At 44.9% G+C, this 144,179-nt stretch overlaps 1 protein-coding gene across 1 annotated transcript; it reads right to left on the minus strand.

Moving 5' to 3' along the window:
• Positions 1-7,944: 7,944 nt before the first annotated feature.
• On the minus strand, positions 7,945-87,783 carry Rnf152 (ring finger protein 152). Its single transcript, XM_057770211.1, has 3 exons — positions 87,475-87,783; positions 86,241-86,363; positions 7,945-15,696 (listed from the first exon to the last, which is right to left on the minus strand). Exon 3 carries the CDS (start codon positions 15,560-15,562, stop codon positions 14,951-14,953), a length of 612 nt encoding a protein of 203 aa, XP_057626194.1. The 5' UTR covers positions 15,563-15,696; positions 86,241-86,363; positions 87,475-87,783; the 3' UTR covers positions 7,945-14,950.
• Between the last annotated feature and the right edge of the window lie 56,396 nt (positions 87,784-144,179).

Raw genomic sequence — 144,179 nt, forward strand, 5'->3', positions numbered from 1 at the left:
AAAAGTGCAGAGGACCAGTCATAGCTGTAATGACCATGTCAAAGGTTATCTCTATTTCCAAGGGCACCAGAGGGTTACCAGACAGTCACTTCCTTGGACTCAGGAAAATGTTTACACTGACTGAAGGTGAAACTTACCAAATTACTTCCAGTGGATGGGATCCCAAGCGATCTGGAAGGTGAGTCTGTTGTGGGTGGACTGGGTGCAAGGGCATTTTGAGAGTTGGGAGCCAAGGAATACCACAAAGTCACGCCATCTGATGAACTGCATAAAAGGTTTATTAGGGAGAAATGCAGAATGGTGGGTGTCTCTGTCCAGGAACAGAGATATCAGAGGGTTGGACATAGAGGATGGCTTTTTTAGGTTTTTATTTGGAGCATGCTCGGTGAGCTGATGGGAAAGTACAGCACTGCGAAAAGTCTTGTTTGGCCATTAACACTGAGTTATGGGGTCATGGATCATGTCAGGGGCAAGGTATTTTTAATTTAGCCCCTTTTCCCTACACATCCTATCTCAACATGGGTCCAGAATCAACATCTCTAAGGACTATGAACTAAAATCTCCCAAACTGTGAGGCAAAATAAGTCAGGCATGTTATCACAACCACCAGAAAAGCACCTAATGTGAAAGCCATTTCTGTTCAATCAAAACAATCAGCTATCTTCTCAAAAGGGCCACGGAAATTGGGCTGGATACCTAGGAAATTGATGTATTTTACCCTGGGATGGGTTTTTTTGCCCAATGAAAATGGATAAGGAAGAACATTTCAAAGTAAAATCAGAGTCATTTGTTGATTGTTTGCCGTGAATGTAGGAGGGAGTTATGAATAGTCCTCAATGGTATGGGACATACACAAGAAGGAGCTTAACCACATAGTGGGACAGAATCATGTGCTCAGAGTATATCAAAACATGGCGTAGACCCCAAGAATGTTTTAATTAGTTTGTTCATTGTTAGACAGGGTCTCATTGTGTAGCCCTTGCTGTCCTGAAACACATTTGTATACCAGGATGGGCTTAAACTCTTGATCCTTCTGCTTCTGCCTTCCAAGTGCAGGGTTAGAGGTATGAGCACCATGCTTACCTTCCAGAGCACATTTGAAAGTAAATATCATAAAAGTAAATATCCTAAGTACCAATTTCACTCATGACAATATTAAAAATGACATTCTAATGTTAAAAAAATGGAAAATTGCTTGTGTGGTTTGTCCATGTTCACAAGTCCTATCTAGTCCTCTGAGCTATGGTTCTTCAGGGATGAACCCCTGCTGAAAAGTGTTCCTAAGGGTTGCCCACCAAACCCAAAACTTGTTTTGGGCCTGGAAGCAATCCACTTATGAATAATTGCTCCCATGCTTTGCTAAACCAGTATTTTTAAACTGAAGTCACTGGGTTTTATAGCCTATGGAAGTGAGAGGTTATTGCAATTCAAGACTTTACTAGTTTAGTATCTTATCAACATTGCAATGTCTCTAGTGCACAATCCCATTTGCTGACAGGTGAAGTCCCCACAATTTGAGCAAAGACACCCATTACCAGCGCTGCCCAATTGATCCTGTTGTTTAGTTGCTGCTCTTAGGAGATCATTGTAGGCTCTTCATTGAAAACTCAATCTGTTATGTTCTCTAAGTCACACAATATGTAGTAACGATTATTTATGAATTTTTAGGCTAGAATTTTTCAAACCAGACTCTGATATGTATGCATTACAATGAAGTCATCACATCCCTATTGCTGAAGCAGATTTGTACATATTTTCCCTATAATTTTCTCACGGGAGAGCAATCCATTGGCAGTGTGTGCAATACATGGTTTTAATTGGATAATTATTTAATTACCATCAAGACAAATCTAATACAATTATTGTATTATTTTATGTCTACATGATATTGTCTTAAAATTTTAAAAAGAGGACTCAGTGGTTACTAGCACTAGCTGCTCCTCCAGGGGAGACAGGTCTGCTTCCCAGCAATACCATCATGGCTCACAGTCCATCTGTATCTCTAGTTTCAGGAAATCCATGCCTTCTTCTAACTTCCAAGGGCACCAGAAAGTCATGTGGTATACATACATTCGGACAAAATACTCACATACATTCTATGTGTGTGTGTGTGTGTGTGTGTGTGTGTGTGTAGCAAGCAAGCTGATATTTTCATTTTATTGTATATAAGTGAACATTTAAGACACACTTTTTGTTTTGTTTGTGACAAGGCTTTGATGGTCACTTTAATGCAGAAATGCATGGGGTAAGTCAAAATTAAAGTCAATGCGGGACTCAGAAATGGTTCAAATTAGACTTTTACCTCACAAGTGTGAGGCTCTGCATTTGGATCCCCCCAGAACCCGCTCAAAAAGCTTAGCATGGTGGTACAAACCTGTAATCCAAGATGGAGGATCTCTGGAGGCGGGGAGAGCAAAACATCCGTCATACATGACAAAGTGCCAGATGAATGATGTAAAATAGAAGACACCTAATGACAGACACCCAAGGTTGTCCTCTGACTGCCCCCATGTGCCAGGCTCACGTGCTCTAGGACCTTGCTTTGCATCCATCTCTGTATGAACACATGCACACATACATAAGAATAAATGATTTCCGTGTCCATGACTATGACCCTTCAGTCATCAGCACATGCTCTGCAATGACAGAGCCTTTAGTTAAGATAAAACCCTGCATCCTTTTTTTAAAGAATCCCTGGGTGCCTCGGCATAGTGGGAGGTTGACCTGATCAATATCATCATTAGAATCATCTCATGATGCTGGCGATCAAAGCCAAGGTTAACGTTCTATCACTGAGCTACATCCCCAGCATCTTATGATGTTCCTTTCTTATGTCAACTTGTCTAGGTCATGATATCCGAAGTCTTGGTCAAACATCAGTGCGGAACGCCACTCTGAAGGTTATTTGCTGTGATTGATTGACATTTATACCTGAGTGAAGGAGATACTCACTGCGCTGTGGACAGGCCTCATCTAATTCACTTCGAACAAACAAAATCCCGACCTACCTGGAGGAAGAGGTGTTCTGCCAGCAGATGGTGTTTGAATGCAGCTTCAGCACTGTGTCCTGGTGGGGCTGGAGTCTGCTGTCTTCCCCAAAGCATTTGAACTTGCCAGCCTCCACATCTCATAGAGAGAATCCATCAAATCTCTCTCCAGCTCTTCACCCTCCCTTTCTCTGTCTCTGTCCCCCTTTCTGCACACACGTGCATTCTATCGTTCCCCAAAAGAACCTCAACTAATGCACAAACCAAAGACTCTGAAAAGGTCTATAATTAAAAATTAGAAAATTAAAAAACCTGTTTAACCCAGTGTTTTCCCAGTTTGCTCAGCTACAAATCTTTTTTCTGTAAAACATATTATCCTGAATCACAGCTTGGGAAGAGCTCACCTGCTGACTGGATCATCCGTGTTCTCTGTAGTGTGTGCCAGTGCTGATGGACCATCCGTGTTCTCTGTAGTGTGTCACTGCTGATGGACCATCCATGTTCTCTGTAGTGTGTCACTGCTGATGGACCATCCATGTTCTCTGTAGTGTGTCACTGCTGATGGACCATCCGTGTTCTCTGCAGTGTGTGCCAGTGCTGATGGACCATCCGTGTCCTCTGCAGTGTGTGTCACTGTGTGGAACTCTACTTTATTTCAGAAAGAATTGCACAAACATTGGAACAAAAGACTGCACACATTATTTTTTTCTGCACAAGGCTTAGAAAAATATAACTGCTTGTGTGAGCACAATGAGGTAAAAAGTCCACTACAAGCCCATTACACCACTCAGGAAAAAACAGCAACCACCCGTGTTTCTGTAAAATGTTCTTTATGGATGGCTTAGTCTGTTTGGTTTGCTATAGTAAACTACCATACACCTCGTGGCTTATAAACACAATTTATTTCTCTCAGCAATGGAAATTGGGAAGTTCAGAATGGAGGTGCTGGCAGATTCGGTGTCTGTCAGTAAGGATGCATTTCTGCATTCTTCGATGGTGGCATCCAACTTCTTCCACATAGCAGAAGAAAGCAAGGCGGTGCTGTCCCGCTCCTGCTTCGTTCTCTTACCACCCTCTCCTCTGGCCTCTTCCTTGGCTGTTGGTTTCACAGCCCGCCCCCATGGAAGAAGGGTATTGTTGGGCAGAAAAGCATCTATCATGGCAGGAGAAAGCAAAGAAAATGCCCAAAATCCTGGCTTTCTCTCCCTCCTCTTTTACCCCATCCTGACTCACACCATGGACTGGTTTGCCCTCATTCAGGGGTGCTTTCTCCCTTGGATAGTCCTCTCAGGAAAACAAAGTGGTTCTCTTTTTATAAGGGAATTAATCCTGTGCTCTATGGCTCTCCTCTTATGAACTAGTCATCTCTTCCAAAGATTTGAAAAAAACAAATTCAGGGCAGACACAACATTGAGACCACAGACATATATATCAAGAAATAGAGCAGATTATGGAATGCCATCGCTCACAGCATAGTGAGCACAAAACAATGCAGGAGTGGCCAGAGCCTAACAAGGAATACCCGTGTCTCCTTTGTTTTCTATTTCTCCTTCTCCAGAAGCCATGACTCTGGAAGATCACTTGTGACTGTATCTCCTACCAAAACAGGTGAGCCTACTGTCCTTCTTGGAAAAAAAATAATGAGCCAGATGCTGTGGGCTATAGTATCATTTATTGGAATCAATGCTTGTATTTCCTAAAACACTATAAGTTCTATGGACATGCTCAGCTTTAAAAGAAAATGTGTCAGAATATAGCCCTGACTTTCTGAGTGTTTCAAGGTAGAGAAAGCCAAGGAACCTGAGAAAGCAGGGTGTCAGGCTCTCCAACACTCTCCCATCCACACAGAGCAGGAACCCTGACCTTCTCATTCCTGAAGGCGATAAAACCTGCGAACATAAATCTGACTTCTCTTCATTGAGGCCCAAAGACCTCCATGTGACAGGTGTCCTTCCTGTGCCTGAAAGAAAAAACATCCATGTGCAGGGAATCCAAGAGGGATCTGGGCAAAGGGCAGTCCCTCCAGTTCATTGCCTTCAGCTCCTCGAATTCATCTGTCTCATTTTTCATGCAATACAATTTCCGTGTGTGTGTGTGCGTGCGTGCGTGTGTGTGTTTGTGCATGCAGGTGTGTGTGCGGGTGTGCATGTGTGCATGTGTGCGTGTTTGTGCATGTGTGCATGTGTATGTGTGTGTGCACGTGCGTGCGTGTGTGCATGCAGGTGTGTGTGCGTGCGGGTGTGCGTGTGTGTGCCTGCATGCATGTGTGTGTGTGCATGCGGGTGTGTATGCATGCGTGCATGTGTGTGTGCCTGCATGCATGTGTGTGTGCATGCGGGTGTGCATGCGTGCGTGCGTGTGTGTGCCCTCATGCGTGTGTATGTGTGCATGTGGGTGTGCGTGCATGCGTGTGTGTGTGCGTCGTGTGTGTGTGTGCATGTGGGTGTGCGTGCGTGTGTGTGTGCGTCGTGTGTGTGTGTGTGTGTGCGCTGAGGCACAGGTTCAGAGACTACACATGTTGACTGCATACTCTATGAATGAGCCACATGTTCAACCCACAGCGACCATTAACGAAGCTTCCTGTGCCGGGTAAGAGTTGTATTAGGACACATCTGTTGTGTTCTTCCCATCCATTTCTCTTTTACAGGAGCCTCAGCCATGACCCTTGCTGTGAGTGAGGAGTTCACACTTTTTCTCTCTCAGTGTAGAGGGATCATTTCCATCCTGAATAAAGTGGGCCCCACGCACCCCTGGACTCTGGTGTTCAGAGGAAACACTGGAGGAAAAAGATTGGTCCAATTGTGCTGATGATCTGGATGAGCAATCTTCAGAGACAAATAAAAGTGTTTGCCTCTACTCTGATAGCTTTAGAGCTGTATTCTATTAACCTTAAAAAATGAGTGCTAAGGGCCTGTGAAATGCTCCTGAATGTGGATATACATGTATACGTACACATACATGCAAACACACATACATGCACATTTATCACACAAACCCATACTGCATATATAATAAACCACAAACACGCACTGAAATGCACAAGTCACACAACCAGGTCATCACTTATTCTTTCAACTAAAAATGACAGAAACAAAAAAAATCACAAAATAGTGTGAAGCGGGGAGTCAGGTAGGGAAGAGAAGCTGCATCCGATTATAGCTGTACTGTTTTCTGGGTCATGTAGAATTGCACAAAAGTCTTCAAACCTATAAAAAGAAAAGCAGAGGCTCATCCTTACCCCAGAGCTGCTGGTTGTTTCCCTCTCCTGACCATGCACGCTTAGCACTGCACTGTACACACGGAAGAGGGCATTTTCCTCCCCAGACCAACACCAAACACAAAACACAAAAGGAGCATGCAAAACTGATGCAACTGCCCTAGGATCTGATGTGTGCTCTCCTCTCCTCTCTCTCTCTCTCTCTCTCTCTCTCTCTCTCTCTCTCTCTCTCTCTCTCTCTGTGTGTGTGTGTGTGTGTGTGTGTGTGTGAGAGAGAGAGAGAGAGAGAGAGTAAGTCGAGTGTATGTGTGTGAGTCTCTGTGTGTGTTTGTGTGTGTGAGAGAGGGCAGGGAGAGAGGTGATGTATAAATCTGAGGGTGTGTGTGAGGGTAACATGTGTGACTGTGGGCCTTCTGATATTCACTCCTCCAGGCCTTGAGTGCTCACACTTTCTTCCTTTACAGGGACAGACTAGGATGGCAGGAACCCTGGGGCTGACAGACTCCTCCTCCTTCCCGCCATATGTCATTTGCACTTTTGAAGTCACAGTGGTTGTGATTGTTGGCATAAAACTCTCACAAGACTGAGCCCATTAACATGGCGGGGAAGGTTCGTGAGGCTTCTCCCTTCTCTGAGGATAAAATAGTAGAGGGAGCCTCCGTTTCTGTGGTGTAGCTTCCCATACTTCCACAAATAAACCCACTCACTAAGCCAGGCTTGTGTCGAATTGTTTCTTTGGTCTGTTGCTGCCCTCTCTACCTGGCATTAATAGAAACAGACTCTCTGCCAGTCAATACAGAAAATCCAAACCAGCCAACAAAGTCATCGGGAAAGAGGTACCTAGAGGGCTTCCAACGAACCCCTCTGCTCCACCCTGTCTCCATCACTCCACAAAGATAGGATCTTTACCCATCACACACATGGGGAGCCAAGTCAAGAAATTCATTTGCGTGACCTTCTGCCCTCTTGTTGCTGAGTTCTCTGGCTGACGGGCAAAGTTCAAGTCTAAATAGGTGGTACTAGAAAGAGGATGTCTGTCCAACTCCCACCCTGGAGACCAGGAGGTCACACTAGGGGGTTATAAAAGAAGAAAAGTAAATTTTACACTGTCAAAAACCCAGACTTCCTAAAGCAGAGCTTTGTGCTGGGAACAAAACAGCGGCATCAAGTTATCATCACATCTCACTTATTAAACGATGAGGAGGAATTTAAAAACTGACAGACACAAAGCATGCTCATACTGGCATCCGTGCAGATCAGATAACTCCCTAATTAGGAAGAGGCCATGTGCTAAAATAAGCTGACTTTCCCTAATGCGAACAGAGACGGGAAGCCAGGATACGTTCCACCCAGGAATGCTGTGCGAACTCTGCCAGCATTAAGAGCGCTCCTCCGAAGTCACCGTTCCACACCAGAGCCAGCAGGCGAAGCAGGGCCCCGAGCCTCAGCATGTGCTGTCCTTCCTCAGTAGTGAGGACAGGGTGAAGTCACTAGGAGCCCTGAGGACTCAAGCCATAGAAGCTGTCTCCAGCTCCTGGTTACAAACCTGTTCTTCAGCTTCTCCGAAGTCACGTGAAAGTCACCTCCCCGTACAACCCTCCACTTTGGGGCTGTCTTGCTTCAATACCCACCTATTAAAATTTTCCAGGATGATAAAAGTCACAGTCACTTTTTTTCCTTTTGTGGGATAGGGAGGGGGAAAAAAGTCCAATGCACGAGTCTACTTGAAATCATGTTAAATTTTAATCATAGCAAATGTGTTTTAACAGTAGTCGTAAAATGAACATTACCACATATACAAAGGACAAGACACCAGTTTGGCATACAAAAATACCATATATTAAAATCAGTTCATTGGAAAAACTCGAGACTGGCTGAGACACCATCTATAACAGAGAGAGCAAGCAGGAATGCTTTTTAAGACATTCAGATTAATAAACAGCAGCTTGATATCCCCTTATGAAGTCAGTATTTGGCAACATTTGGACAAGAATTTCTACACTGCCCTGCAGCTCATTTATCTGTAGGGCAATTTGGCCCTTTAAAAGAAAAGCTCCCCGGATAAATAGTCTCCATGATTATAGAGGAAACATGTCAGGAGCCGAAACTCACAGCCGCAGACCAACTCCGACCTCATCATTTGACCGCAGTTATCCCAGACTAGGAAGCCCACGTGTGGAGCTTAAAGAATGGAGACAAGATAGTGGCTATACATTTACCTTCTGTTGGGAGTTGGAGGCCAACCTGCCAAGCTGAAAGCAATTTCCACAGCTCTAACCATCAAGCGAGGACACACAAACAATGGTGAAACTCATGGCTATAATGAACGACGGCAGCCAGAATAGAAGCACCACATTCTTCAACTTCTGTGCCCACAGTAGTACTCAAGTCACAGCAGCCTCGGCGAACCAGGAGTTTCCACAATAAAGAGGGTACGAGGCTCCCCGGAATGACCGGGGCTCACAGCAGGCTCTGGAATTTTCTACAGCCCTGATAACTCAGAAGCATCGGAGAGGATGACAGAAAGGAAGCACACTCTTTGGGAACCCCTTAGTCAGGCCCTTTCCCTTTGTCCTGAGCTGAATTTGGTGCTCCACGAGGTAACGGTCGGGCTTGATGACGTCAACCCAGGTAACCGTCTTCAGCTTGCTTCTACCATGGCTGACATACAGTGCCAAGTCTTCTTCTGAAGCCATAATCTCATTATAAATTTCTCTCTTTTTAAAAAACAGTATCTCCTTTTCCAGGCACATCTGCCTGTCCTCGGGAGGGGCTCCTTGGCAGTGGGCTGTGCTTGAGCCCACCTAGACACTCATATGACAATAGCCTCCGCCTTCTCTCGCAGTTCATAGACACCAATTTGTCCCCTGAACTTATTTGTCGCATCTGTTTTTTTTCTCTTTCTACTCCACATTTCTTACCACCGACATATCTAACCATTTTCTACTGGATTATCAAAAAGCAAATGTCTAAATTAAAGACTGACCAGTCCCATTAGAAAGCTCCTGTTAGAATAACACAGTGAATAGCTGGCCAGGAAGATTATAGGAGACTGTCCTGTGGGCTGCAGCCCTCCCCAGTGATCTAGGAAAGACGCAGGCTGTGACTGTAAAGAACAAAGGGATAGCCCTGCTGGTGGGGCTCTCAGGAGGCCTCAGTGATGTCCTAATAACTGATTGTCCCTGAAAACATAACATGAATATTAAAAAACCCAACACTTTCTTACATTAAAATCCAGATAATGAAATCAGCATTTTTCAAGCACCACTACAGGGTGAGAGCCACACATGGGGACACACCAGGCAGTGAGTACGGAAAAAAAACCAAAAGACCATGCAGAGCAAGCAAGGAAGCATGCAGAGAAACTGAGTCACACTGGAAGAGTTCGGGGATAGTGGTTTACAATCTTGACACATAACAGGGACTAAAAAAGAAAAAAGACAAGCTTTTTACAAGTCAGAATTAAAAGATTAAATGCCTCATCTGCTCAGCGCCTCAGTCATAATTGGCTTTCCAATGATACTGTGGGATTACCCCTCTCTGTACATATGGAGCAGTCTTAAGACACTCCCCAAGACAGTTGGTTTGACACAGTATATGGAGATCATAGCAGCTGTTTAAAAATTAACATATAAATTCAGTATTTTGTGATCCATGAATGAAAAAATAGTATTGATAATCTTCTCTACTTTATTTTTACTTCCAATTATAGCTAAAGTGTGTGTGTGTGTGTGTGTGTGTGTATGTGTGTATGGGTATATGGTAGGGTATAGTAAGTCAGTTGTGTCAGAAAAAAATGGCTTGAATTTCCACTTATTTTTCAAGAGTTTTAGGTTGAAAAAGATCCAGCAACTATCTGCTTCAAATAAACACCTTGAGTAAAGTACCCCGTGTGTCTCATTGTAGCCTGTAGCTTCTGTCTGGGTGAGGATCGCCATGCATGTTTCACTGAGTGTGGTGGAGATGTCAAGAAGCAACATCTTCATGAAGGTTCAGAGTGTGAGCTGGAAACCTGGTGTAGTTATAAAATGCTGCCTGGTCCACAGCATCATTCTTTTCGGACAGAGCACTGTAGTTGTGTGGGTATAACCCATAGTGTACGGATACCCCCTGCCCTCCTAATTTCCAACAGACTTAAGAAAATACCATTTGGCCAACATTAGATACAAAAAGATGAGCTCCAAGGGGTCGTCTTCCCTACTAAATGCTGCAGCACTAGAAACCCAGCCCAAGCCTGCTCCACTGAAGCAAACACACTTGGTTTCATACATTGGGAGAACAATTTCGACACAACATAGATTTTCAGATGAAGGCATGGGAACACTTTAAGTCAAATCTAAGCATGAATAAAGGCTAGCCTACCAGCCACAGTCTGATCTTTATACAGAAGCATGTAATGTATCTCAAGCTCAATTTTCTGCTCCCCTTACTCACTTAAAAGCAATTCCACAGAGTAGCTGTAGCAACCTTCTAGTTTCTAAATTCCACTGGGCCATGTTTGTTTTCCTTTTTAACTATGAAAAACGTAAAAGTGCCTTTGTGCAAAGTTTCAAACCTTCTAATGACAACTAAATATAAAAAGAGAGACACTGAAACAATGTCACATCTCAGTCTAAAAATAGTGCCTCCATTTTAGCCTGGCATCCAGAAAATTACACCCACATATGGCCACACCAAATACAATGACAAACTGGCTGACTTCAAGGACAATCACAAACACCCTGAACGCTATAAAGCATGCTTGCTCTTGGATTTCCCACCTCACTGATATGGTGATGAAGTCGGGAAAGAGATCAGAAGGGAACAGGGATTTCATCAGACTCTTATTTATTTGATTTTCTGTAACATTGACTCTTTTTGGCCACAAGATCCTAAACACAGTTTCAGAGCACAGGTCATGCACAACTTGCAAGTCAAAAATGTTACAGCTATGATCTATTAGGAACTTTGGGCAGCAGAGTCACATGCAACTAATGGTCCCAGAAAAGGGGCTTCAAAAAGCCCGATTTAAGCTTCACTGCTCATTCCTTGGTCCTAAGTATCTAAATAATAATCCCAAAGGACAATGGGTGAGATTTTATTATCTCGCTCAGCCCCCAGAGCTCATAAATTTCTCTAAACTTGCAAAGGAATTTCCTTCAGAAACTGTACTCTCTCTTGGTTTTGCTGCTACTTTGAAAGCCTTTGGATGTCATCATGGTCAATGTGGTAGCCACAACCATACAGGAATGCTTAATTTTAAGTTACTTAAAATTAAATACCATTTAAATGCCACTTCTTCAGTCATTGCCACTCGGTTTCCCAACAGCCATGGGACTAGTACACAGATTACAGAGCAATTTCCTCTGTCCAACAGCACGGACCTAGAAAAGTCCAGGAGCTGTAGCAACACCCAGCTGCCACTCCAAGAGGCCCACTCTGTGAGTCATGCAAGGGGTGAACTCTAATTATATATCTAAAGAAGATACCTTAAATTGAAACTCAGAGACAATTTGCCCTTGTCATTACAATTTATATCCCATGTCATTATACAAAGATTTTCTAAAGACAACATATGAGGTGGCATACTTGGCTCTACTTAAGGTAGTAAGCATTCTCTTGCAAATGTCAAGATCATTACTAAAGAGGAAATTCATGCTTCTTATAAGTTACTATTTACACAACATTCATTGTCCTTGACATATGAGGATAGGGTCCTGGCCAATGTTTTACATTTCTAAATATTCAAATCACACAGTTCAGAAGTTTTCTTTCAATATTCAGATTCATCCCTAAATCAACCCTCCTTTTCTTCCCAGAGAGGAAACTACCTAAAGAGAAATTAATCTCTAAACAACCCTTAAAGCACTAACTGACAAAACAAAGGGTATTCACAGACCCTGTGAAGAATCATAGCCTGACGGAGAAGCTGACGTGCCTAGGGACAGATAGCAGGGCACAGCAGCGCACAGGTCTCATCCTCTAGCTGCAGAATTACAACCTGCACACTCATGTCCACTCCCACCCCTCTCTGCCATGAGCTCATCTACAAGATGAAGTCACTGGAAGCTCCTTTCAGCTGTAACTTCTGTTCTTGCCACTGACATGTGACTCTAAGTCCTGGTTGCTTGTGTCACATGGGGTAGATAGGTTTTTAATGATGTGGTTAAATTCCAGAAGAAGCTGAGACCTCAAGTATACAGAAACTGTCAGGCTTCTCTCTCTCTCTCTCTCTCTCTCTCTCTCTCTCTCTCTCTCTCTCTCTCTCTCTCTCTCTCCTCTGACACACACACACACACACACACACACACACACACACACACACCTCCTAATAAGCACATATGCAAACTCTAGGCAGAATCCATTTCAACAGTTTTCAATAATGTTTCTTAGAAGCACACATCCACAAGCCCTCACTTGCCTCACTTGGCTGTTACTGCTAGGCTGGAGGTCAAAAATCTACCAAGGAGCAACTGATTTTGTTTCATTGAAGCTCTAGTATCTAGTGTGGGCTGTTTTTAAGTAAAATTGACTTTTTACTATACCGCTTTGCTGTGAAAACACAGAACACCATATGCACACACATTATTCTATAAATAGCCTCCTAAACAGCTAGAACCCTATCACACACTGCACTAGGGATCAGTCATTTTCTACTGTAGAAAGGTATGCAGATATCTCTCACAAATTAATTTAAATATGGTTTGTCTTAAAATTGCAAGGGTTAAAATTCTTTGGAAACGTAACATCCTTAATGCAACATTTCTGTCTATGTGTGTTTTCCCTGTCCAAGAGAAATCAAAATTAGGTCAGGCATGCATTACAGCAACCTGGGAGTTTGAGCAACTGACACTACCCCAACAGTATATTATGTTACATAATAGAGGACAGTATTCAGATAATATGATACCTAAATTATTAATACCAAATAAATCCTAGATTATTTGTTGTATAATGCCCAATAGCTTACACAATAAAATGGGATTTTAACCTAATTTCTAGTTTGAGCCCTCAAATACATTTTTTAAAGGTCTTACAAATATGAAGGATTTAAAAAAAACAGAACTCGTAATTTGATGTTGAACGTTCACGCCAATTGCTAGCTTTGCATTCTAGCTATTACTCTTTTGGGTTTCCCCATAGCAACACCATCACTTTAGTACACATCTTTGTACTGTTTGGAGACGAAGGCTAGCATGCAAATACGCTGCCTCCATCTTACAGATGGTTCCTGATTTTGCTTTTTAGAGGCCTCCGGTCAATGCTTACCTTTCCATTGCTTTTCCCATCCTTCCCACCATTTCAGGGATTTCAAAGAGCAGCAAAGCTTCTTTGACAATACCGATAGCTTCCTAGTTCCAGAAAAGGCATTCCAAGAGGACTGTAGAGCCCACAGCTCTTTCTGTATACACACACAGCCAGGGACAGAGACTGACCCTTTCAGTCAAACTAGTCTTTCCTCACGATTTCACATTTCAAGACGGTTGCACACTCACGAGAAACCTGTCCGCTTACATAGGGAACGCGAGCTTTTCTTCGTCATGCCGCTTCTGTCAGTAGAGACGCTTTGAAACACAGAACAATTTCTTGCTGATTCCAACAAGATGAAATTGCAATTCTAAACAGGTTAACTCTTACAGGAACATCTTAAAAAATGACCACCAAGGACGGTCTATGAAAATGCCCATCTAGGTGTGTCATTAATTAGCAACACTTGGGGATTTCACACAAAAATCTCCAAACTGGGGGAAATGACGAGTTCTCCTGACAATCCCCACCCATGTCGTCCTGGCAGGATCTCACACAGCACAGCAGCCAGTGGATGCTGCAGGGGATGTGTGGCAGACTCTCGAAGGAGAAGATTCAGGCACTGGCGAGGAGGCCAGTGTTTCAGAAACGTGGCTTATACTGCCCACAGTCTTCCCCCAAGGATTCTTCAGGAAAAACTCAAACATCTGAGGTAAATCAATTTGTACACACAAAATACACACACAGATTCACAATATTTACATTTTAAATTCTTATTTTGTGAGATGGCTTGAGAAAAATTGGCAGAAAGGTTTCCTGGGGAATTAGGCATTTTCCCTTCTTTCCCAGTCCGCCACTCACCCATTAGGCTTCCAGCTCCGCAAACACAGAGCAAGCTCAGTCACAAAGGAAGAGAAATGAAGGAACATGACAATATCCAACACGCTGGAGACACGTGTTCAAACACTTTCTTCAAACAACCAAAACGTCTGTTTTGGATATTTTGATTTGGGTTCCATTCAAAATTTATCAAAATGTTGCGAAGACCAGGCTGCAGACACACACACACTTGCACACCAGCTCTGTGTCTTCACTAGACTGTTTTTCTTTTAATATGAATTTGAGGTTTAATTCTATTTGCACACACAGCATCTGATTTAGCCTACCATCTACCGTATTGAGAGAGCTCATCACACCCACAGGTACAGTTCCATGTCTAAGTAGAATAGCCTAACTTGGGGAAATAATTTTGGAAAATCATAAGTTACAGCCCATCGAATACACGAATGAGGAAGCATGCACGCATCATCACAGCTATCACCATCTCCAAACAGTTCTCCTGGGATCTCGCTGAGACCTCATCCTCTGCTCTTGTCTGCATGTGGATCAAGTGGCCAATCAAAGGCCACCGCTTGCACCAAATGGTCAGTGTAACCCCCATCTCATCACAGGGATCCCATCACCAACACCTGCTCATCCCTTAAGTTGGTACCCACAAGAGGCATCCCTGTGACAGGCTTCAACCACAGGATATCACAGTGAAGCGCTTGGAGATGCAAGACATGTTGTGTAGCACAATGCCCAGGAGGAAGACCAAGACACAGGCCACCAAGATGACAGTGCACACGCCAGACCACGTGGAACTCTTCACCACACCCCGCCTGTCAGGCTCCTCCTCCACGGCCTCTTGGGGAGCTCCACTCTGAAGAGGCTGCTGTTCTGCAGGGATGGTCACCACAGTGAGGGACTTCTGCTGGCTCCCTGGCAGCAGACGGCAGCCCATGTCTCCTGGCAGGAGCGTACGCTCCTTAGAGATGGGCAGGGGCAGCATGTAGCACCCATTGCTTGGAAGTTTGATGAAGACTGGGGTGTGCTCAGAAGTGTGCGGTATAGCGATGACGGCCAGGACCTCGGGGTCATCGGGCAGCTGTGATACAGAGAAGCCTGGGGGTAACTTGGTGATGCCACGGCACCAAGGGCACCTTACATCTTTCTGGCTGGTCCTCATCTGCTGGAGACACACCGAGCAGCAGGTGTGCTTGCAATCCAACAACTTGGGCCTTCGTCGCGGGCTGTAATAATTAAAACAGATCTGACATTCCAGCAGGGAATCCTGGGAGAGCGTCTCCATCGTGGACCAAGAGCCGAAGGGTAGGGCCGGCAAGAGATCAAAAAGCTGTTTCTCAAAGGTCACCACTCTGTACCAGTCTTCTCAAGGAGAGCAGCAAGCTCGCAGGCATCTAGCATTCATGCATGTGCTAATATCTGAGGGAGAAAAATAATGCAAATGAAACTAATTAATCTATTAGAAGAAGTTGAAATGTGGATTAGTTAAAACATACTATTATTCAAAAGCCTTGATTCTGGGTCAAACTTTAAATAATCATCACTGGGAGTGTAGGCTTCCTGCACCACCTGGTGAGAAATCAGTCGCCTGCTTTTACCTGTCTCCCTTTAAGAATTCACAGTCCGAGAGAGGCAACTCTATAGACCAGGTGCTCTGTGAAAACACAGCCCATTTGTTTTATGACCATTCCTTTCTTAATTATATCTTTACATTTTGTTATTTACGTTGTCACATAATACTCCCACAAACGTGTGGGACACAAGGTGATGTTCCAAAACATGCTCACATTGTGTAATGGCCAAATCAGGGGAATTAACATATCCTATTACTTCAATATTTACTGCTGATTTCAATGTTTTTGTTATTATCTGTGATATACACACACAAACACACACACACACACACACACACACACACACATGAAAACGCAAGGCACATGTCAGGAATTTCCCTTAGCTTCTCTCCAAACTATTGGTTGAGGCAGGCTCTCTCCACTGAATACACAGCTTGCCCATCAGCCAGCCTAGCCAGCTTGTTTACCCAAGGGCTCCCTGTCTCTTTCCCCTGGGGAAGCAACCACACCTAGCAGGCATTCGCCTGGGTGCTAGGGAGCCCAAACTCTGGTCCTCAGGCTTCCATGGCTAGTAAATTATCTCCCAGCATCATTTCCCTTTTGCTGGCTTCATTGTGACAGCTTCAGGCACCCAGACAAATGTGCTCCTTTCTCAGAGGTGATTGAAACAGCCCCACAGGCAGGAGCACACAAACCCATCTCTTTATCTCCTCCTGCAAACACCTTTAGTGAGATCATTCTTATCAATTAGCTTTAAAAGCGACCAAAGAACAAGAGGATAAGCCAGCTGCAACAAAAGCAGAGCAGCAATGGACCGAAAGGACTGCAGGCAAGGGCCAACTCCACAGAGAAATCACCAGTCGGTTCTTTCAATTCCATGGTTATTCAGGCTCGCCTGATTGAAAGCTTATACTTTGTGAGATTTTCGGCAGTGCAGGGAATGAACCCAGGACTTCACATGTGCTAGGAATATACTCTACCGTGGAGTTATGTTGCCCAGCTCCTAAAAGCAAATTCAACTCATTTATCACAAACATTAGTGAAGAACTAACAGAACTATATATCTGAGGGGAAGGGTGTATAGACTGCCCTGGTATCAAGGGGAGACATAGATACTTATTGAAATTGAAATAGGTTTGAGGGTCGCCTCAGTGCCTCGGGTTTGCAACAAAGGCTCCCCAGGTCTGTTTCCGGTCTAAAGCGCCCGCCCAGATGCTTTCAGCTTCTTTTTTATGAGTCATGATTCTGAAAAAAACTGTTTGTCATGAACTTTTATATTTCTAATTTAATTTCCTTTGTGAAATGAAATTAATCACCCTCTTTGATATATACACGGTTAAAATAAAAAGTTTAAATGCTCGAAGAACCAACACAGTTTGAACACCAACAGTATATTTTGTACCAAAGAGCTGACTCAGAGGGTAAAAGTGTTTGCCCGCCTGGCAGCCTCACTTCAGATTCCCACACCCATGAGAAATCTCAGAAGCTGGAACTGGCAGTCACATCTGTAATACCAGCTTTCCAATCTGTAGGAAGATGAGAAGCGGGGATGCAAGAGCCCAGCTGATTGGGCAGCTAGCACAGAGAACACAGCACAGTAGCAAACACAAGAGACCTTGCCTCAAACAAGATGGGAAGAAGGCTGAGCCGGGCGGTGGTGGCGTACGCCTTTAATCCCAGCACTTGGGAGGCAGAGGTGGGCGGATCTCTGTGAGTTCGAGACCAGCCTGGTCTACAAGAGCTAGTTCCAGGACAGGCTCCAAAGCCACAGAGAAACCCTGTCTCGAAAAACCAAAAAAAAAAAAAAAAAGAAGGGAAGAAGGCACCACAGATGTGTAATACAAATTAAATTAATCACTGGTAAGGTTAAATGCTTAAAAGAGAAACATTTTTGTCTGTTAAAAGCACCTATTTTAATATTTTATTGAAACTGAAATTAATAATACATCATTCAGAAATGCCATTTCAGAGTCAACTATAGCTCCAATCACTAGTCTGAGTGGTCTGTCATATACAAGGTAGATAAGTGTCTATTATGTGGCATATAAGCATATATGTGTATGCACATGTATTCATATGTGCTCACATACAGTTAGAAGTCACAGGACAACATCAAGTGTCAATAGCCACTGTTCGCTTTTGTTTTGAGACAGCATCTCTTATTGGCCCAGAACTTCACCAGCAGTCTAGACATAGCTGGCCAGCAGGCCCTCCTGTCAGCAAGCTACAGGGGGCCTGCCCTTCACCTCACGTGGGTTCCATTGCCGGGACTACAAATGCATTCCACTACGCCCAACTTTTTAGATTAGTCTTTGTAGCTAAGAATTAGGGTCTGCCTACAGAGAGCCCCAAATTAGAGCTCAGAGTTCTGACTATTTATGCTTTGTTTCACCGTGTCAGTAAGACTGGAGGAGTTGGGGATGTTAGTGGACAATCTGAACTATAGAGAAGACTATGCACGTAGAGCAGAAGGCTGGGCAGGCTGTTTCCTGTTAAGAAAACATTAGAGCCAAGGAAACACTTCAGCCATGGTCTAGTTACTCTTCCACCTTCCACATCAGTTAGAAGGTTGGGTCTAATACTACAGAGACTCACAGGTGTCTTCTCAGAGAATTCTACAGTGTTTGCTCTTCCTTTATGTCTGTTCTTTGACAAAGACACCTTCAAAAGAAAGAAAACAGTAGCTCAGCACTAGGATGCTTCCCAACATGCCTTGGGCCCTCGATTGGATGCCTCGCATGATCAACAGATAAATGAAGGAAATAAATGAGGAAATAGTACAGTAACACAGTGAAGCTCCATGTTACTCCCAGTGTGGCAAAGATGAAATAAGTAAGTCCTTCTCAGAAAGCCTGTGCTCTGGGTCCTCTTCCATAGGACAGGACAGCAGATCCCACAGGGAAGGAAGACAGCACTAGCTATAGTCTGAGGGCTGTGGACAAGTACCAGGCATTTGGTTTTATAGTAGGCAATGGAAAAACACCAAAATGTTTGAGAGTAAGATTGATCCATCTGGGTCAAGTTGGAAGGACCCATGAGCAGACTGCCATGTAAGACAGATAGGAGCCGTGGCATACATAACTGTCACATTAGACAGAGGAGTTGTGGCCTGGACAACTGCCATGTTAGACAGAAAGGAACCGTGGCCTGGACAACTGCCATGTTAGACAGAAAGGAACCGTGGCGTAGACAACTGTCACATTAGACAGAGAGGAGCCATGGCCTGGACAACTGTCACATTAGATGGACTATCATTAGATAGTTATAGGATGTTAGTTTGACAGAGGGGGGAAAGGAATTAACTTTAGGGCTAAAGCTAACCTAAGATAAGGCAATTAGCTTCTGGAGGACTGGCAGTGTCCCTCCCTGTCCATACCACTACAGTCCTAATTGGTCAATCAGTTTTTACAGACAGGGCTTCTTTGTAGGAGATCTCACTCACATAGAGTAGAGCTAGGCAATTATTGCAATGAAGAGGTTGCAAGAGTGAAGATGTCGAAAACAAAGCCTTGTTAAGAGCACGGTGTCACCAAGAGAAGTAGAGATGACATTTGTTTAGGATATACTCCACTGTAGGTTTTAGCAAGGTATTTAAACCGTACAGGGAAAGTCAATGCCGGACTGAAGGACAGAATGATAATCACAGGAATGTGAACCATGGGCTCAGCAAAGTTATTATGTAGAAATTAGAAAGAGAAAAGCAGGTGCATTGCTGCCATGGAAGATCCCGAATGCAGAAATGAAGAGCCTGAAGAGGTGGCATAGTCTCCCCTTTGCCCTATGCGTGGTTACTTACCCTTCCTATGGCTCACCTCCTAAAGAGAAGCCACACCTAAATGATTATGATGCTCACTGTTGAATAACCTTTCTATAAATCTGTAAAACCCATAGCACGGTGAGCTTCTAGTCACATCAGATCAGAACACTGTCCTCACTGTCTAATCTCCTCGTTGACTTTTAATTTTAATTGCGTCAGTTACTGTGAAGTGGACTTTGCAAAAGTGATGTTTGCTTAAGGAAGTACAGGAAGAAGCCTTAGGAGGTCAGGTTGATGGAAGCTCAAACGAAAGAGAAAGACACGTGCCCTTAACAAGGGAGACCTTGGGGTCTTCAGCCTTCTTACGACTTGTCTTCCTTTTTTTTCCCTCTCTGTAAAAAACCCTTCCAGCACCTTTGATGATACAGCATCTTCTCAAGATGCCTGACCCTGAATAAAACTGACTGCTTTCCTTCCCAGATCTTTGTTTACTGAGCTTGTGAGCAGCTAGATGTGGGTTCAGCGACACTTCTGCTAATGCTGTACCCAGGATAATTTATGTATTTTTCTTAAAGCAAAACCAAAACTCCCCAAGGTGTGCTGACGAATCAGTCCTAACTACTCTTAGTGTTAACTTCACTGACAGAGATCAAACCGAAGCCTGACCCACTGATGTGAATGTGCACACAGGGAAGGCTTGGATACTTTGAGCTACGGTAGCAGGAAAAAAAAAATCACAGAAAAATATTAAAATGATAGAATCCTGAAGCTTTATGAGAAATCTTCCCTTACCCTTGCTGCAAATGTAGCTGGAGACGAATGTTTTGTGGCACCAATATCAAAGTCGTCAGTTTCCTGCTCTCCATATTCTTTAGATCATGTGCTAAGTAATAGCAGGGGAATAGTCTGATGAGGGTTTAAAACATGGTAGACTTGGTCTCTCTCACTCTCTCAGATAAAATCCCCTCTCTCTCTTATCACTTCTGACTGTGACACCAGGGAAGTCACTTAACTTTTCTTATCCTGTGACTTCATCAGTCAAGCAGAGATGGTGGCATTCTGGCTGAAGGTCAAGTGAGTTCACCTCTCTGCTCAGAGCAAAAGAGCAGGGAACTTGCCCAGGGAAAATGCCCAGAGGCACTTCCTGGTTATCAGAGAACTGCCATTTTGAACAGTGTGCTATAGAAAATGCAAGCATTCTTCCTGGTTCTGCTCCAAGGCCTGCAGCACCATCATTTTTCAATAAAGTCAACATGCAATTTGATTTATGAATTTATGCTCAGAGAAATGCTCACTTAATTTGTGTTAAGTTTCCTTAAAATTAGATTATACTACTCAATTTCCAACTCCGTCCAAATAAGTTCCACAGAGGCAGAGTGGGAACACAATTCTTATTTTTAATGCTACAACCCTGAAAGCCTCTTTGACATTGGCATGTCTAATTTATACCCTGCTCGGTTCTGCACTCAGCCAACCTGTATGGCATCACAGCCTCTTTTCTGAACTATAATTAGTGATGGTGGTGATGAGTTAGGTGGAAGAGGAGAATCCATGAGGCGGTGGCCTGAAGCTGAGGGTGACACACTCTTCCTCCTTTGTCGTGAACAGAGAAGCAAACCGGCATCCAAGACAGGGAGCAGGAGCTCTGCCCGCTCGGGCTGGAGGAGACGTTCAAAGGTCTTGTCAAGTGTGCTATACAAATATGCACCCTGGCAATTGCCTTGGGAATCTGTGTTTGGCACTGCCTTCCTTGAGAGCAAGATTGGATACTCAAATAAAATACTCATTAAATTTTAAAAGGAACGAGAGTACTTTGGTAGAATGCACAAGAACAAGTATAGGCTAAAATATATTGGACCAATTTTTAAAAATGTCACTGCAATTTATTTCTTCAAAAAACATAAAGTAGAGATCAAAGAGAAAAACAGACCACACAATGAGGAGCAGTGGCCAGGCAAGACGTTTGCAGAACATTACAGCTTACAAGACAGACTTCCTTTCAAGCCTGACCTCATAAAACAGTGCCTGGTTACGCACACAGTATCTTGTCTACACTGTGCAGATTGACTAATATCTTCATTGCATATTAATTACTATAGCTTTAGGAAACTTTGGTATCAGGGATCCAGAACCATTTTATATTATTGGCAGTTTTATAAAATAAGATTTCTTTTGGGGACTATGTGATCTGTACATGTTTATAAAATACAGGTGTGGTAACATCTTTGAATAAATTTAGTAAGAGGTGAAATACCAAAGGTCTGTAACAGGGAACTTTGACAATTCTGATAGCTTTATTTAAGTCCAGGCACATGAACCTGTGCATAAGTAGGATGTGACGAACTAAACAACCCAGGTCGGCTTACTCCATTCAGTTAGACGTTCCCATCCATTCCTCAGCCACAGGGAAAATCAGGAGGCCTCTGTGGAACCACAGCGTGATACCAGTTTCATCCACCCAATCTAGACTTAGCACAATTGGCATTCTATAAGGACCTAAATTTAATGGTAGCATTGAAAGAAATCTCAAAGATTAAACTCCACACTATGTTGCTTTTCTTTTTTTCCTACTGAAAAAGCTTATCTCTCTGAGGTAACCTAGCTACATGATGCCTGAGGGAGATATTTGAAATGAGATTGGGTAAAATAATTATCATTGCATCTTATCTGGCCAGGCTGCTAACTTATACTGTATCATAGCCAATGCCCCAATCAGTGTACAGAATGGAAATGGCCGGGTAATGTCCTTGACTTCTAGTTTTCTTGCAGCAGGGAGAAATCCTTCCAGGACAAGGGACCCTTCATGTATCAACAGTCTACTTGGTCCAACCACAGCCAATGCTTTAACGGAGTGAGGCAGTAGGTCCTGGATATTGACAAAGTTCAATCGAGGATTCCACTGGCATAAGCTCCAATCTTTGTACCATTTCCCCTTGGAGCATTCTGAATTTCTAAACATGATGAAGTCCAGAGTCTAGAGAGTACAATGATGGAAAATGGGGAGGAATGCTGGTGATTAGCTGGTAACAGGGGCAGGGAGGGTGTGGTAGAATTCCAGTGGTTGAACAGGAAGAGAAAATGACAGAGCAGCTGTGAGGCTTAATGTCCCCAGTGACCTTCCTCCAGCCAAGCTCCACACTCACCTTGCTTACTGGCCTGGCCACAGCCTAGTTACCTGTCTCCCTGTATATGGCTTGGAACCAAGAACGTGCTGTGCCTAGGGGCCCTGAAATAGCACATGATGAGCCCCTCACTGAGAAACCTAATCTATCAAGCAGCCATGGCTGCCAGAGGTGATTTGACTCAACCTGATTTGCATTCTGTAAAAGTCAAGTTAGCAAAAGAAAAACACATTGGATCTAGCCACAGTTTATTACAGCTTACTACAAAGTATATTGTAAACTAGATACCTAGCCACTAGAGAAAAATTCAGCATCACACAAGTTACAGTGGTCAATGATTTTGACTATCTACCCAACAATTAATATCATTTGGAACAGAAGATATGATTTATTTTAGATATAATTCTACTCTTAAAAATTCCATGCTACCTTAGGAAAACTGCCTCTGGACTAGATGGTACCCTACCTTGAAGTAAAAGCACCGTATGGCATACAGCTGGGATTCCAACAGCATAGCAGTCTTCCACACTGCTTGTTCATTCTGTGTCTTTTATACCCAGCACTAATTCAAGAAGATTATGCTGGTGACCTTCAAAGAATGCATTTGTGTAAGATAGAAAGTGGCATCTAAGCTATTTATGAGGCCTACATTAGAAGTTGTTATGAGATGCCCCAGGAGCTCACAATGACAGTGTTGTTTCCTAGCTGGTAGTACTAGTTTGCTGGACTGTGGAGCCTTTAGGAGGCAGGCTTGGTTCTCAGAAGGTCACTGGGGGCATGCTTTTCCAAGCTTCTGTCTGCTTTCTGGTGTGCTTTCAGAAGCTGTTACAGAAGGGACACCACTATGGACTCCACCACGCCCATCCTGTAAGCATGGCCTGAGATCTCGCGAATCTGGAGCCAAAACAAACCTTCCTCCCTTAAGTTGCTTCTGTCAGGTACTGTGGCCATGGCCAAGAACGCATCCAGCTGGGGTCCAGAAACTATGACAAACGTTTAATATTTGACCAGTGCCTGGATCAAGGAAGACATTTCTGTGACCCCAACTTGTGACCCAGGTAATTCAAACCATCCTTGAAAAGAAGAGGCTGCATAACTATGGGGTCCTGCAGGAGGCCAAGGTTAGATGTGGCATTCACCCACCATCCTGCTCGGTATTTGTTATACAGCCCATTAACAGACAAGGAGACGTTGTCAATGATGGAGAATAGCTATAAAAGACTGCCGGGGGAGCCCAGGAGTCCCAGCGGGAAGGGTGATAGAAGATTCTGGCCCCAGAACAAATAAAAAACAATCAACTCCATCAAGTAACCGATGAGTCTGGCAAACAGGTAAAGTGAGATGAGAACAAAGAAGGTCAGCCTTACCAAGGATTCGCACACCCCTGTAACAAGGCAGTCTGCACAAGGAAACAGATGTCCACTGAGGACCATACCAAGCATCCTTCAAGGCACTGGGGACACTATGGCAGGCAAATGTCCTGTCTGCTTCAGCCTGTATGTGAATCCTAAAGGGAAGAGCCATGCTCCCAGAAGCACAGGACAGAGGACCGGCAGGCACAGAACTGAAAAGAGGCCTTTTTCAACTTTCATGTACATGTGAGTGACCATACAAGGGGCCAGGACTGCAGGAACAGGAACAGGAAGCAGACTGGACCTCAAGGGGCCACTGTGAAGAGCCAGGAAAGTTGGAGGGGAGGACACTGGGGTTCTCTGTATCTTGTTAAGCATTATCCTGGGAAGCAAGGCAGGCTCTGGGCCCACAAACCACGCAGATGCAAGACTTTAAGGCAGTAAGTTGGTGATTGAAGACGACCCAAGGCCAAGGCTGACTCACTGCTGAAGACTGGGGTGCAAAGACTTGACAGATAGGAATCATGCATGGGTTGGTGAGGCTCAGCCCCAAAGGCAAGCTCAAGCTCCCAGAGACCAAAGACCTCTCTAGTTATGGACTTTGATAGTCCCTATAATGTGCAGGCCACCCAGGAGTTTTAAAAACCCCAAAATTCTCCGTAGGTTCCAGCATCTGGAATGCAGTGGCAACATCTGGAATGCAGTGCCGGTACAGTGTACATCTAGCAATGCCAGGATGTGAAGGCAGTCACAGACAAGGAGTAGAGAGTGAGTTCTGCAGTGACCAGAAGAGAACCTACAGTCACATACAAGGTTCTTTCAAGCCAAGTGTGCCTGGGGGTCAGCATCAAAAGAAGCCTTCTTGGAGCATCCCTCATCTGACTAAAAGTGACACAAAACTGAGAGATCCTGCCATGAATTCCCATTTTAGGGCGGTTCCTGCCCCAGGACAGACGCAAAGGGTAAATAACTTATCAATCCCTTCGGCTGCGTCTCAGGACCCAGCCACCACTGTCAGACTCATTTCCCATCCACGCTTTTAGAAACCCCATTGTCCTTCCTCACCAAGATCCTTCATTTTCTTTCCCATTGTTCCCTGGTGCCGTTTTCCCTATTAAACCAGGTACATAATTTCTCACTCCAGCCAACCCTTCCAGTTACTCACTCATCGCTTAGCACAAGTTGGATGTCTAAACAAATACTTTTCTCTTGTAATCTTCTTTTTTGCCAGTTTAGTTCACAGGCCCCTAACATTGCTCGTAAGACAGGATAGGAAAAATTTTCCCCTTACCAATAGCTCTAATAAAACAAGAAGGAACTGAATCCCTGCCAGCCTAGCCCCCATTCTATCTGGAGACACCTGTCCCCAGCCAGCTTATCAGGTGGTCTCCATGGCAGTTACAGGATGCAAAGTATTTCCATAGCAGCTTTGCATTCCATTTTGAAAGTAAGAAGGCTCAGGGATACACCATTACTGCCTTACAGGTACATCACGTCAAAATGTTTCCACAGGCAGGAAATCTTCAGATTAGAGCAAAGAACATTCACAATGGCTGTCACTGGTCTGACAGTTACACCAATGTCCAGCCTTCAGGAAGCTAAGGCAGGCTGATGATTGTGAATTCAAGCCCAGCTGAAGCTGCAAAGTGAGATCCTGTCTCCTCACAGCCACCCCCAAAGCAGTATGAGTGTCAGAGGATGAGAAGAGTGAGACGGGCTGATTAGGTGGGAAGACTGTTCCCTAGTACAGCCGGGAATCCAGTCATCCGATAGCCAGGGAGAACAGACACAGAAGGTGCGTGGTTCTTGTTCACTTCCTTGCTCCCTTAGAACTAAAGCACGCTTGTCCACTGGCACGGAAATGCCATGGAGAGGCCCAGGCGAGCTTTCTAGCGTTCTGACCCTGGGCCTGACTCCAGCAGCCCCCAGTCCTTTCCACCACTGTCCTCAGCTTTCTGACCTTAGGATTTGGGCTCCGTGGCAATTATGCATCCCCAGGACTTTCAGTCTGGAGGTGGCCTGTCAGCGAACTTCTCAGAGATCCAGGTCACTCTTCTCTACATATTGGTATCCATCCCTAAGCAATGGTTACCCAGCATTCCACTTTACCACAGGTCTAGGTGTTTCTAGATCCAGGCATGTTGACACCTACAGTTTCCCTCATATCAGATAGCCCCAAACTAAGAAATACATTAAGTGAGAACAGTCTAGACTATTGAACAACGTGGGCAGAGATATGGATTCATGATAATTGCATATCAAGGGAAATTGTTTATTTAGTGGTGCTTCACAGAGACATAATGATAAATCGCTCATGATAGGAACACAAAGCCTGCATTGCCTTCCATGGCTGTAGCAGCCATAGGCAGCTGAGAGGATGGAGACACAGCCTCGTTAATCTCAACTCTGCACAGTCATATCATCCCGTTCCCTCTCACCTTTCGGTGGTCATCTTGCATTGGTCTCATCTTTCTGGAAATCCCTGACTAATGCATGAGGATATTGTGTAAATGGTCAAAGACACCAAAAATTTTTGGATGTATGATTCATGACAAAAAGAGGCTTACTGGGAATACAGTGAGAAGTGAGGAGGGGAAGCTCTGAGTTACAAAACAAACCAGCCCCAGGTGCTTGTAAAGGCCCTTTTAAGACACACACACACACACACATACGTTTTTAAACTCCTTTAAACTAACTCAAAAAACATTCAGTGTCAACACTGAAAACAAGGGGAAAGTATAAAGGTGGCGGTTTTTGGGCCTCTCCAAGCGAGCTGCAAACCATCCTGAGCACCCTTTCCTTTGAAGGGAGAACAGAGAGCATTGCTTCAGTCTCCCTGCCTCCCCTCAGCACTCATGATCCATAGCTCGAGTTAAGACTCCAACTGGAGTTGCAGAGGCCCCAGAGGCATTGGCATTGAAATCAAGTACTCGAGGAGTCGGCTGCCAGTTTGCTCATGACTGGCTTTCGCTTCCTTCCAGCTGTAGTAACTCAGTGAGGGTTGATTTTCCATTTAGGCAAAGTTAGAAGGGAAGAAAACATGTACAACCCCCCACAAAGGTAGATAGTGAACTCTGGTGCAAAGCAACGCCATCATCATTAACCAGTCCTTTCCAACCTAACCAGAAGTTCAAAGAACTTGTTTTCTTAGATAAATATTAAAATTCAAGCTTGAGACAAAGTTAATTAACAATAAGACAGACATATCTAAAGTGTGTGGTTGACGGGTTCTGACAAAAGCCTCAACCCCGTGACCACTGCACCTCCTGAGATATTTCAAACATCCTGCAAGTTTCCCTGTGCCTCATCAGCTTCACCCGTTCTCCTGCCCTCATCCCCATCTCTTGTAGCCACTTCCCTGCCTCCTACCTTTGCATCCATGCATAAGTACCAGCTTAGGGGAACGGCAATATCCTGACTGCAAATATCTGTGTCTATGACACGCCCCCACGTAGCCCTGCCTGCATGCCCACCCTGAGTGCACGTTTATTTTATATGGTTTCTGTGTGAGTGTGTCTTTGTACATGGGTATGTGGGTGGCACAGCATGAATGTGGCAGTCAGAGGATACTTGGGGGAGTTGGTTTTCTCCTACTATGTGGCTCCCGAGGCTCAATCTCAAGTCAGCAGGCTCAGCAGCAAGTGCGGTTACCCACGTGAGGCCTCTTGCCAGGTCCGTTGTGTCTGTTGTGGATGGCCTGGCACCATGGTTTTGGATACAAAGTTGTTGTTCACTTCACATTCATATCTCACTCAGTATAAATGTTACCCTCTCACACTAAGCCATAAAAGTAGAAGATGCTCTTCTAAGACCTGGAGAGGCAATGACACCAGGCAGCGGGTGTGGGCAATGGTGCCAGGCAGAGGCTGCTTTCACCCCTACCCAGGTGGGGGCGGACAACAAACACCACGAGGCAGGGGCTCTGCTCACCCTACCCAGGTGGGGGCAGACAACAAACACCACGAGGCAGGGGCTCTGCTCACCCTACCCAGGTGGGGGTGGACAACACCACCAGGCAGGGGCTGCAGCAGAGCAGCTACAAGGCTTCATGGGGAAGTGCTCTGTAGAAATGTAATAGGGGTGATCTGAGTCTCTCTGAGGAAACAACGTGTTTTTAAGGAAAGGAACCATTCCATATCAAGGATGAGAAGTCAGCTGTGTGCACAGTGCCCACAGGGAGGCAGTCAATGTGGTGGAAAACAGAGGGACCAGAGCTTTGCAAGGGAAGTGCAAAGACAGACACGGTGCCCTGAGTCTTCAAGCTGTCTGCTAACTGAAACCTTAATTTCTATGTGAGATTTAGGCAACTACTGGAAAATGGGCTCTGTACTATCGCTCTCCTTAGGTAATATTAAGAGTTCATCAAGGAGATTATTAGGCAGGCAGGAAACATAAGTTCATAATAAGCCCTTTAGAAAAAAACAAACAGTAATAAAGGAAGAGACTTCTCATGGATATTTTAAGTCTACAGTGATTATGCCTTGAGCATGCTGTTTCTGCCCATCTCTCAGAACCTGACGGAAGATACCTGCAAGGCTTTCCTGGGGATTACCAGACAGCTGTGCCAATCAGAGACAATTGCAGGCTGGAGAACTCCTTTGTCTGCACGTATGGGGCTGTGATTGCAGCAGGAAGAAGCTAGATGCCAGTATCTTGGCTCCTCTGTGTGTTTAGTTTGAGCACTGTAAACAGACTCATGTTCACACATGAATGAAGCCTGCCCATCTGGGCCGTGATGCAGACTTGGCATGCATATGTCAGATAACAGCAGTGTGCACATGCATGCCTGACGTTCACTCATTCTCAGATCTTAGCAGCATGATAGTCAACATTCTGGAAGACAAAAACTTAAATGTGAGCCAACGATCATTCTACATTTGTATATGTGATTGTTTGTATGTATATTTATGTATGTATACATATTTGTGAGTATATATATGTATATATATGAGTATATGTTTCTGTACGTGTGTGTGATAAATTTGCAAGTGTAGGGCCGAGCAGTGTTAACACACCCCTTTACCCCTTTAATCACAGAACTCAGGAGGTAGAAGCAGGTAGATCTCTGTGAGTTTGAGGCCAGCCTGATATACAGAGCTAGTTCTAGGACAGTCAGGACTGTTACACAGAGAAACCCTGTCTTTTTAAAAAAAAGTTTGCATGTGTATTTGTGAGTGTTTGTGTATGTGTATATGCATGTATTATCTTTCTGTGTGTTTGCATGTGTATTTGTGTGTGTATATATATGCATTTATGAGTAGTGTGTGTTTGCATGTGTATTTGTGTGTATATATATGCACATATGAGTAGTGTGTGTTTGCATGTGTATTTGTGTGTATATATATGCATGTATGAGTAGTGTGTGTGTGCGTGTATGTTCTCCATTTCACCATGTGGGTCCCAGTAATCAAACTCAGATTGTCAGGCTTGGGGGCAATCACTTTTCTCACTGAGTCATCTCCCTGGCCTCAATATTCTAAATTTAGTCTGTGTGGTATATATGTGTCTCATTATCTAGTGCTATCTTTAGCTCTACATAAAGGCCACATAAAATCCAATTCGTTTTCTTGAAATTAAGACACAATATTAAGCCTCAAGCTCACTTCCAGAGTATTTCAGGTTAGTTCAGAGCATTGGTGGGATTTTAGAAGACCTTCTATATATTTAGAGTCCATTTTATGCCTGGCCATACACAAAAATATGTTTTCAATCACCAAATAACAATTGGGTAACAATACACCTGGCTTCTCAGTACACCACGATATGGCTCTCTTACCAACAAAGATGAGGGAGCTGTGTCAGTCAGCTCTCATGTCATGGACACTTAGAACATCATGGCACATCTGGAGCACCACCAAGACACTATCTATAGCAGAAACATGAGCGGGCCCTCTGCTAAGAAGGCCACTATCATCACTCTCTGCTTCCTGGGTTTGGACCCAATGTGAGCGGCCACTTCTCCATCCTGCTGCAGTGGACGTACACACTGCTAACCAGACGTCCTCTCTCTCCATCCTGCTGCAGTGGACATACACATTGCTAACCAGACGTCCCCTCTCTCCATCCTGCTGCAGTGGACGTACACACTGCGAACCAGACGTCCTCTCTCTCCATCCTCCATCCTGCTGCAGTGGACGTACACACTGCGAACCAGACGTCCTCTCTCTCCATCCTGCTGCAGTGGACGTACACACTGCGAACCAGACGTCCTCTCTCTCCATCCTCCATCCTGCTGCAGTAGACGTACACACTGCGAACCAGACGTCCTCTCTCTCCATCCTACTGCAGTGGACGTACACACTGCGAACCAGACGTCCTCTCTCTCTATCCTGCTGTAGTGGACGTACACACTGCGAAGCAGACGTCCTCTCTCTCCATCCTGCTGTAGTGGACGTACACACTGTGAACCAGACAACCTCTCTCTCCTTGTGTGGGATTTTGGTTACTTTGTCACAGCAGTGTGAAAATCAAGACCCTTGAATGCTGCTCCTCAGGACCTGCCCACCTTGTTGTTTCTATTTCTTGGGGGTAGATGACAAACATATGTGTGGGTCCATGTACATGTGAATGTGCACACAGTGGCAATGACAACATACTTCCTTTTGCTTTTGATTAAAGACAAATTACTAAAAGCCACCAACTTTTGCCAACACAATCAATCTCCTTACAGTAATGTGGTCTCTGACAGCTCCTCAGAGATGCAACTGTAACAGGAGTTAAACAAAAATGCAGATTTAAATAAAAACAGATTTCTCATAAACCATTACTGATGTAGGTCACAGGAATCAGATTAAATTGCTTTATTGAGACAGCTAGTGTATTTCAGAAAATAATTCCCTAATGCTTTCAAGCTATTGAGTAACTTAAAATAAAACAGGGTCAAATTGAACCTACACGTGAAGAAAGTGGGAGAGAGCAAAACCTCAGTGAACTGTGCATGTGATGTGCACTCAGTCTTGTTGCCAGGGCTCTAAAGGTATGCCATTTCCTCCAGCAGTTCCTGCCCTCAAATGACCACCCGAATGTTTGACCTGCACTTTCCACCTGCCAGAATGCCAGTGAGAGCACGGGAACTCACTCACATGCAGACATGATTTCCTTGGAAGCTGATGGTGCAGCTCACACAGCCCGCCTGGTCTTCTTTAGCTGGTGAGGAAATGGGCCCAACGAGGCCACACATTTGGAAAATATCACCTAACCCTGAGCATCAAGTGCAGCAAGCCCAGAAAGAGACACAGACAACTCGAGTCATGGTTTTTCTGCCCATAAATCTAAAATGGATCCAGGTAACCTCTGCTAATTTTGGCAGCTCTCGAAGTCTAATGGCCATCTGCATAGGGATGATCATAGAAGAGAATATCAAACATGCTAGGGATGCCAGCTCCCTGATTTCACTCATTGAGCCAGCCTCCATATTAACTACTGATTAAGTACCTGTCAAAGCAACTTAAGGAAGGAAGGGGCTTGCATTGGCTCACACTGTACTACAGTGGGGAGGTATGGCAGTGGCTGCCGAGGCCGCTGGCCACGTAGTGTGTAAATCAGGAATCAGAGAGTGATGGATGCCTGCACTCAGTTGGCTTCTTCCTTTTCCTTTAGCCAGAACTGCAGCCCATAGGATGGTACTGTCTACACTCAGGATGACTCTTTTAACTCTATAGACTCAGTCTAGAAACTCCTTCACAGACATGCGCCCTGTGTGGGTGTGGATGCTTGTGCAGGGGTACACTTGTGTTCTGGTGAGTGTGCACCTTGTGTAGGTGTGGATGTTTGTGCAGGGGTACACCTGTATTCTGGTGAGTGTGCACCTCGTAGAGGTGTGGATGTTTGTGCAGGGTTACACTTGTGTTCTGGTGAGTGTGCACCTCGTATAGGTGTGGATGTTTACGCAGGGTTACACTTGTGTTCTTGTGTGTGTGCCTTGTGTAGGTGTGGATGTTTATGCAGGGTTACACTTGTGTTCTGTTGTGTGCATCTTGTGTGGGTATGGATGTTTGTGCAGGGGTACACTTGATTTCTGGTGAGTGTGCACCTCGTAGAGGTGTGGATGTTTGTGCAGGGATACACTTGTGTTCTGGTGAGTGTACACCTCGTAGAGGTGTGGATGTTTGTGTAGGGGTACACTTGATTTCTGGTGAGTGTGCACCTCATAGAGGTGTGGATGTTTGTGCAGGGGTACACTTGTGTTCTGGTGAGTGTACACCTCGTAGAGGTGTGGATGTTTGTGCAGGGGTACACTTGTGTTCTGTTGTGTGCACCATGTGTAGGTGTAGATGTTTGTGCAGGGGTACACTTGTGTTCTGGTGTGTGCACCTTGTGTAGGTGTGGATGTTTGTGCAGGGGTACATTTGTGTTCTGGTGTGTGCACCTTGTGTAGGTGTGGATGTTTGTGCAAGGTTACACTTGTGTTCTGTTGTGTGCACCCTGTGTGGGTGTGGATGCTTGTGCAGGGATACACTTGTGTTCTGGTGTGTGCACCTTGTGTAGGTGTGGATGTTTGTGCAGGGGTACACGTGTGTTATGTTGTGTGCACCTTGTGCGGGTGTGGATGTTTGTGTAGGGGTACACTTGTTTATTGGTGCATGTGGAGACCTCAGATACTGTTTCTTAGGAACTGCCCACACTATGGTTTTCATTTCAGGGGGAAGTAGCATATAGGTGTGTGAGTGCATGTACACATGAGCAAGCACACATGTGTGGGTGCATGTACACATGAGTATACAAACATGTGTGGCTACATATACATGTGAGCAAGCACACACGTGTGGGTGCATGTACATGTGAGCAAGCACACATGTGTGGGTGCGTGTACACATGAGTATACACACGTGTACACATGAGCACACACGTGTGTGTGTGCACATGAGCATGCACATGTGTGTGCATGTGCACATGAGTATGCACGCGCGTGTGCATGTACACATGAGTATACACATGTGTGTGCATGTATACATGAGTATACACACGTGTGGGTGGGTGCATGTACACATGTGGGTGCCTGTGATTGATATTGAGAATCATCTCAATTGTTCTTCTACCTTATTCAAGGAGCCATTTTTTCTTAATCAGACCCAGAGCTCCCCATCCTGTCCTACTAGCCAGCTTGCTTGGGGATGCTGTGTCTTTACCTTCCAAGGCTAAGATTACAGGTGACTGCTCATGTCCATCAGCATCAGATAACTTCTGACAACCCACTCTAGTCCTCATGCCCGTGCTGCAAGCACTTTAACCACTAAGCCATCTCCCAAGCCCCCGCCTTCCATGTTGAGACATAGTCTGTCACTAGTATCTGGACTTGCTAAATGCACTAGGCTAGCTGTCCAGTAAGCTGCAGGAATCTGCCCATCTCTACCTCCCTCACACTGGGATTGCAAGCATACACCATCACAGCTGACTTCTTTAAGTGGGATCTGGAGATCTAAATCAGACCTTCATGCCTTTGTGGCAGGCACATTACTGGCTAAGCTAGCTCTCAGCGCAGTAAGACATTTCTGGACAGGACCTGTGGATTGGGGCTCTTACTGAGCTAGCAGTAGCTTTGGTGTGAGATGGTGCTATGGCTAGGTGGATCAGTCAGAGCACCCTGACATCCCAAGTGTGACAGAGATTAACACAGGTGGTTTTGGTTTCGTGCTTTTCTTTTCTACTTTTCTTCAGAATTGGATTTTTTTTCAAAATGAAAAGTTTATTAGCAAGCCTCTCCACTTCTAGAAAACTCCAGTGGCCCTTTCCATAGGTGTATGAGGACCCACAGACATAAAGGTGCCCGATTCACTTTTCATTCTTCAGACTCTAGCAGATCTCCTGGCTCTAGAACCACTGTATTGTATCCCGCAGGTTTAACAGGAGGCACACAAGTCCCTGGGGATCCAGTTTCAGCACCTCTGGGCCCCCCCATCTCCCATTGCTGTGTGTCTGAGAATCCAGACACCCTTACACTCCAGCTCCTTACCTCTGGGCCATTCTTCGAAGAAACACATAGTTCTTGACTTAAAGGCTGCCTCCCACTCTGTACAATTGGGGAGACTCCTTCCCTCCATCTTCAGCCCTCCTTCCGCCCCTTTAAATGATACCTTGTCCCATTAAGACTTGACATTCATATCTCTCCACCCCACACTGCTTCCTCCAGGACAGGACACGCATGCTCATCATTTCTGCAAACTACAGCATCTAAGCACAGGCTAGCCATTCAGACCCCAGGTGAGCCGAGTTCACGGAAAACACAAGTGAACACGTAATTCAGCTGCAGGCTCATCCTGTGGCTTTCTGATTGTTCTGTCATGCCCAAGGGACCATGGCGGCAGTCATAGAGGACTCTAATGATCAGCTGCAAAGCCAGACAGGGCAGTGGCACGTGAATCCACCTTCACACCTTACACTTTGAATCAGCCCAACTCGTAGGAGAAAAACAAGCAAACAAACCTCGAGAGCCCAACAATAAATGAAACACACCACAGTGTGGTGTAAACCACACTTGCAGAGCACACTTCAAGATGCTTTCAAGGGCCTTGATACCCTCCCGCCAACCCCAGAACATCTCTATACAGTCCCAGAGCGTCCTCAGACAACACTAACAGTTGCCGGTAGGACCAGACAGGAATACTCTTCACAGATATGGCACTGGGGCCCAGCAAAGGGAGCCTCACACGCATCAACGCTTGTCTGCTTGGGAGGCCCACTTGAGTCCAGGACCCACCTCTACATTCAGACCTGCCGAGGTCTAGCCCAGTCTCTCCTGACTTTCATTTGCTCTCTTTCTGCAGGTTGGCACTTCTTCACCCTGAGCTGACTGCCCCTATGTGTTCTCATGGCTGCTGGAACCTCCCTTCTCAGCTGAATACGCCAGGTGCCAATTCACTCTCACGCTCCTCCCACTTCAGTCTCTGACATCAGCTCCCACTTCCGTAAGCATAAGTTTCCACTGTACCTCACTTTGTTGCAAAAAATAAAGGCTCCCCTTTCCCCTTCCTGGGACCATCAGTGGTAAGCTAAAAACTGAAGTCCAAACAGTTGTGCATAGGCCAAGTCCTACGTAACTACAGTGCACCGTTAAGAATCAAGGAGGTGACCCAGAGAGATTACCACCACACTCTAACCTTGCCAAAAGACCGTATGAGAAAGGAAAGGCTGCTCACAGTCTACGATCACCCTTAGTGTGTCTTCAGTCTTCAGCCTGGAGCAGTCCTTTGGTCTTTCCTTGTAACGTGGCATGGGCATGCTATTTCAGGGTATCACTTCTTTTAATGGTGTCCAGGAGGGGCTCTGAGGGTGCTGTGCCCCTGTAGGTGTTAGAGAAGTGTCTCCATAGTTTCCCATCCCACCCTAGCTGGTGACTCTGTGAAATGAACGCTGTCATCCATGTCTCTCTGGTATTTCCTCATCATGTTGTACTGCATCTAGTAAGTGCTTTGTGGATAAGGCCCTGGGCTATGTAAATACCGTCATATGAATCTCAATCACAGATTCCCCCAGCTTTATAACTTGACTGAATTAATGATGACAATAGAGGTTGACAAATGATTTTTTTAATCCCACCATCTTTTACACTGACCATTTGCATTCTCATACAGGTAAAACATTCTCCCTTATTTTCTCCTTCTAGTCATGCATCAAGAGTTTCACATTATCCAGCGAAGTCCTTATCTCTGCCTGTTGAATGCTTTGATTCTGCAACAATGCCAAGCTTGGCCAAGGCAAACACCTTACGGCTGGCTCCTGTGCCATTGGGCATGTCCCGTCTATCCTTTGAGCACTTCCTTACTTGGTGACACCAAAGATATTTCAGGCTTATCCTGTACTTCTTCCCCTGGCCCAGATCCAGTTCTTTCTCCAAGAGGACAAATGTAATTTGGAAAGCAAAACTTGACTAATCGGCCATGTGGTCAGGTGTACTGCTCCCAGATCTGTCGGGACACAGGCCCCATGAGCCCTTTATAAGATTAGGCAGGCACTCAATTCTGAATGCTTGTAATCCTCCCAGCATCAGCTGAAGCCTCTCCCAGAGGATGTCCTCAGGAGATACAATACTGGGCTGAGGCCTGTCTTTATTTTAAAGGGGGAGGAAACAGGAAGGCAACTCAGTTGGTGGGCCGTGCGAACATGAGGACCAAAGTTCACTCTCCATAAAAAGCAGGGTGTGCCTCACACCCTGAAGAGACAGCACAATTTGGAGTCGATTTGTTTTAAACAGGACTTGAAGGAATGAGGGGGGATATGGGAGGAGCTAAGAGAAAGGACATTGTATGAAACTGTCAAATAGTTGATAAAATATTTTTAAAGCAGGGTATGGCCACATGCATTCCTGATACCAACTCCAAGTTAGCAGGGGCAGATGGGGCTCCCCAGCCAATGGAAGACGCTGTCTCAAAATACAAGGCTCTTGAGGAACAATGCCTGAGCTTAACTTCGGGCTTCCACATGAACTTGTATGTGGGTCTACACAAACATTTGCATCTGCTTGCAAAACCACACACGCATGCCCATGTACATGCTCACACACATGCACACACGTGAATAACACATCACACACACGCATGCATGCACACACACAGCCCAAAGTAGCTACCCTGCCCATATCCATCTAATGGCACAGGAATGTACTGTGTAGCAGGTCACAAGCCCTCACCAGATTCTGAATCTTCCCACACTCCTTTGACCTCTGAAACTAGGAAAAATAACTTTTGTTTGTAAGTTTCCCGGTGTGTGGTATGTTGTCATAGACCCACAAGGCAAATCTAAGGACCTGAAGTGGGCAAGGCTCAGCATAGCCTGCAATCATGGTGGCTTTTCTGCACAACCCCATGTGGCTGTGGCTGCTAAGCAGGGATGGGAAGATAGAATCGTCCTCTGCTGCACTCTCATGCTCTGCTCTGCAAGCTAGCTGTGTCATCGTGTCTACAGCCAGACCACCCTGAATATGCCCGATCTCATCCAACTGGTCATTTTTGTTGTGCTGCTGTGTGTTTAACTCTGCTTGTGGGCTCATAGGGAGCCTTCAGGAATTTCTGGGTTCTCTTAAAGAGTCCTAACTCAGTCCCCAGTACCCAGGACCCAGACAGAGCCAACCGGGTCCACAGGAGAATCTTCTCTTTAAATAGTAGTACCCAAAAGAGTTTCCACAGGTAATAATGACAATTGTATTTGATTGTCAGGTAGCCATGCATGCAACAAAGGGACAAGCTCCTCTGTGGGTTTCCAGAATATTCCATCCAAAGCTCCTCTCTCCTTTGCTAGCAGCACTATGTGGCTTCTGCCTTTATTGTGCTGCCCAGCTTCCATCTTCGGAAGAATCTATTACCCTGGGTAACACAGAAGCACTTATCTACTGCAAGAGCCGATGGGGGAGAAAAAGACCCCACCGGATAAGCAAAGCTATGCAAGGGACGGGCAGGAAGAAGTCAGACTTGACCCATCCAGATCTCCTGTCCTTTAGAAATGACAAGCAGGTTCCTGGCATGGCGGGTGCTTAACAATACTGTCAGGGGTTTCGATTGCATGTGTATAAAATGTTACCACAAAGGCCTAACATTCTGTATAAGTTACATATCTCAGAAGAGAGAAAGGAATGTAATAAACATCCCTTGCTTGCTATATGATATAACACTAGGGAGGCCCAAGGAACCCATCCATGAAGCAGTCTCCTGTCCATTAATAATAGTTGTAAAAAGACACAGTTCACAAATCTACGCTGCATTTAAAGATAATAAACATGCATACTGAGTCTGTAGAGTAGTGAAGGCCTCAGAAGACACCTTTTTAGATGCATAAGGGTCCTTCTAACTTAGGGATTCTCAAGTTTGGGGTGTAGTAAGCATGTCAAGAAAGTGCTGAGGGTGACGGACCCCTCTTCCAAGGAATGGAAGAGAAAGCAAACACACACACCCTTTGTGCACCCAGCTGCCTACACATCGTCTGGAGGCTGATTGCTGAACCCCTCTCCTGCCATGATTGAAGAATCCCCCTACTGTGTTCCCTGTGCTTTCAGGGGCCAATGACTGCTCTGGGCTGAGTTTGAACAGCAACATCAAGGAACACAGGTCAACTAGCTTCCCAAAGACAGACAGGAATGTTTCAGACTTTGTGGGTCTGTCTGTAGCAATTACTCAACTCTACCATGGTAGCTGAAAGTGGACATGACCATGTTCTAGTAAAGCTTTCTTTACAAAAACAGAAGTAGAAGCTGCGTGAGCCAACAGCCTGCCACGCAAGCGCAAGGACTTAAATCCCATCCCCAGAACACTGTGGTGCACGTGTATACCCACCACTGGAGAGGCAAAGCATTTGGATCCCTAGGGCTCTCTGGCTAGCTGGCTATACTCAATCTATGAGTCACGAGTGAGAGATCCTATCTTAAAGAAAACCCAAGGCACAGAGTCTAACAGTTGAGGTCCCCTGGCCTCCACATACAAACATCTGCCGAGAGAGAGAGAGAGAGAGAAAGAGAGAGAGAGAGAGAGAGAGAGAGAGAGAGAGAGAGAGAGAGAGAGAACAGGGGAAGGAACTAAAGGCCACTGATCTTGCCCAGCATATGTGAGGCTTTAGTTTAATTCCCAGCACTGGAAAGTAAAAGAAACTCAGTACAAAGAATACAATAGGAAAATCCCCAAACTAAGCCAAGCTCAGGGATCTTTAAACGGCTGTGCTTATTTCTGCCAGGTATTTATCACACTCACTTGTTATGCTCTGACCAGCAATACCATGTATGACAGTTCTTTCCTCCTAAACAATGTGCTGTGAACAAGCCATTGTTCCCTTTCCAGCTAACACAATAAAGGCAGAATAATTCCATGGTATCACCATTTCCTGAAAGACCCTTTGCGACCTCGTCCTCTAACTCACTGTGCTGTTGTATTAATTGACAGCTGACCACAAACCAGATGACAAAGAAGCACATTTGTTCATGTTCCCAGGGGTCTTTTCTGGAGGAGGCTGCTGTCACTGTTTGAACAAACCTGGCAGCTGTCACACTCTGCCACCCCCAGGAGGGTTTTGTTTCCCTGGCGTCTAGAACCACAAGAGGTGCTCCCTGGTCTCTGCTTCCCTTTGTGGCAGAAGGTCAGATGTTCAGCCATGAGATGCCCATCTGCCCCCTCCCTTGGCTTACATCACAGCCTGGAGTCTCCGTGGAAAGAGCATGGGTTGGACAGGTTTCCTCCAGAGCCCCACATCTGGAGCACAGGCCTGAGCACACACTAGCCACCCTGCTTCGAAAGGATTGCTGGAAGCAGGGCTGCGAGCCAAATCCAAAAATAAAAATTTGTTTTCAATTCTCATATACCCTGTATAAAAGCCGGCTCTCACTAGAAGTAACTTAGGCCTGTGGTAAACCACAATACTGATGCTTTGGGAAACCATGCTGCAGTTTATCAAGAAATTTAATATAGAATTACCATTTCATTTAGCAAATCCACTGTGGGCACATGCCCAGAAAAACCAAAAACAAGACCTTGAAGACTTAAAGACATATGTTGCATATTATTTCTAATAGATAAAATAAGAAAAATTCAGGCACCACAGACAGATGAACAGATAGGTAAAATACAATACGTTCATATAACTAACTACTATGTAGCCTTAAAAGGACAAAAAGCCTGCCTCCTGTTATAATATCAATGTGTCTTGAGGTCACTACACTGAGTAAGTCAGTCACAAAAACACAAGGATCATATGACCCCACTGAAGCATGGTAATTCATACAGTCAAAGGGATATGGCTTCACGGCACAATGCCCTCTTGCTATGTACAAGGCCCTGGTTTCTCTCCTGAGCAACACACACACACACATACTTATAAACACAGGCATACATGCACACACACGCACATACTTATACACACAGGCAAGGCATGCACACACAAGCACATACACACACACTTGCACACACATAGGCACATGTGTGCACACATATGCATACTCTTGCACACACATAGGCACACATGTGCACACACATGTACACATATGCACATACTTGTACACACACATAGACACACATGCACAGGCATACATGTGCACGCACATGCACACATACACATACACTTGTACACAACATAGACACACACAGGCACACATGCACATGCACGCGCACACATGCACACATGCACACACATGCACACATACACATACATTTGTACACACAGGCACACACACAGGCATATGCACACACACAGGCACATGCATGCACATGCACACACACGCACACATACACTTGTACACACACATAGACACACACAGGCACACATGCACAAGCACAGGGGATAGAGGGTATGAGAGTGACAGTGATGGTTGTCAGGAACCGAGAGGTGTTTTAAAAGGTAGAGTTAGTATTAAGAGATACAGAATTTAAATTCTACAAAACAAAACTAGAAAGTTCCAGAAATTGTGGCGGTGAGTATTTAACATCAGTGAACCATACATTTAAAATAAAGCTGGGGCTGTGAGGTGGCTGAGTTGGTGAAGTGTTGCGTAAGCACACGAACCCAAGTTCAGCTCCCCAGAAGGCACTGCAAAGCTCCAAGTGCAGCAATGAGTGCTACAATGCATGTGTGACCTTTGCACCAGGCAGGCAGGCACAGGCAGACACCTGCAGCGCTCTCCGGCCACTTCTCTGAGTCCGTCCATAGGCTTTGGGCTCAGAGACAGAACATCTCAAGAAATGTGAGATGGAAAGTGAGAGAAAAACATATTCAATGTTGCCTTCTGACATGTGTACACATAAACATAGGCATGTCCTGGAACCTGTGTGTGTGTGCATGTATGCAAGTGTACAAGTGCATACGCACACACACAAACATATGCACATACCAATATACACACAGGCACATGCCACATGTATAAAAATTACATGAATATAAAATAAATAGACTAAAATGAAAAAATGTTATATGTATTTCACCGTAAGAAAAAGTAAAATACATTCAAGGCACAAAGCTCAATACATTGCAAGGCAGGAAGAACCCTACAGTGACTTTCCACCAAAACAAAAGGGAGTCCTTCATCACTCCAGGCTGGTGGAGGAACTCATGCCCAGTCTCCCAAGTCTCTCGCTTGCTCCTTGGCTTACAGGGAACTCACAGGAACATTTTTCATCCAAAGGTAAAATTCCGCACAGACAGGTCAGGGCGTGGGTCCTCTCGTGTCTACTTAGGAATAAGGTAACAGGAGCATGGATGCCCAGGTCACATGATTTAAACCCTTTATCTCCTGTGAGGGAAATAAAACTTGATTTCTCAAGGGATTTGTAAAGTGCATTTAACCTAGGTTTTGAAAGGCTCTGATGACCTTTAAATATTCACATAGCCTTGCAAAAAGAAATGCTTGTTTAATCTCTTGATTAACAATTTATGCAGAGCAAATAACAGGGACTGATTCCTTCGCTTTACTCCCTTTCTTCTCCCAGGGCCATCCCTGGACACAAGACCAGACGCTGAGAGGTTTTCACACCGCTAGGGAGGCAGGCTAACGTGCCCTTTATGGTCATGTGTAGAGGTGACAGTTTGGATGGGGGAAGAGGGAAATACCAGACCTCAGAGAAAACCTCACTGGATAATCAAGTCATCCCAAACATCGGAGCTCTTCTGAGGCTGACACCAGCACCTGCCATTCAGCTGCCATCTGCACTGACTCTACCACCCAGAAGCTTCTGAACAGAAACAAAACAAAACAAGCAAAACAAAAGCAGATTTCCCTTCCAATAAGATACTGAAGCTTTTAGCTTATATTCGAAAAGAGTGCTTCCCCCCTACGGGCTCCAAAGGTTCCACTGTCATTTCATTTCAAGGGTCTTAAGACACAGCTGGGTCCATGCTAAACTAAGTCTGCTGTCAGAATAAGACTACAAGGCTCCTCTCTACCACTCCAGCAAACCCACTCTTGTGGGGCCTCCCGGAATGGCAGTCATCACTGTCCTTTGAAAAATATGACCTTGAACCCATTTGAAAGCTTATTCAATGCACACTGCTACAATTTCAATGTGCACCCCAAAATGCACACGTTGTGGCTTGATCCCCAGTATAAAGGGATGAGGAGGAGCCGAGGTCATGAGGGTGGTAATCACAACCCAAGCAGGCCACCGTGCAGGGACACAGCTAGAAGTCACCGTCTGTGCAATAGGCTCTCATCAGACACCAGGCGCCTCGATCGTGGGCGTTTGCCTTCCAGAATGGTGAGGACTGTATCTCAGCTGTTTCTAAGCCAGCCTATGGCACTCTGTTACCGTGGCCTAATAAGAGTGAGAGATAGACTTCCTGATTCTCAATGTAACCTGGCTCTCTTTTCCTTCTAAGATGTAAGTTACCCCCTCTCACACAGGGACTGTCTGCTATGCCATCTTGTAATGAAAATCAAAGGTTTAAAGCCATTATTATCAAATAGTGGGGCACTTCCTCGCAGCCACATATGTGGCCTCTCATTCAGTCCCTTCGCTGCCGCACGCTGCTCACTTCCCAGACTTTGGACTTCTGCTCCTGCAGTGAGGACATTCCTTCCCCTCCTATTCTGAAGAGGAAGGGGCCCTAGACTGCCAGCGGCAGCTCTCAGCACCAGGGTGTCCCTATTCTCTTCTCCCAGTGTGGGCCCCACAGACTCTGGTGTCATCAACCTCACCACTGCACGTGGCCATGAGTGCAGTCTGCCCAGCGGCACCAGGCACAGGACTGGCGACTGCAGCTTACTTCCTGGGAAGAAAGCTAGAAGAGGCGCTGCACTCCTCGAGGTTCTGAGCTGCCCAAAGACAGTTCAGAGGTCTGACCAGACAAGACCCTCTAGAAATTCTTCGGTTTGAACTTGAATCTCCCACACAGGTACTGAGGATGTACTGAGGTGTACCCACTTAGCAAACCAGAGGTCCTGGGTTCAAGCTGACACCATCACTTTTACTTTTTTTAGTATTAACTTTTTTTTTTTTTGATCCAAAGAATTAAATCTAGGACTTCCTATATGCTAAGAAAGTACTCTCCCACTGAACCTCAACAACCTTCATTCATATCTAAGATGTCTCTCTCATCCCATCTTCGGCTTCCCACAGGTTTGACCTTAAATCCACTTATAAGCCTTCTCTGCTCCACTGACCTGGGCTGTCTTGTGAGCTGCCCCCCTCTGGCTGGGGATTTTGACAGTAGCCCAGCATGGATCTCTGTTCAACTTCGTGTATTGGGCACCACAGTCCTGTTGTCATGCCTGTGGGAGTTCACTACCCTCTCCCAACCCTGCAGGACAGACAACCACCCCATGCCTCCCACTGCTCTCCTGACCCCAGCCTTGCTAGCTAGCCCAGCAACTCCAGGCTAGCCTCCACTCCATTCACTCTGCAGGACTCTGACACACCGACACACCTCCCTCTTCACGTCCTCTGGACCTGTGCCCCAAGGCATTGTCTTATCAGGGGTTTCCTTGAGCCCTGTGGGGGTTTGAATGAGAATGGCTGCCACATGTTTGACTGCTTGGTCCCCAGTAATTGAAACTGTTTAGAAAGGCTTAGGAGGTGTGGCCTTGCTGGGGCAAGTGTGTCACCCTGAGTGGGCTATGCATTTTCAAAAGCCCTTGCCAGACCCAGTCTGCCTCTGCCTGCAGCTTGTGCATCAGATGTGAGCTCTCAGCTACCTCTCCAGCACTATGCCTGCCGCCATGCACCCCCATGAGGTTCCCTGTGAACTAACTCGGTGAAACTATAAGCAAGCCCCCAATTAAATGCTTTTTCTATAAGTTGCCTTCTCCTCACAGCTATAGAACAGGCACAAGGCCTTTTTGAAATGACATCTCCCAGTATCTTTTGTTCATTTTCTTTGTTTGCCATTAAAAAAAAAAATTGGGACACACATATGCCCCCTCCCTATTCCAGGCTGTGTGACGTCACCCTATCTCCTTGCATGATCAGCTCTCTGAGCTTTTCTCCTGCTGTGACCCCAGCATCTGGAGCTGTGCTCTGCGCTCAGCACACACTCAGAATAAGGCTGCCTCTGGGCTCCTCTCCCATCAACCAGCAATTAATAAGTCCTGTGAGGGGGCAGGGAGAGCTGCTCTCGCCAACTCTGTCTGGGATCCACAACACTGTTTACACTTCCCTGGCTTGTTCAATGTTTTTGCAAGAGGCATTGCTATTTCTACAATCTTTGTAACCATTAATAATTGCCCCATATGTCTGGATGACTACATATTCTAAGAGAGATGCTCTTGGTTTTTATGTCAAACGCAATGAAGGAGAAGAAACAGAGTGGCCTGTAGCTCAGTGTCAGACTGCATGCTTAATATGTGTGAAACCTTTGGTTCAGCTCCAGGGAAAATAAGTCAGTGTTCCTTAGTTACCAGTCACCCTCGCTAACATCGCTAGAAGTCAACTGAAGATGCGCAAGCAATATCCTTGCTTAAATGCACAGACTTTGGCTGGAAGTGGCCTGAACAAAACATAGCAGCCAGATTAGCAACAGTGAAAACTCCTTCTAATAGCAGGGTTGAGTAGACAAAACAAGCCCTACCAGCAGGTTCAGGGGAAGGCCTTTCTTTCCAAAGAGCTCCTGCCTAGATGTGGAGGGGGCTGTGGTAAAGAAAGCACTGGAAGTGGGGCGGGCAGGTGTCCTCTGACTTCTCAGTTCTCATCCTTCACTTCCTGAAAGAGATCAAAACCAACCTGAGCTCCGAACCTTTCTCCCACCTCATTTCATAGGTGCAGCATCTGGTGCAGGCTGAGAGGCTCTGCTCCTACTATATTCACCAAAGACTGTTCTGGACCTCCACAGCTGCCTCAATGCAAGGATGCTCGCTTTCCTCATGTGATCACAGCACCCACATCCATATCTGGTCTGAAGATAGGTTAGTGGCATCCAGGCTTCAACAAGTTCTCTGACCATTAATAATTGTTCCACATATTATTCCTGCTAACTCAAATCACTTCCATACTTCCATACAGAGCCTAATACCATGTAAATTCTGGGCAAATCATTCATGAAGCCAGTTTTTTTTTTCTTTTGATGAGAGTATGAACAAGGAATCTGCAAATACACAGACTATACTGAAACTTGGAAAGGTGGAATGGTTTCTGGCTCAAACTCCATTGAAAAACAAGGCTAAATTCTATACTACACACTCTGCTTTCTTTATAGAAAATCTTCATTTTGTTTCTTTAAGGAATTCCTCTGGGCCCATTATTATACTTTATAAGAAGTAAATTGTAGGAGACATTGGGGTCCCTCTTGGCTGCTGATACATTAAGGAGGTCTGAGTCCCTGAGTTGAAGCAGCCAAAGGTGACTACCAGAATCATACTGAAGTCTGTGCACTTTTTTAAAAATGTGGAGAAAGAACTTTTAAAAGTTGAACTAGACAGCGCTACACTGCAGCTTCTCACTGTACCCCTCAGGCAGACAGATCTCCTTCATTAACTGAGTTTTAAGGGGCACCTTCCTTCTTGACGAAGCCCTGGCAGGTTCTATGAATGTAGGACCATTCTCGGCATTTCTGAGAGCTCAGCATCCCTAGTACTAAGAGAAGAGACTCTTGCATCTCTGTTCAAGCTGTCAGGGAGACATGGAGGAGCACCAGCTAGCGGACTCCCTGTCTCTGGAAGAGGCCCTTTCCTTTTACTGCCCAACTGTGGATTTTATAGCCACCTCAGTAATTCCAGAGTGATGAAAGCCTACGAATCAGAGCTGCCGGAACTGAAGTGGCAAGGCTTCCTCTACAAGAGACTTGACTAGCCAAGTTACCTGTCCTGCTGTGCCTTCATGCCTCCTTCCGGAAAGCCATAAAAACAGCATCTCACACAGTTCCTGCGTGGTGAGGGGAGGTAGCCCGAGCAAAGCCCACCCGCGGCACATGGCCTGGCACACAGCAGCCATTTGGTGGGTGCTACCATTATTCCAATCCCATCACTTTTCCTTCCGGGGTTTTAAGTGGAACTGGAGGAGGAACAAAGTTCTCTAAACACTTTCAACAATTCCTCCACATCCTTAAAATGGTTCTCCTGTAGAACTCCAGTAAAACAACTCAAACAGCTGGCATAATCCCACCAAACTGGTGGCCAGCTCTAATTGCCAATAAAACTCAAACTACTGAAAGGTAGAACTGAGCTGCCTGTAGCTATTTGGACCATAAGAAACTTGTATTGAAAGATCTCAGGAAAAGAGGATTTTACTCTGTACCATTTCTATGAGAAACATAAATATTCACACGAGGACTGGCAAATAGTACCTAGAAACGGGGAGGTTAAAACTTCAGCATGCGATTTTACAGCTGGCCCAAGCTACTTCTTTCAGCTCATGTTGAGAAAGACCGCCCCCTGATGACCCCCCACCAGGTGGCCCCAGAACTCACACACAGGTGGGCCCTGGAAAATTTCCTATGCTGCTCAGTCCAAGGTAGAGGAACAGGAGCAGGGACAAAACACAGTGTCTTTCTTAATCCTTATGACAGCATGGGGAGGGCAACTTAGCTGCCTGTTTTATAGATAAATAAGCCGTCAGAGTCCCTCAGTGGGGTTAAGGGTCAGCTTTAAACTGTGACAATATAAACCAGACAGTCTCAAAACACAGATCTACTTGGTGTGGACTTTATAAAATCAAACCTAGAAGTTTCTATGTAAACCCAAATAGTTAAATGACCAATAAGAAGTCACATGACACCAGAGCAGGTGTCCCTATTTATTCCCCATCTCAGAATCTTACACAGCCATCTGTTCTTGTGCCTGAAAATAATGGGCTCATTCTCTAGACCATTGTCTTTCCAGCCACAACCCAGAAATCCCACTGAAAATCCAACAGCAACATCTGCCTGACATCTTACAATATATATATATATATATATATATGTTTTTTTTTGTTGCTGTTGTTGTTGTTTTGTTTTTTCAAGACAGGGTTTCTCTGTAGCTTCGGTGCCTGTCCCGGAACTTGCTCTCGTAGACCAGGCTGGCCTCGAACTCCTAGAGATCCGCCTGCCTCTGCCTCCCGAGTGCTGAGATTAAAGGCGTGTGCCACCACCGCCCAGCTAAATATATATAATAGTTTTATCTTCAACATCTTCCCTATGACATATGAAAGGCAGATAGTGTCACCTATCGTCAAAGGCTAGGGTGACGAGGTGATTGCAGTCCAGGGCTGGCCTCAGCAGCATAGAACACCACAGCCCAGAACACCCAAGGAACCAGGAGGCAGCGAGGACAACCATCTGGAAACAGTGGCTTCAAAGGAAGAAATCCACAATTATCTCTCTCTCCTTCCAACTGGAGACTTAAGCACATATACAAAAGCAATATTGACCAATTCTCAAGAGACAGCCCCATTTGAGAAGAGAGCCTCCTCTGTCTGCCTGTTTCCTGGCACATCTGAGCAGTGACAGTGTCGTCTGCAGGAACTAATGTGGTGGCTCCCGTGCTCAGGAGTGCTGGGTGACTAAGCGGCATGGTTGTCTGGAGTGACAGCACAGCTCCTGGACTGACCACTGGGAGATGACTCAGTATCCTCCATGGGGCTTCCCCCTAAGCTCAGAGACCATGCCCTGATCACCCTCCCAGGGAACCGGTCTGTAACCTGTAACCTTCAGCAGATCTCTGCAGGGGTGAGTCTTATTAGAACCGGTCTGTAACCTGTAACCTTCAGCAGATCTCTGCAGGGGTGAGTCTTATTAGAACCGGTCTGTAACCTGTAACCTTCAGCAGATCTCTGCAGGGGTGAGTCTTATTAGAACCGGTTTGTAACCTGTAACCTTCAGCAGATCTCTGCAGGGGTGAGTCTTATTAGAACCGGTCTGTAACCTGTAACCTTCAGCAGATCTCTGCAGGGGTGAGTCTTATTAGAACCGGTCTGTAACCTGTAACCTTCAGCAGATCTCTGCAGGGGTGAGTCTTATTAGAACCGGTTTGTAACCTGTAACCTTCAGCAGATCTCTGCAGGGGTGAGTCTTATTAGTGTCATCGCTGCTGTCAAGCTGTGGTGCTTGCTTCCGCGTGACTTTGAGCAGTACTGAGTTAAACTAGGCTGCAGTTTGCATGTCAGAACTCTCTCTCTCCCTCCTTCCCTCCTCCTCTCCCTCCTTCCCTCCCTCCCTCTCCCCCCCCTCTGTGCCCAAGCGCGTATGTGGGAGGTGCTATACATATATGTACAGACAACATGACAACCTGGACTGTCATTCTTCAGGTGCCATCCACCTTGCTTTTTGAAACAGTTTGCCTTGTTGGCCTGGAACTTGCCAATTAGACTAGGCTGGCTGCAGTAAGCTCCAGGTATCTGCCTGCCTCCGCCCTGGGCAGGGATTAAAGCACACGTACCACCAGGCCCTAAGCCTTGCAAAGCAGGTACTTTGTGGATGGAGATCTCCCCAGACTCCCAGACTAGACATCAGGACTTTAGACGTGTAACCGGTGACTCTACCAAGCATCCAAAATTGAGACCCACAGCTATGGGAAGTAAGAGCCACACCTTCCTGCTCCTGCCACAGCTGCTAAGGACCATAAACCATTTCACAGTTAAAATTATTCAAATACTAGCCGGGTAGTGGTGGCACACATCTTTAATCTCAGCACTCGGGAGGCAGAAGAATGCGATCTCTGTGGGTTTGAGGCCAACCTGGTCTATAAAGCGAGTTCCAAGACAGTCAAGGCTACACACAAAGAAACCTTGTTTCAAATAAATAAATAAATAAATGATTCATAATTTAGAATTCACAGACACATAATTTAGAGCTCCCCGCACAATTTAAAAGTATTTGATACTGGTCGCCTGGTCTTCCTGACCTCCCACCCAACCTGCAGTTCCAGGTGAATACAAAGTATCACTCTTAAAATTAACAATATCTAGATAGTTTTTCCTAGTCTATAAACTTAGAAGATGCAATGTCCCATTTAACCATGGGAAGAATGGGGAAATAAATTCCTGCTGCTGCTTTGACAAATTTCAACAAACTTCAAAGCTGAAAACATGACTGCTTTCTTATCTTATTGGTCTGGAGGCCAAATACCTGCAACTCACCCCACAAGCCACGGTCACGGCTGGCAGGGATGTTTCCTTCAGGGCTCAGAAAGATTTGTCCCCTGTTCCGTTTTCAGCCTCCAATGGCTTATGCACCGGAGGCTCAAAGGCCCTTCCGAACTGTCCTCACCCCTTCCTCTAGCAATGAGATGGGTCTCCCAGTATAAGTTCTGACTGTCCTTCTTAGGAAGACTCTTGTGACTGCATTAGGCCCACCTGATACCTGAGACAAACTCCCATCCCCACCCAGCATCTTGGCTTAACCACTTGTGAAGTCTGTTTGCCGTGTAAGCTTTTTGGATGAAGGTTAAGAGCATCTTTGGAACTGAGGTGCATGCAGTCTGCTAAAGGCAGGCTTCGCCACTGCTCACACAGTACCTCCTCTCTTCTGCAGAGGCTCGAGCTGATTAGTTTGACCTGGGAAGGAAGTCTCAATGGGGAGATTTCTTAGATCAGGTTAGCCTGCGGGCCCCTGTGTGTGCCTGTGAGGGGTGTCCTAGTTCAGGTTAGCCTGCAGGCATGCATGCCTGAGAGGGGTTTCCTAGATCAGGTTAGTCTGTGGGTGTGCCTGTGAGGGGTGTCCTAGTTCAGATTAGCCTGTGGGCATCGCTGTGAGGGATTTCCAAGATCAGGTTAGCTTGCAGGCGTGCCTGTAAGAGGTTTCCTAGATCAGGTTTGCCTGTGGGTCTGCATGTGAGGGGTTGCCTGCTAGTCCCAGCCAGCCATTTTCTGGAATAAAGGGTTATTTCAGCCAGGGCCACCAGAAGGCAATGAGGGTTTCTGCATAAAGGGTAGATCTCTACTGCTAACTTGGGGTTTCTCTACTGCCCCCATTTCTCTCTCCTTCTTACTCTCTCCCCCTCTCTCCACTAATGCGTCAGAATCCATTGCTGAATTAACACTTTAACAATGGAAGAGAGTAAGCAGAGCCAGGCCAATCTTACTGGCAAGCCTTTCTGTTCAGTCTGATGTGGAAATAGCAGGGGATCAATGTTGCATCGGAATGCAACTGGCATCAGAGCAGCGAGCTGCATGACCTCCCCAGACTGCAGAACGCTTTGGCACTGTCTGGAGAACAGGGAAACAGCATCAAAAGGTCACGTGGAAGAATTCAAGTGAGGAGATAAGTTAAATGAGCTGATGTGGGGGGAGGGGCAGAGAACTGCAGGAGAGAACTGTGTAGCTTGTGGACCTGGAGCTGCAAACCCCTGAACCCAGCCTACAGGATTATAACCTGAAGGTGGAATGACTCAGGGGCAGTAAGAGTCGCCTCACGCCCCAAAGGGACCTGAGAGAGGCAGCTGCGGTCTTTAGATCCTTAGCTCAGAACAGCAAGCTACTGTATTTTGTAAAGTTTTTCCATCAAAAGAGTGTGTTAATTTGTTTCTCTGTTGCTATGATAAAATACAGACTAAAGGGAATTTGAGGAGAAAGGTGTTTATTTCAGCTCACACCTCCAAATCATTGAGGAAGTCTGTCATTGAGGAAGGCAGGGCAGGGTTCTGGGGGCAGGAACGGAAGCAGAAGTCAAGGAGAAAGACTATTTACTGACTTGATCTCCATAGCTTGATCAGCCTGATTTCTTATACTACCCAGGACACCAGCCCAGGGGTGACACTGCCCACAGTGGGCTGGGACCTCCCACACTGATGATCAATTAAGAAAATGCCCCACAGACATGCCCACAGGCCAGTCGAATGGAGGCAATGCCTCAGTTGAGATCTCCTATCCCCAGCTGGCTCTCGTTTGAATAAAATTGACAAAATCCAGCACAGGCCATAGCACCTGGAATTCTGATTTATCAGAATTTATCTTTTAAAATGCAGTAAAATCATCAGCTTGGAAAAATCACAGCCTTAAAACTAAGTGATAGAGCAGGACGGTCTGGCGCACTTGGAATCCCGGCATGCGAGGGGCAGAGGCAGTGGGATCTCACACAGGTTTCAGGCCAATCTGGCTTACATAATGAGCTCCAAACCAGCCAGGACTACACAGAAAGACTTTATCTCCCAAGGCGGGAGAGACAAGGAAGGAAAGGAGAAGGAGTGAGAGGAAGAGGGAAGGAAGGAAGGAAAAAGGGAAGGAGGGAGGGAGGGAGGGAGGGTGGGAGGGAGGGGAGGGGAGGGGAGGGAGGGGAGAGAGGCCTAAGCAGCCACCACATTGGTTAAACTTGATATAAGGTGCTCCGTTTTCCTCACGCCTTAACATCACCAGTGGATATTTCCCACATTCAGGTACTTAAAGCTCCTGGGTTCTAATCCCAACTATGCCACCAACTTGGTATGTCACCCCAGACAAGTCACCAACCTCAGTGGGCAACAGGGTTAGCATCCATAGGCCTACTGAGGTCTTTCCCAAAAGCTGCTTCTAAAGGCTTCCAAAAGATTCATTAACAAGATTCACTGGCTGCTTTCTCAAATTTGATTCTGAGTTGGTGAGCAGAAATGGCGAGAGCAGGGCCAGTGATCAAGACTCTTAAACACTGGATGCTGAAGAAAATATCCAAGCTGGAAAAACACACTTGCCAAAGCATCAAGGGCTTGGGCAAGTAGAAATACTGGGAACCCAAGAATCATTCACAAACCCTGTGGGCCTGTATGCAAGAGAGGCTTCATCAAGCCTGTCACCTCCAGCACCCGGAACCAAGAACAGGCCAAAAAGAAAAGGATGAGGACATGAATCCCAGACAGTCACAGCTGAGACCCTTACCCAGTGCTCTGCGGACAGGGCCCTGCTCTGCATCTGAAAACTCCCAGTCTCAAGAATTGACTGCTTGGTCTCCAGCTGCTGTGCTCTTTGAGGCAGTTGCGGAAGCTTTAGGTGAGGTGTTGTTGGACGATGCCAGCTCATGAGTTCCCACCTTGTGCTGGACCCTTCCTGTTCTCTATTCTCCACTAGGCAAAATTCTTCACACAGGCCCCACCGCCACGATGCTCTGCCCAGCCACACAGGACATAGGATCGTGAACTGAAGCCATGAGCTGACAAATCTTCCCCCACCTTTAAGCTGTTTCTGGTGTGGGATTCCCCTCTGTATACTGTGAATACCATTGGTTAATAAAGAAACTGTCCTGGGCCTGCACAGGGGATAGAGGTAGGCAGGGGAAACTAAACTGAATGCCGGGAGAAAGAAGGAGGAGTGAGAGGGAAACCATGTAGCCCTGCCAGAGAAAGACACTGGAACCTTGCTGGTAGGCCACAAACCTCATAGTAAAATATAAAATAATGGAGATGGGTTAATTCTAGATGTAAGAGCTAGCTAGCAATATGCTTAAGAAATTGGCCAAGCAGTGATTTAATTAATACAGTTTCTGTGTTGTTATTTCAGGTCTGAGGTGCTGAGCAGCCGGGAAGCAAACAAGCAGCCTCCTCCTTACACCATGTCTCCATCAGGTATTTGGCCATAGGGACAAGGCTAAGAGATGGCCACTCTTGCAGCTGGAAACGGGGTGTTTAGCCTTATTTCATGTTCCCTCTGTTGTGCCTCCTGGTTTCACGTTCTCACTCACAGTGCAGATTCACCTTGGTACCTTGAGGTCCCGAAGAATTAGCCAAAGAAAACACAAAGTAAATCCAGGGAGCTGCCAAATCCTCCAGGGATTTAGACCCTGACTGGCTGGCTCTGGCGGCAAATGCGCCTGCTTAAGTGGAAGAGCCCAGGGGAAGTGACAGGAAAATTGAGGACTTGCCATAAAAGCCATCTTCAAATTGCCATAATTATCACAGCAGCATCACCTAAGTGTTATTTACAAACACACTCATGCCTGGTCTTTTCCCTCCTAATTCTCTTCTAGCAGCATAGTGGTTGCTCAGGACATTTTCAATTAATTAAGTAGTGAAACAAAGGGAATTGTGCATTCTTCAGTCAGCGCCCAGTGAACGAAAGCAGATATGGGGAGCAAAGAGAGAGAGCCTCAGTCTCTGCCCCCGTGTGCAGACAACTGCACACCGTGGTTACATCACACCCCAGCTTTCAGACCCGCCACGACAACCCCAACATCATAAGAGGAACAAGCATAGACACTGTTTTATTTTCAACTTTTAAAACTAAGACCTCAAGCCAGACATGGTGGCTCTCACCTTTAATACCAGCATCGGTGGTCAACCTTGACAGAGCAAATTCAAGGACATCCTGAGGCATATGAGACTTTGTATCAAAAGATAAAGTAAAACTACAATTATGATAGTTTTATGAACTTTCATTGCTGTGCAGACTAAAACCACATCACCTGGGGAGAGAGTCTCAATGAGGTATTGTCTGTATTGGGTTAGCCTGGGCTGTGTCTATTGTGGGAAGACACAGCCCTCTCGGGGTGGCGAGTGGAAACCCAACCAGAGGACAAGCCAGCGCACACGTTTCTCTGCGCTCTGCCCTGACTATGGTGTCGTTTGACCAGTTGTTGTATGCCCCCGCTACCGTGCCTTCCTCCTTGTGACAGTCTATAACCTGGAATTATGAGCGAAAATAGGCTCTTTATCCCTGAAGCTTTTTTGTTCAGGGTGTTTTATCACAGTCACGAAATGAAGCTGGAACCAAGACGAATGGCCATGAAATGACACATACAAGGTCACCTCATCTAATCGGGGGGGCTTTCAATGCTTCCTCCTCAAGAACCTGGCCCACTGGATCCACGTGACTTCATTTTCATGGTGAAACTAAAAATAATTTTTATATTAACCATTGTCATATTCTTCTAAGTTCTTAGGGCCTCTGAACACTGTGGTTTGAATCCTGGTGGGACAAAAACAAAAGCAAATTTTCAATAGCCACACATACCAAAAAAAAAAAAAAAGAGGCATGGTCAATGTAATAGCAATGGGATGGCAGGTGCCCTGCAGCCCAGTGTAGCTGAGGGCTTCCTCTGAACTCTGGTCACCCCTCTAAACGGTCAACCCTTCTGCTTCATGGTCTTGTTAGGGGACACTAAGGGCACAAAAGCAGCAAAGACGCCCATACTGCAGTTCCATGTCCCCCAGTTTGGTCAACCATGGAAAGCAGGAGTTCGGCTCTGTGGCTCTGCTTTCAGGTACCAGCCTATTGAAAACCCTTCTTCATCAGTAATTATTTGAAGTGGCTGTCATGCAAGCCTCTAAACTTCAGCCTAAAAAGTGTTTCTCAAGACACGCATGTGTCCTGTGATGTTGAACCAGTGGACATTACAACAACAGCAGCAGAGACCACAGCCCATGTTGAGGAAGTGGCTCAAGTCAGCTTGATATAGAGTCTGTGCCATTGCTAAGTTTCTTAAAATGCACCAAGCCAGCTAACCCTCCCAGGGGATTAGAAAGACCACTTCTAAAAGCAGTCCCCACACTGGCAGAGGTTTCTGTGCAGTTCTAGGACACTCTCTGAGATTCCAGTTGGGAGGAGAAGCTGTGACCTCCTGCCCACGTCTCCTGGACACAGGAGGCCATCGCTGGCATCTTCGCTGTCCACATCTGAAGCTGACTAGCATCTTGTCAGCGCCTTTGCCTCCAAGTCAGCCAGACCTGTCCCTTTGTACCCATGCACACTGAGGTGTGGGTTCTGTCCTGAGTCACAGCCTCCTCTGGAAAGTCTCCCATGTCACCCCCTAGACTCCTCACAGCAACTCACAACTCTGAAGCTTGCTCACACTCGCCCTCTCCTGTAGGCTAGTGTCTAGTAGGACAAGCCTTCAAGACTCCTCCCTAGGTCTAGCTGGCCCAAGAGTCAAGACCTCAGGGGACCTCTGGACTGGAGACTTGATCTTAATTAGTCCCTCAGCCCCAGCCTAGATCTCTCACGCCCTAGAGATGGAGTTAGAGTGGCTGTCCTCATGATCACCTCTACTGTTTACAGGAGAGCAGCCATAGGCTCACGTACAATACCCTACGGATTGCCTTGCAAACACCATGACTCGGCAAAATTCCCCTGTTTTCACAGAGATGAGAGAACTGGGACCCATTTTACTAAAAAGTTTATTTGGCAAGACTAAAAGAAAGTAGGGATGGATGCTGGTGTCTCCCGGCTTGTCCCTGCCATGTGAATCCCACCTTGGGAAACTCCGGGTTTCTTATACCCAGGGTGAAGTCAGCCACTGACTTCAGGAGAGCAGAAGAGGCATTTTCTAGCCCACAGGGGCCCTCTGAAGAGTCTCACAGCACAGTCCCACATTACAGATGAGTGTGAGTGGCTCCCTCATGCGCCTACCCGGCACAGGCTCCGTTCAGTAGCAGACATGTGCTCGCTCTGCCTCACAGAATGGGACGGAGGATGCATCTGCTCAAATTCCCACCTCAGTGCTTCTGATAAAACCAATTGTTTCAAATAAAAGAGGAAGGGCTTCAGTACTCCCCACTGGTCCCATCTGAGCTTCTTGGCTGCAGGCTCAGCTGGCTTAAGTGAAATCAGCAATGGAGCATAAGAGAAGAGTTGAACAAACTCAAACTCCGTCACCTCAAAGGGCTTCGGGATTTTAGCACACCACATCCCCAGGATACCATGGCAGACTCATTATAAACAACTACCGGCTCAGCTCAGAGTTCTGGGAGAGCCAAGGCTGCATGCCATCCGAGCGGCCATATGCTGTCTTGAGATGAATTGAAGTGTGAATGGATCTCAAACCATGGGAGGAGGTTGTGTCCCTCAAAAGAGAGACTGAAACTCTACAGTCCCTGATAGCTCAGAATGTGGGCTCATTTGGAAGTACGATTGCTAAAGGTATATTTAATTAAAATGAAGTCATGTAAAGTAGGATTAATTCTTCTGCATCCAGCTCGAAGGATGTTCTTATCAATAGAAAGGGCATAACTGAGAGTTGGTCACATGACAGAGACAGTCAGCAGTGGAGTATCTCCAGGCTGGAGAACATTAAGGAAACTACAGACCAAGGAGGGATTCTTCTCCATGGGCTTGAAAGGGGCACGACTTCAACTTTGACCTTCTAGTACTTGAGAGCCTACATTGTCACTCATTTATGGCATGTGGTTCATAGATCTCTAGTCATTTATGTAACTGAAGAACCACACAAACATCCTGATTTGGAAACAGCACCAAATGACAAAGAAAAATATTGCCAGGGCCCACGGGTGTCCAGGGACAGACAGGACTGCAAGGCTGAAGCTGGAGACAATGGCCGTAAGAAAGGGTTCAGCCAGAGAAGCTTCCTTCAAAATGAATGCCAACAACTGCAGTGACCCGAGGGACAGCTGGGAGCTCAGCCCTGAGCAGGACATGTACACCATACCCTCTAAGGCTCGGGAGTTACGGTGGAAGAGGAGAGGAAAGAACGTAAGAGCCAGAAGACAAAGAGAAAGACAATGAAATACTGCCATGCCCTCACACAGCTATGTCTCCACAATAGGCAGATAATAAATTGGGTCTATCAACAATCAGCCATGGAGTAAGGAGAAGCCAGTGACCTTCCCTCCCCCTCTCTGCTGAACTGTAGCTACTGATGAATTCTGTGGGAGGAGCTGTCATTGTCTTCAGCTGTGTTCCCCTGAGGGACACATCAAGTGCCAGTGGATAGTTCCAACCCCGTGTTACACCTGGTCACCCCCACTCCCCAGCTTCCTGGACACTGACTGGGTGTCTGCTGGTCAGGTCAACCGGGATGACCACCACCTGATATCATTACCACAGCATGCAGGTGAAGAGCGGTGTCAGGCCCACAGGCTGTCCCCACTGCAGATGTGGACTAAGGTTCCAGGCCTCCCACACATCTGCCTGGAGGTTCCTATAACTCTCTTCACAACTTCAGTAATTTTCTAGACAAAGGTTCACAGAGCTCAAGAAAGTCTTCTTACTACTGTGTCCTAACGTATCAATACAGACCAGTCAAACAGAGGAGACATACCGGGCAAGGCATGCAGGGAGGGGCACATGGCACCTCAGTCTCTCTGGGCAGCACCCTCACAGTACTTGCAACACACGCACCATCAGAAAACTCTTTAGTCAGGCCAACTGCGATGTCCATGGAGGTCCTTTATATAGGGTGGTTGAGTTAACAGTTGGCCATTGGCGATTGACCCAATTTTCAGTCCCTCCTTTTCTCCCAGAAAGTCCAGAGTGAAGCTGAGGCTCCCTAAGCTTAGACAGCAAGGTGGTCACTTTGATGATCCCTCACTATCCTAAGGCACTTGAGAGTTCACCAAAGGCCACCTCATTGACTAAAGCTCAGGTGTAGTGGAGAGGAGTATAAAAGGCTCTTTCTCGCCCTACACTGTAACGCGTTCCAAATTTCAGAAGCTGAGTGTGAGGAACCAAAACAAAGGCTAGGCTTCTCATCAGGCTCCTCTTGGAGACAAGAGAGACAGGCTTCCTTGGTAAACTGTTTCTTGTACAAACAAGCACATGTTAAATCCCCAAAACCCAGATAATCCCAGCACTAGGGAAGTGGAGAGAAGCCAGACTCGGAGACTCACCTGCCAGCTGACTTAACCTACTGGTGAGTCCCAGGCCAGTGAGAAACACTGTCTCAAGAGACAAGGTTCATGGTACATGAGGAATGACCCCTGAGGTTGACCCCTGGTCTCTACATGCAGGGGCACCCATGCATACATACACACACATGCACATGCAACATGCACACACACATATTCTCTCTCTCTCTCTCTCTCTCTCTCTCTCTCTCTCTCTCTCTCTTTCTCTCATAAATTGCTCAGCAAATCACAAAGGTTTATGAATTCTGTGAGAGACACTGGGAGATGGAAACCAGATAGCATGTCTTGTCACAGTATCATCCCCTCAAACTACAGCTAAGTTTCCAGCATACATGTGCCATGGCGACCCCTAATCATCATGGGAATCAAGACCATTTTCTACATCGTGTCAGCTTGAAAATATTATGTAAGGTGTCCTTCTCAGATGTAAATGTCTACTTATTTCAAAAATGAATTAGTTCTGCTCTGGGTTTTGTAATGTTTAACTCATTAGTGATAACTCCAGCTCAAGAACTGAAAAGGAAATGGTTGCCAGGATAAACGAAACGTGAAGTTCTGAGCATTGGTTCCCAGCTGTTCTATCTAAATTACTAATTCATGTAACAAACCTGGCTGGCGGAAGAAAATCATAGGGTACCCCCGCCACGTTTACCTCTTACATACTTTGTTGAATTGCTTTGCAAACAGCCTAAGTTCCCCATAATTCCTGGCCAACAGGTTTCATTCCTTTGTAGAAATTAGTACTTAGTCTCTATTGCCAGAAAGACATTCGTCCTGGGCTAACTCACTTGTCCTTCAAAGAAGAGTTTTTCTAAACACTCAGGTTTAGACACAGCCTAACTGAGTTTTAAGACCAAGGCGAACTTGCCATGCTATTTACCACAGTCTCCAAAGAAACCTACAAAAAGTCTTCCTAAACTCTAGGAAAATGGCAATTTCCTTTTAATTGTCAGAGAAGACTGGCCAACTGGGGTTCAGTCATATATCCCCCATTTGATCAATGGGCACAACTATAATTACGTTTCCAAAAATCTGTATGATACTTCAGAAATGTTACCAAGCCTCCTAACAGTTCCCAGATTTTTCTCTTAGGCCATCACAGAGGCTCACATCCTAGGCAGGAGCAGAAAAATGTCAGGAGAGTAAACCACAGACCCCTTGTCCAGATCTCAGGGACCCACTACCCTTGAATCTCTACCCAGATCCCAACAAAAGCCAAGCACAGCAGGTTCCTGACTGCAGGTTCTTCCAACCCTAGCCCTCTGATGTGCTGCTCAAGGTAGGTCAGACAGCTCCCAGGGAACTCACTGCATCACCACTGCTTTCCAGAGCAGGCTCCGGTCAGAGACAAAACCCTTGCCTGTGGCAGAGAGTACCCGCAGAGCCAGGACTCGTACCCACACTTCTGCCCACTTCCCCGTGCTCTACACCCTCTAACGATGAAGCACTGTGGTATTTAACCGGCTCCCACCACCAACTGGGGGAGGCCCATAGTTCCTCAGCTTTCCTCTACCTCACCCTACTCCAGTGTTTCCAACATGTTTGCCCATGCTGTCCCTCAAGAATCCCTCAGACACCCCTTCTCTGTCTACTGTGCTCCTACAGTGCCTCATCCATCCCTTTATCCAGTGTTCACTATGTCCTGCTGACATAAGTGACCGTCCCCAAGGCAATAGCTCTGACTTTTTCACCATCTGTCCTCTGTCCCACCGTCTGGTTCACAGTGCATGGCTGATATAGTCCATCCCTTAGCATTATGAATGCACCTTGGCAAATCAGAGACACTTGAAGCAGGAACAAAACCACAAAGCACATTTAGCAGCATTTCCTAAACTGACAAGTCCCTGTGAGTCGCTGTGGGAGATGAAGAGGAACTGATGAAACTTCTACAGAGCACTGTCAAAGCCTCAACTACTACAGCCACACCTCCAGGAACGCTGACTCGGGCAAGCAAACATGTTCAGAATTGCTTATTTATTTAGTACATTCATCATCTTCATCATCATCATCATCATTGTGTTTGTGTGCCATGGCAGATGTATGGAGGCCAGGAAAAACTCTGTGAAACTGATTCATTCCTCTACCTTTGCATGGGCTCCCAAGGTTGAACTCCAGCTGCTTCAGGGCAAGCCTTTGGCTCTAGGCCACCTCACCCCATTAGATATTGAAAATGTGCACTTTTCAGGATAGCATTCAGGAGCATCAATATGGCAAAGAAAACAAGTGACAAATTCATCTTCGACTGGGTTTTATTGCTGCTCCCTGGGATGAAGAGAAGGGAAGAGGGAGCAAAGAGTCATTTGAAAGCCATCCAGGAGGCTAGAGATGGGCTGACTTCGGAGTTATGGACACCTGATTCTCTTGTAGCAGGTCCAGGCTCAGTCCTTAGCACCCACATTAGACAGCTTACAAGGACTGTAACTCTAGCTCCAGAAGATCTGATCCTTCCTTGGCCCTCCATGGACACACACACACACACACACTCACATACATACACATATATTCACACAGACATGTGTATACTTCAAGGAATTCAGGACAATTTTCACTTAAGGTGACTTTTCACCATTTAAGAAGGGTGCATATCCACTCCCCACGCAACTGTCAGTCACACAGGGAACCATGTCTAAAGCAGATTGGACCCCATAGTGCTGTACTGCCAACTGCAGACATGATCCTGACTTAAACTTGGCACTAACAAGCCCAGATAGCATCAGCAATGCAGTAGGAGAGACAAAGGTGGCAATGAAGTTTATAGTCATCATTCAAAATGTAAAATGTTGCTTCTAGATTCTCCCCAAACTGACCACATATATCTTGTGCAAGCTCATTCTGAAGTGTAAATAAGGACACATTTAAAATTGTAACAACACCACTATGATGCCAATTTAATCTTATGCTAATGTGCTAGCCAAAACACTGATCTTGCTCACACTTAACCAGTCTTAACACATTGGGACCCAGTACATTCCAAGGTGACAGGACAAGCTACTAACTGTAAGGCTGACTTGCACAGGAGAGCATTTCTTCCAGGGGAAAAAAAATCGGTTTTTAAACCTTCTTCAATATTTATCTTTTTTCCTGGTTTAGGCAAAGTCTCAAGAGCAACTTCACTTGTCCAGTATCAGCTCAGAGAGAAAGACGCAGTGGTTAGGTCGAGCCCAGTTGTCTCTCAGCTGACCAGTGAGGGATTCACTGCATCAGACATCTTGGCAGTCCACAGGAACCACCCATGGCCTTGAGAAGGGACTGTGAAGCCCTAAGTGAAGGAAAGAATATATAATCCCAACTAGCATGTTGAAGTGGGGAGTACCCAGGAAAACCAGCAAAGGCAACTTCATGATGGGGCCAGGGGCATCTACACACTTCACATGTGTTAGCAATGCACTGGCTAGACCTGCGCTCTCAGGACCCCCTCTTCAGTGAATAAGTGAGGTCACTAAAACAGAGGGTCCATTATAGGAACACGGGTCTTCACAGATGATTGAAGCTTTCAGAAAACACGCAACACTCCAGCATCTTATGGCTAATCCTGTGTTTTCTAGGAACTTTCTAACGTTCTTTTTAAGTAGAAAGAGCTAAAGTCAAACCTAATCTTCATCATTTTTTGTGTGTATGTGTGTGTGTACAAGTATGCTCTATGGGATGTGTGTGTGTGTGTGTGTGTGTGCGCGCGCTCATGCACAGGCATATGGTTATAGGTAGAGGACAGAAGTTGGCATTCAGTATCCTCCTCACTGCTCATCACTTTTTTCCTTTTCTCTTTCTTTCTTTCTTTCTTTCTTTCATTCATTCTTTCTGTCTGTCTTTCTTTCTTTCTTTCTTTTTTGGAGACATAATCTCTCACTGAACCTGGACATCATCAATTAACTAGTGAGTCCTTAAGATCCTCCTGCCTCAAGAGAGAATATCTAAATTAACAAAATAAAAAATGAAAAGGAGGACATAGCAACAGATATGGAGGAAATCCAGAGAATCACGAGGTCATATTTTTGAAAACATGTTCTTCACAAAATTGGAAAACTTGAAGGAAATGGACAATTCTCTGGATAAATATCACTTACCAAAATTAAATCAGGTAAGCAAATTAAATAGATCTATAACTGCTAAAGAAATAGAAACAGTCATCAAAAGTCTCCCAACCAAAAAAAGCCCAGGACCAGATGGTTTCAGTGCAGAATTCTACAAGATTTTCAAAGAAGAACTAATACCAATACTCCTCAAATTGTTTCACACAATAGAAACAGAAGGAACATTGCCAAACTCTTTCTATGAAGCTACAATTACCCTGATACCCAAACCACACAAAGATATTACTAAGAAAGAGAATTACAGACCAATCCCATTCATGAACATTGATACAATAATATTCAATAAAATACTGGCAAATCATATCCAAGAACACATCAGAAAGATCATCCCCTATGATCAAGTTGGCTTCATCCCAGAGATGCAGGGATGGTTCAACATATGACAATTTGTCAGTGTAATCCACCATATAAACAAACTAGAAAAAAAAAAGCATATGATCTCATTAGATGCTGAAAAATCTTTGAACAAAATACAGCATCCCTTCATGATAAAGGTCTTAAAGAGAGCAGGGATACAAGGAACATACCTAAATATAATAAAGGCAATATACAGCAAGCCAACAGCCAACATCAAACTAAATGGAGAGAAACTCAAAGCTATCCCACTGAAATAAGGAACAAGACAAGGTTGGCCACTCTTTCCATATCTATTCAATATTGTTCTTGAGGTCCTAGTTAGAGCAATAAGACAACAAAAGGAGATCAAGGGGATGTAAATCTGAAGAGAAGAAGTCAAACTCTCATTATTTGCTGATGATATGATAGCTTACATAAGTAACCCCAAAAATTCTACAAAGGAGCTTCTACAACCCATGAAAACACCTTCAGTAATGTAGCAGGATATAGGATTAACTCAAAAAAAAATCAGTAGCCTTCCTTTACATAGATGATAAATGGGCTGAGAAAGAAATCAGAGAAACATCACCCTTCATAAAAGCCACAAATAGCATAAAATATCTTGGAGTAACTCTGTAATCAAACAAGTGGAAGACCTGTATGACAAGAACTTTAAATCATTGAAAAAAGAAATTGAAGAAGACACCAGAAAATGGAAAGATATTCCATGCTCTTGGGTAGGTAGAATTAACATAGTAAAAATGTCAATCTTACCGAAAGTAATCTACAGATTCAATGCAATGCCCAGCAAAATTCTTTACAGACTTCCAAAGAACAATACTCAACTTCATATGGAAAAGCAAAAAACCCAGGATAGCCAAAACAATCCTGTACACTAAATGAACTTCTGGAGGCATCACAATCCCTGACTTCAAACTCTACTACAGAGATACAGTACTGAAAACAGCCTGGTATTGGAATAAAAACAGACAAGATGACCAAGGAACCAAATTGAAGACCCAGATATCAATCCACACACCTACAAACACTTGATTTTTGACAAAGAAGCAAAAAATAAAAAATGGAAAAAAGAAAGAATATTTAACAAATGGTGCTGATATAACAATATCAGCACGTAAAAGAATAAAAATAGATCCATATCTATCACCATGCACAAAACTCAAGCCCAAATGGATCAAAGGCCTCAACATAGAACCAACTACATTGAACCTCATAGAAGAGAAAGCGGGAAGTACACTTGAACGCAATGGCACAGGAGATCACTTTCGAAATATAACCTCAGCAGCACAGACACTGAGAGAAACAATTAAGGACACGATCCACAAGACAAAATGGCAACCTACAGAATGGGAAAAGATCTTTACCAACCCCACATCAGACAGCGGGCTGATCTCCAAAATACACAAAGAACTCAAGAAATTGGTCATAAAAAGAACAAATAATCCAATAAAAAAAAATAGAGTACCAATCTAAGCAGAGAACTCTCAACAGATGAATGTAAAATGGCTGAAAGACACTTAAGGGAATGTTCAACATCCTAAGCCATCAGGGAAATGCAAATCAAAAAAACTCTGAGATTCCATTATACCTTTAAGAATGGCCAAGATCAAAAACACTGATGACAACTTATGCTGGAGAGGATGTGGAGTAAAGGTAACACTCCTCCATTGCTAGTAGGAATGCAAACTGGTACAGCCACTTTGGATTTCAGTATGGTGATTTCTCAGAAAATTAAAAAACTACCTGCCTCAAGACCCAGTAATACCACTTTTGGGTATATACCCAAAGGATGCTCAATCGTACCACAAGGACATGGGTTCAGCTATGTTCATAGCAGCATTGTTTGTCATAGCAAGACCTGGAAACAACCTAAATGCCCCTCAACTGAAGAACAGATAAGGAAAATGTGGTACATTTACACAATGGAGTGCCACACAGCAGAAAAAAATAATGAAATCTTGAAGTTTGCAGGCAAATGGATAGATCTAGAAAACATCATATTAAATGAGGTAAGCTAGACAAAAAGACAAATATCTTATTTACTCACTCATAAGTGGCTTTTAGACATAAAACAAAGGAAACCAAGCCGACAATTTCAATCCCAGAGAACCTAGACAACAATGAGGATGCTAAGAGAGACATACATGGATCTAATCTACTTGGGAAGTAGAAAAAGACAAGATCTCCTGAGTAAATCGGGAGTGTGGGGATCATGGGAGAGGGTAGAAGAGGAGGGAAAAGTAAGGGAGGGGAGCAGAGAAAAATGTACAGCTCAGTGAAAACAATAATAAACAATCCTCCTGCCTCATCCTCCCCAGGACTGGGAGTCTAAACACATGCACCACACCCAGGCTTTTAGGTGGCGCTGGGATTCAAATCCAGGTCCTCGCGTGTCCACAGAAAGCAGTTTCCTCACTGAGCCATCTTTCCATCTCAGCGACCACTGACTGACTCCACACTCAGCAGGGAGGGGAACAGCCCAAAGGGGTCAGGAGCCACTTGCTAGCCACACTTTTAAGGAACCTGCGTGTTCCTGATCTCCAATAAAGTTCCACTTAGGGGGATTTAAAGAAAATGACTCCTACCTCTGAATAAACCTGATGTAGAGACGCCATCTTGCTTGACCAGGCTCTTTCTAGGAGAAGGTAATTGTGGAATTATGTCCCTGACATCCCTGGGCCTCAAAATAACCACTTTGCAGTAATGTATAAACTAGTCTGCATTATTCTCCTTTATGCTCACATCTTCAGTAGAAGGATTAGAAGCTTATCCCCAAGAACGCACAGCTGCACACATCTCCCTCTGCATCAGAAAGCATCACCTCCAGGATCTCAGACAAGCCCTTAAGCACCAACCACCTCCACTTGCATGCCTCCATTAGCTTAGCACAGTGACATAAAAATAAGTCAAGAGTTCACATGTTAACAATCTTTGGCCAGACTACTACAGAGAAAAATAGGACAATTAAAGTGGAGTAAAGCCAGGTGGTGGTGGCGCACGCCTTTAATACCAGCACTCAGGAGGCAGAGGCAGGCGGATCTCTGGGAGTTCGAGGCCAGCCTGGTCTACAAGAGCTAGTTCCGGGACAGGCACCAAAGCTACAGAGAAACCCTGTCTCGAAAAAAAAATAAAATAAAATAAAAAAATAAAAAATAAAAAAAATATATAAAGTGGACTAAAACTGCTAGTATTCTTTGTTTTAATTTTATTTATATTCATGTGTGTGCATGCATGCCTGCCTGCTTGTCTGAGTGTTTACCACATGTGTGCAATTCCTGCAGAGACCAGAGGAGGGTGTCGGAGCTCCTGGAACTGGAGTTATAAGCAGTTGTTAGTTATCATGTGAGTGCTAGGAGCCAAACTCCAGGCTCTGTGAGGAAAGCCTGTGCTCTGGCCAATGAGCCATCTCTCAAGACCCTCCATTGCATTTTGATTAATGCTTCTACCTCAGGTTCTTTCGCTGAGCTCAATCCCTGGGGGGAGAGTGGAGTGAGCCCACAACTCACCATCATAAACCTTACGATGCCAGGAAGGTATTCCAATGTCTTCCACACATCACACTCTCAGAAAAAGAACATGTGAAAGCATAGAAATGTTACCTTCCTGCATGCACATTTGTCGCCAATCTTCTGCTCTTAGGGTGACAAAGGTATGACGTGGCTGTGTGGCATGGAAGCTTGGGTGGCCAGATTCTGCTGTGATATGATGTGGCCCTCACTCTAAAGGGAAGCGGGTTTTGTTTCCCGTGGCCTCCTAGAGTTGTCGATAGACACAGGCACAGCATGAGACATTTCATGTCTCATCGCCCACAGTTCCTCATTTATTCATTAAAGTCTAAGCTCAGGCTCGCTCTGGTTCTCTGCCACCCCAGCAAAACCAGGAGGGAACCAAATGGTCCCTCACTCCCTGAATGTCTCTAGCTTAAGAAAAATCTTCAGATGCCTTTAATTCAGTGAAGCCCATCCTGGTCTAAACTCTGCCCATTTTAGGTTTTGCTTCAAACCACTTTTTCCTCTCCTGGTGTAAAATATGGAGGGGAGGGGCAGCTCTTTTACAGTAAACCAATAAAGAAACAGTCCAGGTCTTATTTTCTACCATAACTTGCAGACCTCATTTCAACCCCAATGAAAAGGAGCTGACTGTAGTCCAGACAAAACTGCCCAGGGGGACCACGCAGGGGGCACCTGATGACGGAGCTTTGACCTTCTTAGGCTCCTCTGGTTTTTCATGCCACACTCCCCACCCCTGATCCAGTGGTAGTATAGGCATCTGTAGAGCTATGCCAGTTCAATAGAATTCCAATTCACATGGGGCGCTGTTATTTCAGCACAGAGATCATGGACAGAAAACAGAAAGAACTGAGACAGGACCCAGGGCTTGCCATTCATCCATCTACCTACCAGCTTCACAACTCCGAATCATCTTCACATGTTTTCAGACCTGCCCCACCTCCTACCCTGGCCTGTCGTTTTAAGAACCACACCACCCAGGAACCCTGAAAATGCTCCGCACCTACATTATCAGTGCTAGCCTCCCGTTGAGCTCGCCCGCACCTACATTACCAGTGCTAGTGTCCCGCTGAGCTCGCCATGCCGCCGCTCTGCCAGGTGTACCAATGCTGAGTAGCTCTCCAGGACCACAGGCTTGACAAGAGGCAGAGAAGACACTCGATCCCCAAAACCCATGCTATCTTTTCTACAACAAAATGAATGAGAACTGTGTGTACATGTGTTTACAAAAGTGTGCATGTGTGTGGAGGTCAGAGGTCAGCCTCAGGTGCTAACCATCTGAGACAGGGTCTCTCACTGGGATCTGGAGTTTTGGGCCAGGTTGGAAGACTAGTGAGGCCCACTGACACCCTGCCTCTATCTCCCTGATGCTGAGGTTACAAGTGCAGGCCATAACACATGCCAGCTTTTTACCTGTGTTCTGGGGATCAAACTGAAGTCTTTGTGCTTATACGCCAATTGCTTCACTAACTGAGCCATCTCTCCAGCCCAAAGAATGAGACTCTAGTGACAAAATCCAGGATGCCACCCAGCAGCCTGCAGGGCGGGGCTTTGGTTGGTGGCATTTGATGCTGAGTCCTCAGATGGTCAGCCTGGATTCCTGAACCACGAACAGAATGTCTTGTTCTCAGAGAAACAATTCAAAGTTCACCTCAGGGCTGCAGAGTACCTGACCTGCGAAGCCAGCCCTTCCTGTCTCAGGCTTTCTCAACTATTGTAAACGGAAACAATGCACTTAGGAAGTATGGATAGCCTGACTTCGTAACTTGTTCACAGTGAGAACTAACTTTCCTGTGAAGATCACAGAAAGGGTTCCGCGTCTGCAAGAGCAGCAAAGCTGATGGTCAATGAGACTCTCCAAAGACCAAAACTATATTTTTTTAAAGATTTTATTTTTTATTATGTATACAACATTCTTCCTCCATGTATGCCCGCATGCCAGAAGAGGGCACCAGATCTCATTACAGATGGTTGTGAGCCACCATGTGGTTGCTGGGAATAGAACTCAGGTCCTCTGGAAGAACAGTCAATGCTCTTAACCACTGAGCTATCTCTCCAGCCCCCCAAAACTATTTTAATAAAACTCAGTGTCAATAATAATGACTTCCGTCATATCTAATTAAAAGAGAAAAAAAGAACTCTTAGTTAAGTCTGGCCAATTTGATTGTTAACTTCTCATACATTCCTGAAACTCCTTCCTTTCTGGCTTGCCCTGCGTTCAGACCGCATTTGCTGCTCTACTGAAGCCGGCTTCCCTCTGAACAAGCTCACCATTCGCTGCCTCCACAATTATGTCATTGATGTAATTATACCATCATGGCTCTAGCTGCTATTTGTTGCACTATAATTTCCAGATGAATTTCGGGTGCAAAAACAAAATAACCACAATAAGATAATTAGTTAGAACTCTATTATTACTTTATCAAAGAGTGTCTGGAATAGAAATCCTCAGACTTCTGAGGATTCCGATTTAGTGCATCTCTGTAGTGAATAAACAGTCCGTCAAGAATTTGGTTAAGCCGGGCGGTGGTGGCGCACGCCTTTAATCCCAGCACTTGGGAGGCAGAGGCAGGCGGATCTCTGAGTTCGAGGCCAGCCTGGTCTACAAGAGCTAGTTCCGGGACAGGCACCAAAGCTACAGAGAAACCCTGCCTCGAAAAACCAAAAAAAAAAAAAAAAAAAAAAAAAAAAAAAAAAGAATTAGGTTAATTTTCTTTCTTTCTCAGAGCATCGTGTTGTCACTGGCACTTCTCAATAGCTAACACTATAAGCTCTGAGTGTATTGTGAATGCACATTGTGCTAATCGGTTTTCTGTGACACAATAATAGGTTGCTCCACTGACACGGTAAGTCAGACCAAGCTGAACTGGAAAGTAAAAGAACAAATTTATTTGAGCAAAGCTATTCCCAGGCAAGTCCTCGAGTCTCAGAGATGGGGACTGGAGAAAGTTACAGACCTGAACTAAAACAGGGAGTTTATATACCCTGTAGGCAGGGGGTGAGGATGTGTCCCCTAAAAGCTGAGTCTGTGTCCAAGTATGGTCAAAAGCTGACCACTTGAGGTGGGGTCTTGGGCTACTGGCGCCTTCAGGGGAGGAGCTGCCGCAGCCACCAAGTGTGAAAATGGGCTTTTTGGAGCCTTTTCTTTGCTGGAGATTCTCTGAGAGGTTGGGGTTTTGGAGAGTTAGGAATGTGGCTTTCTGGATCAAGCAGGAGTGAGTTAGAGATTCCAGGTGAACATGTGTGTGGTGTGGATATGTGTGCACATATGTCTGCATATATAGAGGCCAGAAATCAGCATGGCTATTTTTCTCTCTACTCATCTTTTCGGGGGGATGAAGTTTCTCACTGAACTTGAGCTCACTCACTGACTAGTTTGGCTGCCGGCCTAACAAGCCCCCAGGGTCCACTTGCCTCTGCTTCTCTGGTACTGGGATCACAGGTGTGTGACATCACACCCAACATTTTTGGTGGATGCTGAGTTCTACACCCAAATCTTCATGCTTGCAAACACTTTACCCACTGAGCCATTTTCCCAGCCCCACTGCCATAAAGATCACAGTAGTATAATGGCAGAGAGTCTCTCAGTGCTACTGAGGGTGGGATGCAGGACTTCCACCCTAACCCTCATTTTCCCCATTTCTAGAACAATCCGAGCTGCTGTGCCTTCTGCCTGATCCTCTCAGAAGACAGCGATTAACACAGAGACCTTTGACTGCTCAAAGTGCAGAGAATAAATGACTGCCGCGTAAACGGAATGTACACGTCCCTCAGAAGGCTCGGGTGTTCGCGCCCCTCAGAAGACTCGGGTGTACGCGCCCCTCAGAAGGAGCGGGTGTACGCGCCCCTCAGAAGGCTCGGGGGTCGTCACCAAGGAGGGGGAGAAAGAGTGTAAGAGCCAGAAGTGGGAGATGGCTGTAAGGAAAAAATGCTTTCTGCACACAACGGGGCAGATACACAAGATCTGTGCAAGCTCAGGTCGGAGAAAAGCCCCGTGTCGGGAGTGGAGAGGTGGGGAGGTGGGCACGGAATACCACCCCACACTGAGGAGCTACCAGCATTGAAGACCTTCAGAGACAGCTAAAGTCACTTTTCTTTAATGGCCTGATAGGTCAACTGTGTTCCAGGACAGGCCCCACTCCCAAGAGGCAGCACAAACTGGACTCGGAGAAAATAAATCAGAAAGTTCAAAGTTCAGTTGGTGTAGAGGGCAAGGTGGGGAGGGTGGACATGGAAGGAGTTGGGGGCGGGGGGTGAACACTGATCAAAGTAACGTGTGAAATTCTCAAAGAATTAATGAAAATATTGAAAATTATATAAACATTTAAACATACATTTAAAAATGCATAACTTATTTCTAAATTACTATGACAATCCAAGTGGAAAATACTTAGAAGGCTTGGGATTTAGTACCTGTTAGTTGTTAATTTTTAAGTTTCAAAGGTACAAATAACAAAGTTACTTACTACTTAAAATTTTATTCAAAACTTGCAACCTCCATATTTAAAACCTGGTTGGGACTACCACTGCAAATTGCACTGTGCGTGTGTGAGCATGCATGCACGCACGCGGACACACTCACACCAGTGCACATGCAGGTACATATGCTTGTATATGTGCATGTCTGGGGAGGCTATGGGTCAACCTCGGGTATCAGTCCTCAGGAGTCCATCCACCTATGAGCCAGCCTCGGGTATCAGTCCTCAGGACTCCATCCACCTTGTTTTAGAGTCACAGTTTTTCCTGGCTGGAAACTCACAGATTCAGCTAGGCTGGCTGGGCCATGAGCCCCAGGGATCCACCAGTCTCCACCTTCCCTTGCTGTGGGTACAAGTGTCTGCTACTTCACCTATCTGTTTGCACGGATGTTAGGGATGGGACTCAGGTTTTCATGCCCGCATAGCAACACACTCCACCAACTGATCTGTCTCTCCAGACCCCTGCTCAGTCTTTTTACAATCTGCACGGAGTTCTGCACAGTTTGACCACACAAAGGTTAGTTCTAAGGGAGCAGGTTCATTGACAGAGGGCACATTCATCCTATTTAAACCCTGAGTTCAACTCCTATACCACACACACACACACACACACACAGAGAGAGAGAGAGAGAGAGAGAGAGAGAGAGAGAGAGAGAGAGAGACTCACATGTCAACATCTCCTAAGCAATAAACACATTTGGCTAAGCCAGTGGTAATAACCAACCCATTACAATTCTGACTACGTATCCACCTAGCATGCTGTAATTAGTGTATATAAAAATAGAAGAGTTTCTCAATGATAGAGCCCTCAATCAACCAGCACCATGGTGGACACAATATCCAAAATAGTGTGGAGAAATTTTACAGACAATAAAATAAAAAGCATGTTATTACTACAGTCCTTAAGGAGATCTGAAATTAGGTAGAAATACAATGGTTCATGCTTTTTAAATAGTAAAAAGAACCAGCTACAGCCAGAAATGTAGAGATCAGCCGGGCCCTCCCTTCAAAGAGTGTACATCTGTCACTGCAGGGCTGAGGCTTGCAGGATGCTGGAGGCAGCAGAGGTAGCCTCTGAAGGGAGCAAGCAAGGCAGAGTCGGGATTTGCATAAGGTAGAAGAATAAAAGGCAAAAGATTCCCAAGGAACCAGCAGTTCCAAGTATTGTCTGGGAAATGGAGAATTAAGCCGTTTGTGCAGAGAGGGGACCTTCACCAGATTCCCTATGCTCCAGTCAGGCTACCACAGAAACTAATTTTATACAAAGTCTGGAAACTATTTTAAGTAGTTTAAATCCAGGAGAAATCATATCAATTTGGTAGCAATAACTATAAATCAATCTACCCTACATTGCTAATATAACACCATTGATTTCAGAGCATGAAAATATTCTCTTTTAAGAGCCATTTTTTTCCATTGTTCCATCAGTTTTTTGAACTGTGTCCTTCTAAAGATAACTCTCCAGGAGTCCTTCTCATTGTGGACAATGTGGTTTAGCCTGAGTCGTGTGGACATTTGGAGATTGGCTCCCATAGGTGCTGCTAACCTCTATTCAATGTCATTTCCAAGGTCAACACTGATTTCTCCAAGTCTGGCCCTTAACTGGAATTTGTCAACACCATTTATTAACTCTGATGGAAAAATAAAATCCATTCACCTGCTTCTTACCATTGGGCCATACCCCAAACTTCATGAATTTCCTCTGAGGTCCCGGGCACTCATTTGCTCTCCTCCCCCGGGCTCAGATCTTCACCATATCTTCTGTGGGCCTCGTGGATATCCTTATCTTTTTGTCCTCTTCTTCAATTCATACTAAATACTGTTGGATTCATCATCTAAAAACAGCTTCATGCTTACTTCCTCCTCCTGATGTAAAACCTATGTTCTTGGCAAGTAACCGTGGAGACCCCATTCTCACCAGCTGTCTCCCTCCTTTCTCACACATTTCTACTGCATTCTCCGTGTCCCGTTCATGTATCCTCCATGCTCCAGCCATGCGTCCTCCATGCTCCAACCATGCGTCCTCCATGCTCCAGCCATGCATCCTCATGCTCCAGCCACGCATTCTCCATGCTCCAGCCACGTATCCTTCATGCTCCAGCTACACATCCTCCATGCTTCAGCCATACATACTCCATGCTCCAGCCATGTGTCCTCCATGTTCCAGCCACGCATCCTCTATGCTCCAGCGACGCGTCCTTCATGTTCTAGCTATGCGTCATCCCAGCTGCAGCCACGCCTCCTCCATGTTCCAACCACACATCCTCCATGTTCCAACCACACATCCTCTATGTTCCAATCACACATCCTCCATGTTCCAACCACACATCCTCCATCTTCCAACCACACATCTTCTATGCTCCAGCCACACATCCTCCATGCTCCAGCCACGCGTCCTCCATGTTCTAACTATGCGTCATCCCAGCTGCAGCCACACATCCTCCTTGCTCCAGCCACATGTCCTCCATGTTCCAAACACACATCCTCTATGCTCCAGCCACGCATCCTCCCTGCTCCAGCCACACGTCCTCCATGCTCCAGCCACGCCTCCTCCATGTTCCAACTGCACATCCTCCATGTTCCAACCACACATCCTCCATGCTCCAGTCACACGTCTTCCTTGCTCCAGCCATGTGTCCTCCATGTTCCAACCACACGTCCTCTATGCTCCAGCCATGAATCCCCCCTGCTCCAGCCATGCGTCCTCCATGCTCCAGCCATGCATTCTCATGCTCCAGCCACACATCCTCCATGCTCCAGCTATGCATCCTCCATGCTCCAGCCACACATCCTCCATGGTCCAGCCATGCATCCTCCATGCTCCAGCCATGCACACTATTCTCTCTCCTACCTCCTGCAGTTGTTTATTTGTTACTGCCTTCGCCGCCTGCCTTACAGCCTGACAAATGCTATCTAGTCTTCAAAGGATGCTGGATGCTACTTTTTTCACAAATCCCCCCTAGGTTCTCTGACGCAAAGTTATCCACCCCCCAAAACTATACCATTACTTCATCTAGTATGACCTAGCGTCTGTATCCTGTGTACAAACATTCTTATTCCTGCAAGGTAGCCTCTTTCAATAAAAGTAATCCATCACCTTGGTAAGTTAGGACCTTCTGATATGAAATGTTGTTGAATACATGACACAAAAGGCATTAGCCAAGTTGGAAAATTACCTGACCCACACACAAGGAGGCACAACACCAAGAAGATTTTCATTGCCACACACAAGTGCTCATTCCAGAGATGAAGTTACAAATCTCTGGACAGAGTGAGAGTTGAGTCAGCTTACTGCAATGGCCACAAGGTCCACTAACTTTAGAGCCGTGTTTGTGTTCTAATCCCAGCTTTGTGACTATGGGAGAGGTATCTAACTTCTCTAGCTGACTGTACTCACCTGTATCTCAGTGCTCCTGACAACCATCTATCTCTCCCTGCAAGGCCACCGGGAGTCATACACGAAACACAGATAAATATAAGTATTTGTAAGTTAGATGTCTACAGCATTGTTACTAGAAAGAGACTTCACTGTCTTGCTGTCAAGTCTGATTGTCCTCTGTAGCCTGGCAAAGGTTGTGACAGACAAGGTGAAATTCATCACGGGAGTGGCCCTCCATAGAATGGACAGAATCCTGGTCAACAGAGCAGTCACATGAGGCCCTGAGTCAAACCGACAGAAAGTTTTCAGCCACCAAAAGGCTAGTACACAAATAGCCATTGTGTCCATAAATACACCCATTGTTGTCATCCAGATGGACCCCGAAGGAAACTGTTGGACTTACATATTTTGGCCAATGATTCGACATAAAGGCAAGCACAGATAATTGCTACAAAAGAAACCTAGCACTGTACACTGAGTTTAGTCTGATAAGCAAGTTCTGAGCCCAGGTTTATAAGCCATGTCATTTAGAAGGACTTTGAATACCGGAGTCTGCTTCAAAGATGCTCAAATGATACCGTGATTTCTTCATTGATGGTGTGGTTAATAGCTGTGACTGCAGGGCATCAACACCTGTCAACATTAAGATACATTGAACACACACTGACATAAGAGCCTCAGCTTGGTCTTATGCTACAGACTCAAATACATGGGGCAAGATCAAAACAGCTAGTAAACTTGATGCTTGATCACTGTTTACTCAAAGCACAGGCAAGTACTCTCATATCCAAATGATTACAAGTGTTAGGAATAACAAACTCATTTATCATCTTAATTTTAGACAGATTATACTAATTATATGAATTATAGCAAGCAGGCTGAAACTATATAAAACAAACACACAGAAGCTCTGGCCTGTGTCCCATGGTGACTGGAATCCCTACGTTCCCTCATACCTGGAAGACTGGCCCATACGTTTCAGCTGGTTCCCTTCATCCCCGTGTCAGGAAAGATTTGTCAGGGTAGACTGAAGGCTAAAGCAAGTGTCCCCAAATCTCAGCAGCCTCATGCAAAAATGCTTCACCTCTTCTTCACCTTGCATTCTAAGTCGCTGCATATCAGGGGCTCGCTTCCACATGGTCACTTTGGGAGTCCAAGTTTCTTCCTTCTGTCATCCATCCAGAGACCTCCCTGGACCCTCAACTGCTGATCAGGAGGTCAGAGCAAGAGGAGTTGTAAACAATTACCCCCTTTGAGCTTTAGCTCACATCTGTGTACATCCCATGATGATAAGCAATTGGGTCTAATATATAGATTGTCAATTGGTGGTAATTTTATTTCCTAAAATATAGAGATTTATCAGATTGTTAGACAATGGCACCTAGTGGTATGTCAATTAGTATGTCTACCGAATCCAGGGACACTATTAAACATCCCACAGCACAGTTAGGTGCCTCCACAACAAGGAAACATCCAAGCCCACTGTTAAAATGCTGAGATTTCAATGGGCTAGTCTCTGTACAGTCATCCGTATGTCCATACTGGAATCCACCATCACTTTCCACTAATCAAGCCCAGCAGTCCCGCATGGGTCATCTGCTAATCACTTCTTCCTTCAGCTGAACTCCTTACCAAGTCAAGGTCCCAACAGTCAAAGAATTCACATTGGAAGGGGATGACAGCGTCATGCAGAGTTAAAGAGAGTGAGATTAACAAGAACAAGTGGAAGGAGGTGATTCCGACTGTGGGAGTTGGGAAGAGACCGACAGATGGGTGAAGAGGAAAGAGGCCTTCAGGAGCACATCCTGCAGCTCTCCCTCGGCATACAAGGAAATGGCATGACTCACGGAACAGAGCTGTCGAAAGACAGACTTCATTCTTCCTGGAATGAGGGGCAATAGTAAGAGAAGAGGGTTGTAAGTGCTTTTCTGTTCAAATGTGGGGTTTGGTACTGCATTCAAGAAAGGTATGGGTCCTGGCATCTCGTGGCATATCTGACAGAATAGCAAACACTGACTTTCAAAAAGTGATCTAGAAACAGCTCACACCACCAGGCTTCACAGAAGCTGCCCAGCACAGTGGAATGCTCAAGCAATAGGGAAAGCCACTCCTAGACTCCCGAAAGAATTTGACACCAACGTTTTCAAAGACGGCTCTTGAGTCAGCAGCAGAGTGATTAGGGAAAATAGAACATCCAAACCATACACCTCGCACCCAAAGACAGGCTCGTGTGGGGCTCTGATTCTTCTTCTAAACTATGTGGCACTGAAGCATCTTTTAGTGATTTCCCTTTCCAGCTCCTCACCCCCGTTTTGAGTACGGCTCCCCATGGGTGAGGGTACGTGGACAGACAAGAGTTGTGGAGACAGATCAGCTGATGGCAGATCCCAAACCTAAATTAAAAAGGCAGGTATTGTGATGTGCATTTGTGATCCCAGTGCTGGGGACCTAAGGAGAGCTGGTTCCTTGGGTCTTATTAGCAAGCCAGCCTTGTCTACTTGGTAACAAAATGCACAACAAATAAAAACCAAAGATGCATACCATCTGAAAAACAATACTTGACATCACCCTCTGCTGTCCACACATAAACACACACAAAAGAAAACAGATGTGACCACATCACCCAGGGCCATAGCCTGCTCCGGCATAACCCTACCATGTGCCCTGAGCCAAGTCACTGGACGTCCCCAGGTTCTAGCCTCCCAGACAAACAGGTCTTCAGGCACTTTAAACCAGAGTGCTTAAAGTACAGGGTGGGTGCAATCTACCACATGTGTACTGTAGCTGACACCCACCTATCGACAGCTCTCAGTTTGTAAAATAAATTTTATAACTCTACATGTTTGGGAAGAAAACTCTCTGATAGCCTACCATGTCATTTGGTGTACGTTATCAGTGAGCAACTTCTTCAACAGGCTTGAGCAAGACGCTTGGAAATGAAACTGAAATCACCACAGAAACAGCAGAGACTTCTGATTTTGAGAATAAAACTGAACTTGGGAACGACCATGTTTCTATGAATATCTTCACTCCCACTCCCTTACCCACTCTTCCTCCTTCCCATCACCGTCTCACTACTTCTGTGATGAGCTGGAGAGAGACAACGTATATTTAACTATTCGGTACTACAGATTATATAGAGTACTACCAGTTACCTAGCCAAAAAGAAAACTTATAAAAGGAAGAAATTTGTTTCTTTACAAGTCAGAATCATCGGGGAAAACAAATAAGGTTGTGGACAACCGCTTCCACAGAGAGAGCGGGAGGATTCTAGATGGCAGGCAAACACCCCCTTTGCAAGACTGGGATCTAGATTGAGCCACGTTTGCCTTCAGGAAAATGGCTACAGAATCTCGTGCTGCCACCCCACATGGAACCAAAGAAAGACCAGGCAAGTATCACTGACTACATCAGCCTACACGTCAAAGCTGATTAGGGCTGCCCTCCCAATTTACAAGGAATTCTACACTGTCTACATGGCATCTCTCTTCCATTGCAGACTAGACCTGGCCCTGAGGGAATCTCATTCTAAGTGGTACAATGAAAAGAGCAGGTTTGGAAACTCAAGGGCAGACTCCACACATTAGGTGATATAGTATCTGAAACCTAACATGGGTATTTTTCCTTCTTAGTGAAGGTATTTTCCATGGCAAACTAACAAATATCTTGCAGGGCAGTGTGAAAACTACCTCAGGATGTAATTCCCAAATACCTTAGTTACTATTTTGTTATAAAAAAAAAAAAAACCCTAATGGTAAATGAACCATTGATTTTAATAGACCTGGTTCTACCACTGGAGAGAAAAGGAAAGCACCAACTGAACTATCATTGAGCATTTTGCTTTTAGAAAGGCTATTCACTAAATGCAATCGGCTCACCCAAGATTCCCCTCGCACAAACAAGCTCTTCGCCTTTTACTTAGGTGAGGTAACATAGAATGAAGAAATCCCGCTCCTCAACGTACAGTGAACATGATGTCTTAGTGATCATAACGATTCCATGGGAAAAATGGCATACGGACCTTACGATTACCTCCCACGCTGCATTCATGAGGGTAGCAGAAGAAACAACTACCAAACTAACTGAATATACCAGCTGCTGGCAATCCACTGCAGACTGCTCACAACAGCATAGTAGCCTTGGATGCACTGTATCCTTCCTGAGGAGACAGGAACACAGGGGTTATCATCTAACACATCCGATAAATACTTAGAGAGTCTGTGGGACTGAAGGTCTTAGCAGTTTCTTTCCGAGAGATACTAGAGCATGGAGCCAGGCCTAGTTCACTTCCTCCCCAGGTGCTGTAGCACATTCATCATGAAATCTCTCTGGAATCCTTGGGAAGAATGCACGAGGTCTTGTGTGTACAGCATCCCCAGACAAGCCCACGCTTCTGTCATGTTTACAACATTGCGCAAGTTCCAGAAACATCCCTGCTTCGAACAAAAGACAAGGCAGTTTGATTGTCTGTTGGGCTGTGTGATTTCCCTAAGAAGAGAAACATTGAAGACAGACTCCTACATGAACATACTCCAGATACCACTGCACCGGACAGCAAAGTACATCGAGAATCGAACCCTCGGTGTGATCTGCTTCAACACTGATGGTGATCGGCAAGCATAGCCTGACCAGGACTCGGGGTGAAGAGGCGCCATGCCTTCTTTTTGTGGCTCTTTAAGTGATTGCTAAAGAACACACTGCTTCCAACAAGTCTTCGCTGAGTGTTTACCGTGTTCCTAGCTGTGGACAACAGCCTGGGCTAGCTCAGGAGCAGCCACTGGTAAAGGAGATTTCTGAAATAGTTCATTAGCTTTGTATTTCTAGTATATTTTTATTTACTTATTATATTGTCTGATTTTGTTGTCTTCATTAAAGGGACTTTATTTAAAAAAAAAAAAAACAGAAACAGAAGAGTAGCAGCAAGCAAAGACCCATTCCAGAATGTAGATTCCTAAGTGAGGGCCTTAACAACATGGGGCCACCTTCTCTCTACTCGGTCAATCCTCCCCTTCACTATTCTCATGCCCGAGCTGGCCAAATGCCCACAATGTCTGCTTTAGGATGGCATACAATAACCATAATACACAAATGAACTTCTATAGAGAAAGGCAATTTGCCCCACTTTTCTTCTGACTGTTCAGAGTTAAAATGGAGTTTTGTGACCTAGGTGTTCCTATGTAATAGACAGCCTTGGGCAAACTCTGCACAAGACCCCTGAGCCCAGGAAAGGGGCAGACTAATGAGGTTCTAACACGAGCGACATACTAGACAAACCCCTGGCCTCTCCCCTTGGAAGCAGTGGCCCAAGGCATTGAAATTCCTCCAGGATTCTCATACCAAGGTAAGGAAAAGCAGGAGCCTGGGTGCAGAATTTATCGCCCAGGAAGAGATTTCACACAGTGCCTACAACCTGTCAGATCCCATGTCAGGAGAGCTGGAGCTGAGACGGTGATGGGTCAACCATGCACTAGAAGTTCTTGAATCCTCTATTTAAAACTAACCCTCATGTCCCCACCCTGAAGATGGACTTTGGGATCACTGGACCTCTTTATCTTTCCCTCTTCCCTATGTACCCACAGTAAATCAATCTCTTTTCTCTGCTTTTCACTGTTGCTTGTCTCTTTTTTAAAAAATTCGAATTTATTTGTTTTCTATGTGTATGAGTATCCACCTGCATGTATGTGTATGTAGCAACGTGTCTGGTGTTCATGGAGATCAGAGGGCATTGGAGTTACAGCCAGTGGAGTTACAAATGGTTGTGAGCACTTGTGTGGGTTCTGGGAACCAAATCTGGGTCCTCCGTAAGAGCAGCAAGTGATCTTTAATAGCTGAGCCTTTGCTCCGGCCTCTATTGCTTATCTCTTTAACTGGCCTCTTGAGGATGCTAAGAGACTAGCTTGTTAGGACTGCAAACACAAGTACGACTCAGTGCTCCAACAAGATCATTCTGCTGTGTCCTTCACTGGACTTGGAGAAAGGAGCTGTTGTCCTAAGTCAGCTTGGCAACTCTGGTTTCCTTATTCTCTTTCTGACTTGTTGCCTCTAGCTGCTTCTAGCTGGCTCCAGCTTCCTCCTGAGCAGTAGTTCCTTTGAAACTCCAAACCACTTGAGAAAAATGTCATAGAGATGCCCCAATATTTCAATGTTAAGTCCTCAATGACAATAAAGTACAAAGGGAACCTTCTGTAACTCTTGTAGGCTTATAAATATTTAGGGGAAATCATCTCCTAGGCTAGCTTACCTGCTGGTTAGACCAGGCTTGCTCACTGATGGGTGGCAGATGTTGAATAAAATTGAAGTGAATAATAGGTGCATTTATTAGTGCTTCCCACATGTACAGCATGCTATGTAATCTCTAATAATCTATCAATATCCTGTCTGTCTGTCTGTGTCTGTCTTGTTCTCACAACAGCTCAAGGAGGTTGATTCTCTCCCACTTTTAAAAGGAAACAATGCCCAGTCAGTCCTTAGTCACTCAAGGTCAAACACAATGCCGCCACACTTTAAAAATTCCCTGCTTCAAACCACCCGCCTCTAGCAGGGCCATGAAAACACATGGTAAGAAACCAGAAATTGAGAGATAGTACCAGACACATTTCTTTTATTCTCTTTCACTTTAGCTTTGTATTTACAAAAATACTGAGTTAAGTATATACATTAAACTGTAACAAAATGGAGACTTTTGTTAGAATCGCACCTGGTAAAGACAAGCACCCACTACTTGAATAAATATAATTGTTTATCCGATATGTGGCTTATTCACTGATGATTAATGTTTCAAGTGCTGGTTATATTCCCTTAGGATCCGGCCTTGGGGGTTTTGAAGTATCAGTGCCATAGGGCAGGAGAAGATAGAGGGCCACTTGGTCTAGTCAAGGCTGACCCTGCCCTCCAAAGGATACAAAGTTCTCTAATGTGCTCCTAACTAGTTTTTTGTTTGTTTGTTTGGTTGGTTGGTTGGTTTGGTTTGGTCTGATTGTGTGGTTTTTGTTATTTTGGTGGTTATTATTTTGACATAGTTTCTTGTAATCCAGGCTCCTCAGTAAATAACTTCGGCTGACCTTGAACTTCTGAACCTGTTGCCTCTACCTCGCTTGGTTCAACGCCCAAGCCACAAAATAAATAAATACATTTAGTAAGGTGGTTCACACCTGTAATCCCAGCACTGGGAAGGGAAGGAGAAGAATGGGAGTTCAAGGTTGTGTTTAGCTACATATAAAGTTTGGGGCCAATGTGGATTCTAGGAGATTTTATTACAATAAAAAATAAAGTAAAAGAAATAAGTGCTGAGATTAAAGGCAGGTGCCACCCTGTCTGGCTCTCCAGCCATTTGTAATTTCACACTACTAACCCAAACAAAACCACGTTGCAGCTGGCACACCTGCCAAAGAACGTCACTTCACAGACTGGTTTTGAGACATTTGTCTCAGCTCCATTCTCTACCCTTCAAACTGAGAATGGTTTGTATGAATGCATTCCTGTCCAGCTTCTCCCAGAAGCTGACATATTTCTCTCCGTGCTAATAACACTCTCCTTCATGATTGGTCATGTCAGTTCTAGAATCAACAGAAACCAGGTGCACAAAGATAACCGTGAGAGGACATGCGGTGGTCAGCCTTGTCACTCAGTCCATCAGATGCCATCATCACTCGTTTGCATGGGCATCTGCTGAGACGGGAAGTCCTCGTGCTGCAAGCACTGTGTTGCCAAGGAGAAGATTGATTGGTTGGTTGGTTGATTGACTGATTGATTTTGTAAGTAACGGACAAAAACAGGCTGAAAAAAAAAAGACCCGTTTTGCTAGAATGACGAACAGTAAGAATCTTTATCCTCCAATCATAGTGCTATGATAAGGGCAGCCTGGTATTCAAATTTAATTCCATGTTTAATCATTATTAGTACAATCAGAGGAAATGTTTAGAAACAAACTTCTTTCTAATCTTAAGAATATAAAACAAAAGTGTCTATAAGTCCTTCATTGTGGTAGACCAAAATCAGTTCCTATGTGAAATATTCACCAACAATAAGGTATTTATTGAACATTCCTTGTACATTAACAAGGTGGTAAATACCAAGTGGTGTAAGATTCATCCAGGTCTCGTGTTGTAGGAACTTTTGAAGAAAAAGATCATGTAGATAGCAGTTGCTGCCGTCCCCTGGAGGGAAGTGCCCCTCAGCTACCCTCTCTCACTGCTGGGCAGGACCCAGAAGGGCAATGGCTGAAGGGTCTCAAGCACTAGGGCTCTGGGGAGATGAGGCTTAATGGCAAAAGACATCCTTGGACATCTCTTTAAAGCTCCTGCCTTTACGTTAGTTAGCTTTGATAAGTTTCTATGGTATAGTAACTAAACAGACACTCCAATGCTCACTAACAATGCAGTGCTCTTTGTCATGAATGATGATGAATAAGTGAACAAATGAATATGAATGAATGAAAATGAATGAAATGAAACAGCAGAGACAATCTTTCCACAGAATTTTGATAATGAAGGATCACTAAGGGATCAAATGACCCAGTTAAATGTTGAGCTGAGAGTAGAAGTGAGTCATTAGCTATAGGATGAGAAGAGGGAAAAGGAAGAACACTGAGACCACACAATGCACAAGAACCAAGAAAAGGGCAATGAAGTTTTGGGGAAACTATTGGTGGTACATGCCTGTAATGCCAAGATCAGAGAGGCAGAGGCAAGCAGGTACCCGGGGCTTGCTGGTCACCCATCCCAGCCTTACTCAGAGAACCCGAGGCCAGTAAGAGACCCCATCTGAAAAACCAAGTGGGTGGTGTCTGAGTTAGAGCAACACCAAGCTGTCTTCTGACTTCTACGTGTGCACACACATAAGCAGAAATGAAGACTGGAAAGGAATTCTGGGGTCAAACCAGAGAAAACGAAAGGAAAAATAGGAACATTAGCTCCCTCCCAGGAAAACCCTAAAATATATGTAAATCGTGGGCGCTGACTCCTGGGACCCACAGCACAACAGAGCCCCCGGAAGAAGCAGAACTATGCCTTCTTCTCCCTCCTTTCTGACTACTGGGGCTTTGTGACGGTAGGTGCCAGGGAGCACTCATTTTTGTCACAAGTGCCCTCCATCTGCATAACCAAATTCATAAGAGCATTAAAGAGGTCACATAGAATATAGAAATACATTTTAAAGTTGCTTAAATGTCCTTCGAGGTGAGTCTCACGGGGCTCTCTTCTCTTTCTCGCTCATACTGTGTTCGCCCTTGGCCTAACCCTGGAGCTAACTCCCTCTCGGCTCCTCCTTCCGGCTTTGCACCCAGATGAAGCTGGGCTGGAAGGGTGGCCTCCACATCACTAGGCTAAAGCACTGCCATTTCAGTGATTAACTCAGTTTACTGTGTCGCTTCGATGTATCTTTGATAATTACTTCAAGGTGACAAAAACAATACTATTTCATTAAATTTTCTGATCAACTTTAAAGTACATATCAAATCTTAAAGATTCTAATCTATGCACATAGTCATCTCAAAGTGGGAAATGATGTTTAAGTGGCCAGCTCTGCCCAAAGCAACTGTCTCTCTGAAAGCAGCCAGGGCTGTCCACACCCTTTGCAAGGTGTGGTCCACAGCACCCAGTTCTTTGTATGGGGAGTATGGCAAGACAGGATTTAAAACACACCACCCTCATAGCCAGCATGGTGGTTAATGGAAATATGAATACCCTAGAACCCTCTGGTGTCCTGTGAGTTCACTGACCTGAAAAAGCCTCCTGGCCAAATTGCTTTTTCTAAGCATCAAAATTACAGGAGTTGTCCTAAGCCCATCCCTACCTGTTCTCCTCATCTGTTTTCCTAAGGTCTTAGCTACAGCAGGTCACCTTCTGGGTGACTCTAGGCCCACCTGCCACTCCTTTCTATCCTGGAATGTTCCAAACAAAATCAGGAAGTCTTAGACAAGAAGCAGATGGTAAGGGAGAAAAAGTCTGCAAAAGACATTTCCGCGTTACATAATGCTGGGCATGAAACCTGCTAGCATTGGCCTTGGAAATAACTACTGGCCTATTGCTGCAGAGCAAACCACACCCCAGACAGTCATAAAGAAAAATTCTCTATTTTTTGATAATTAGGAAATAATCGCAAAAGTAAATATACTAACACTTTAGTAAATAACAGGTTGGAGAAGATCTATGTTTTTAATGTATGTGTACATGTGTGTATATGATATGTATGTGCATGTGTGGTATGAATTCACGTTCCTGTGTTTGCATGTGTGTAAGTATGTGCATGTCCACAACACACATGTGGAAGTCAGAGGACCCAGGTATTGGTCATTACCTTCTACCTCGTTTGAGAGTGTGTCTCTGTCATTCTCAGCTGCAAACACCAGGCTAGCTGGCATATAAGCCTCCAGAGAGTCTCCTGTCTCTCCTTCCTTTGTTGTTGAGACACTGGGATTACAAATGTGTTCTCCGACATTCAGCTTTACTTGGGAGCTGGCAATGCAAGTCCAGTCCTCAGGCTTGCAAATCAAGCACTTTACCCACTGAGCCATCTCCCCAATCAATGGACCAGACTTTTTAAGATATTTACCTTTTTTCTTTTACTCAATAACTGCTCATGGAACAGCACATACCTTCCGAGTCTTGAGCCAGGCCCCGTGAGACAAGAAATGTATGTCACTAGTGTAGCACAGCTGTTGCCAATTCTTCCCACTTACGTGCAAGAAATACTGAATTGTAGCTAAAAAGGTCATAGAGCTTGCTTGGGACCAGAACAGTGCAACACACTTCTGGGCAGCATTATGGGATTGATTGACACCTGAGCCACTTCCTCTCGAATGCAGTGATCCTATAGGATCAAGCTCGATCAAGCCACTATCAGTTTAGGGTCTGAGTGACTACAAAGAAGAGCCTGGCCTTTCTACTTAGTAAGCCCAGGAAAGAAGCTGCCAGGCAGGGACATGTGGAGCACTCCTTACTACAGCAAAATCTGTAACACATCGCTGCTGGAAAGGACTGGAAAGAAGCCCACAAAAGTCTACCTGTCCCATCTGTCTTCTAAATCGGGTAACACAGAAATGTAGACTTTGGTTCAAACTTGACGCACAACGGGCTGTGAGAAGCACCTTGAGAAGACGGTGTAGGAACAGTGGTCAAGAGGAAACGAAAACAGAATGACCTCCCTACATTGGTCGAGCCTCAGCAGTCATGGAGAACCCAACTGAAGAGTTCAAAGTTCATAAAGAAAAGGCTACTTCTGACTCTGACCCAGCCCAGCCACTTAGGGAGTAGAGAGCATCCTAGAGACAAAGATAATCGAGCAGAGGCTACATGAGCCTCTGAGGAGGCTCTTCCCTTGTCTCCGTCCCTTACATTTCTCTTTCTGCCTACAAGCTCTCTGAGGGTGACTCACGACTGTGTCTCTACCCATCACACATCTTTGGGCACCTCTCACAGACCTGTTATCTATTAAGTGCCCAAGAATATCTGCTGAATGAGTTAGTGAGAACCAAGAAAAGCTCTGGAACCAAAGGTCAGCCATGCCAACCTGAAGATAAACCCCCAGCGAAAAGAGACTCCTCATGCGGGGGAGGGGGGAGCCAATGAAATGCAACATTTCATTATGAGTTATCACAGCACATGATTAAAAATCACAATAAAACCTAATACTACACTGTGGCTATCTTTGTTCTTGGACATGCAATTACATGTGCAGGCAAGTGTTTTCTTAGGTGGAAAAAATTGTAGGTGAGTTTTTTTTTTTCTATTAAAAAAGCCACACCCTTGGTTCTATTGCATTATTACAGTCTCTGTTATTCCATCACGTGGTTTTCCTTCTTGCCGCAGCCCAGGACACACCCTGAATTACTGCTGACAGAAAAAAATCACTTGTCAGAATACCTCCATCCTTGCACCATTTTAGGAATCTTGTCTCCCCAAAGTCTTTGTTTCAGCAAGAGTCACATGACTGCTCCACTGCTAATTATTTTTCCATAGGATTAACATGGGTGTCGATCCTTATTTTAAAGTCATCTTTCAAAGCAAAACTACTCTAGACCTGAATGACAAGTGTCTCAAGTTTCTTAAACTTTATTTCGAAAGGGAATTGGGGGAAACTGTAAAGACCATCCGCTGTAGTCCTTGATGCTGTCATGGGGCAAAAGGTCCCAGGAACCTGTGGCCTTCTGCAATCTGACTTCCTAGGAAAGCAAGCCCCGAGTCCAGCCCTGTGTGGGATTCTTTATGCCAATGCAGAGGTGTGTGTCCAGGTCCATCTGAAGGTGAGGCTTCCATGCACTCTGTCAAATTAATCTCTCATCACAACAGACCTATCCTTGAAAAGAGAAGAACAGGCCAGAGTGTTCTGGAACAAAAACAAACCCTAAAGATAAAATGCAGGAGAGTCTAATGGTTCATATTTCTACAAGTGGAAACTTCACTGAAGTTTCGCCTTCTCCAGGCTTTCTGCTCCTTCCCAACAACCCTTCCAGCAACTTGGTGCCAGTCCACCCTGCTCATGACATGGCGAATACTATTACAATAAAAGGTGCGAGAGAAATAGTGCTATCTCCTAAGGCGGCCACTGCTCTCAGCCATTGCCCTAACTGAGCACTGGCCAGATTTCTTGTCGGCTTCACAATTATCAGCCTTCCTACAGTATCATTAGATGTCGTCCCTACTGTAGACAAAAGACTGCCTTATATCCAAGCCCACATTCAGGTACAATTGTCTGCGAACGGGCAGCATCAAAATTCCCACCATCCACTGGAACTAATACACTCCAATGTAAGCTGCCCCCAGTGGCCTCTCCAAAAGGAAAGGATGAAGTCATTTGCAATTTGTTGTTGGAACAAGACATTCAAATGAAGTTCCTTAGATAGGGCAGGTTTTGTTTGCCTGGTTGGGCAGCCCCCACTCCTTCACAAATGGGACTGCTGTGGAAGCAGAAACCACCCAAGCAGTCCTGGGTTAGCACTGTGGGCCCAAATAACTCAGAGACACCCAGGCAGTTACACAGATCATCGGGGTTACCTGGATCTGTCGCGCGTCCCTTTCACCCTTGTCTGCGTGATGACATCAAGTGGAAAGCATATGAATTGGGGAGGAAAGAGGCTGACAAGCAGGAAGCGCGACTGGGACCCAGCTTTGTTCAGCCTGCAGTGAAACACATGCAGTAAGCGGTTAGATACACGCGTCACAGACAGAGATCCAAGCACCCTCCAGGGCCACCGGGATAGGAGTGGGTGTCCCGGGAGGGTGAGACCGAGGGGTGGAATGCTGTCAGGGCAAGGAAGGGGCATCATGGCTCTCCCCAATAAATAACCACCTCCCAGCTCCTCTGCAGTCTCCCCCGCCCCCAAGTTCTCCCGCGGTATAGCAGCTACCAGCAACAGTAATCCCTCAGAAAGATAGGAGTACGGATGGAGAATACCATCATCTTGAGGCAAAGATAGACTAGCAAAATACACTAGTTAACCCACACAGCTGGCAACGCGGGCGCACAGTCACCCGGGCTGCAATTTGCGAGCATCCTTTCCTTGCCAGGGCCACCACCTCTTAAAGTCACTGTCACAGTCACCCTACTGTTTCCAAATCTGTGCAGTGCTCCCCCCACCACACCCCCACGGTAGGCAGGATCCCAGACCAAAGCTTTCCAAGCAGCTCCCTACAAGTCCAGCTGGCTTTGTCCTGCCGCTGTCCTTCCAGGAGCAAGTGCCCCAGGCCCCTGGGTCCGCACAAAAGACCCCTGGAATCTGGCCCTCCACTCGGCTCCCTTTTCCCAAGAATGGCTCGGGGTCAACTTCTAGCAGGACATCGTGGACTGGGAAGGCAGGACAGGACTGCAGGGGACTACCCGAGGCTTGGAAAGGCTGGGGGGCACAGCATGGACGCGCGCGCTCACACCTCAAGGGCGCGCGCAGCTCATGCACAAGGCGAGCTCCCGGGACCAGAGCTCCAAGGGGCATCCCAGGACTCAGCGCAACCAGAGGCAGCTGCCATGGCCCCATCGCGCTCCCAACTCGAGCAATGCCCGGGGAGAAACGCAACTCCCGGGACCACCTCCCCGGAAGACTCCACTCCAGCTCCGCACTTTTTTTTACCCAAATAGGCCACCCCAGTCACAGTCCAAGAGGTACCCCCAAATGTATCCTAAGCTACCGTTGCCCTTCCTGGTTTTCATTAGGAGCAGGCATTCCCGCGCGCCCCCTCTGCACCCGGGACCGGGGAGCATACAGAGCCGGAAAACAAACCGAAACTCACTGACCTCTCTCGGCCGCCGGCTCGGACTCTGCTATGCTGGCTGTGGCCGCAGCAGCATGGGAAGCATGGGCAGCATCCCGGGGGTCGGCGCTGCCTGCCGCGCTCTGCCAGACGCGCGTTGGGGGCCGCCTGCCGCCTGCTTCTCCCGCCGCGGGTTGTGGGGCGGCGCGGGCAAAGTGGCGGCGTCTCCTCCCGCAGCCCAGCTCCCGGCCCGTCCTTCCCTTGGCTTCAGGCGGCGCCTTCCATCTGCCCCGCCACCCTCCGCGTCCTGAATTGGACACCCTCCGCCAGGCGCTGATCACCGAACTGGAGCTTTTTGTGTCACCCCAAAGACCCAAGCGCTGAAGGGGGCGGGAGGCTGAGCTCTGCTTCACGGCACCGCCCCTCCCCGGCGGCTCCGCCCCCTCCCGCACTCCACCCGGCAGCTTGGCCAGCACGTCTGTGTCTGTCTGTCTGTCCCCAGTCGCCAAGCTCCTGGGTGCGGTGGGAGGGGGGCGGACCGGGACGCGCCCCTGACCCACCCAAGACCAGCGAGCACCTGGACGTCTTGCCTTCCCCGCGCGGAAGCAGGACCTGAGCGGGATCAGGTGTGACCTGGAGCCCGGGTGCCCGCAGGCTGGAGCAGCTGGCCTAGCCAAGGTGGTGACCCAGCTGCGACTCAGGACTCAGGATTCAGTACGGAGGGGTGGAGGAAGGAGTCTAGACTGTTATCTTTCCCGCGGGTTCTTTTGGCTACCCCCAAAAGTTCACGAGCCCAACCATGGCAAGAACCTGTCAGCGTGGAAGGGCATATGCACCCGAGGGGGCCCACAGGGACACCTCACATCTGGACCTCGAGTTGACAAAGCACGCAAAATATGGAAGCAGGAAAGAACAGGTGCTAGAGATAATAAGGAAGCCTAGGGGGGCTTCTAAGCTCATCTGATGGCCTATGTTAAAGCCCAACTTCAGGTTCGGTAGTAAAAGTGTTTGCCTAGCGTGCATGAGAGCCCAGGCTTATCCCCAGCACCCCAAAACAAAAATAAAGCCTAACTTAATAACTCCTACCTTAAGACATGCTCTTAATGTCATGTAATCCCAGAAAACCAAGGGACTCCTCCTGCCTCTTTGCTTAGCATATAGTGGGGAAATGGGGGAGGAAGGTATCTGGGACACCACGCCTGAGTTCTGGCTCCTTTGGGGATCCATTCCACCAAGAAACGCCCTGTGTCTTTCTCCATCTCCACCGTTCAGCTGAAGGATCCCTCTGTTAGCGAACAGAACAGATGGTCTCGCCTAGGCTGCAGGTACTGAGTCCTGGATGGATCCCATGCTCCTTCCTGTACAATGGCGATTCTCAGCCTTCCTAAAGCTGTGACCCTTTCTTTAATACAGTTCCTCATGGTGTGGCGACCCCCAACCAGAAAATTATTTTCATTGCTACTTCATAACTGTAATTTACTACTGTTATGAGTCATAATGTAAATATCTGTGTTTTCCAATGGCCGTAGGCGACCCTGTGAAAGGGTCGTTGGCCCCCAGGGTTCATGGCTTAAGATCTGCTGTTGTAGCGGCAGCCCTGAGAACCACAGTGGCTCTGTATGACTTAAGGGAACAGTGTGGATAGCCAATCCTTCTTGTTTTGTCCCACACTTGCAACTTGAGGATGGTGCTCAAACCGAAAATCTGCATCCGAGAGACTGATAAAGTTTGTAGGGTAGTGCAGTTTCTGGGATTCCAGGAAGAGTGCTGCTTCCTCTCGTCACCAGGCTACATCGCCCCATTGTTCCCATTAGAACCTCTATAGCACCCCACAGAGATGCTGTATGCATGTCTTGGGAACCTAAGCTTACTTTGTATGAACATCTTCAACTTTAATACAGAAGAAAAAAATTCTAGCCAGATGGTGGTGGCACATGCCTTTAACACAGCACTAGGAAAACAGAGACTAACAGATCTCTGTGAGCTTGAGGCCAGCCTGGTCTACAGAGTGAGTTCTGGGATAGCCAGAACTACACAGAAAACCCTTGTCTTAAGAAACCAAAATAAGAAAGAAAAAAAAAGTCTTTGGAGTCAGGGCTTACACATGAACCCAAGGCTAACAGGGAATCCACCGTACAGCACAGACAAATCTGTTTGGTAATCCTCCTGCCTCACCTTTCTAAGTGCTGGATTTACAGGTGTGAACCACTATGACTTACTTGGAAAACTAATTTTTAGCTATATTTTATTTATGGGGCACACACCTGCCATAGCACAGGTATAGAGGGCAATTTGCATACTCAGGAGTCAGTTCTCTCCTTCCTCGTTAGGCTGGGCTCGGGTCATGTAGCTAAGGCCAGGCTTTATTCACTGAGCCATGTTGTGGGCTCTGGAAAGAAAGATAATAATGAGAAGCTAAGCAAGGAATTAACAACTCAGACGTTGGTCAGGGGCTTGGAAAAAGGTGATTCATAACAGCCCAACATTTTACCAGTAGTGCTCAGACCAGAAATATTATTATGCACGAGCGCCTCTGAAGATTGCTTTTAAGAAAGTAATTTCAGGATTCAGTAATTATTCTAAAATGTCTCAACTTCCCTCCAATTGCTTTCTAGACAATTCTTTGGAGTGGGAAATGCAAGAATTCTGCATGTGGAAGGTAAGAACCTCCAACTTTATTAATTTCCACTGACTGGGGTTTTAATTCACAGAGCATCATGGGGGTCTTGTAAGGCTGTCACACAGAGAAGGTTAATCAACGGGAGCAGGCTGCAATGGGACCATGCCTGAGACACACTGGAGGCCAGAATCTGGACAGGCAGCTATCGTCTAAGTCACGGAAAGAACAGGCAGAACATGTTGTAACAAATTCATCTGCGGAACAGCCAGGAGCCAGGCAGCTAAGACCAGTCCGAGTTCAGAGCTGCAAGCGGGCAAAAGCCTGCCAGAGAAGCTGGGATCACACTCACAACCCACGGCGCATGCGTGTGGGGGAGACCAAGTGGGCACCTGAGGTCTGGGAGAGAGAGCCAGGGTTAGATGCGCGTGCACAGACCTGGAAACAAGATAAAGACACAGATGCTAGGTCTAGGGAAGTTGATTGGTAAAGTGCTCCCTGTGCAGCCGTAAGGACGTGTGTTTCATTTCCCAAAACCCACGTAAAAAGCCCAGTGTAGTGGTGTGCGCACCTAATCCTTTGTAATCCTAGCACTGGGGAGGTGGAGACCGTCAGATCCCCAGGGCTAGCTGGGTAGCCGGGCTAGCTGAATCGGGGAGTTTGTCAGACATCTTTAAAAATCAAGGTTAATGGCATCTGAGGGATGACAGTTGAGGTTAACCTCTGGCCTCCGTACAGATAAATATACCTGTGCACACATGTGATTCAAACAGCCAATCATCATAAAATATGGACTATGCTCCAGGAGGATTAGGATGGGGGTGGGGGAACCACACACCTAAGTTCCTGCTGCTCAGAACTCATTTCATATAAAAGCAACAGATATTCCACAATAAAGGGACAATGAGAAGGGTGAGGAAGAGTGAAGAGAGCCCACGAAGTCTGCATGTTGGGGTACACGTTAGACAGATGACAGGAAGCCTCACTCACAAACTACTTTGGAACTGGGACCTGAAGGCTAAGGGGGAAGCACACAATGCCAAGCAAATGAGGAAGAACCAGCGAGATTCAAGAGAAGGTGTACACATGGCCGTGGGACAGAAGGACGGCGAGTCCCAGAACACTGGTGGACACATCACCCCAAGGTTAAAGCAAAGGATGGGGCTTAAGTTCTTATCTTTGTGCCTGCAGTGTGGAATAGAGCTACTCAATAATTTTTTATTGAGCAGAGTTCTTAAATTCTGAGAACCTAGGATGGAGCTGAGATCAGTTTGATGCCCAGGCAGAGCTTCTACCAGGATGACACATGCATACAAGAATGTGATGATCTTGTGGAGATAACTTTAGTGAGCCTCTTCCTGGTCTTTGAGGCCAAGGATCACCTTTCAATTTGTACCATCAGCAACTAATCCAACAAGGAGGGGTAATGACAGGAGGGAGTCAGAAAGGAAGAACGAGTAGCTAGGAAGAGGAAACAGGCAAGTTCTGCTCTGTGCTCTCACTCCTGAGGCCCAAATGCAAATATTGAGGATGTTCAACAGGTAGCTGGCCAATGCTTAGCAAGCTGCCATTTGCAAAGTAATGTCTTTCTCCCTTCATCTTTGTCTGGCATCCTAAATCCTAAAGAGAAGCCACATTAAATGATTAAGATGTCAACTGCCAAGTCATCTTTCTCCAGATTTGTAGAACCCACAGGAACGGGTGACCCTTAGAATGTGTGCCCCCCTTCCCATCCTTTAATTCTGGGCTGAAGCTAACACAGAACATGCACATTGCTCTGACTTCGTTTCTGTTTTTATCAGCATCAAGGATTAAAGCCAGAGCTTCATGCGTACCGTGCAGGCAGTCTACTGCTAAGCTATGTCCCAAACCTGCTCCACTCTTTAACTTAGAGAGAAGTAATATGCTTTTAATTAGCCCCGGGAGGTCAAGAGCAATAATTAGAGAAAAGGAAGAAATGGAGCCACAAGTCCTGGAGGGCAAGACCTCATCCTGTATGACAAAATTACTTAGCATGCTACTTGCCTGATCGCCATTCTATGCCCATCCTACCCTTCTATAAAAGTTCTTTGTAACACCAAGTGCTCAAGGTGAGACCCTGAAGAAACATCGTCCCATCTTCTCAGATGTCAGCCTGAGAAGAAGCCTGATCTCCCTCCCACAAACACTGTCTCCTGAGTACTGACATCCAGGTGGTGAGCAGGTGAGTATGGGAACAGTATCAAACATGTTTGAATTTATTTGTTAAAAAGAGGATCTTGAAAGCAGATCATCTAAATCACAATATTTTTACAGCGCAATAATTTTAAAAATCATATTTATTATTGTAGGGTGTGTGCCATAGTGTATACGGAGGTCAGAGGACAGCTTGCGGAAGTCAGTTTTCTTCCACCGTGTGGGTCCTGGGGTCAAACTCTGGTTATCACTCTGATGACAATCTCCTTCACCCACTAGGCCACCTCAGCAGCCAACTCAACCACTTTAGTAAACAGGAAGACATTCTACATTTTAAACAAATGTGAAATACAGTTAAATTACAGCCAAGTTGTTTAAGAACATCAAAATGGAAAGTTACATCTAGACAGCTTTCCCAGGCCGTCAGTGCAAACACCAAGAGGCATCCTCAGCAATGATGTCAGCCTGCTTCCTGACCGGTCTACCATTTATTCTCTAATGTAGCACTAGTTACCATGAAGGATATATACTCTGAAAGGTATCTGAGGACTCTTAGGGCAGGAGGAGCTAAGATTATTTTCAAATAAAAATGCATGCTAAATGCAGTGTTCATTTCAAAACTGGTTGTTACTTGGGCCTCTATTAAAGCCAGTCCCAACAGGCCCATTATTCTGGCAAGAAATTCTGAATGAGAGAGTCTATATTTGACATACTGTCTTATTTATTTAGACCTGGTGCTATCTAAGGACAAAAAAAAAGACACAAGCATTTTGAGGATCTCAAAAGATGTTCATGGAAACTACATCTAAGATTGTTTTCTAAAAGTTGTAATCAGTTAAATAAAACATGTTTGATATGCACAAAATGCATTTCAAAGCCAAGTTGACATGGCCATGATCAAACCCTTAGTTTGGGTCCTGACTAAAATCAATCTGTATAGCTATTATGGTTTCCTGGCTGAGTGTCCCAGTCCTCTGGATACCCTCTACAGTAGCAGGCATCAACCATTTTCTTACTATGATATGGGGCTGAATGAGGTCCTCACTTCCATCAATAAATGGACAAAATCTTTAATGTAACTATGGGAGAGGATGTCATCATGATTGGCATGCATCCCTTACCATTCTCCCTGCTGAACAGGTTGGCATGTCCTTGTGTGGCTGGAATGTGGAGCCTCTCTCTCTCTCATCCCATTGTTCCTCATCCCATTGTCTGTACTAGCCTCCCTCTCTCCAGATGTCCCCCACCTTCTGCTGTGCTCCAACTCCTGTGTTTCCCCATCATCTGCCAGGTTACTGGCATTCACATGCTCTTGCTTTCATCTGGCCACCAATCCTGCCGCTCTAGCAGACAGACAGTGGAATGGTTCTGCTTTGAGATGACTGAGAAGGAATAAATGAACCAAGAGGATCTGTTGTTGAGCTCGAGAGTCACACCCTATGCCCAAATCAGGCCCAGATACTGGCTGTCCTCAATAAGTCAAGTGAAAGAGGAGAGCAGGAAAAAAAAAAAGATTTAGTGAATGTGACTCATTTGGGAGAGGGACAGGAGACAGCCAGGCGCGCCCCCCACCCACATACAGCCTCCTGGCCCTGGAGTGGCAGTAAAGTTTAACAGAAGACAAGGATGTGTGTATCTAAGCAGTCCTGCTCCTTCCCACCGCTGACCCATCCTTGTCTGGGCTTAGTCTCATCCCCTACGGCAGTCTGACAAGTTGTTATAACCCCGTGAAATCTCTTTCCAGGAGACAACCTCCCTCTCCAGCTGACACATTTTTCTTCTCCCAGCATGAGATTCCTGGGGAAATTTTCATTTCTTTGGTGTCCACTGTTTCTACAGTCTGACAGTCAGATTGAGAAACATGGTGTCCCTCTGGAATACCTTCATCTGCCAAGCTCATTACACTTCCACTTCCATTTTTCAAAACCCCAGCATGAATCTAGTAACTTGCTTAGTCCCAGAAGCTAACTGAATTCCCTGCAGGCCCCCATCTTCTGTAGCCTGAATCTTGTCTAAGTAAACCTGGCACCCTGTACCTCTCCAGGTCCGGAGCCAGCTTCAGCCAACCCCTCCCCACTTCTCTGTCTCTAGATCTACATTATTTATCATTCAAACCCAACTGAATCAAAAGGTCTCCTTTGCAGCCAGTCTAGAGGCACTAGTCAGAGTGCCATCTAGTGGTGAGGAGAAGCAGCGCCCTCTGAATGAGGCTCAGAGGTCAGGCAGGTCACCTCAGGGCAATGCCCACTGGGACTCCCAGCATGCCGTCTCCTTTTGTTGATTTAATGAATTTCCTTCGCTATTAATTTCTTCCCTTCTCAGCAAGTGGAGTGTGCTGGGAGACAGTTAAGTGATGATGGAAGTTAGGAAATAAGCCCACACTAACTCAGAATTACGTATAATAAAGAGTTATTTATTTAGGGGTAGACTCACAGATCATAGTCTTGATCACAGTCCTCTGCACCAATGGGGAATAGGAACCAATCCAGTAGCCGGAAGGGGGGGGAGGGACCCTGAGCTTTAACTCAACAATTATAGTATGAGACCACGCCCAAGTGGCCTGGTATCTTAAGGGCTATTGGCTGAAGGAGCTCCCACAGCACTGCCCCCTTTTGTTTGGCCTCCCACTACAGTTAAAACTGCCCACTGGGTCCTCAACCCTTTCCCGTCTGTCTCCAGAAATCTTTAAGAACATGTGTGAAGTTTAGTGTGTTCCCATACTGCTTTTGTCATTTGCTTGGTTTGTTTTTATGAGATGGGGTCTGATGTAGCTCAGTGTCTTAGTTACTGTTCTATTGCTGGAAAAGACATCACGAGCAAGGCAACTTGTAACAGTAAACATTTAATTGGGTGTTGTCTACAGTTTAAGAGGGTGAACTCATGATCATCATGGTAGGGAACATGGTGACAGGCAGGCAGGCATGGTGCTGGAGAAGTACCTGAGAGCTCACATTTTATCTACAAGCAGGAAACAGACAGAAAGAGTGAGCCTGGGCCTGGCCTGGGCTTTTGAAACCTCAAAGCCCACCCCCATTGACAAACTTCCTCCAACAAGCCCATACCTCCTAATCCATCCTAAACAGTCCACCAATGGGGGACCAGACATCCTCAAACACATGAGTCTGTGGGGCCGTTCTCGTATAATCACCGACACCTAGGCCAGCTTGAGCTTCCCTGTCCCTGAGAATCACCTCTTTGCTCCACACCTGGAGTGGGAAGCATAGGCAGGCGCTGCCATGTGCGGCTTTCATTTCTTAATTTTAAGGACACAAATAATTTGGCTACAGGACAAGGAGACAAGATACCATCCAAGTGAGACATTCCACATCCAGGGCTCCTCTTCTGGTGAATCTTTATTGGTTCTGAGCCTGATTTGTGGCTAACCATCACCTGCAGTATCTCCATGCATGTCAGAACCTGAGATCCAAGGGGCAGCCCGCTTTACAGACCTGCGTCTGGTGCCTGGAGGACTTTGACAAAGTCGTAAGATGTTGTGATAGTAACCAGTGAACGTGCAGTTGCCCCAGCTCATCCAAGTATGAAACACTTCCCTTAACCATCACACTGAGTTCAGGCAGTTCTGTGTGGTTGGCCTGATACCCATCACAGTGCCTTACAAGCAGCTCCTGCTTTAGTGGAGGGTGGCATGTGACTGACACTGTGGCTCCTCCTACCGCAAGGCACTAAGAGTTCATGTGAATTGACTGTCCCTTATCCATACTGTAGATGCTCCTTTGTCCCTTTCCTTATGCAGCTACCTAACTCCCATTTATAGCAGCAAGACCCAAAGATAAGATACTTGCAAGATTCTCAAGGATATTCCCACTTCTGCTATGTTGAGCTTTTCCAGCCAGATTCATTTTCTCTGTCTTGGATGTTTTTTTTTCTTCAAGTCTGCCCTTACTGTGCTCTGTATTACACTGTAGCTGTCGGTGTATAATCTACAGCATGGGAAGCTCCCCAAAGGCTGGCGCTGCACTTCGTTCTTTCCCCCACCTACAAACTTTCCAGGGAGCCACTGCTCTGCACACAGACTGCACTTAGCACATGCACGTAGAGGAAATGCACCATTGGGGATTTCTATTTGCCCTTCTGGGGTCATGCTTCCTACAGCCCTCCTCAGAGGACATCACTGCAATGTTTCCTCAGGAATCTGTTACCAAGTAGGTCAGCCAGAGTGGGATTTAGAGTTATTTCCAACTCCATTTCAAATGAGAAGGCTGGAGAAGGTGACTAGTGTGAGTGGAACAAGCTGTGGCTGACAGTAGAATCCTCACCACAACTTTACAGGAATACAGAGGGGTCTCAGTATCTGTCCTTTTCTTCAAACTCTTCTATTACATTCATTTATTCGAGGGTGGAGCATGTATATGCCACAACACATGTATGGAGAGCAAAAGACAACTTGTAGGAGTTGGTTCTCCCCACCCTGTTGGTCTCTGGGCTAAGTTACAGGCTGTCTTATGTAAAGTTTCTATTGCTGTGAAGAGATATCTTGATCACAGTAACTTTTATAAAGGAAAACATATCTTTGTGGTAGCTTACAATTCAGAGGTTCCATCCATTATCATCACGGCTGGGAGCATGGCAGTACGCAGGCAGACTTGGTGCTGAAGAAGGAGGTGCTACATGTTGATATGCAAGCAACAGGAAGTAGACTGTGACACTGGGAGTAGCTTGAGCACAGGAGACCTAAAGGTCCACTCCCACAGTGACACACTTTCTCCAACAGGGCCATGCCTACTCCAACAAGGTCACACCTCCTAACAGTGCCACTCCCAATGGAGTCTGTTTCTTTCAAACAACTACACAGGTAACTTTTACTCACTGACCCATCTTACCTGCCTCCAGTATTTAATTCTCAGCTAAGGGGTCCTTACTCTACCATTTGGGCTGGTTAGTGTCCCTGAGAACTCACATATTGAAGCCCTCAGAAGGTGGGCATATGTGGTATCTCTTTACACAAGCTAGATCAAATGGAGTCATGAAGTGAGTCCTGAACCAGATCTAATGATATTAACAAAAGAAAGGAAAACTGAACACAGATAACCGAGGAAGGAAGATATAATGGAGCCACATGGAGTGGACAGACACCTGCAAGTCAAGGAGAGGGAACTGGAGCACAGCCTTCTCACAGCCCCAGAAAGACCCAACACTGCGGAGGTCCTGATCTCAGACTTGAATCTCCAGAAATATGATAACGTTTTCTGCATGAACCACCCATTCTGTAACACTGATTAAGGCAGCCCTGGCAGACTGATCCACCCATAACTCTTGTACAAGAAGAGCCCACACTGATTTATTATGCCTGGGCTATGTATTTCCGTGTTGACCTACATGGGCAGACTAACATAGGAAGTGAAGAAATGGTTCATTTATCCATTTAGGAGGATTATTAGTGGCGAGGCACTCACTGTTTGTGTCAGGAATGACATAATGCTCAGTGCAGTAATATGAATAACTCACTGTACTGGGCACTCTGTAAACATTGCCTTGATCCCCTGCCACCCAACCGAGAGGCACTGCTACCTGCAGTTCATGAATGTAGAAACTGAAGCTCTGAGGTATTTAAGGCAAATTTTCCACTATTTCTAATCAGACTAAGGGCTCTGCGGGAGCCCATTGGCCTTCAGTCTTGTTCTTCTGTATAGCAGATCCCTTCTTCTGTTCCTGTGTTGCTGTGTGCTGTGGGCCATGCTAACTAGTCTAGAAGGCTCATGGAGCTATTGCTCTTGCCACTGTTTAGTGAAAGAATAAAAATGGGATCCAGTTGCATGCAATGCGACCGGAAAGGAAGCGGGGCAGAAGGGTTCTTCACCCTTAGGGAGTCATCTATGAAGCAGGAGCACCTCTCCTATTGCTAGATGTTACACAGCCTTTATGTGATGTCTCCATGGTAAGAACCGTCAGGTGACAATGATGGAGTCTCCCTAAGGAGAAAAGGAGGCTAAAAGAACAAGGGTTGGTGGCACCACTTTGCCCAAGCAGACCAATCCCAACAGTGCCGTCCTTCCTATTTCTCCTATAACTCCCTTGTAATTCAAACAATTCTGTGTTGCTTCTGCTACTTACAGTTGAAGTTATCTTCAGATGTAGCTATTTCTACAAGTACATTTTGATTTCTCTACCATAAGAACCATTTTAGATATATTATAAAAAGTCAGCAGCTGCAAAGTTACTGGCCTGTAGAAATTCAAGGCTCAATAAGGAAATACATTTCATTCTTTTCTTTACAATAGGGTAAAATATACATTAAATTTGCCATTTAAAATTTTTAAGTGCACAACTCAACCAGAATTAATTAATCCACAAAGTTCTGTGCAGATTGCCACTGAGAAGTCTTTTGTCACTCTGTTCTGAAATTCTGTGCCTGTTAAACAGGAATAATTCTGTTCTGTCTCCACAAACCTCAGTGGCCACCACTCTACTCTCTGTCTCTGTTAAGCATGTAATGTAAGCAGAACCATAGATTCTTACTTTTTTGTATTTGGTTTATCTCATCAAGTCTAATAATTTATAGAGCCATCCACCTTGGGATGTGTCAGAATTTCATTCCATTTTAAAGCTAAGTGGTATGCCACCAATAGACCACACTCTATTATCCGCTTGTCCCTGAGGGACATCTGTGGTGGTTTGAATGAGAATGGCCCCGCAGGCTCATATTTTTGAAAACTTGCTCCCCAGTTAGTCAGACTCTTTGGCAAAGATTAGGAGGTGTTCCCTAGTTGGAGTCCATGCCATTACCAATTACCTCTCTCTCTCTCTCTCTCTCTCTCTCTCTCTCTCTCTCTCTCTCTCTCTCTCTCTCTCCCTCCCTCCCTCCATCCCTTCCTTCTTTCCCTCCTTCCCTCCCTCTTTCCTTCCCTCCCTCCTTCCATCCATCTTGTGTTTATGGAACAAGAGGTAAGCCCCCAGTTACAGCTCTAGCACCATACAGCCATCCTCCCTGCCATGATGGTCATGGACTCACTTTCTAAAACTGTAAACCACAAATACACACTTTCTTCTGTAAGTTGCCTTGGTCATGGTGTCTTATTAAGCAATAGAACAGTGCCTAAAACACTAATTTTGCACTTATGAATGATTCTGTTCTGTACAAGGTACACAAGATTGAAGTCTCTGCTTTCCAATCTTTTAGATACACATAGAATGTGGAATTGTTAGGCCACATGGGAATTCTCTTTCAAAGCTCCTGGGAGCTGCCATACTGTTTTCTACTGCTGCAAGACCCCATTACATTCCCACCACAGTGTTACAACTTTCAGGTTCTACACATTCTCAGGGCATTTGTTTTCTGTTATATGAGTGGTGCCACTGCCTCTGCCTCTCTCTCTTCTTCCTCCTCCCTGTGCCTCCTTTTCTTTATAGTCAGCCCAAAAGTAATAAATACCACTTCACTGTGCGCTTAGCCTGCCTTTTTCTGGAGACTGGCAATGTGAGCTTCTTTTCACCTGGTCTTTGCATGTATTCTCTGAAGAAATAACTCTTGGAAACTGTCGCTCATGTCTGAAGTGTGTTGTTCCTTGACTTTTGCTTTCATTGAGTTTTAGTTCCTCTTCATGAATTCTTGGGCTTCGTCTTTTATCAGAGAATCATTTGCACATATTTTCTCCAGTTCTATGAAGTAGTTTTTTTACTCAGTTGATAGTGTTTTTTGACAATGGTAATTGTCTCTATTGAATTTTTTAAATGTATGTGTATGTTTGTGTATCATGTCTGCATGTGTGTGTGCCACATGTCTGTGGGTATCTGTGGAGGCCAGAATAAGGTGTGGAATCTCCTAGAGTTGGAGTCCCACGTGGTTGTGAGATACTTGCTGTAGGTTCTAGGACCTGAATTCCAGTCCTCTGTGAGAACTATATTTCCAGTCTCGACAATAACACCTTTTAGATGAAGGGTTTCCAAAAGTTATGGAATCCATCAATTCCTCAAAATACTCAGAAGTCTGTCTCCGAAGTAAATTATCCCACCAGAGTGGGACACCAAGTCCTGTTTCTGCTCTTCCTCCATATGGATCCGCTCACTGGAACACTCATGCGTGCATGTGCCCAGGAAGTAGGTGGAGGCCTCTCATGAGCAAGGCTGTGCTAAACACATTAGGTGGAAGCCTCCTCTCATGAGCAAGGCTACACTAAGCAACCTTTCTGAATTGTGTGTTGCCACTGACTTAAGGAACATAAAAATGAAAGCAGACAGATAGACCAGAGGAACAGAACAAGGGACTCAGAAATAAAGCTCCATTCCTACAGCCACCTAATATTCAACAAAGTGTCAAAAATAAGCATTGCACAAAAAGAGCTCCTCTTCAATAAATGGGGCTGAGAAACCTGGGTATCCATATGCAAAAGGATGAAACTAGAGCAGAGGCTTTCACACTGCAGGGAAAATCAATTCAAAATGGATCAAAGACCTTAATGTAAAACCAGAAACTCTGAAGCCACTAGAGGGGCCAGGGAGAAAGCTTCAGGAGTCAGCGCTGGCCATGATGTTCTGAAAACAAATACCGTAGTTAAGGAAATAATTCCCAGAACCGGCGAATGGGAGTGCACGAATTAAAAGGCATCTTCACAACACAGGGGAAATGCAGCAGGGTGAAGTGACAGCTAAGAGGGGGAAGGGGACCTCTGCCAACAGTGCACTGACAGGATCGTCGTCTAGAATCCAGAGAGAACTCCAAAACACAAACAACCTCCAAACCCAAGTTGTCTAAGCAACAACTGGGCAAATGAAATAAGCAAACAGTCCTCAAAAGAAGAAATGTAAATGGCCAGTAAATACACACAGCTTCTTAAGAAGTTTGACATTTTAGCCATCAGAAAAATGCAAATTAGCAGTTCCTTGAGACTCCACCTCTCCCAGGCAGAACTGTGAGGATGTGGGGAGATGGACCCTCACACTCTGCTGGGAGGAGTGTAAACTGGAGCGGCCACGGTAGGAAGGCGCCCAAAAGTAAATATACAAGTGCCATAAGATCCAGCTATTTGACCCCTGGGTACATATCTGAAGGAATGTATGTCACATGATCACAGAGAGCCCTCCACCTCCATGCTTATTGCTGGCTGTTACAAAGCAAAAGTATGCAACCAGCCTGGATGTCCACCAACAGACGAATGGATAAAGAAGGTGTGGTATATGCACATGACGGAGTTTTTCATTCCTCTGTCTCTACAGGTGAAATTGTGCCACTTGCCGGAAAAGGAGTAGAAGCCAGACTCAGTACGACAAGTACCATGTTTTCTCTCTTATAGAAAATCTAGATTTAAATGTATGTGTAAGGCCTAGGGAAGACAGTTCAACCAAGAAAGTGTTTGTCACACAAGCCTGGGAGCCTGAGTTGAGATGGATCCTAAGAAATCTACACTAAAAAGAAAACCAAGATGGTTGTGGCCTTGCATGCTTGTGTTCCTAGTGCTGGAGAGGCAGAGACCAGACTGACCTTTGGGGATCTCTAGTGAGGCAGACAAGCTATATTTGTAAGTTCTAGGCCAAGTAAAATACCCTGACTCAAAAAACAAACTGGGCGGCACACTTCCGGCCTCCACACCTACACACAGACACACAGACACATGCTATCTCCCAACACACATGTGTACACAAGAAATGATAATGTGCATACACATACATACACACATATGACATGACACATGGAGGAGGCTATGAGGAAGGAGGAAGACTTGAGAAGAACGTAAACTAGACAGGATAATGGGGATAAACTATTATATTTTTCCCCATACATGGACTCTAGAGATACATATGATCACATATGACATAGAAGCAGAAGGGGGCTACTTGGCAAGAGGAGAGGCTCTGGTAAGAGTGAGGCAAATGGTGGGGGAGGAGACAGAGGCAAACAGAAACAAGTTATAATGACATACATGTATGAAAATGTCACAATGAAGTCCATTATTCCATACACAAAAATAATTAATAAAAGTTTTTAGAGAATATGACAAAAACCCACAACTGGCCAACAGGTATAGAATAATAAAGTGTGGATCGCTCAGCTCTAAACGGACAGCTATGTCATGGCTCGTCCCCACAGGGTCATCCTGGAAGAGGGCCAGGACATAGTGTGTGAAATTCTTCAACAGTAAGACAGCCTCGTGACACTGATTTCCAGGTTCACAGTGCATGCACTGCTCACAGCATCACTAAAGGACGTTTTTGTGTGCACAAATACTCATGAGTGTTGTGTCATGGGCACACAGTTCTCCCTCAGCTGCTGATCACAGGGTAATGGCACCGCTCACCTGTGCACCCCTGGATCCCCTGGTTCTCCTCAGGGCTGCTTGAAAGCTTCAGCTCACATTTGTGGGTGATTCCGGGAAGGCAGAGTGGACATTCCGATGTGCTCCTCATGCACAGGCTCAGTTCCAGGCCATCTTAATTGTCCTATCTCATATTTCCTTTGCCTCGTTGAAAGCAGAGTTGGAGCAGAGATGATGGGGCATGTCTACAATCTCATCTACTCAGGAGACTAGGTAAGAGGCTCAAGAGTTTAAGGCCAGCCTGGTCTACTTAATAAGGCCCCTTCTCAAGTAAAATTAAATAATCAAGTTACTTCTTGGTTTTGTTATAAACATCCCTTTGTCTGCCTTAAAACTTCTTTAAAAACAACACAAATACAGGAATAACCAAATGCCATCTTATACTATCCTTTTGGAGAATCCAGTACAAAATGAAATGTGAGTTCTTGCCCCAAAGTTGTTAAGAATTTCGAGACAACAGCCACAAGAGAACATTAAAGCAACATGGGTCTTTGACTGTTTCTTGCCCACTCTGATCCAACCTTAGGAATTAGCACATGTATTTCGTCTCTCAAGGATTGTCAAGAACTGAAGAGATGATACATGTGCTGTACATGTGTGTATTTGAACAGAGGCAGAGGGATGGGATAATTAAAGCTGACTTAGAGAATGATTTCTGACTAAAAGTAGGGTGTTTTGGTTTTGTTTTGTTTTTACTGCTAGACAGTTACTGCCTTGGTTCATCTCTGGTCCATCTTTTGGTAACATTTACTTACTTATTACTTTTGAGAACTTCATACATGTGTACTGTAGTTACAGCCTTTTCCCTGACTCTCTCCCCTCTCCACCTCCTCCCATCCCCTCTCAAATTTATGACCTTTTCTCTGTTATGATTACACATGCGCACACACACACACACCATTTAGTGTTGCTTATATGCACATGTGTTTAGGACTGACCACTTGGTACTGGAGAACCTACCAGGGCTGTCTCTGGAGAAGACGGGTCCTCCCTTTCTTAGCAGTCATTACATTGCTAGTTTTGTTTTGATGTTTTTCCCCTGGAGATTTAGCATGATGCTCTCATGTGATAGACACTCAAAGACCTTAGACTAGTGGGGTGGTGGATCGATGCACACAGGTAGCTGTGATTGTATGTAGATATCCCCTCTATAACACATACTGAAAAACCTTGTCTTCAGTGTTGAAGTGTCATGAAACAGAGTCTTTCAAAGGAACTTGGATCCTTTTGTAGATTCCTGCCACTCTCACGAGATTGTGATTGTCTTTCTGAACTGGGTGAGCACTTGAAGCCATGAGCTGAAAGCAACATGAAGTCCTTATCTGATCATAATTGCTAGTCCTGGACTTTCCAGCCAGAATAATCAACTTTTCTTGGCTAACTTTCAGGTGTTCTGTGATAGCAACAGGCTAAGACCTGGACCAGATTTAAGAAACAGAAGACAAAGTGATGAAAGTAGCTTGGGGTTTGTTGTTGTTGTCACCTAATTTACATGAAAGCAATCTATTAACAGCACTTAATCTGGGAACCCCTGTTCACTGTGCAGGCACCGTGACCCCTCTTTGTGCAGGTGTTTAAGGGGCTGGGTGAGATCTCAGTCTGCTCTGAGAAATGACTGAGCCCCAGGTTCAGGGGTCTCAGTCCAGCCCCAGTTTATGTCCTAGAGTTTGGTAGGGAGGTCAGTGATGCCCAGCTCCTCCACCACTGAGTGGGTCACATCCTGACCACCATGGCCTCCTATGGGGAGGATGTATTGGGCCAGCTTTCACTTTCCTTCCCCCCAGGGTCCTGAGAAAGATCAGTGGCCTGGACACAAGCATCACTGAGGAATGCAGGGGTGTGGCCGGCACCCAATGCCTTCTCTCCTTCAGCCACTGGAAGTCTAAAGGTGACTTGTTCTTTCTTTTCCTCCTCCTCTTGGGGTGTCATCTCTGCATGTCATCTCCCTTGTTTGGATCTTGGCTTGAGAAGGTATAGACCGGTGGCTTTAACTTAATAGAATGAAAAGTTGGACCGTTTCCAAGCAGAAGGGTGACTTAGAAAAGCTGACCTGGGCATGTATGAAGATGCACTGGGGAGCAGAGCAGCTGCAGGCAGGCAGCACAGATTGAAGCTGTAGCCCCAGTCTGCACAAAGGTGGCCAGGGCTCGCACTAATAGTGAGTGCAGCCACACTAAAAGATGGGGAATACCAGGTCCCCCCCCCAAGGGGAAGAGCACTGAAGAATTCGTGACACATTAAAATCTATAGCATTTCCTTAGTGAGCATTTGCCTAGCCCATGTCGCCACATTCACCGCAGTTAATTCCTCAAGCACTGAAAAACTAAAGAGGTGTTACTGTTGCTTGATGCAGCCAGTGCCAACACAGAGATGAAAGATGGAAGCCACTCTGCTCGGACCAGGAAGGTCCCCTGGGAATGCCTCACCACTTAGGGCCTCAGTTTACCTCTCTTCTGTGGCAAGCCCCTCTTAGTGCTCTTATTTGGACTGAGGCACACACCGTGGACTTCATGGGTTCCAAACACATGACCTATGCACTCCACACTCCGCATGTGCACATCACAGAACACTGCCTGAAACGCCTGTTGTTACTGACTTTGGGGTTTTTACCATTCCTACTCTTATGGAAACACAATGGTTTAATTATGGAAAATAAAGACTCTTAATGCTTTTTTATCACTATTCCTTACTATGTATCAATAATCTTTGGGTCAGATTGTGTTAAAATATTTTATTTTAAATTATGTTGACTTAAGTTTCATACAAAGAATTGTTCAATAAATTTTGACTTAGAATTAGTACAAAATTTCCAGCGACTTTTAAGTTGGCCTCAAATATACTTCTGCTGGTCTCTACTATGTATTTATGTGATATAGTGTTCTTAGCATTGACAATTATAAAATCAAAATATCAATTGACTCTAAAAGAAAAAAACATTAAGAGGCTCTATGAGTTGAGTGGTGGTGGTGGTGCCCGCCTTTAATCCCAGCAAAGGCAGAGGCAGGTGGACCTCTGTGAGTTCCAGGTCAGCCTGGTTTACAGAACCAGTGTCAGGACAGGTTCCAAAGCTACACAGAGAAACCCTGTCTCAAAAAACAAAAACAAACAAAAAAGAGGCTCTATGCTCTACAGCCAAGATTAGTTATGTAAAAAATAAACAAGGATGTCTCATTAGTGTGCAAATTTGCTTTCATCTTTAATAAATGGTAAAATCATATGTATAGCAAAGAACTATTTAAAAATAAATTTCTTTATGATTTATTATCGGTAAATATTTGTTTTGTTTGACAATGTTTCTATGCCTGGGGACAGGAAAAAGCTGATCAAGCACAAAGGGGCTGTGAGTGGCCAAAGCTTGAGCATCTGAGTGTGAGAGTCTGGAGACATTGAGAGCATATGCAAGGTGGAAGTGCCCAGGACACACAGGTGAGCAAGAACCGTGAGAAGTCGGAATGGGAAGAACCTTGAACTTCAAAGAGGGGACACGCAAATATTCCTATCCATGGTATTTTGTAACAACCCGCCTTGCTTTGGAAGGCAAGAGAGATAAATGTTAAACACATAGACTCTGTGCATACTAATTATAAATCAGAAAGTTCTTTGGATTACATTTAAGACCATTAAACATTTGGAGTCATGTAAGAGCAACACTGTATACAGGAAAGAGCCTTGAGACACTAGGTAAGAATTATCTTTAAGGTGAGCCCCCAGAATACATGAAAACCCATGACGTAGATGGAGAGGAACCAGGGATGCCCACCTAGGGGAGAGGGCAAGACCTGGCAGCTGTAAACTGCAAACAGTCCCCTCTCTGGTTGCTCTTAGCAACAGTAATGAGAGAGATTCAAAGCATTAAGGAGGGCTTCCTTGCCGAGCTTCATAGGGACCAGTCTTGCTTGCTTCTCTTCTGCTGTCTTGGCCAGGGGTGTTCAGACCTGACAGGGCATCCCTTCTCCTCTCTACCCTCATTCTGTTAGTCAAGGGGAATCAGGAGAAAACAGCACAATGGGGTGGAGGCTGAGAGATATCAGACTGCCTCTGTCCCTTGGTCTCCCGGCGTCCTTGTGGGAAAGCTATTTGCTCCAGGCAGAGCCAAAGAAGCCAACGTGTGCTTTGGAATTCACCCCAGGTTCCCATGCCTCTGGTGCCCTCCTCAGAGTAGAACCTTGGAAATTTTAGGAAAATAAGAGCTGGGACTTGGAGAGATGGCTCCACGGTTACATAAGAAGGAGGACCAAGTGGAGACAGGCTCAGTCACAGCAGTGGAGACTTCTGCTGTGAGCTATAGTTGTGCAAAGGAGCACACTGAGGGTTTAAGAAGAGAGGTGACAGACGTATGCTGGGGGACGGACACAACAGACGTGTGCTGGGGGACGGACACAACAGACGTGTGCTGGGGGACGGACACGACAGACGTGTGCTGGGGGACGGACACGACAGACGTGTGCTGGGGGACGGACACGACAGACGTGTGCTGGGGGACGGACACGACAGACGTGTGCTGGGGGACGGACACGACAGACGTGTGCTGGGGGACGGACACGACAGACGTGTGCTGGGGGACAGACCGCAGCACTATTTCCAATGGAAATGGTAGCATTGGACGTGGGTTTCAGAGGACTGTGGAAACACAAGTATTTGCATAAGAGAAGGGACATTTCAGAGAAAAGAATGAGGAGATGAAAGAGTGAAGGTCACACTTGAACTAGGGACAAGCTATAACACTTGTCTAAACCGTACTTTAAGTAAGACACTTCAGTGGAAAAGGGGTCAGGAAACTGGAGTAGGCCACAGGACTAGAATACACAGAGTCCTTTCTGCATCTCACGCAAGCCCCAAGGAGTCCTTTGGCCTCACTTGAGACTTGTTCTGCTTCTCTCTGTAGAAATCCATATCCCTGGATTCCACATAAATGCCAGAAGGGATGACCATCTATAATTCCATTCTTGGAAGGAAGTTCTTCAGAGCAAGTTGGCTACTCAGATTATCTATATTAGAGAGTCTCAGTGGAACTGAGAGACTTCCTCCACAGAGAAGGTGGAAGAGAGGTGGAAGAAGAGTCCCAGCATCAACTTTGGGCCTCCACATTCACACCCACAAATGATGAATCCACACACACACATGCACACACACATATACACAGAAGAGGTAAAGAAGTCATGTCTGAAGCTTATATGTGTAGCTGTTCTTCCTGAATATTAATATCATTGTACAGGTGAGGTAAGAGCCAGGACTGCCTCAAAAATACTCCATCAGTGAGAGAATGAAGAATTTCCCAGGCTGGTGCATACCTATAAGGTATGCATATTGGGAAAAGAAGGAATATAGGGTTTAGGCACAGTAGACTAGTTAACTCTAATGAATATTGAAAATATATGTATATAAATGGATGGGAGATATAGAAATATATCCCCATCTCTCCAGTGGATACACATCTCTCCAATATAAACACATATTATTATATTTATTACATTATATTCATGTACGTTTACATACACACATATATGGAGAGAGAATGTGTATACACACACACACACACACACACACACTTTAACTGGAGTTATTCTACACAGCAGATAATGTCCCTCCTAGAAGCTATAGGCTACCAAATAAAGAGTCCAGTGGCAAATGCAGGACACCTCCTCAAGCTCTTGGTCATAGATTTCCTAGAGACCCTTAAACAATACAGACTACTACCACAGTTCTTGGCAAGGCCCTATTGCTGAAGACACTACACACTTTGATCACAGGGCATGAAGCAATCAAGTTGATACTGACCAAGAAGTTTCCTCTCTGCTGGTTAGCTTTCGTAGCACTGGAAGGGGGGGCTATATAGGCTGCTGAAGGAGAAAAATGTCAGCAATGATTTAACTAGTTATGGACCCTACGAACTGCAATAATGACCAGGGTGGCATGATATATTCTCATGGACACAATGACAACACAGTGTTAATGGGGGTAACCAAACACTTTCTGGTTGGATAGAAGGCCTGCTCCACAGGAGGAAACTCATCCCTGGTACTGTAAATAATGTCAAGAACTCAGGTAGGACCGCAGAGGTCTCGGTGGTGAGCTACTACTGTCATTCTAGTGAGTTTACAACTTCCCTCTAAATCCATCTCCCTGACCCATAGATGAGTGCAGCTCTCAGATCTCATCAGAGAAGCTTCTTTATGTAGTAGATGGGTCTAACACACAGACTCACAACAGAACCAAGTACAGAGAATATGTCCCAGAAGACTGCTCAGACACAAATGCAACATCTCTCTCACCCCTCAAAGGCTCAGAGACCCTGTGGAGGCCAGGGCAGGGTTGTGAGAGCCAGAGGTTTGGGGAGACCTAGGTGCAACAATGTCTTCTGGACATAGCAGGGCTGCTGCATGCACAGTTCATGACAGCCGTGGTTACCAGCACACGATATGTCAGCCAACATTCCAGAGCAATGGGGAGTTAGGAACCCCATCCCTCTGGAGCTACTGAAGGTTGGTGGATTCTTGGAAGAGAAAAGGGGTATGACCTCTGGTGGGTCAAACACATCTCAGTGGATAGTCAGAAGTCGTGGTCAGCACCGATTGGACTCAAAACATTTTGGAAAAAGAGAAAAGAGGATGGATCTGGGAGGAGTAAGAAGGAGAAGTTGGGAATAAATGTGATCAAAATATAATCACAATACATATATTATGCACATGCAAACACATATGAAATTGTTAAAAATTAATTTAACATCCTTAGGAAGGACACCTGAGGTTGACCTCTGACCTCCAGTTGTATTCACACACATATGCACAGACATGCACATGTGTATACTCAGGTTGCTTCTTGGTAAGAAGTCTGGTTCAAATCTCTGATCCTCTGAGCCTAGCATCACAGCTTACCACATAGTTACACTGCATAAATGTTATTTCAAATCAGATCAAATCCAATTCCATCTAGCTAAAGTAAAGACACAAGAAGCAATTCTGCCTGGGGAAATTAGGAATAAACAAGCTAAAACCAACAGTCAGTGTTCTGAGCAGTTATACAAACCCTTTTAACAATTCAATTTAATTGCATGGAGAAAACATGCACTTAATTTTAATAATCCTTACATTTTTAATGCAGCATTTTAATCTTTGAAAGCCTTCCAGGCACTAAATAATTGAATTTTCTAGATTGCATTCTTCAAAAATCAACCACGTTGATTTAATGTTCCCATTAGAGTAGTTAAATGAAAACATCAACAAACTAAAAATAGAGGTAACACGAAGCTCAGAACTCTTGTCAGCGTTGCTCAGATTAACATGAGTTCAAGAGGAAACAGATGGTGACTCTCTCTGCCTTCTAGTAAATGGGAACCCAGTTTATCAGTGTGGAACTCAGCATAGTCTCACCAGGTATCTAAGGCAGACAGCACTCCAATCTCCCATCTTCAGCATGAAAAATAGTATTCAAAGCTTGAAACCTGGGCCAGGTTGGGCAAATTTCCCATCACAGCTATTTTGGTGGTTGAAGCAAGGAGAATATTGAGTTTAAGGCCTATTTGGGCTATACAGAAAGCATAAAATCAACCTGGGCAATTTATGAGACCCTATCTCAAAATAAAAAATATAAAAAGGGCTGCAGATGTAGCTTGGTGGTAGAGTGCTTGCCCAGCATGACATTTGTAAGTCCCCATGTAGTGTCTGGGTTCAATCCCAGCAGCAGCACCACTGATGGTGACAATGACGAGGACAGCGAAGACGATGATAATGACAACAATGACAAAAAGAGTACGAAGCTCGGTTGGCCATTCTATCCTATCCCTTTGTCTCGGTTTTCTTCTCGGTGGCTATGATAATGTACCCTGAAATCAACAGTTTAAGTGAGAAAGATTTTATCCCGGTTCCCAGCTCCTAGTCCACCATAACAGAGGAGTCAAGGCATTTGAGGCAGTTGGTCACATTGGATCCACAGTAATGAACAAGGAGCAACGAACACTTGCTGAGTTTCAGTTTCCTTTCTCCACCTACACTATCCAGGACCCCATTACCCAAGTTAGGGAATGGTGTCACTCACAATTAGTGAGCCAAGATAATCCTTGCCCAGGTGATTCTCCATCATGTCTAGCTGTCAATTTGCACAAACTTTCACAATTATCTATGGTCTTTCTTGGTAAACTAGAGAACGTCAGGAAATAGTTTTTGTCTCTGAAGTACATGTTTGATAAGACCCTTTCAGCAAAGACTTTGAGCACAGCCCCCAGGGTCAAGAGCGCTCAGAGAAAACTCTCTGGAGTCCATTTCTAGCTTCTTCAACAAAGACTAGCCATTAGGAAGAGTAAATTAATAAATATAGAGGAGGGGTGAGTTAGGTAATTACAACCCACACTCTCAGAAGTGAGAAGCCACTGTGTGACCCACTTCCAGAGCCTGGAAGGCGACAAGAGTTTCCAGAAACGGGGGGGGGGGGGGAGCAGGATGGGAGCAGGAAGCTCTGGCCTTTCCACTGTGTCTTTAAAGCCTTAGTTGAGACTGAAATGGGAAGACAGTTTTAATCAGGAAACATTGTAGCTCCTGAAAATGCCTTTTAGCTTCCTAAGTAAGACTGTCTTTAACACTGAAAGCTATTAGAAAGCAATGGGACCTGCCCAGTGTACTATCCTGGGTCAGAAGACAAAAGGAAAAAAGACAGAGGTACAAAGCCATGAAGGGAAAAATAAATAACCACATGTGCTATTTGTACCCAGTGAGATCATTCTACTTAATAAATAGCATATCCTTAAGATATAGGCTTGCTTGTCCTTACATGGCCAAAATAAATAGACTTCCCCATAGTCTATTCTGTTAGGGATGGTAATGACTGAATCAGCTTAATCCAAATTCTGTGCAAAAATCAACCATAATTATGCTGAAAACTCTTAAGGAGTCACACAGATATTGAGCAAATGACCCTGAAGAGCTGCAGCATGAAACTTATCTCCCTGTTTCTCACACAATAACTCTCAATAAAACTAAATGATGAAACAGAGGTCACGTTGTCATTAACATGACATTATAGCTTGTTTGGATAATGAAAACCTGGCAGACAGTCCATGTGTGGCTGTTGTTTTAAACAAACACTTCCAGTTTTCCACTGGGACACATGCCAAGTAACTAACCTCAAAGATTATTAAGGACAAAGTTTAGCTGCAGAAATAAATTTTAGTCAACCCCTCAGAGGTCCCAAACTCCAAACTCTTTATAAAAGAATGAGATACAGAAGTGATTCTCTCCCCTCTCTCAGGAGACAGTGTGATTCTCTCCCATCTCTCAGGAGACTGTGTGATGCTCTCTCTCTATTAGGAGACTGTGTGATTCTCTCTCACTCTCTCTGTCTCTGTTTCTCTCTGTCTCTCTGTCTCGACTACATGATGCTCTCCCTCTCTCAGGAGACTGTGTGATGCTCTCCCCTCTCTCAGGGGACTATATGATGCTCTCTCTTAGGAAACTGTGATTCTTTCTCAGGGGACTGTGATGTGCTCTCTCTCTCTCTCTCTCTCTCTCTCTCTCTCTCTCCTGTATGATGCTCTCTCTCTTGTGATTCTCTCTCGGGGGACTGTGTGATTCTCTCTCTCTCTCTCTCTCTCTCTCTCTCTCTCTCCTGTATGATGCTCTCTCTCTTGTGATTCTCTCTCAGGGGACTGTGTGATGCTCTCCTCTCTCTCAGGAGACTATGGGAAGGGCTCTGGATTTTGAGTTACTTAGACCTTCAGGATCCATTACTTTCCTGACCAGAATCTGGAAGTAGAAAATTTTACTTATTTATTTATTTATTTATTTATTTACATACGTTTGTGTGTGTGATTTCCACACCTGCTCATGAATATCCACATACCATTGCATGTATGTGTACATGCATACATATGCCTGGGGTTGACATCAGACATCTTCTCTGATCTCTCTACACCTTACACATTGAAGAAGGCTCTCTCCCTGGGTCTGGAGCTCACTGGTTCAGAACCTGGATTCAGCTACTCTAGGCAGTCCCTCTGCTCCTGGGATTGCCCATCTCTGCCTCCCTCGAACTAAGGCCTAGGGGTCTAAACTGTAGTCCTCATGCTCAAACCGCAAGAATTTGACTCACTGAACCATCTCCCCAGCCGACAGAAGTATTTTTGTCACCATAAACTGTTTTTATTTTATAGGAAGTACCAGTAAGCTGGACCAAATGAAAAAAATCAACTAGACAGGAGAAAGCCAAACAAATACTCCCATGAAACTCGAAACATTTTGTATTTAGATGTAATGACAGCATTTACAATAGCCCAGTGGCTCACTACTTGATTTTGCAGTCCCTACTCATCCCATAAAGCAACAGCAGTAACTTGTTTCGTAGAAGCAAGATTGTCTGTCTATTCACAAGGCTTCTGCCCGTGTCAATGTATTCCATTATGGGTAAACTGGAGATAAAATGGGAAGTTTAAGATGATTATAGGTCAGTGGTTTTAAATTGTTAATATATAAAATATCCCAGAGGCATATGCTGAATATATAGCCTGTGAAAGACACAATTAAATAAGCAAAAAGCATTCTACAAGCTGGAATGTGCTTTGGGTTCCGTGGAGTGTTCTAACGTGTCCTCTGGCATCTAACTTAACAGGGCTGAGAGGACAACACAAAACGGGGCAAATAAATTAATTTTGCTTAATAACCCAGCAGGAGAGTGTGTAGGGGAGCAGTGCAAATTGAAAATATGAACTTCGGGATAAACAGCAATGCTTAAGGGCGTGGAAGCTTCCTGGATCACAGGGAGTTATGAAGCAGAAGAGATGGGATGAGTTTGTCGATAGCTTTGTCTGCAGAATTGTGCCTACATCATAAAGGTCTCTCGGCGAATGAAAAACAAGTCCCGAGGTAGGAGACTATTTTCAGTCTAGATTAGACATGTTCTCAGCACACATGAGGCCCTGGAGAACCTCTGTTCATTTGCTTCCCTTTGAGAGTTTAAGAATCCCTTGGTCATGATAACCAGCCTCCTTATTATCTTGACTCCTGGACCTAGAGTTATTCATCTAAGCCACCAGCTTCTCACCCTCAGGGCTGGACCTACAGTTACTCATCTAAGCCATCAGTTTCATGCTGTAATGCTGGACCTGTAGTTACCCATCTAGGCCACCAGCTTCTCACCTAGCACGTGAGAAGAGACTGCCACCCTCAGTGACATGGCACATGCTGTAGAGAAACCTCCCAACATGATGACTAGACAAGATGGCTCATAAAACTTCAGAAGTGAACACAGGAGGCTTTCCAATTCTCTGACTTTCCTAAACTGTGTGTGTAACAATTTAATTTATTCTCACACTGATACCCATAGTGGATGGCCTTTGAAAGGCTGGACCAGGTTGGGTGTGGCTTTGGGTAGGAAAAAGGTGTGGGCCCACCGGCTATATCTGTTTTCTCTCTCACCTGAATGCTGGGTTTGGTTTCTGGTTTTGGTTTGTATAGATGCCTGTGAGCTGTGAGTTCCTCCTAAATAAAGAACCCCTTTATTATACTCAATTATAAACTAGTGTGGGGTTATTTTATTCATGTTTGCCTTCATCTAATACCCAATGCGGGTATATGTCTATATAAATAAAGTTTATGTTTTCCACAATGAACAATAAATTTCCTGCAGCAATCTTTAAAGTTTCCAAGAAAGAAGGGCCCGATAACAACAACTCCACCTGGTTGATATGTCATCATGATGCTGATAGCACTACTATAAGACTGGTATTGGGTACCAGCTGCTCCAGATGGTTCCAACTTGGTTAGCTGAAATTGTACACCTTCTTACAACATTCTGATCAGAATTCCAAATAAAAATTCAAAAAGACCTACCAACTACTCAGAAACTATTCCCAACAAAGTGTGTCCTCAGTGTTAGGGACATCAATTAGGGGTTGGTTATAACTGGTATAGGATTGGGGATTGGGATGAAATTTTGTCAGTTCAGGGATATCACAAAAAAAAGGAAATTGAATGGGATAATACGGAGATTAGGATGAGCTTACTCACACTAATAATAATAATAGTGACTAATAGAGTAAATACTTGAGAGCAATTATTTATAGACAGTTTATATTGGTATAGATTCTTATATATTGATATAAATTCAAATTATATTTGTTATATTGAATATGCTCCTATTTCTATTTACAATATTTGTATACCTAGGCAAAGTTATTTTGTCATATTATATGCATGCATGTTTCTACCTCTGCTTAAGACATTTTGTATATTGATACAATTTTAGGATATATTTATCATATTGCATTATACATTTCTACCCCTGATCAAGATACTTACACACTGTTTACATTTTGAGGTCATTGTCCTCATTTATTGCACAGTTATTTAAAGATTGTTTAATATTCTAATATGAAGTCTTATTCTTTAATTTATACAGGTATTAAGTATTATAGGTCAATAGTCATCCACCCTTGTCATACTTATAGTTAGATTAATCAGGTTCTCTGGATACATAGAGATTGTATTCTACATGGATAGGTAATCTTCAAACACTTCAAAAAAAACTGTAAAATATGGCATTTAAAGAACTTAGGGTTTTGTTGACATGAGACACAATTGCTCCTGGCAGCACCAATCTATTTCCAAGAGAATATTGAGCACTGAAGACACTTTACTTGGAATTTGTTTTCTTCTTGGCAAGACTGTCCATGCCTCGACCACTGACAAAATGCACGGTGTCTAGACTGGACAACCAGAATAAAAAAAGAAGGAGGAGGAGGAGGAGAAAGGGGAAGGGGAAGGAGGAGGAGGAGGGGAAGGGGAAGAGGAAGAGGAAGAAGAGAAGAAGAAGAAGAAAAAGAAGGAGGAGGAGGAGGAGGAGGAGGAGGAGGAGGAGGAGGAGGAGGAGGAGGAAGAAGACTACCAAACCTTGCCAAGAAAGGGTAAGACAGTTTTGAAAATGTTCCTGCCTCTGAAAATGGTCTGTCAGTTACTCTAGACCTTAGCCACAGTTGGTTGCTCCAATGTTACAAATGAGACTTTGGGTAATTGCCCAGGTGGCCGGTTGTATCTGTCATTTATTACACATTTTGCAAACTGCTTGATTGCACTTCCTGCCTACTCAAGTAATATTATCTCCCTTTTCAGAAGGGCATATAATACACAGTGCAGATGTTAAACTGTTTCTACCACAGAAGGGTGTGTAATACAGAGCACAAATGTTAAACTGTTTTTACGACAAAGTCCTTTGATTTGGTTATTTTACAAAATGTACTTAACCAATCTGGCAAGTTTAGGTTGTTTTATACACATATATAAAAAGAGATTGTACACTTCTATGGTCTGTTCAATGTAATCCGCATAAAGAATATGATCCTGGTGGTTATTTCCTAAGTAATGACATCATTCATTATAAAAACTGCATCTTCTGAGGCTGCATAACACTGAGATTTAGAAGTTACTTAACAATAAAACTCTGGGGAGATCCTAAAGATTCTGTTAAGCTATAAAATGTACTCACTTTCATTGTAAGTGAAAAACAGGTATTTTTCTTTGTACAATAATTGCTAGACTAACATATTTTCCCCGTTCACATAAGATATGAATCTCTAGGTCCATTATTAACCCACAAGACACATAGATACCTGTGGTTCCATTGACAGAGTGGGGCTTATATTATTTAAATCACTTTTAATTATTAGTGTTGGTGCACATGAAAAAGGTGGGGGAGGGTGTGTGTGCTGTGCCACGTCCATGGAGGTCAGAGGACAAGTCTGTGGAGTCAGGGCTCTGTGCCTCCCTTTCTCTGGGTTCTAGGGCTGGAGCCCAGGCACAAGGCTTGCCCTGCAGGTGTCATTGCCCCCCTGAGAGGTCACTTACCAGCCACACTTTCCTACTTAAAAACAAAAAAACTGCCTCTTTCCTTAACAACGTTAAAAACTGTCAGCTTTGTTGATCATTTTTTCCATGTAAGCATGAAGACTTGCTGTTAATTCCCAGAACACATTTTATTAAAAACAAAGGTACATGCTCTCCGGCTCTGGAGAGACATAGGCAGGCAATTCCTGAAGTATATTAGCAATCTGCCAGCCTACTCCAAGTAGAAACCTGCAGGACAATAAGGAACCCTGTCTCCAAAAACAAGGTGACTTGGGCTGCCAGTGTTTCCCATAAGAACCAGAAATGTCCAAAACCCTGGTACCAGGCCCAAGAAACTTCCTGGTTGTCCAAGGTTGTCCAAGGAACTCCCCAAACAGTAGAGATTATAGATGCATTCACTGCCTCTCGGGTATTGAGGAAAAAAGATATAACAGCAAAATATCAGGAAATCAGCTATGAAAGTCTCTCCCATGGAAGGAAAAACAAGATTGGAACAATGGAACTATCAACTGACATGCTAATTGGAAGGTGGGCAATCTCATGGGATCCCACCCCTAGACAAAGGGTTACAGGCAACTAAAGACTGCTGCGAGAAGGAGATCAGCTTTTCTCAGGGATGAGACCCTCATTGGTTGTCCAATACAGAGCAATTAGCCTTGAAACCACAGATACAAATCACCAATAAAATGGACTCAGCAAGGTATGTGCATGTGTGTGGTTTATGCAACAATAATAAACAGAGAAAGAAGGGTTACCAATTTGAAACAGATCCATGGGAGGGTGTGAGGGGGGACAGCTAAGAGTGGCTAAAGGGGGAAAGGGAGAAGAGAAAGGAATACAATTCTGTTTCAATTAAAATCATTTTTTCAAAAGGTCTTAGAAGGAGCTCTGACCTCCTCAAGCCTGTGCACACACACAAGCTGTCAATTTACTTAATGTGGCAGTTGGAATGTAATCCGCCCCCATAAGCTCATAGGGAATTTATTAAGAGGTGCGGCTTTGGTGGAGTAGGCGTGGTCCTGTTAGAGGAACTGTATCACTGTGGAGGCTGCCTTTGAGGTCTCATATATGCTCAAGCCATGCCCAAGTTCACTTTCTGCTGCCTGTGGATCAAGGAATAGGACTCGCAGCTCTTTCTCCAGCACCATGTCTGTGTGCACACCACCATGCCTCCCATGTTCCCACTATGAAGATAATGGACTAAACTGATGAAGCTATAAACCTCCTCAATTAAATATTTTTCCTTTATAAGAGTTGCTGTAGTCATGGTGTCTCTTCATAGTAATAGAAACCCTAGCTATGAAACTTAATAAAGTGAAGATTATAGGTTTTACAAATGTATAAATATATTTTAATACCAATAGTTTAGGAACAAAAGAGAGAAATAGAGAACAAATTATACTGTGAAAGGGCCCTCAGGTTTTGAAGGCTGCTGTCAGGAGCTCAGAAAGGGGGTTTAAACAGGAGAGTATTTCCCCAGAATGCTCCACAAAGATACAGAGAATTTAATTTCCTGTTCTCCACAACCAGAGTTTTGAGGCAAATAAATGGTTTATCCAAGCTGCTGATGCAAGGCATAGACAATGGGAGAGCTGAAGTTGATGGAGAAAGCAGAGATTGCTGAGGTCAAGGCATGCAATCAAAACTCAACGTGTGTGTGTGTGTGCGCGTGTGCGCCCATGCACGCACATGTGTATGCCTCTATGTCTAGTGTAAATTTATGTCTAGTATGTGTATCTATGTTGTATATCTGTGTTGTGTGTATGTGTCTGTGTATTTCTGTGTGTATGTCTATGTATGTCTAATGTATGTCTAGTGAGTATATCTATGTGTGTGTGTCTGTGTTGTATGCATGTGTGTCTGTGTGAACAACTATGTAGTGTTTATGAGTGGTCACAAATATGCACATATAGATAGGAATATTGTGCACTGGTGCTGGAAATGTGGCTGAACTGAGCTCAGGTGGATACAAAAGGTCAAAGGACCTGGGAAAAAGCTGTGCTGCAGGATGACCTCGGAGAGGAGGCAGCGCTGCAGGGTGACCTGGGAGGAAGCGCTCACTGGACCTGAGTTTAAATAGCCCCAGCCTCCTGGTAACAGACTGCTTGTTGGTTTCTCTATGTTAACTGTAGTTTTAAGAGGCTCTCAGTGAACACTGCTACTCATTCCTCTCCCACCACAGTCGTCACCAATATCCAGGCCAACCCAGGGAAGCGGTCCAGGCTCCACAGCTGACGCTGCTGCTTTCATGCTTAAATTCCTCTTACCTGAGGCAGTAGGCATCTTGTTGAGTTCCATGTGGAATTAAGGGCTTATGAGTTCTTTTTATAGGAAAAGGATATTCTCCCTCTTCATATTCTTGTTTAAAAAAAAAATCTTGTAGACATCTATCCAACACAAAGATTCCCTCTAGATTCATGGCTGACAAACCTTTTCTGTAAAGGGCCAGAGAGTAAATATTTGAGGCTTTGGAGGTCATATGAATCCTGTTGTGCCAACTATTGTTACATGAAGCAGCCCTAGATCACATGTAAATAAATGAGCATAGCTGTGTTTTAATAAAACTTTATTTACACTATGAGGAGCAGATTCGGAATATGGACAATGTTTGCCAGTTTCTCCTCTAGTGAAACACAACCGTGTGTCCTTTTGAAATGAGTTAATATTCAATCTACTTTTGTAATTGGTCAATTTTAATTTTGTTTTACCACTCAGTTTTTTTGTCAGTAACTTTTCATTGTCATATCTGGAGCTACATGCATTTCTTTACACCTCATCCTACCCCAGAGCTCTACAAGGCAGTGCCAATTCACTCTGCTTAGAGCTCAGGCACTAAGACGGAAACTCCACAATGGCAGCTCTGCAGCCGTCTCCTCAGACCCCAGCAATGGTGGCTCTGCAGCCATCTCCTTCCTCATCATAGAATAAAGCACATGTTTGGGATAGGAGGCACAGGCCAGGGGCGTTGGACTGAGGCTTTACTCTAATAACACATTTTCATTCGTGATTTAACTCTTTCCTTTCCCATCCCCTTCCAGAAAGGGATGTCATTGTATGTGACCTACCTAATTTGGCACTAGTCCATTAAAGAATGCCTGTCTGTCTTTGGAGCCCTGTGAGCAGAACAGTCTGAAAGAGCCCCGTGCTGCTGCAAGGAAGTAATAAACGGTAGATCAGGCTGGCGGGAGAGCTAATCTTTGCTCCCTGATCCCCCTTTCCTGACAATAGCCAATAGGCTTCTCCTGGTGGTGGACTGCACATACATGCTGGTTTCTTTTAGTCCCAAACAATGCCAACAGCTGTGTTTGCACGTTATTGCTTGCCAGAACTCATTTCTGTCATACTTGTTCAAACATCTACAAGCTGAGCAAAGGCTGATGGGCGGGAAGGGGTATTCTGCCGTCTGTGGCTGGGGAACTGAATTCATACTGACACGGGCTAGTAGGAGAATTTTTTCCTACAGTTGTGCCAGAACTAGAGAATGAACTAGAATTGTGATGGTAAATACATATGCTCCATGTGCTTAGAAGACAGCGTTCAAGCTGGGAGATCATTCAGCTGGTAACATACTTCCTTTCCACACATGAGGAGCTGTTCAGGCTCCCGTCCTGTGTGAAAAGTCCAGGGATGCTGGTGCTCACTTGTAATCCCAGTGCTCATGAATACCTGGGGAACTGGCCAAGCAGCTGCCTAGCCTACTTGGCAAGTTGCATGCCAGGGAGAGACCTTGTCCCACAAAACAAGATGGAGTGATGCTCAAGGCTGTCCTGCTGACTCCATTCGCAGGTCTACGTCCGTATGCACACTCGCCACACGGACGTGTGACTTTTCTGCACTTCTGCAGCCTCCACCTCAATTAGAGCGTGACTCACCATAGCCACCTATACTGTAATCATCCTGCAAAAGAAATACATGCTTAACCTGGTAATAAAATTCCCAGGGTCGGTCAGTGAGTTCACAGATCCAAGACCTCAACCTGCTCATAAGCCCGCAATCTACACCCATGTTGGTGTTCTTCCATTTTCTTGCCTTTGTGATTCACACTTTGAATTCAGATTGTTTGAAGCTGAGCCAAACTGATGCTTTTTGGTATTTTATTACTGTTTTGAATTATGACTGGGATCCACAATGATTTTTAATTTTGTGCCAAAGTTATTCCAAAGTGCTTACTTTGGCAATGAGCTCTAGAATGTCTGTCTTTCAGTAGGCACTCAATAAATACTCAAGCATTCTTAGTATACACACACATACACACACACACACACACACACACAATATTTCTTTACAAAGTAGAAGCAATGTGTACCTGGCATATGGCAGACTGACTTCAGATCTCTTTAATGGCAGAGGACACTAAAGAGAGCCCTGCTATGTTGTCTCCTATGAGTAAATGATATCCTCAATATATATAAAAAATATTCTGTACACAGTTTTTTGTTCCTGGGAATACATAATTCAGTAGTTCAATCTCTCGGGCTATAGCTGATTTGGTAGAATATTTGACTGGCTTGTAGAAGTCCTCAGCACCATACAAATTTGGCGTGGTGACACATACCTGCAATGTCAGCACTAGGAGGTAAGTAAAGTAAAAGCAGAAGCTCTGGGCCATCCTCAGCTACACATAGTGTTGAGGCTAGCATGAGCCGCATATGACCCAGTCTCCGCAAAATCAACGTGTACATCCCTAAGCTATGAAAACCTCTGTGACAAGTCCTCTTATATGGACTTGTACAATGGTATCAGAGTTTTACCCTAACAGTTTTCTTTTGATGACTTTTTTTAATAAGAGGAGAAAGGTGTGGAAAACAAGGGGTTATACAGACCTTTCAATTCTCAAATCGAACATCTCTTATGAGCATGCATCAAAAGTGCTCCTAAGCTTGGTTGGGCCTGTGTCCCACGCCTTTAATCCCAGCACATGGGAGGCAGAGGCAGATGAATATCTGTGAAAGTCAGCCTGGACTCCATGGTGAGATGGAGGCCAGCCAGAGTTGCATAGCTAGACTCAGTTTTAAAAAAAATCAAAACAAAACAAACTGAGGGCTGAAGAAATGGTTCAATGGCCAAATGCATTTGCTGCTCTTGCAGTAGACTTGGGTTCATTTTCCAGAACCCACATGGAAGTTCACATATATCTGTCTACTCCTCCAGTCCTCTGCGATCTGAGGTCCTTCTGCCTCCACCCTATAGACACGCAGCACAATACTTAGACCCATAAAAGAAGAAAAAATAGGTGTGTTTTACAATGTTAGGATACTCAGTTCCATTCTGGGCTGCAGTAGTGACTCCGAAGTTAAAAGCACTGTCTGTTCTTGCAGAGGACTTGGGTTCCATTCTCAGCACCCATACAAGCTCACAATCCTCTGTAACTTTGATTATGGGGATCTGGTCTAAACCTTTTCTGGTTTCTGTGAACACAGGTACACACATGGTACACATATATACATGCAAACAAAAACACTAGTACTCATTAAAACTAGCTAAGTCTTTTTTAAAAACATGATAAAATTCTATCCTGTGAGTAGTACACACACACACACACACATACACACACACACACACACTCCAGATGGGCCTTCCCCATCAATGACAGCTACCAGGAAAGTTCTGCAGGTTTGAATTCCTACTGAGATGACTCTCACTATGGCACTTTGACTTTGAATCAACCTTAACCTCCAATCCATTGTGGTCAGCCTGCCAGCAGGGGGGCAGGAGCACACAGAAAATAACAGGCTGGCTTTTCAAATCCTTCCCATAAAAGTGTCCTATGACTTCTTCAACTGAAGTTCAGTTCCTCTGTCAAAAACTTAAGCCTTTCACTTAGGAAGGGCATGTGTTGGAACAAGATATAATTGATAACACAAAGAGGGCTCCTTTTTCCCTCTTGTGACACAGTTGAGTAGTTACTGCTCTGCTTGAAAAAGAAAATCCATGTGCTTCCTTTCCAAATTGTATTTATTTCTTTTATTCTTTTTTATTTTGAGAGGAAAAGGGGAAACAAGGTCTCATAAACTCTGAGGACAACTTTGTGGAACTGGTTCTTTCCCTTTTGCATGGGTTCTGGAAATCACACTTAGACTTTCAGGCTTATGTAGGAAGCAATTTTACTTGGTAAACCATCTGGCTGACCCAGTAGTCACAGACAAAACCCCCTGAACACAAGCATAGGGAAGAGACTGGTGGAAAGTTCCTGCTAACCAGTTCGTTGGCTACACGATCAGATCCTTTCCCTGAAATGCTTGGAGTCTGATATGTCTCTGAACTCATCATTGCCTGCTCCTGAGAGTTGAGGCACTGCACATACCACACACCACTTAACATTCTATTGCGGTACAAGGCTGTGTCTCTAACCAAACATGTGAGTTACACCAGCATCAAAAGATCTATCCATGTGCCGGTAAGTTACAAATAAAGCTGGTGACTTCATACACTAAGACTTGAGTTTTTCTATAAATGAATCTGCTGCAGCCTTATAATAAACCTCTAGAGTTCTGAAGATTCGAGGATTTGGCACATACAGATAAGAGACTGTGAGTTTGCATTTGACTTCATGTCTTAAATCACACTGTGATATATCAAGGTAGCAAGATAAGAAAAAAGTCAGGAATAGTATGTAACCTTTATCTCAGAAAGCAGAGAAAAGAATATTTGCCTATATTTTTGAAATATGCTGATACAGGAGCTGAGGAGATTTCATTTCATCATGTTTGCAATGCCAGTGTGAGGAGGGGACTTTCCCAGAACCCATGTAAAAGCCTGGCATGGCTCCACACGTCTGCAACTTCAGCATGGGTAGAGACTGGCAGACACTGGGGCCTTTCTGTACAGCCAGTTTAGCTAAAATAATGAGCTCCAGGTTCAATAGGAGAGCAGCTTATCTAAATAATAATAATAATAATAATGTAGAGTGTGATAGACGCAGACATCTCACATCAACTTCTGGCCTCCACAGACACATGCATACACAGGTACATACACATGTTTGCATACAACACACACACAGTTTTTGTTCATACAAAGAGAAAGAAAGAAAGTTCATTGGTTAGAGGAGGGAGGTGGCAGGAGCACAGGAAACGGGATAAAGGAGGCTGGGATAAAGTTCCCCTTCTTTAACTAAACCTTGATTGTGCCGAATCTGAATTTTAGAAGTGTGCTGCCCTTGCAAATCTAAAGCAACATGTAGCAGACCCATGTGCACCTGAGTCCAGAACCGAGGCAGCAAATGACCGCACGAAGGCTGTTTCATGAGTTGGGATCACAGCACTCAAAAGGGCATCCCTCAGTGAGCTGTCACCTCAGGACAAAAGCACTATTAAAAAATGATTTGTTTGCAGTTATGACCTTGCTGGCAGTCGCACTGCAATTGCCACTCCAAAGCTGTGGTCAGTGTGTTTGGAGATAAAGCAAATGAGGGGATGGACTGGTCATGCTGGGAACTGGAATTTTCAGCATCTGAAAATGTGTTGCTGAGGCATTGTGGGAAAATTAAGAAAGGCACGGGAGACTTTGGGCTGAGGATATTGGTAAGAACTCAGTAACCAAACTGAAAGGAGACTATACCTGCAGATAAAAGGAAAACCAAGAGAGTAATTCGCACTACAAAGACACACCAGTGAGGTGGCCCGCCTGGAAAAGCCACCCAGGCACTGGTTAACCCGAGTTCAGTCCCCCAGAGCCATCATGTGGTGGAAGTGAGACCTGACACTTGAAAGTTGTCCTTCGGACTCCATATGAGCACCCAGGCCTCATTCAAACCCACACAAAATAAATGAACGTCAGAGAGAGACTTAATAAAAGTACCACGTAGTTATTGATAGATACATGCATTTCCGTGCAGTCAGTCACCATGGGAAACTAACCACCTTGAGCCGGTTAAAATCACAGAGCTGAAAAGCTCTGAAGTTGTGATTTGAAGTACTGGACACTTCCCATCAAAACTAGTCAAGCACCAACCTAAAGAAGCCCCCAGTGGACCAAAATGAGGCAACATCAACATCAACAAGAAAGATGATTACAACAGATGAGCCCTGGGCTCACCTTCAAGAAGTTCACCTTCAGACTAAATTTGGAAGGTTATTAAGGAGGTGAAAGGGTTAGGGAGTGCTCGGATTCCATTTCCTTTTTCTGAACTCTAAACTGCTTCTTAGTTCTATGGCACTGAATCCTGGGCCTGAAGAAAATGTTTACCCCTTCCCCTGTACGCTTCAGACACAGTTGGTTTGGGCTGCATATTGCTGGTGGGAGCCCAGAGCTTCTTATTCCCCCTTGCAGCTACCTCCACAGAAGCCTTGATTGTGAGTGACTTCCATCCCCCAGAGGCACTTCTTTGGCTTTCTAAACAGTGGCACTCACAGCTCAACACACCACATCCTCCTTTCCACCCCAGGCACAAGCCAATCTGCAGAAAACAATGCTTCATTCTCTGTTATGCAAACGCTGAGGTAAGCAGCTCCCTCACTAGGGTCCTTGACAAGCTGGGTCCCTGTTCATCAGGGGTCCATCTTCCTTGCCTGGAAATGGCAGACATAATTTGTCCTTCAAAACTTTCCATGTTCCCCCATTAGCACAGGTGTTAGTCATGTGTCTCGTTGCTGTAAATGATGAAAGCAACTTAAGGAAGGAAGGTTTGACTTCGGCTCACAGTGTGGAGAGACAGTTCATCATGGTGGGACAGTTATGGATGGCAACAGGGTAAGGTCACCTTCCACAGTCAGGAAGGACTGATGAATGCTGGTGTCTGCACTCCAGGGACCCCAACCCACAGTAGGACGCTGTACACATTCAGGGTGAGTCTAACCTAACCTCAAAGTTCCATTGTAGAAATGTCCAGAGGTTTATCCCTTAGGTGACTATGGAGTTGACAGTGTTGATTATCACAACTCATGTCCTCGTGACCTCTTCTTTATGCTACAGGCCTAGGGCACAAATGTATTCCTGGGCTTTGACCACGCAACCAAGTCGCTCTTCATACACTATTGCTTCTGTTCATGTGAAGCCTTGCTAACTGTACTGCAGCTCCCCAAAGGCTGGGTGTATTCTGTCTGGTGTTTATCCTCCAGTGCAGGTTTTGACACCCAGGGAGCACCAAGCAGACCCTTGTTATCCAGCAGGGGAGTATGTGGTCAGTGTAAAATCATCAAGAGGACATTTCTGAGAACCACCTGGAGCCCACACAGCATTTCCTTAAGTCCTCACATCTCCCAGCAGGTCCTTGACTGGAGCTTCACACAAGTTGCTAATGTCCCGACATCACTATTTCATTAGATTAGCAATCTCACAACCTAGGTGCCACCAAAACAGCGTGAGGACAAAAGCAACCTCAGTGAAACACCAAAAATGCCACACTGCTAAATGTTAGAATAAACATTCCATTGGTCTTGTTGTGGGATATTTGATCACACTGTGACACCCCAAGACTGTGTTAATAAAGTTAATGTTGAATCAGGGGGCAGAGCCAGTGACTACTGACTAAAATTAGCCATAGAGAGACCAGGACTATGGATGGAGAACATGCACAGGAAGGAGTAGGGAGGGACTTAGAGATTTCATGCTCTTCGATCTGAGAAGTGTAGAGAGGCGCTTTCTGAGTCTCTGGTTAAAAAATAAGAGGGGGCGGGGGATCATCTGGTCACTCCTCCTCTGCTTCTTTGATCTATCAGGTTTTCAGTTCAACATTTGACTCCTGAGTCCTTATAGATGACCTTAGGTAAAAACAACAGGGTCTCAAAAACATTCTGATACGGCAACAAGATTTGCAGTACAAGTATCATCAGGTCCTATACAAGTGTATATATATATATGATTTGAAATAAGCAGACTTTCTTGAGTTCCCATCAAAAGTCAGCTAGGGCACAAGGAAGGCATAGCCCTGCCTAACATGTCTCTTTTAGATTTGCTGGAGACAATTGACTTTATCACTAGTCACCAGCAAAGACTAATAACTCTTCATACTATGGAATAATTCATTAGAATGAATACTAGAACCTCATTTCCAGAGAATCAGGATTTAGGATGGTGGAGAGGAATGTGGCATTGCTAAAAGAGCCCCCACCATAGCAGATATGTGATTGTGGTGTTTGGTTGGTTGGTTGGTTGGTTGGTTGGTTGGTTGGTTGGTTGGTTGGTTAGTTGGTTGGTTGATTGTAATTCATTCCACAAGCACACACTGCAGGTCTACCAGCTGCTACATGCCAACTGATCAGTCATTCATCAGGATTTCAGAGGCCGATAGTAGAAAATGCACATAGACATACCACAGCATCCCTGAACATTTATCAGCATAGAGGTAATAGACAAGCCCAAGGGAGCCATCTCCTTCCTCAACCACGCCCCTGCCCCTATGACTGACTCTATCTACTGACCTTAGTGCACTGCCCTTTAAGAAGCATAGGTAGACAGGCTTTAGTTGGCTGGGTGGCCCCTGTAAACTCGGGTTGGCAGACGTCGTCCTCACCATGCTGCAGGCAGGATCATCGGGGGAGCTGAAGGCATGCACCAACGCCGGGGCTTCACTCCAAACAAATGCAATCTGAGTCTGCGGAACTGAGCCTAACAGTTACTGCTTTGTAAGTTCTCTGGGATTTCTAGTGTGTAGTCAAGCTTGGGAAGCACAGCTCAGAAAGCTCAGCTACAAGTCACAGCAACTGGGCGCCTGGCCACTTTTTCTTTGGGGTTGCTTGTTCAGCAGGAGATTGTCACTTGTGATCTGTGTACCCAGACATCTCTACACAACTGGTTTTCCTTACTTTAATGTCAGTCATGCACATGTATGTCAGGAGAGAAAAACCTCACACTAGCAGCAAACAAAAAATAACCTTACGCTATCTGGTTATGCAGATAGATTAGATAGATAGGGAGGGAGGGAGGGAGGGAGGGAGGGAGGGAGGGAGGGAGGGAGGGAGGGAGGGAAAGAGGGAGGGAGAAAGGCAGGGAAAGCAAGAAATAGAGGGGAAGGGAAAGGAAGGATCTGAGGAGGTGGTTCAGAAGCACTTGCCAAGGAAATGTAAACACCAGAGTTTGGTACCCCAGTACTAATATAAATTCTGGGGGTGGGGTGTAGCAGCCCACCTAGTAAACAGCACAACGGAGATAAGCAGGGGATCCCTGGATCAAACTAGCAAGTTAGACTAGCTTAACCAGATGAGAGACTCTTCCTCAATTATAGAAGGTATAGTGATCCAGGAAGAGAACCATTGTCAACCTCTGACCTTCACACACATGTGTGCCCACACACCTGCGAGTCGCGCACGCATGCACATGCACACACACACACATACACGCACACACACTGGCTAAATTCAGGGAGTAACAAAAAAAAATGGGGAGTAAACCCTTGTTTTCACCCTCACCTTTACTCCCCTTAGACAGCTACATCGAACTACTAAGCTCCTCACCTGCCCCAGGTTCTGCTTGAGACCCGTGCTCTTAATATGACGCCCTTGCGGTCCTCAAAGTGAGCCTCATGCAGTGGGAGAGCCATGACATTTTGTTTCTGGCTTCTTTCTTTTTCTTCCTAACTAGTGTTCTGGCTATGTTTCTATTTGTGTTTCTGGATCACATGTGGTCCCAAGCTGAGGTTTGACCAGCGTGTTAATGGCTCCCTACTCACTGCTGGAGGAACAGAAACAGAAATCCTAGTCTCTGTTAGTAGCATATTCTAGAGGATCCTGGATACCTCTTTCCTTGGATTTGGGGATTCGGAAATCTTTGTTTATGAAATGTTAGCATAAACATCCTCTGTGTGTTGTGGAAATATTCTGAGCTCCCAGCAAGATTCAATTTATAAAGAACAGGAGACCCTGAGCAGCTCTTCAGAAGCAGCTGAGTTTCTTGAACACAAACCAAAGATTAATCAGGGACAGAGTCTCTGCCTGGCCTCTCCCTCCCATCCTTGGGAATGTGTCCTGTTGGCTCTGACCTGTACAGAGCACAGCCCTTCTATGACTTCAAGGCCCTCAAGAATATTCCCATCCCCCGGGCCAACTACAAAGGCAGTCAGCCATTTGAGGTCTGCCAAGATTGTGATTGTGAACTTCATGTTCTGTCTTTGTGAGTTTTTACTGCACTTATAACTGGAGATGGTTGTTGCTTTGTGTGCAGTAAAGTCAAACCAAACAGAAAACACGCATGTACTCATGCACAAACACACACACACACACACACACATATTTCTTTGAGAATTTCATACATAGATATGATGTATTTTAATCATAACCACCTTCACTCCCTGGCTTTGACTCCCCTAGTTCCACCCCTCCAAACTTCAAGAGCCCTTCATTTAAAAACCAATGTACTGAGTCCAATGAGTGTCACCCAGATATGCATGCATATAGCGCTGTCCAACGGAGCATGAGAATCTACCAATGATCATGACCCCCCCAAAATTTCTCCACCCAGAAGCCATCAACTGCCAAAACTCCTCAGTTATGGCCATGCTTTGCATGTCTCTCCCTATGCATGCTGGGATTTTGTTTGGCCTGATCTTGTATGAGTCTTGTGTAGGTAACCACAACTGCTAGGGGTTCACGAGTGCCATGGTTATGTCATGTCTGGAGATGAAAGACAGCACTCCACAGCTCTGTTCCCTGCCTCTGGCTCTTAGGTTCTTTGTTCCTTTTTCTAAGATATCCTCTGAGCCTTGGGAAGTTTTGCCTTTCTTTTTTCCTTCCTTCCTTCCTTCCTTCCTTCCTTCCTTCCTTCCTTCCTTCCTTCTTTCCCTCCTTCCTTTTCCCTTTGTTGCTGTTATAGAAAACATGTCTTGTTTTCTAGCCCAATCCTGGAAATTACTATGTAGCTAATGCTGGCCTCAAATCCACAATTCTTCTGCCTTAGCTCCCCAAGTTCGAGAATAGCAGGTGTTACAAACCACACAACGAGCTCTCTGTTTCTCTTCTAGAAAATCAAAAGTAATCAACTTTCTTTACAATGTGTGTTACCTTTCCACTTCTCTTTTCTGTTCCTCTCTAGTTCTTGAAAATGTTCAGAGACTAGGTAGGAAAATCTCTCAGGGCAAGCGTGCCCTCTGGCTGAGCATGTCAAGCAGCTGCAGGCACAGAGAGCAGCTTCCACTACAGAATTATTCCAGTTTAGCAGAGAATTTGTCTTGATTGGCGTACAGATGCTAAGGTAGCCACACAATGCATATTTATAATAATTTTAGAAGCCTAAACTAAATTTTAAAGTGATTTCACAAGGCAGAAAATCAAATGTAATACTTCCAATGTGATGATTGTTTAAGAAAAGAGCATCTAGTTTTGCTGAATCTACGCATTAAAGAAACAAAAACAATGTACTAGTTTATAGGTTACAAAGGCAAAAACACAGGAATTTCAAACACAAAGAACGTTGGTTTATATCTGGCTTGTAAACACAGAAGTTTAAAAGGTATAAATCTTTTTAAAAGTTTAAGACAGCTATTAGGACCAGGTGGTTGAAGGACACCCACACACCTGCCTGGGGCCTCCTGCCCTGGGTGGGGAGGAGAGACCACTATCTGCCCGGCGCCTGTCAGGTGCATTATGGTGAATGAATATATGGTGGGGTTTGGGAATGAGAGAGAGACAGACTGCTCAAGTCCTTCGTGAGAGGACGCTCTGAAGAGGCCAAAGCAGTGAAGGACAGGCTGATGTGGGTGACCTACTTCTCACCTGCAGCCATATGATATCCAGTCCCAAACTGTTGTTAAGGGCCATGTCTGGGTCCATGCCACATAGCTATGGTATGTGTTGATATCCCTGGTGCCTGCTACCATAGAAGGTCATGTGGACGCTCAGGCCTAGGCCACCACCTGGGGCCACATTGGGGTCTGAGTGACACTTTTGGGGCTATGTTTAGTGGCCTGTGCTGCCACCAAGGCTCTATGGTGCCATCTGGGACTGGGCTGTGGCCAACGGCCATGTCTGGGTCCATAGCCTACCACAGCCAGTGTCTATGTTGATATTCATGGTCCTTGTTACCATCGAAGGCTGTGTGACTCTCCAGGCTGTGGGGCCCCCACCTGGACCCATGTCAAAGTCCAGGAACCACACTGCTGCTGGACCATGCAGATCTAAGTGATCCATGCTGCTGCTCAAGGCCTGGTGACATCTGGGCCCAAGTCCCTGCTTGTGGTCATGTCTGGGTTGTGACCCTGCTGCCGCTGAGATCTGTGTTGATGTCCATTACCCATGTCTCCGCAGGAGCCCATCCGAACCATGCTTTGGAGAGCATAGGAGGGCTGTGCTGAACTACCCTGCTCCTCGCTGGCCCAGGGACAGCCACCCTCCACACCAGAGAGCTGACCCCACCCTTCACCAGCCCTGGGATAAGGGACCCATGACCCAGCATGATAGAACTGGCCCCTGCATTTGGAAAGGTTAGCCCCACCCCTCACCACAAGTGTGGGAGAGCTTGTTCTGCTCTCCACCTGAGGGAGGTAGTTCCTGCAGCCCAGACTGACCAACTCATGCCTAGACGCACAGCCAGTGTTTGGAATTGGCACTCCCTAACATCTGCTCACCTATGAGCTGCTGGAGCATGAAGGGAACCGAGTCCTGCAGAACCATGGCCACAGGATCTTCATGCCCTGGGGCAACAGCAAGCTGTCTGAGAGGAGTTTCCGTGAGGATCCAGTACTGTTGCTGTATCAGATGCCAGAGACCTTGAACCTTACTAACAGCAGTCACACAAGGAACATTTGCACGCACAAAGGGTGCACTGCATGACACACAGCAGCTCCCAGTGCTGCTCATGACTGAAGACGCCATGGAGAGGTGGGAAAGATGGAGGAGTGACGTGGTTGGTTTATTTTTTTAATTAATATTCTTATTTATGTGTTTATTTGTATTTATTATTTTATTTTTATTACTCTTTAATGTTTTCCTTTGGGTGAGACACTAAGGGGTGAAGGGTGGATATGGAGGGACTGGGAAATGAGTAGGATTGGGGAGCATGATATGAAGTTTCCAAAGAATCAATAAAAAACTATGTTTTAAAAAAGTTTCAGATATAGACTTTTTCTTTTTCTTTTTTTCAGTGCCGTGGATCATAGCTCGGACCACCTGTATAATAAGAAAGCTATCTGCCACTGAGCCACACACCCTTCAGTTCAAGGTCTACTCATAATGAAAATATTCGTTTAAAAAATTTTTCTTTTTAATTATATTAAAAAACCTTTAATTTATTTTCTCAAGGAATCCATAATTAGTTATTCTTGGTATTTAGATGTCTCATAAATCAAGGAAGCTATTGTTATTCTGCAGATACAAAAAGACTTGTCTAACTAAATAAATTATAGTCACTGATGTCCTTTAATTTAAAAGATGCATTTTTCCTGAGCCTGATAGCACATGCCTGTGATCCCTCTCAGAGACAGAGGCAGGCATGGCTCAAGGGCCTCAAGTGTATCAGCCTGACCTATACAGCAAGACCCTGTCTCACACATCAGGGCTAGCACATAGCTCATGGCTGAGTGCCACCTAGCGTGACTGAAGGCCCAGAGTCAATTCCCTGCACCACAAAATGCCTAGCTGTTGTAAAAGTTTATAATTACATAGTTTATGTAAGTGGATACATACATATGAAGGAACTATATATGAAATCCCTGCTTTTATTGAGGTATAATTCATGTAACATAAAGTTAACTGCTTTAAAATGGACAATTCAGTAGCATTCATTACAGCCATAATGTTGTGCAATTTCACTTCTGTCTAGTTCCAAGGACAGGTGGGACTTTCACAACCCAAAGCAGAAACTCATACACACTGCCCAGTCATCCCTATCCCTCTGGATGGCAAGTTGGTGCTCTCTGCCTGTCCGCTATGGCAATGGCAGTGGATATTCATTTCTGTGGAGTATCCACGCAGAAACAGAATTGCCCAGTCATAAGACGAGTCCATGTTTAACTCCTCCAAAACCACCAAATGGTCTTAGTTCCTCACCAGCAGCGTGCAGTTCCCATTTTCCATGTATCTTCCATGCTTTTGGTTACTATTTAGTTGCCCTGGGGCTGTGAGCTAGTAACTAGTATGGTGATGACTTGTATTTCCTCAGTGGCTAATAATGCTAAGCTTCTTCTTGAGCATTTTGGTCATTTGTAGACCTTCAGAGAAATGTCCAGCACAAATTCTTTGCCATTGTTTACATTGAATTGTCTTTTTGTTGTTTACTTCTAAAAGTGTTTTACATTTCTATGAAGCTAGACCCTTGTCAGATAAATGGACACTAATGAAGCTAGACCCTTGTCAGATAAATGGACACTAGCACTTGTTTTTGACCTATAGGTCGTTTTCTTATTTTCTAGATAATGTACTTAGATATAAGGAGGTTTTAACGTTAATAATTTCCAAGATACTTGTTCCTGTTACTTCTCTTATTAGTGAAAGAAATCACTGCTAAGTGCAAGGTCGTGAGGATCTGCCTCTATGTTTTCCCTAATATCGTTTCTATGTTGTCTTCTTATATTTAAGTTATTTTTCTTGGAGTTATTTTTTTATGTTCTGAAGTATAGGGCAACTGCATTGCACATTCATACATGGCTGCTTAAGCTCCAATTATTCAAAACATCATTTTCCTCATTAAGGTCTGGCAGACTTTGTTTTTCCATGATATGTTAGTTAAATAGTGTTTTCAGCATCATTAGTGAACTTAAAGACTTTGACCTAATAGGAAATTGAGTTATTAATATCTATCTATCCTGCATGCCTGGAACTCTACTCATTTATGCTATAAATTAGCAGGTTTAAAAATAGATATATGAGGTTCAGTAGATCAATGTGTTTGTGGTCCAGCCTGGCAACCTCCACTCAATCCCCAGAACCCACAACGTGGAAGAAGAAACCCAACTCTTGTCACTTGTCCTCGGAGCAGCAACCCTACACACATGGAATAAATAAGTCAATGTGGTGGGTTTTGTTAGCTAAGCATATAAATTTACTCCTCCAAGATTTTTTGAAACATAGGGAGATGTGTATTTTTTCAACGGTTGATATAAATAAAGTCATCTGGTCATTCCAGATCACAAATCACAACAAAGCCAGGAGGAAGAAACTATAAATACAACACAGGAATAGAAAGAACCTAACAGCTCAGGCTCAGAAGGCCGGGATGTTAATCTGAAACAGGTCAGAAGGTATTAATTTTCTAAGTAGCACAGTGATAATTCATAAAGTTAAAACATCTTATAACTTGTTTAACACAAATTACTAAAGGTTAGTAATTGAAAGAATTAAATACAAATCTAGGTTTCTTTTTGTTAGAGTGCCAAATCGATCTGTAAGCATATACAATGCTTGTAGCAAAAAGAAATGAAGAAGCATTTGTGTGGTGTTAAGGGTTCTCTCACAAATACATACTGCAGTTCATCGTGTGTTATGCTTTTCAATTCTTCTTCACAGTCTACAGCTCTGAAAAGTTGAGTGTCGAGAAATCAATATGACTCACTGCTGGGTTCTATTAAACATCACTGCACGCCATTTCTTTTCTAGAGGCACTGATGAGAGATGCCCAAAACATATATTCTCTATAAACACTCTATTATATTCTCAAATTAAGGCCTCAAAATCAGAACACCAGAATTACAGTGACAGAACACCAGAACTGCAGTGACAGAATACCAGAAGTCCAGTGACAGAACACCAGCACTGCAGTGACAGAACACCAGAAACATAGTGACAGAACACCAGAACCATAGTGACAGAACACCAGAACTGTAGTGACAGAACACCAGAACTATAGTGACAGAACACCAGAACTGCAATGACAGAACACCAGAACTGTAGTGACAGAACACCAGAACCATAGTGACAGAACACCAGAACCATAGTGACAGAACACCAGAACCATAGTGATGGAACACCAGAACTATAGTGATGGAACACCAGAACTTCAATGACAGAACACCAAAACTATAGTGACAGAACACCAGAAACATAGTGACAGAACACCAGAACTGCAGTGACAGAACACCAGAACTGTAGTGACAGAACACCAGAACTGCAGTGACAGAACACCAGAACTGCAATGACAGAACACCAGAACTGCAGTGACAGAACACCAGAACTGCAGTGACAGAACACCAGAACTGCAGTGACAGAACACCAGAACTGCAGTGACAGAACACCAGAACTGCAATGACAGAACACCAGAACTGCAGTGACAGAACACCAGAACTGCAGTGACAGAACACCAGAACTGTAGTGACAGAACACCAGAACCGTAGTGACAGAACACCAGAGCCGTAGTGACAGAACACCAGAACTGTAGTGACAGAACACCAGAACCGTAGTGACAGAACACCAGAGCCGTAGTGACAAAACACCAGAACTGCAATGACAGAACACCAGAACTGCAGTGACAAAACACCAGAACCGTAGTGACAGAACACCAGAGCCGTAGTGATAGCCATTTCACCTAAATTATCTCTGGCGTTACCAGATGGCCACTGAGTAGCACTAGGTCTGATTTCCCATCTTATTAAAAACAGAAACATCACAGACGCAACCTAAACTTTCAAGTTTCAATAAATATTTTCATGTCTATAATATAAAAACCCAAGACAACCAAGAAATCCTAGGCTTCTGATTAGTTAAGAAGAGTCAAGTAATCGGTACTTCAGTATTACGAAGGTCAGAAATATCTTATGGTTCTTTTTAGCATGAGTAAGTACACATAGCCACAGCTGTCTATAAGTAAGTTAAAGACTTGATTTTCTTGTGAATGCTTGTTAATCTATGACTATCGGAATTCACAGGGGCACAATAAAGATGCTGGATATTTGACAGGGCCTCAATGTTTATTTGTTTCAACCCCTGGGGTGAGCAATTAGTTAGATCCTAATAAGCTGATTGCTTATTGCATCTCATGGGGGTTTTTATTTTCCACATCCTAATATTATGACTATTACAATGAATAGCCACACCCTAGAGTCTCATTTTCATAAATATTTTCTGCATTTTCCTTAAATGTACCTAAAGGTCCTTGTTACAAAGAATAGACTAGAAAATGAATATGAAAAAGATAAGGAGAACGTCAGTGAAGGGCTGAACAAGGGACTGTTGACAGCAGGGTGTACAGGGACAGACTGGCAGACCCAAGCTCCCATCATAAGTGGATACGCTCACCGCAGACTGTGAGATGGTTCCAAGAGGCCAAGCAAGGACCCCAGACACTCCTCCCAAAGCAAACGCCTTCGTGGAAGCAGACTGCGTAGTCCATATCAGTCAAGCACAAATCAGTTCCCTAGGTTCGAGATGGTTAAAGGAAATCATTTAATTGTGTTCATTGTTCTATTTTAAGTGGACATAGGAGGAAAAACCTCTCCTTTCTTTGTAATTTAGTACTGAGCTCAGTTTAGCAGACTGCACCCCTCAAAGTAGTCTAAACCTTCTCAAATGGCACTTCCACTGTGCCCCTCAAAGTGGTATCAAACCTCCTCTGATGGCGTTTTCTTTCGATCAAACCTCAAGATTTCGGGAAATTTTTTCTAAAAAATATTAATCTAGAATATAAATCAATAATCCATAAAAACTACTTAAAATGTAAAGTTTCTATTACAAAAGTAATTCAGAAATTATTTCACACACAAAAATAATAGGACAATAGCAGCAGTGCTTGGGCATTATGAAAAATACTCTCTTAGTTCCTCTTCCTCCTTTGTCCTTTATTGTTTTTAAATACCTTTGATTCTGTTTTATGTGTATGCAAGTGTATGCCTCGTGTGTGCGGTGCCCACAGAGACCAGAGGAGGGTGTCAGGTGCTCTGGAGCTGGAGCTACAGATAATGTAGGTCCTGGGAACTGAACCCCAGCCCACAGCTCCTCTCCTCTACAGCCATAGCAGCGGTTGCCTGGGTTCAAGCAAATATGTTTATTTCCCAAACAGAGTAATCGGATAAGTCAAATTTATCATCATGATCATTCCAGAAACCTCCTGGACTGGATGAGGCAGTACTTCACGCATGCAAATAAGGGCTCCCATAAATTCCTGGGAAAGTGGCCCATGCTCTATGCTGCTGCCTCCTCCAGAGGCCTAGGCCGGTCAGGAATCCTAACACAGTGACTGTCAGAGAAAAGAGAGACCCCCATCCATCCAAAAGTTAGAAGCACTTTGGGCAAAGTCTGGGAGAAAGAAATTGAATGGTTCTTTACCCTGATCTCAGTGTGTTCTCAAACCGACAAAATAAAACCTTCTGAGACATAAAGTTCCATTCTTTCCCTGGGGGCTGAGCACGGCTCTGCTCTGAACTGAAACTTAAGCTTTAAGATTACGTTACTCTAGGCTCTCGAATAGACATAAGGGGAACCTTTGTGTTTTCTACAGTGGTTACTCATATAAAAATGAAACCCATCCAATACAACTTAAAGTTAATGATGCTGAATGAAAGAGCCATCACTCACCCCATGTGGTAAAGTCTGACTGTTAGAGGCAGAAATTAGGACCCAAGTAGAACTCTGGCTCCTAGATCCATTTTCACTAGGACTAAAAAAAGAAAAACCAAGTCCTCATCCTGAGTTAATAAAGAAAAATAAGATCATCGTCTATCTCTTATAGCTAAAAATAATAATAATTTGAATAATCCCTTTAACCCCGCTGGGTCCCTGGCTTTGTCTACTACCTGTGTGCCAAGCACGGTGAGCTGAGCTGAGTGATGGAATTTATACCCCTGTGACTGCAATCCTGCCCTCTCTGCCCTTGATTTAGCTTCCCAGTCCAGGACCATTCCCACCAAACCTGACACTGGCTTCACTTCTCTGCACCTCAACTCTCTCCAGTTCCTTCTTTCTGATGTTTGCATTGGTTAGTTCATCAGACTTACAGAAAACGACATTTCAATAGCCAGACATTCCAGGAGGTAACGGGCACTCTTTCAAGGCATGTTTTAGTGAGTCCATGCAATGCAGCCCTGTGTCCCTAAGAGTAGGTGGCTCCCACCCACTCCCCCACCCCAGAGCAGCTACATGTCTTTCCCCAGGCCTCAAAGTCACCACCACTTTGAGTGGGGCTTGATGCAAATAGGGCAGGCAAGTATTTGTGCAGCACTCACGGTCAATACTTCTGGTGCGGTAGTTCTGCGGCACTTGTAGCACAGTAGTTGTGAAGCGCTTATCGTGGGGCTGCTTCTCTGCTGAGTGGCACTATGCAAAAATATATATTCAATCATATTTATTTCACAGTTTAAAAAGTGAAGGAGTGAGGGGTGCTGGGAAGTGACTGGGCCATACAGTGCTTGTCATGCAAGCATGAGAGCCTGAACTTGGGTTCCAGCCTTAGAACCTGTAGTGGTCTGAAAGGAAATGACTCCAAAGGGAAGGGCATTACTATGGCATGTGGCCTTGTTGGAGGAAGTCTGTCACCGTGGGCGCGGGCTTTGAAGTCTCACGTATGCTCAGTCTGCACCAGCGAGACACTTCACATCCTGCTGCCTGCAGATCAAGATGCGGGACTCTCAGGTCCCTCTCCAGCACCGTGTCTCCCTACATGTATGCCACCATGTTGCACCATGATGATAATGAACTAAATCTCTGAAACTGTAAGCCAGTCCCAATTAAATGTTTTCCTTTATAAGAATTGCTATGCTCATGGTGTCTCTTCACAAAAATAGAAACCCTAACTAAGACAGAACCCATGTTTTTAAAAAAGCCAGAAATTGCCAGGCGATGATGGCACATGCCCTTAATTCCAGCACTCAGGTGGCAGAGCAAAGTGGATCTCTGTGACTTTGGGCCAGCCTGATCCAAGATCCAAGACAGCTCCGAAGCTGCAAAGAAGCCCTGTCTCAAGAAAAAAAATAATAAAAAGGAAAGGAAAGGAAATAGAAGTGGTGGTCCATGATTACAAGCACAATGCTGAGGGGATGGAGACCCACAGGTGCCCGGGGCTCAGCAGTTGGTGAGCCTAGTGAGTTCCAGGTCAATAAGAGATGTTGTCTCAAATGAAAGGTGGAAGAATGGCAGTTAAAGTAAATTCTGGCCTGCACATGCATCTGCACACACATGGACACATACGTATATGCATGCACATGCACACTTAAGAGAAGGAGAGAGAGACAGAAAGGAGAGATAAAGGCAGCAGAGAGGCAGGCTCAAGAGCACCATACTTAGGAACTTGGTGCTTCGTTGCTGTGTGGCATCTGTAAGTTGGCTGTGCATCCTTTACCTCATTATCTGGCCAGAATCTCATGTTCCTGTTAAACTCAGGAAGCACAGCCCCTGGCCCCCTGGAATGCAAAAAGCAGAAAAGGAAAAATCCATACTGCTATTCTTGTCAGTTTAATAATAGAGAGTCTCAGATTTTCTATAAAATGAAAGAGATTCAATTGTGTGGTGGCACCGGGTCACAGTGTCCCTGAGAACGCTGCTATTTGGAGCCCAAGCATCCTTCTCAGAAGGGTCCTGGAGGTTTAATAACATCAGTTGACGGCAGCGAGACCCTGGGAGGGCACGATCCAGAAGCGAACATCTGTAGGCTATTGCAGGGAGCCCCGGGTTACCTTGTGTGCAATTTTAGATCATGAAAGGTGACATTGGATGCTGTCTTCTAAATTTCAATCACAACCTTAAACACTTTGTGATGTAGCTAGTAGCAGCTCTGTGACTCTTTGGGAACAAAAGGCCACCTTTGCAAGGCTGGGGGAAAGGCACAACCGCAGTAGGTGACCTGAGAGGCTCATGCTGTAAAATCTCAGCAAGAAAATAGGCTGACTTAGTCCCAGACACAGGGTCGCTAATTCCCTAGGAACTGCTGCTGTCTGGTACTTGCTGCATAGACTTCCTCATAGAATCTGCATATCCTCTTAATGTGGCTCTCAGAGGAATGTAAGCACCAAAGGGAAGGGGAAAATGTATTCTTCAAAGGGCTCCCTCCTCCTGGACCTCACTTAAGAGATGCAGAGTAGGAAGGACAGACAGGCTCCGTTTAGCTGAAGCTCAAGACCAGGTTAAATCAACCTGTGATGACAGACCTCAGGAAAGGGTTAGCTCTGAGCATCGCTGAGGACCTGGAACGGAGATGGAATGAGGACAAGTAAATTACCCTTGGTCAGTGCCATGACTCAGAGGTGAGGGTTGTCTGATCCCCGAATCCTACACACTGAAAGGAGAAAACAGACTCATGAAAGTCGTCCTCTGGCTATCTATCATCTATCTATCATCTATCTATCTATCTATCTATCTATCTATCTATCTATCTATCATCTATCTATCATCTATCTATCTATCATCTATCTATCTTTCATCTATCTATCTATCTATCATCTATCTATCTATCATCTATCTATCTATCATCTATCTATCTATCTATCATCTATCATCTATCTATCTATCTCATACAAACTGAAAGAAAGAGAGAGGTCAATAAATAAATGTAAAAAGGATGAGACTGCTTCAATGCTTAATCTCTGCATGTGGAATTTCACTATGCAACCTTAAAAAGATGTCTTTTGATTTTAAAAGCTCTCTGCCTACACATATTAGCTCTAAAATTGGGGCTTGGAAGTCCCCTCTCCTGTGCATCAAGAGTGTCAAAGCCTCTGCTGCCTTTGCCAGACAGTAGCTTTTCCCAGTTTTGGCCCCTACACCCCAGGTCTGGGAATACAAACTGGTGCAAGCCACCTGCAGACTGAGCTGCCCTGACTGCAGTGCATAGAAGTTCCTCAGTCCATTCTGCTGTTTGCTTTACTATACCTTTCTCTTAACATGATATCTGTGCACCATTTTGTGTGGTGATCATGAATCACTAATCATTGTCTTAGTGACTTTTCTGTTGCTGTGATAAGACACCATGACCAAGGAAGCTTATAAAAGAAAAAAAAATTATTTGGAGCTTAGTGTTTCAGACTGTTAGAGTTCATGACCATCAGGTAAGGAGCATGACCCAGGCAGACAGGCATAGTGATGTAGCTGTAACTCAGAGCTCACACCTTGAGACACAGCCACAAGGCAGAGAAAGCTATTTAGAAAAAACATGGGTTTTTGAAACCTCAATGCCTCCTCCAACAAGGCCACACCTCCTAATCCTTCTCAAACAGTTCTACCAGCTAGGAACAAGTATTCAAACGTTTGAGCATACAGGAGTCATTTCCGTTCAGACAACCACAATGGTGGAAGTTGAGTGGAAACAGAACTGCCAAGCTCTTGAATCAAAGAAATCAACATGGCGTGACGGTGAGGAGAACTTGGTACAAGGAGTGTGGTGCTCAGGGTTCTCCTTGGCTGTGGACTCATCCTGTGCTTCTCTCTCCCCATCATGCCACCCTGCGAGTCTGGCTTACAGGTACCCTCCCATTCTATTTAGGATTCAGTGACTTAGCTTTGGTCAGTGTGCACATGACATGATTAGACATGGAATCACTAAAGTTAATAGAAAAGATGAGAATTTACACTCTCCTTTGCCAAGCTCAGTAGGAACATTTAAACAAGTATGGAGGGATATTCCCATGTTCCCACTTGTTGGTGAGAATTCCATAAGCATCTCTGGGATCCGAGGAACAGCAGTCACCCCATGCTTTATCTTCATCTCACACAGTAGGCTCAGAGGAAGGAGTCTGTTTGCTTCCCTGGAGAGCAGGCAACATTCTCTAGACCTAACTGAGACTTCTGAGGACAGGTGTTTGGTAATTTTTTAAAATAAAATAGTAATAATATGTTTCTCCTCTCAAATAATTGTACTTTCTGTGCCCCACCAGGCATTTCCTCCCATAAATCTTCAGGTTTAAATTAAAATTCATACAGGAAGAAAAGCCTACTGACTTTAAACCATATAAATGTAATACCTTTCTGCATCCACGTTAGTTCCCTTTGCAGGCTACACAAGGTCAAAGACAATGTTCTTTGTTCATATCAGAGTTTTCTATCTGCAAAAATGGTTTATGTTACTTTAGTTTGTCATTTCCTTTGGCATTTTAGATGTCAGAGGAAAATTACACTCCCATTTCATAGATGAAAAGGTCATGATCCAGGACTCAGGTGTAGGCAGAGACTCAAGTTCATCCTAGGCTGCACAAGGAGTTCGAGACCATGAGACCCTGCCCCCACCCTCCCACCCCTCCACTGCCCCCCTCCACTCCCTGACAAAAGGCTTGAACTTCTACATCACCATTCCAAGTTTTAACAAATCCTTCTGTTTAAGATTCACTTCTTTCCAGGTTGTGGCTATTACAAACAATGCTGCTATGAACATAGTTGAGCATATACTTTTGTTGTATGATAGGGCATCTCTTGGGTATATTCCCAAGAGTGGTATTGATGGGTCCAGGGGTAGGTTGATCCCGAATTTCCTGAGAAACCGCCACACTGCTTTCCAAAGTGGTTGCACAAGTTTGCATTTCCACCAGCAATGAATGAGTGTACCCCTTTCTCCACAACCTCTCCAGCAAAGGTTATCATTGGTGTCTTTTTATTTTAGCCATTCTGACAGGTGTAAGATGGTATCTTAAAGTTGTCTTGATTTGCATTTCCCTGATCGCTAAGGAAGTTGAGCATGACCTTAAGTGTCTTTTGGCCATTTGAACTTCTTCTGTTGAGAATTCTCTGTTCAGCTCAGTGCCCCATTTTATAATTGGGTTGATTAGCATTTTACAGTCTAGTTTCTTGAGTTCTTTATTTATTTTAGAGATCAGACCTTGGTCAGTTGCAGAGTTGGTGAAGATCTTCTCCCAGTCAGTGAGTTGCCTTTTTGTCTTAGTGACAGTGTCCTTTGCTTTACAGAAGCTTCTCAGTTTCAGGAAGTCCCATTTATTCAATGTTGCCCTTAATATCTGTGCTGCTGGGGTTATACGTAGGAAGTGGTCTCCTGTGCCCATGTGTTGTAGAGTACTTCCCACTTTCTCTTCTATCAGGTTCAGTGTGTTCAGATTGATATTGAGGTCTTTAATCCATTTGGACTTGAGTTTTGTGCATGGTGATAGAGATAGATATGGATCTATTTTCATTCTTCTACAGATTGACATCCAGTTATGCCAGCACAATTTGTTGAAAATGCTCTCTTTCTTCCATTGTATACTTTTAGCTCCTTTATCGAAAATCAGGTGTTCATAGGTTTGTGGGTTAAAGTCCTTCAATGGAAGAATGGATGAAGAAAGTATGGAATATATACATATTAGAGTACTACTCAGCAGTAAAAAACAATGACTTCTTGAATTTTGCATGCAAATGGACGGAAATAGAAAACACTATCCTGAGTGAGGTGAGCCAGACCCAAAAAGAGGAACGTGGGATGTACTCACTCATAATTGGTTTCTAGCCATAAATAAAGGACATTGAGTCTATAATTCGTGATCCTAGAGAAGCAAAAAAAAATGTTGGAAAGAAGAAACATGGTTGTAAGCAATAATAGTCACTCAAAAGTAGTCTTTGAACTGATATTTGGAAATACAATCACAGTGTTCATACTGAAAGATACTGATGTGCCAGGAATTTTCTTCATTCTATATGCAAATATTTCTTTCGTGACCCTTTGGCAGTAGAAGAAAAGGAGACTTCACTGGTCTCTGCTTGTTCCAATAGTTCAGATCATCACAGTGCTGTAGTTGGTGCTGTGTTGATCCTGACTTATGACTTCCAACAGGTAAGGCAATCCTGAGGGAGATGTCTTTACTGTGGTCTTTTCCTTCTCTTCACAATATTGATAGTAGACCAAGCAAAGCCTTTCAGAACTTCACCAAAAGAGATGTGTGATCTTGGAGTCTTCAGTTCTCCTGGATATGTATATATTTACTATACAGATATACTAAAAACTATTTTAGAGTATTTAGCTCTTTGGTTTCCTTTAAATGTATCATGAATGATTTTTTTAAATAAATAGTCCCTTTAATACTTAAAAAAAAAAAAAAGAAGGTGAACCCAAAGAAAAACATATAGTTATCCTCCTGGATATTAACCTTCATCAGGCTATGAAAGAAGACAGAGACCCACATTGGAGCACCGGACTGAAATCCCAAGGTGCAAATGAGGAGCAGCAGGAGAGAGAGCATGAGCAAGGAACTCAGGACCGTGAGGGGTGCACCCACACACTGAGACAATGGGGATGTTCTATCGGGAACTCACCAAGGCCAGCTGGACTGGGTCTTAAAAAGCATGGGATAAAACCGGACTCGCTAAACATAGCAGACAATGAGGGCTGCTGAGAAGTCAAGAACAATGGCACTGGGTTTTGATCCTACTGCACGTACTGGCTTTGTGGGAACCTAGGATGTTTGGCTGCTCACCTTACTAGACCTGGAAGGAGGTGGGAGGTCCTTGGACTTCCCACAGAGCAGGGAACCCTGACTGCTCTTTGGGCTGCTGAGGGAGGGGGAGTTGGTTGGGGGAGGGAGAGGGAAATGGGAGGCGGTGGCGGGGAGGAGGCAGAAATCTTTAATAAATAAATAAATAAATAGATAAATAAATAAATAAATAAAAACAAAAAAAGATCCACTTCTTCCGCCTTTGGGGCCCTGCTGAGAAAAATCACCTGAAATCACTGCTTTATCCACTGGGGGCGCTGCTGAGAAAAAACACCTGAAATCACAAGCTGACCTTTGAGGTTCCTAAGAGAGAGCCTGAAGTGGTTCAGCTAGATCTGTCATTGCTAGTCCATCATGGCCAACCCAGAAGCGTGGTGACACGCACACAGTAAATTCTCCTTCGAGGTCATAATGCTATCTGTTTGCCATTTACCCATTACTCAAGTAAATGTGAGGCTTCATGGTGCTTCCTGCTTCCTCTACAGGCAGTTAAACCCAAGGAAGGTGGGTGTGTTTGGGGATGGACCACAGAAGCATCCATGACAAATGGAGGGTGTCTACTCAGTTCCCAGAGAGCTTCCAATCAGGATGAGCATCCAGCAATTGCTCTTGGCTTGTCAATGAGAGAAACATCAAGAGCTTTGAATATTAACCAACCCTCTGATG

This window comes from Chionomys nivalis, chromosome 5 (assembly GCF_950005125.1).
Source record: "Chionomys nivalis chromosome 5, mChiNiv1.1, whole genome shotgun sequence".
In the NCBI taxonomy this organism is placed as follows: domain Eukaryota; kingdom Metazoa; phylum Chordata; class Mammalia; order Rodentia; family Cricetidae; genus Chionomys; species Chionomys nivalis.

Excerpts from the sequence above, each read along its gene's own strand:
- Rnf152 (XM_057770211.1), bottom strand. The coding sequence starts at position 15,562 with ATGGAGACGCTCTCCCAGGATTCCCTGCTGGAATGTCAGATCTGTTTT.